General features: G+C 49.6%; 2 protein-coding genes and 1 pseudogene across 3 annotated transcripts; 1 reads left to right on the top strand and 2 right to left on the bottom strand.

The window, feature by feature from the left end:
* The first annotated feature begins 9,589 nt into the window (after positions 1-9,589).
* LETM1 (leucine zipper and EF-hand containing transmembrane protein 1) lies at positions 9,590-112,884 on the top strand. Of its 2 annotated transcripts, XM_077136217.1 has the most exons (14): positions 9,592-9,856; positions 14,597-14,657; positions 57,673-58,123; positions 86,509-86,652; positions 87,805-87,942; positions 88,979-89,182; positions 98,663-98,782; positions 100,057-100,188; positions 100,659-100,802; positions 101,286-101,411; positions 106,761-106,895; positions 109,487-109,674; positions 110,465-110,603; positions 111,394-112,884. In XM_077136217.1, exons 1-14 carry the CDS (start codon positions 9,778-9,780, stop codon positions 111,553-111,555), a joined length of 2,223 nt encoding a protein of 740 aa, XP_076992332.1. In that variant the 5' UTR covers positions 9,592-9,777; the 3' UTR covers positions 111,556-112,884. The 2 variants fall into 2 exon arrangements, with proteins under 2 accessions (XP_076992333.1, XP_076992332.1); XM_077136218.1 differs by lacking the exon at positions 111,394-112,884 and having other exon boundaries at positions 9,590-9,856; positions 109,487-109,636; positions 110,465-110,597.
* LOC143663690 (ribosomal L1 domain-containing protein 1 pseudogene) lies at positions 75,681-86,454 on the bottom strand (annotated as a pseudogene).
* Positions 112,885-116,264: 3,380 nt separating the features above from the next.
* Positions 116,265-124,874, bottom strand: FGFR3 (fibroblast growth factor receptor 3). The gene is made up of 16 exons (XM_077136216.1): positions 124,817-124,874; positions 124,566-124,619; positions 123,366-123,538; positions 123,137-123,260; positions 122,634-122,824; positions 121,153-121,297; positions 120,545-120,735; positions 120,199-120,347; positions 119,786-119,907; positions 119,540-119,650; positions 119,222-119,412; positions 119,023-119,145; positions 118,861-118,931; positions 118,561-118,698; positions 118,365-118,470; positions 116,265-118,230 (listed from the first exon to the last, which is right to left on the bottom strand). Exons 3-16 carry the CDS (start codon positions 123,504-123,506, stop codon positions 118,099-118,101), a joined length of 1,935 nt encoding a protein of 644 aa, XP_076992331.1. The 5' UTR covers positions 123,507-123,538; positions 124,566-124,619; positions 124,817-124,874; the 3' UTR covers positions 116,265-118,098.
* Between the last annotated feature and the right edge of the window lie 6,367 nt (positions 124,875-131,241).

Here is a 131,241-nt window from a genome sequence, read left to right as displayed (position 1 = left end):
TTCAGCTCCACTCCATGTTGGCTCCACCTGCTGCCTTCCCCAAGCTCTTGACCCAGGCCAAGTAGGGATGGCACTCGGAGCAGGAGTGCCCAACCTGCCCACCGCCAGCCCTGGGCCAAAGGCACCAGCCTCTGGCTGCCTGTCGCTCACTAACTGCTGGCTCTGACCGTCCACGTGCTCCGTGTGGCCCTGGCCAGAGCCCCCTGCCTGCCTGCTCCCCAGAGCTTCAGCCCGGCCCCCGATAAGAGCTCCTGCTGAAGGCAAGGCCCAAGCCCCTTCCCTGAAGGAGCCCCTCAGCCCCAAACCTTGCCTCCCATCCCCCTCCAAGGCTGGGGTCCCCTAGGGACCAGGCTCATTGTTGTTTCCATGGGGATGTATGCACTCTGACCCCAGCCTTTCTCCAACCCTGGCCAAATAAAGAGGGCTTCCAAGTGGAAACCGGCAGTCTCAAGCCACCCCTCCACCCAGGCACCAGGTGGCCCCCACCTCTAAGGAGAGGGGGGGGGAGAGAGGCCCACTCCCCTCAGCCCCAGGACCAGAGGCCTTGAGAAGGGCAGAGTCCATGCAGTGGGGAACCAGCCCCAATAAGGCAAGAGGGGCCTCCTGTCCCCTCACCCTTGCTGGCAGCCCCTACCCTGATCACTCCACTCTCTCAGCTCCTGCAGTGCTGAACACTCACCTTTCCCAAGGCCTGGCTCTACCCCCAGCCCCCACTCAGCCTGAGGACCACTTCAGTCCAAGTGGCAGCCCCCGGGACAGCAGCCGTGGACACCAGGAGCCAGAGAGCAGCTCTGGGAGGTCCCAGACCTCAGGACCACTGAGCTCAGGTCCTGTCGGGCAGGGGAAAGGAACGTGAAACCTGGCCGAAAAGCCACCCCAAATCCTAGCAGAGAGGCCCTAGCAGGAGGCCTCACCCCTTCCACCTCCCTTTCTTGGTTCCACTGTTACATGACTGGCCTAGAGCCTCAGCGGTCACCTCCAGGAACAGAGCACAACCAGAGGTCAGATGCCAGCCCTGGAGGCAAATGCACCTTCTCTCTAAATGGCTGCTGCCTGGAGATTCCATCCTGGAGACCACCTTTTAAATCTCACTCTGCTCCAGCAGCTCTGCTCCTGCCTCTGCCAGGGCCTTTGTTCAGGTTCTCCCTGAGAATTAAGGTCTCCCTGCCCTGTTCTCTCCCCTCCCACCCATTCTCTGCACCCAGACAGGGACGTTTTTCTAAATCACAAAATAGATATAGCCTCTAACTGCTTAAGATCCTGCTATGGCTCCCTAGTGCTTTGCATGCAAAGCCACTCTGATGGTCTCCCCAGGATGTGGCGGGTGCCCAGCCTGCCTTCTGCCCCAGGCTCTGTCTGTGAAGCAACTCCCCGGCTGGCCACCAGCACCCACTCTCCTCAGGGACCAGCCTCCCTCTCCCCTTGCCAGGTCTTCCCTGAGGTCCTCCTTTCTCAGAAGCCTTCCCTGACCCCTCCCAGGCTGAGCTGGGTCCCTTGGTGGGATCACCAGCAGCCTGTTCCCACCCGCCTGGGTCGTGGCCCTGACCTCTAGGTGGTAATTACTACTTCCAGTGCTGGCCTGCTGGTGTCCTGGTGCTCCCCCTTCTAGCTGAATGTCCCTGAGCAGAGGGTGGGAACAGCGTCCAGTGGGGACAACCAGTTTCCTCAGGGCGCTGCGAGCACGGAAGAGTGAGTGCGGTGGCCCTGACGGCCTCTGCTCTCCCCAACGGCCTCCCCCGCGAGGGACCTGCAGAGAGCGGGCGTGTCCTCAGGCTCTGCAGAAAAAACACCCGCCAGGCGCCGCTGGTCCCCGCGTGTGCGCTCAGGCGCCGCAGGGCGGAAAGCCGGCCGACGCAACCTGCTGTCCCGGCCGCTGCAAGCGCGAGGACGGCCGCGCGGCGGGGCAGGGCGGGGCCGGGAGAGCGCGGGAGGATAGGCGCCTGCGGGGCCCTCCCGCGGCACAGGATAGGGACCTGCCCCGGGCCGCCCCGCGCTGGCCCCGTCCCCAGGCCGCGCCGCCCCGCCCCGCCCCAGGCCCCGCCCACTAGCTCTCATTCCGCAGCTCCGGTCCCTCGCAGGGCAGGACACCCCTCACCTTCCCGCCCAAGCCGCGACCTCTTGGCTGGGCCAGCTGGGGTAGAGGACCAGCTGGAGCCGGGCTCGCGGCCAGCGCGGCCCATTCTCCCCGGCTTGGGCTAAGGAAACTCTGTGCACTCAGCACCAAGGGACTGAGAATACCTCCACCGAAAAGAGGAAGACAAAAATGAGACAAAATAAAGTGTCAGTGGCTGAGAGATTCCAAACAGAGTGGAGAGGTTATCCTGGAGGTTATTCTTACGCATTAAATAGACATCGACTTGTTATTCAAGATGTAGTGGAGAGGCTGGAGGGAACTGCCTGAAAATGCAGAGCTGTGTTCCAGTAGCCATGTTCCTTGGTGATGATTGTATAATGATATAGCTTTCACAATGTGACTGTGTGATTGTGAAAACCTTGTGTCTGATGCTTCTTTTATCTACCTTATGGACAGACAAGTAAAACATACAGATTAAAAATAAATAAATAATAGGGGGAACAAATATTAAAATAAATTTAGTAGATTGAAATGCTAGTGATCAATGAAAACGAGGGGTAAGGGGTATGGTATGTATGAATTTTTTCCTGTTTTCTTTTTATTTCTTTTTCTGAATTGATGCAAATGTTCTAAGAAATTATCATGATGATGAATATACAACTATGTGATGGGAAAAAAGAATGTTCATATTGTATGTTGATTGGTTTTATTAATAAAAATTAAAAAGAAAAAAAAAAGAAAGAAACCCTGTGCTTGGTAAAGTCGCGCTTGGTTTTCAAATGATTAAAACCCATAACAGCAGAGCAGCGAAAACGAAAGTCCTTCCTAAGCCGTGTGCCTGCAGCCAGGTGTGTGCCTGGGAAAGCCTGGGGGCTTCTGGCCGCGTCCCCTCCGACCCGGGGCCCCTCTGCCAGCCCAAGCTGGGGCTGCAGGAGGCACACACAACGAGCCTGCTCCCCAAGGCCAGAGGAGTTTTAAAAATAGTTACATATATATGCACATATATATATGGGAATAATTTTAGATTTGTAGAAAAGTTGCAAAGATAATGGAGTTCCTAGTGCCCACTGTGAACGCGCCACCTTTCCATAGTGCATTTGTCAAAAGCAAGAAGCCAGCACTGGTACATGACTCCTAACTCGGGACTTCATTCCCGGCTCACCAGTTTTCCCCAGGAGCCTCAGGGCTCCCCGGCCCCAGACCAGCCCTCCCACTGTGAACAACCGAAACAAAACATGAAACAACTGTTTTTAGGTGGTGGGAACCCGGACGCACGAGCCTGCAATCCCTGGAAAAGGGGACTTAGGAGGCAAGCAGGACCCTTCCCACCCTCTCTTGTGGGAAATTTCCCACAGCGGCGCAGGGGCAGCATCACTAGGGGAGAGGGAACCCGTGACATCCCACAGCCCTGGACCCAGGGCCGGGTTGCACATGCTCAGGGCAAGACTGCCTGGACTTACCCAGGACCAACTGGCAGGTGGCTGGAAGCCAAGGTCACTGCCCAGGGGTGGTGTGGTGCCAGCCACCACAGGACCTCCGGCCAGGCCGAAGTGGAAACACATCGTGCAAGCCTCCTGTGCGTCCCTGGCATCCAGCCGAGACACCACTTCCTAGTGCAATGCCTTATCTGGGCGCATCCTGCACTAGTTCTCTATTGCTGCGTGGTTCAAAACAACAGTGAACACTTATTATCTCACACAGTTTCTGTGGGCCAGGAGTTAAGGAGCAGCTGGAGATGGGATTCAACGAATTCATCTGATTTGGGTAACTATTCAGTCAATCACACCAGAGGAACGCTGGCTGCAGAAGCTCAAGTGTAGTCACAGGGACCCTCAAATTTGTAGTCAGCAGTCAGTAGGTCTGAAGTATGGGTGGTCATGGGAGTCCCCGAACTTGTGGCTGGTGAATGAGCTGAGGACAGTCCTGGGGGGACTATTCCCCTGACTCTGTAGTTGGGTCTCCCTCTGTCCCCCTTTTCCATCTTGGACCTTGTGGTTACTTTGGGCCATCAGGTAACCCAGGAAGGTGCCCAGCTTGAGATCCTCACTTTAGGCCCTTCTGCCATGTAAGGCCACATGTTCGTACATTCCTGGAATTAGGGCATAACGTTTTTCAGGCCCATATTCTGCCTACTGCCTGAGCAATGAATGGTCTTTTCAATAAATGGTACTGGATCGATTTTGTACCTGCAAAAGAAAATCCTTCATCCCCACTTCACATTGCAGAAAACAAAACCAAAAACTATTCCAAATGATCATAAACCCACATATGAATGTAAAACAAGAAATCTTCTAGAACAAAACATAGAATAGCCTCGTGATCTTTGGGGAGGTCAAAAAATCACAAAAAGCACACCTCTAAAAGGAGACAACTGATACACTGAGTTTATTAAAATCAAGAACTTCTATCCATCTAAAGACATCATTAAGTATGTTGAAAAGATAATCCACTGAGTGGGTGAAAATATTTGAAATACAAATATCTGACTACGGAACAATATCCAGAAAATACAAAGCACACTTAGAAATCAATACGAAAAAGGCCAATGACCCAGTGGGAAACTGGGCAAAAGAATGGACTTGAGCTGGCAGTTCACAAGGGATGAGCTTCAGGTAGGTCAAAAGCATCTGAAAAGGTGCTTCAGGGGTCTGAGTCTCAAGGGAAAAATAAACAGAGTAGAACAGGCCCCACGCCCTGCAGGATGGTTGACGTCACAATGTCCACAAAGCTCAGTGCGGGCAGGAGTGCATGCTGTGCCTGGGCAGGGCAAACGGCTAGAACCACTTTGGAAAGCTACACCCTATCTGCTGGGGCTGAACTCAAGCACACCGCTGCATCCGAAATTCTACTCCACTCGGCACGAATGCTCACATCGGCATGGTTCGTGATGGCCAAATTGAAGGGTCCAACAACAATAGCATCGGGGCATGTTCATACGGCGAAGTATCACACAGTAATGGAAAGTGACAAATTACTGTTACCCATAGTAACGCTCATGAATTTCATAGACATAACCAGATGGGAAGACCCAGGCAAAAACATATGTGTGCTTTGATTCCACTTACAGCAAGTGAGAAAAAAAAACACACAAAAAAACAGGCAGAAGTGATCTGGGGCAGTAGAAGTCTGAGTGGGAGTTCTCTTTGAGAAGGGGTGATGCCGGGGTGGGGGTGGTGGAAGCTGGCAGCCTTCTGCCTTGAGGGGAGCAGGGCTGCCTGGGTGTGTGACTTCCAGGCACCTGGCCGATGGGGCTACCTGGCTGCCTGCGGGACACACTTTAAAAGTCACAAAAAAAGTTTACATTCACATGTATGATCATGTGAATCATACATTCACATAATCCAGCAATGCCACCTCTAGAGGTCTGTCCTTGGTACACATACAAAACCCCCAGAGATAGGTCTTTCTCCTCTCTTGCGTAAAATGAGTCCAGAAGTAAGTATTCCAGGCTCCCATCCTTCCACCAGCCACAGTGCTTGGTGGGCAGAAGGAAGACACACTTTCCCTCTTCAAGCTCTCTGCCCTCAAGTCCCTGACCCAGTGGCCAGGGAGGGAGGGGACGGAGGGTTTGAGCTGCGGTGCCCAGTAAACTGGGGTTCCGTTACGAAGGAACAGGGAGAGAATGGATGTTGTGGCGGGGAGCCAGCAGTCCCCATGGCAGTTCCAGACACAGGAGTTAGGGGTTCTCCAGACCCAGAGCACACCCCCGTGGGCGTGCACCCATGGCTCCCGCAGCTTCCAGCCGGGGGACGGAGCACCTTTTCCTGCTGTGCTCCCCTCTGGCCCGTGCCCCCACATTGGCTCAGGCCCTCCTCCTGGACTCACAGCCTAGGCCTGGCCCTTGGCAATGGGTGCCAGCCCTCTGCCCTCCTCGATGGAAGCCTCCCTCTCGCCAGCTTGCTCTCTCTGGTACCCTACACGGCTCCCTTCAAGGCCCATGGGCTGTGATCCTGCCACTTTCCCTGGCCCACATGGCCGCATCCTGTCCCCTTCTGTTGTAGTTTGCTAGCTGACGGAATGCAACGCACCAGAGACGGATTGGCTTTTAATAAAACGGGATTTATTTTGTTGGTTCTTCAGAGGAAAGGCAGCTATCTTTCCACTGAGGTTCTTTCTTACATGGAAGGCACAGGATGGTCTCTGCTGGTCTTCTCTCCAGGCCCCTGGGTTCCAACAACTTTCCCTGGGATGACTTCTTTCTGCATCTCCAAAGACCTGGGCTGAGCTGCGAGTGCTGAGATGAGGAATGCCGAGCTGCTTAGGCTGTGCTACATTGCGTTCTCTCATTTAAGCACCAGCCAATTAAGTCAAACGTCACTCATTGCAGCAGACATGCCTCCTAGCGACTGCAGATGTAATTAGCAACAGATGAGGTTCAGGTACCATTGGCTTGTGTCCGCAGCAACAGAACTAGGTATGCTCACCTGGCCAAGTTGACAACTGAATCTAACACACCTTCCCCCCCACCCAGTTTACATTCCCAGGCAATCCCTGCATGCACCCTCTACCCCATCCTCAGTCTCTTCCCTCATCATCCTTCAGAGCAAAACCCTAAAACCCCAAGCCAGCCCAACCCCGCCTCTCCACTCCTGGCTGCAGTGGAGAGACACCCGGCACTTCCGAGGTCTTCCTGGCATCCATGGGTGTTATGCTGCCCGTTTCTCCAATCTGCTTGCTTCTGCAGCACATGGGTCTATGGGAAGTGATGTGCGACTTGCAGAGGGAGGGGAGGAGCCCCCCCAAAAAGAGATGAGGAAAGGAAAAGACTAGAAAATACATAGGCCCACTACACTGAGCGTGTGCACCTGCGGTGCTGCAGAAGCACACAGAGAAGCAGGCGCCATTCGAGTGCCTGCGGGTGGCAAGCAGTGATTCAGATTTTTGCTTGTTTCTTTATGCCTTGAAATAGCCACACTGTGCACTTGTTTTTTCCATTTGTGCGTGTTTTTGTGTGTGTGTGTGGAGGTGGGGGGAGTTGTCGGTTTACGGTAAAAACATGAGCAAATACGGTTCCCATTACCCTCTGTGCCGGTTTGAATCCGTGGTGGACCCCCGGAAAGCATGTCCTTTAACCCTCATTCAATATTGCTGGGTGGGACCTTTTCAATTGTTCCCATGGAGATGTGACCCACCCAACTGTGGGTAGTAACTGTTGATTAGATGGTTTCCATGGAGATGAGTCTCCACCCATTCAAGGTGGGTTTGCTTACTGGAGCCCTTTAAGAGGGAACCATTTTGGAAAAAGCTTTAGAGTCATTAGAGTCCATGCAGCCAGAGATCTTTGGAGATGAAGGAAAACGTCTCCAGTGGAGCTTCATGAAACAAGAAGCCTGGAGAGAAAGCTAGCAGACGTCGTCATGTTTGCCACGTGCCTTTCCAGTTGAGAAAAACCCCAAACATCATCGGCCTTTCTTGAGTGATGCCTTAATTTGAACATTTTCACAGCCTTAGAACTGTAAACTTGTAACTTAATAAATTCTCCTTTTTAAATGCTGTTCTGCTTCTGGTATATCGCATTCTGGCAGCTTGCAAACTAAAACGCCCCCCTAAATGTATTATTTAGATAATTAGAAAATGCAATAAAGTTAATTTGGTTGTGAACAACGAATTTCTCTGATACCCTGCCAAGGCTGTGTGAAGCCCCTCTCTAGCCACCCCTATTGTTGCTCCTGCCTCCCACCTGCCCAGGTGGGGAGCTCCTGGTCTGAGGCCAGAAGCGAGTATCCCCAGGGCAGGTGAACAGTGAGTTGCAAGGTTTTCTCAAACCCAGGCCTCAGGCAATGCACAGGCAGCTGCCCCCAGCCCATCTCATGCAGGAGGTCTGGGCATGGCCTGGCTGCTGGGCCCATGTCTGGTGGGGCTTGGGGGACATCAGCGGGGTGAGCCTTGATTCTCATCCCTCCACCAGGTCTCCGTCCCTGACGCTCAGTGGCTTGGGGCAGGGTCATACTGAGCTCTCTAGCCAATGTCAGCCATGAGGCATGCCTGTGCCCTAAAAGGCCAGTCCTGCTGGCTTTGGCTCAAGCCTCCACCCTGGGAGGGGCGGGACCAGGGAGGTGACCTTCCTCACCTCCTTGGCCTCCTGGGGGAGATGGGGTGGAAAAGGAGCAAGGTGCTGCAGACTGCTGGCTGCCAGAGGCCTCTGGCGGAAGTGTACATAGGTCACTCCAAATTCAGGGTCTATGGCGCTCGCTTCCCAGTTTGGATACAGGCATTCTACTAAAACGGCCACATTACCGGGAGACTCCTCCCAGCTGCAGTGGGGGTTCCAGGTCCTTCCCAGGTCACAGCACCTGGGTGTCTCCCTTCAGGGAGGTCCAGGCTAGTTCTTTCCGGCTGCACTGGGGACCGACTGCTCAGTTTGGAATCAGGAGTGCCGTGACTGTGCACCCCACTGAGCAGATTCACAATGGGCTCTGGGCTGAGCTGGGTGGGGCGGGGGTGTTACTTCAGTGAACAAGACAAACCCATACGCAGTCAGGGCAGGGACAGAAGAGCCTGCAGGAAAGAGGGCCGGTCAGAAACAAGGGCTGGGGGGGTGGATGTCCAGTCCCTGGGGAGGACCTGGTGTCCTTGACTTAGGGTGCAGGCCTGTGTGAGCAGACGCGGAGAGCCTTCCAGCAGCTAAGGGGCCCCCACATTACTTCCAGCCTGCATCCCCTGGGTCACCTCATCGGATCCCCCCACGACCCCTGGGCATGTGTCCCCATCCACGAAGGGGAACGTGGGGCTCTGGAGTGACGGCTGCGGGGAGGCTGCCGGGTCTCCCCACCCTGGCGTGGGCAGGGAGGCTGCAGTGCCTGGGAGCCGTGACTCAGGTCAGCGGCTGCCCGAGGCGGCCATCTCTCTCCTGGAAGGGCTGGAGGCTGTGGCCTTGGCCTTGCCATCCCAGGAAGAGGGCCGGGTCCCCGGGAGAAGTGCAGGCCTGAGCCGGACGGGAGGGCGCGGCGCGGGGAGGAGTCTGGCCGGCAGCGTCCCCACCCGCGCGAAGTGTCCTTCCCCGCGGGGGCCACCGCGGCCCGGTCCTCCGGGGCAGGACCCCCGTCCCCGTCCCCGGAGCCCGTGCCCAGCCCCGAGAAAGGCGCCCACGGGGCTGAGGAACAGAGACTTCCCCAGAACGTCCCAGGGGCCTCTGCTAAGTGTCGGCGTACGGCTCAGTGCCCGCTAAGTTCCCGGTCCGCGACAACCATCAGGACGAGCAAGGGCAGCCGCCGCGCAGGCGCCGACCGCTCCCTCCGCGCGCCGCGGCCCCAGCTGCGGAACTACATGACCCAGGATGCAGCGCGCGCAGGCCGCCCGCCTCAGCCCCTGTGCACTCCGGGAGCTGTAATTCCAGAGCGGGCATTGGCCGGGCTGCCCCGATGCACACCGGGACCTGTAGTTCTACGGCCGTCACGGGCCAGGCCGCCGCCGCGGGGCACGCCGGGAGCTGTAATCCGCGGGCGGGCGGCCCGGCTTCACCTGGCGGCGGCGGGCGCCGAGGCCCAATGGGCGCGGCCTCTGGCTGCCCCGCCCCGCGCCCGCAAGTCGTCTGTCCCGGGCGGTTCCCGCAGCCGGCGCCAGGTCCTTGAGCTGAACTGATCGCCAGCCGCCCGCCAACGGCCGCCGCCAGCCTCCGCGCGGGCCCAGGGTCGCCCGCCGCCCGTCTGCGGCGCTCAGGACGGCGAGGAGCCGCGGAGGAGGAGGAGGAGCCGGCCGGGCACATGGCGTCCATCTTGCTGAGGAGCTGCCGCGGCCGGGGGCCCGGCCGCCTCCCAGCGCCCCGCGCCGCCGCCCCGAGGGGTAAGCGGGCCGGGGCCCGGGCCAGGTGTGCGGCGCGGCGACCCCCGCCCCCCAAGCGCCCGGCTGCCGGCGCCCGGCCCAGGGCGGGGACCCGGGCGGAGCCGGCTTCCCCGGCGGAGCGGCTCGGGGCGCGCGCACTGGGGCCCGGGGGATGGGGCCGGGCGGATGGGGGAGCTCCCGGCCTCCCCCGGGCATCGGGCCGCCGCCCGCCCTTGGACCCGTGGTCGCCTGGCGCGTGTGCCGCGTGGCGCGGGCAGGTGTCGCTGTCACCCTGGCCACCCGTGCTGTGTGACCTCGGCCGCCCCGGTCCGGCTGGCTAGGAAAGTGTCGCGATGATCTGCTGACCGCCCGCCTGGCGCTCCCTTCTCTGCGGCACCCACGCGTGGGGCAGCCCTGCCTTTGGCCGGGACTCCCGGCGGCGTGGCACGCCGGGCGAGCAGGACCCACGGGGCTACAGAAGGTCCGTGGAATCGGCGAGGCCGGTGCCTACACCTCAGGCGGGGGCCGGGTCTGTGCGGGGAGCCGCGTGCGAGGCAGACCGTGCCTTCCGAGCAGGGCGCGCGTGTGACTCCCTAGGGGGGCCGCTGGCCTGCCCGGGGAGCCGGTGCAGGAGGCCAGGAGGGAGCAGGAAGCCGGGGGCTCGCCCTGGGGTCCCGCCGGACACCTCACTCCTGGGGCACTTGGGGGTTAAGGTGCCAACCAGGTAGAAATGCAGGGGCTCGCTTGCTCCCTTAAAACTCATTTTGAAGTCATTTCAAACTCTTAAGATGGTTGCAAAAGTAATACAAAGCTGATACAGGGAATTCCCACATATCTAGAGTTTACAGACCCAGATCTACCTCCTTGTAATATTTTGCCTCATTAGTTGTATCACTTTACCTGTTTTCTAGACATTTAGAGTAGGTTGCACTCTCACGCCATGCTCTTTCAACAACACTGCATGTTCCACTTATGTTTCCTAAGAACAAGGATCCTCACTTCTGTAACCGCATAAAGCACAGGAAATTTAACACTGATGTAAAGCTTACAGTCTGTATTCTATTTTTATCACTTGTCTCTGGTTTTTTGTTTTTGAATTACGTTGAATTTATGGGCCAATTTGGGGAGAACCAAAATCTTGACAGAAACATGTTGTGTTTCACTTGGGTTGACTTACAGAGGGCTTGGGTCAGGTCTTCCGTGGGTCCTTTTAGGTTTCACAGGGGCACAGTTCTCCCTCCTCTCTCCGGACTTGGGAGGGCTGGGCGCTGTTAGCTGGTGGTGTCTTCAGCCACTTCCTGGCTTAACTGGGGATGCCCATGGTTATGTATTTTAAATTATTTAACCTTCCTGAGTTCATCATTTCCTTATCTGTAAGAGTGTGACGGGATAATGTTTGCCCTATAAGTTGAGAGACTCAGGTAGGATAATATGTAGGTGTGTCGCAGTTAGCGAATCCCCCACAAGAAGTCGATCTCCTGTCGTTTTTAGCAGTAGCCGCAGGTCTGCCGCTTAGACCCTGTGCTGAGCGGCTAGCCTGGTGTCCATGGCCCAGTCTGTGTCTGGCTCGTTGTGGTCTCTCTGAGGTTCCGGTGTTCTCTCTGTCCTTCTCAAAACGTTAAGGACGATGCTGTGGGTCCTTTTTGCTAGCTCACAGTTCTGTGGTGTGTGTTCATGGTTTAGGAGTTATCTGATTTTTTGTGTGTGGTTTTATTGTCCCAGGAACATAGATTCTCTCTGGTTTACCCTGCCTGGTTACAGAACCAGCACCTTTGCTGTGGGACCAAAAGGGAAGTCACGGCCCAGAGCCGGGCCTGTGTCTGTGGCACTTGCCCAGGGTTCTCCCCGTGCAGCCCAGGGCTGGACTTGGGGGGGCAGACATGAACCCCACCCCAGTGGCATGTGCAAGGCCCTTCTCTGGGGTGGGGCCTCAGTTCTTGTCAGGTCCTCTGAGCGGTCAAGTCCCCAGGTCCCGGGTTACCCTGAGTCCAGTCATCAGCCCTGTGCTGAGGACCCCTCTACTGCCCTGTGCGTACAGGGCCCATCCCGACACCAGGCTCCTGGGTCTGCATCCTGTTGTCTCACTTCCATTGCTGAGTCGGTTTCCTCGTGGGAACGCGGGGACAGAGTGGCTGCCCTGACAGCAGATGACACTTAGGAGGCACCAGCACGGCACCTGGTGCTCCCTGTGAAGCCCGCCTTGCCTGTCCTGGCTGTTGGGGGGCAGCTGGGATGGGAGCAGACCTGCAGTACACTGGCAAGGGCTGCGAGAACAAGAGAAGCAGGGCCAGGGGACCAGGCAGGGCTGGGGGGCCAATTGGAGCATCCCAGTTGGGGGGCCGTGGTAGCTTCAGAGAGGGGGGAGGGCTGGAAGGGCCAGGCTGGGGGGCGGTGAGTGCTGGGGGGCGTGGAGGGCAGCTGGGGGAGCACCAGGGCAGGGCCACAATGCAGGTGCGGCTAGAGGACCTGGGACCAGGGCCTGGCCCCAGTGGCTTTTGAACAGTTTCAGATTTGGGAAAATTGAAAGGCTGGAGTGGCCTGTGCCGTGCCCCCAGCCTCCCCTCTCCTTAGGTCTAGGTGTGTTACAGCTGTTGAGCCAGCCTCGACACGTTCTTAAGCAAAGTCCATGTTTTGTTCAGGTCTGCTTAGTCAGTATAATAAAGAACTTGGCTGGTCTGGTCCCAGCTGGGCGACCTCTGAACGTTATGGGAGTGTCTGTAATTCACCTGTTGAGAGGACCAGGGCAGGCCCGGCCTCACCTGTGGTCTGAGGGCTGGGGAGGGGATGGAGGGCGCCTGAGATGGAGCTTAGCCGAGTGAGACCCCGCACGGACCCCAGCCTGTGCTCGTTGCCCAGCTGGAGCATGACTGTCTACCTCCCCGGGGACAGGGCATGCTGGAGATGCTCCGTACTTCTCCCCGGGCACCTCTTCTCCGGGCCTCTCTGTGTCCTGGCAACTGTAAGGAACTGTCACCGTGCCGGCAGCCCTCAGTGAGTTCTGTGAGCCATGCCAGCAAATTTTGAACCCGAGGAGGGTGGGATCCCCAAAATCTGTGGCCAGTTGGTCAGAAGCGCGGGTGGCCCTGAACCTGCGGGCATGGGCGGGGCGGGGTCGCCTTGCCGGCGGAAGGGTGTGCGGGGCCTGCACGCGGGGCACGTGGCGTGAGGAGGCGCTGCGCTGCCGTGGGCTTGGTGGCCCCTCATGCTCTGTTTCTGCCCAGGACCCCATCCCGAGCCCGCAGCGCCTTGGGGCAGCACGTGAGTCTCCCCTGGGTTGTGGCGGTGTCTCAGCCTTTCCTGGTTTCTGACAACCTTGACCGCCTGGAGCGCTGGGCAGGTCGAAGGCACCTCTTGTGGGGGTGTCAGCTGTTCCCACGGGCAGGCAGGGGCCAGAGCACCGAGTTGCCCTCTCACGTCCTCTCAGGGGTTGTAACCTGTGGGAGCTGACCATGACCGCCGGGCTGGGGTGGTACTGGCCAGGACCCCTGCTGTGGAGGCGCCCCTCTCTGGCCCTCTCTGCCCCCTCTGAACTCTGCGCTTTGAGAGGAAGTCGCTGTGCACAGCCCCCACTTGTCGACCCGGGGATTCAGCAGCAGGGCTGAAAAGGGCCCGTTCAGGCCTGGGCGGGGGCGGGGGACCCTTTGCCATTTGTCCCTCAGGAGAGGTTTGGGGAGAGCCGGAGAGGGTGTGCGGCGCAGCAGGCAGACAGGGTGCCCTGGAGAGGAGCCGGCACTGCTGCCACTGAGCTCAGGGAGCTGCTCCCTCGCCTTTGGGCTGGGAGGTGTGGTGTCTGCCTGCTGGGGGACTGGGCTAGAGGACGGGCTGCCAGGCCCAGCCAGACCCCTGGGGAGGGCGGGGGCTTTGCTGCGGCCTGGCTCGGATGGCTGCTGTTGGGAGGAAAGTAGTCTGGGCCTGAGGTCCTTGGCCAGAGAGACGACTTGGTGTGTTCACTGCATGTTTTTTTAAAATATCGAGGTACAGCATGACCTTTGGTACATACAGTACGTATACAGTCTCTTCAGGCTGTGGGGGGGTGGGGTGGTGAGCTGGACGCAGGGGGCTGCCGTGAGCCCTGGAGGGCTTGTGCCTGCACCAAGCCCCACACCCACATCCGACACCCCCAGGGCCTGTGGGTGACAGCCCCTGCCGCCCACCCCTGTGTCGGCAATGAGCCGTCTCTTTTCCCCAACATGCAGTCTGAGAAGAGGGCTCTTGAATCGGGGGCCCACACAAACCTGCACTTGAATGTTAGGGACACGAGCTGACTATAGAAAACACCAAAATCCTGACCCCATTGTGCACGCATCACCATGTCCTCACTTGTCCAAGGAATGGCCCACGCTGTGGCCATCTGGCCGTGCTGTGAAGACTGCCTGGCTTTTGAGGCCCTGAGTACCCTCAGCCCGCTGATGGGGAGAAACGTCTCACCCAGAGGGAGCCCAGCAGCCTGGCCTCCCCCGACCCCATCCAGCCTCCTCTCTACCCCCAGCCTGCTCCCCCTGGCTCAAAGCATGGGCCTCCTGGGGCGGGCTGGCTTGCCTTCCCACTGGAGGGGGCCAGGGCCTGGTTTTCCCCCCGCTTTTCCCTAGAACCGCCCCAAGACAGTCCTTTTCCTAATGGGAGCTAACTGCTCACTTAGCTGTACCCTGGCACTTTCCAGCACTCAGAAGCTGGAGAGGCAGCAGAAAGAGCAGGGCTCAGGGCTGCGCCGTGCGGGTGCTGGACTGAGACCTGTGCCTGACCTCTCCCTTCTCCTCCTAGGTGACCTGCGGCCCGGCACCTGTCTTGGCTGTGCCAGCGCTGTGGGTCTGGTGAGCAGCGGGTAAGTAAAGCAAGCCTGCCAGCAAAAGTTGGGGAGTGATGTTCTGACTCTGGATTTTGAGGGGAAATAATATTTCCTACTTTTTTCCATCCCTTTTTCCCCTAAAACGTTTCCCCGTCAATTCTGAAAGGTGACTACACCATCTCAGAGCCCGTTATTCTGATCTTCTCTTACATATCTGGTATGTTTGCTTCCAATTTCTTTTTTTTTACTTTTTTTATTGTGAAATATAATATATACAAAAAAAGCAATAAATTTCCAAGTACATTTTAACAAGTAGTTATAGAACAGATTTTAAAGTTTGGTATGGGTTACAGTTCCACGAGTTTTCATTTTTCTTCTAGCTGCTCCAAGTCACTGGAGACCAAACGAAATATCAATATAATGATTCAACAGTCATATTTATTTGTTAAGTCCTATCTTCTCTGTTGTACTCCTCTTGTTTTTCCTATTTGTGAAAAGTAACATAAATGCGAAAAAGGAAAGCAATAAGTTTCAAAGCACAGTGCAACAATTAGTTGTAGAACAGATTTCAGAGTTTGCTATGTGCTGTATACCTAAAACACAATTTTAGGTTATTACTTCTAGTTGCTCTAAACTACTGGAGACTAAAAGAAATATCAATATAATGATTCAACACTCATACCCATTTGTTAAACCTGACCTTCTCTGTATTACTCCACCATCACCTTTGATGTTTCTCCCACTCTTTAGGGGGATTTGGGCTGTGCTCATTTTACCTTTTTCATTTTAGAAGGGGCTGTCAATCATAAGGGATGGGGGATGGAACTAGTTGATGTTCTGGAAGGTTGGACCACTATGCATTTCAAGACTTACCTGGTTCAGGGACCCATCTGGAGGTTGTAGGTTTCTGGAAAGTTACCCTAGTGCGTGGAAGTTTTGAAGAGTCTTATATAATGCCCAGGGTGTTCTTTAGGATTGGCAGGAATGGTGTTGGTTGGGGGTTGGCAAGTTATGATAGGTAGCAATGTCTCACTGAAGTTTGTGTAAGAGCAACCTCCAGAGTAGCCTCTTGACTCTATATGAACTGTCTCTGCCACTGATAATTTATTAGTTACACTTCTTTTCCCCATTTTGGTCAGGACAACGTTGATGATCCCACAGTACCGGGGCCAGAGTCATCCCTGGAAGTCATCTCCCACGCCACCAGGGAGACTTTCACCCCTGGATGTCATGTCCCACGTAGGGGGGAGGGCAGTGATTTCACTTGCAGAGTTGGGCTTAGAGAGAGAGAGGCCACATCTGAGCAACAACAGAGGCCCTCCAGAAGTCACTCTTAGGCATACCTATAGGTAGGCTGAGCTTCTCTGCTACCTACATACGCTTCACAAAAGCAAGCCTCAAGATCAAGGGCTTGGCCTATTGATTTGGGTGTCCCTAATGTTTAAACAGTATCCAGGGTTTCCTCAACAGTAAAGTTTAATAGTTCCATATTTTTTCTCTCAACCCTCACAGGGCTTTGTCAGTACTTTTTTTGTTTGCATGGGCACCAGGAATCAAACCTGGGTCTTTGGCATGGCAGGTGAGAACTCTGCCTGCTGAGCTAATGTGGCCAACCATGCTGTTCTAGTTTGCTATCTGCCAGAATGCAACACACCAGAGATGGATTGGCTTTTAATAAAAGGGGATTTATTTTGTTGGTTCTTCAGAGGAAAGGCAGCTAACTTTCCACTGAGGTTCTTTCTTACATGGAAGGCACAGGATGGTCTCTGCTGGTCTTCTCTCCAGGCCCCTGGGTTCCAACAACTTTCCCCGGGGTGACTTCTTTCTGCATCTCCAAAGGTCGCTGGCTTGTGGGCTCTCTGCTTCGTGATGCTGCAGCATTCTCTGCTCTCTCTGAATCTCTCATTCTCCAAAATGTTTTCTCTTTTATAGGGCTTCCTAAACTAATCAAGACCCACCCAAATGGGTGGAGACATGCCTCTACCTAATCCAGTTTAGCAACCACTTTTGACTAAATCACGTCTCCAGGGAGTTGATCTAATTACAGTTTCAGACATATAATACTGAATAGGGATTAGAAGAAACGGTTGCCTTTACAAAATGGGATTAGGATTAAAACATGGCTTTTTTAGGGTCCATACATCATTTCAAACCAGCATACCTTCCTTCTCTCTCTCTAAGCCAAGTCGACAGGTGAACTCACTGCCCTCCCAGCTACATGGCACATGACTCCCAGGGATGTAAACCTCCCTGGCAATGTGGGACAGAAATTCCAGGGTGAGCTGGGACCCAGCATCATGGGACCGAGAAAGTATTCTTTCTTTTTTTTTAATTCTTATTTTTTTTAAATTTATTTATTAATTTTAAAAATTAACATAGATAATCAGTAATTCACAATATCATCACTTAGTTGCATATTCATCATTTGGTTCTGGGGAGGCTCGCAACCGTTCCAGCTGGTCCAGACTAAGGTACGCTGTGTGTCTGGTCACTGACTTGGCCAGGAGCTGTTCTGTACTGTTTCTGGTTATTTAGTAGTTGTTCTGGAAGATGAACTAAAACGCGCACATTGCTAAGCCGCCATCTTGCACACACACACCCAAATTTATTTTGACATTTGTTCCCCCTATTATTTATTTTTATTCCATATGTTTTACTAGTCTGATGATAAGGTAGATAAAAGGAGCATCAGACACAAGGTTTTCACAATCACACAGTCACATTGTGAAAGCTATATCATTATACAATCATCTTCAAGAAACATGGCTACTGGAACACAGCTGTACATTTTCGGGCAGTTCCCTCCAGACTCTCCATTACATCTTGAATAACAAGGTGATAACCTATTTAATGTGTAAGGATAGCCTCCAGGATAACCTCTCGACTCTGTTTGGAATCTCTCAGCCACTGACATTTTATTTTGTCTCATTTCTCTCTTCCCCCTTTTGGGTGAGAAGGTTTTTTCAATCCCTTGATGCTGAGTCTCAGCTCATTCTAGGATTTCTGTCCCACATTCCCAGGAAGGTCCACACCGCTGGGAGTCATGTCCCAAGTAGACAGGGGGAGGGTGGTGAGTTTGCTTGTTGTGTTGGCTGGAGAGAGAGGCCACATCTGAGCAACAAAAGAGGTTCTCTTGGGGGTGACTGTTAGGTAGGCTTGACCTGTCCTTTGTGGGGTTAAGTTTCATATGAATAAACCCCAAGATTGGGGATCAGCCTGTTGTTTTTGTTGTCCACACTGCTTGTGAGAATATCAAGAATTCAACTTGGGGAAGTTGAATTTTCCCCCTTTCTCACTATTCCCCAAAAGCAACTTTGCTATTTTATTCACTGCTCAAGTCACTCTAGGGTTTATTGGGGCATCACTCTGGACAAACCAACGAAATCTCATGCCCTACTGAAGGGTCCATGTACTTACAATGTTCAATTAAGCTGTCTACATAAGTTATATTAGGACATGCACTGGTCAAAATATAAATTTTATACCAAATAAACATTTTTTGCTTTAGTCTCACACAGGAGTTAAAATTTTAAAATATGAATTACCATCTATTTTCCCACCCTGCAGTAATGACATTCCTTTGTTCTTTTTCATTCAAAAACATTTGTTAAATGTACATTTAATCAGTATCATTATACACTCCAGGCATTCCTAGATTATATTATCTCAGTCTTTATCGTCTATCTTTCTTTCTGATTTCATTTTCAATGTACATTTTAACAAGTAGTTATGGAACATTTCACAGTTTAGTATGGGTTACAGTTCCACAATTTCAGGTTTTTCCTTTTAGCGCCTCCAAGACGCTGGAGACTGACAGAAATGTCAATATATTGATTCAGTAGTCATACTCATTTGTTAAATCGTATCTTCTCTGTTATACTCCTTCTCTTTAAATAACATATTTACCTAAAAGCAGTAATTTAAAAGTACATCGCAACAAGTAGTTGTAGAACAGATTTCACAGTTTGGTATATTACAGTTCCACAATATTAGGTTTTTATTTCTAGCTGCTCACAGGTACTGGAGGCGAAATATCAGTAAAGTGATTTAGCACTCATTTGTTAAACCCAGTTTTCTCAGTATAGCTCCACCATCACCTCTGATCTTTCTTATACTCTATAGGAGTATTTGGGCTATGCCCATTCTAGCTTCTTTTTTTTTTTTCTTTAACTTTTTTTATTGTACAGTATAACATATACACAAAGCAAAGAAATAAAAAAGCAGTAGTTTTCAAAGTGTTCTTCAAAAAGTAGTTGCAGGATAGATCCCAGAGTTTGTCATGGGCTACCATATGATCCTTTCATATTTTTCCTTCTAGTGGCTCCAAAATACAGGAGGCTGGAGGGTTTAAATACCTTTTTCTCATCACAATTGACTTTTTTTTCCCTTTTTTTGTGTGTGTGTACAATATCATATATACAAAAATCTATAAATTTCGAAGCACAGCACCACAATTAGTTTTAAAACATATTTCAGACTTTGACATGGGTTACAGTTTCAGAAGTTTAGGTTTCTAGCTGCTCTGAAATACTGGAGAGTAAAAGAGATGTCAGTTTAATGATTCAGCATTCATATTCATTTGTTAAGTCCTATCTTCTATGCATAAGGTCACCATCACCTTTGATCTTTCCATAGCTCTCTTTGGAGTGGTTTGGGCTATGGCAATTCTCAATTTTTGGTCTTGGAAGATTCTGTCACTAATATGAGGTAGGGAGATGGAACTATCCGATGTTCTGGAGAGACTGGGCTAGTTTTCAGGACTTATCTGACCCATCTGGAGGTTCTGGAAAGTTACTCTAGTGCATGGAACCCTTGTGGAATCAAATATATTGCCCTAGGTGTTCTTTAGGATTGGCTAGAATGGTTTTGGTTGGGGTTTGGCAGGTTATGATAGGTAGCAAGGTCTAACTGAAGCTTGTGTAAGAGCAACCTCCAGAGTAGCCTCTCGACTCTATTTGAACTCTCTCTGCCACTGATACTTTGTTAATTACACTTTTTTCCCCCTTTTGATCAGGATGGAATTGTTGATCCCACAGTGCCAGGGTCGGGCTCATCCCTAGGAGTCCTCTCCCACGTTGCCAGGGAGACTTTCACCCCTGAATGTTGTGTCCCACTTAGGAGGGAGGGCAATGATTTCACTTGCAGAGTTGGGCTTAGAGAGTGAGGCCACATCTGAGCACAACAGAGGTCCTCAAGAAGTGACTCTTAGGCATGCTTGTAGGTAGTATAAGCTTCTCCGCTACCTACATAAGCTTCACGAGAGTAAGCTTCCTGCTTGAAGGCATGGCCTACTGATTTTGGTGTCCCTAAAGTTTGACACAGCATCAAGGAACTCCCTCATGGTAAGGTTTAATAGTTCCAATTTGTCAATAAGAGACCAGCCCTACAAGAAATAGTAAAAGGAGTTCTGCCGGCTGAAAAAAAAAGACAGGAGAAGGAGGTCTGGAGGAAGGCACAGAATTGAAGAGCACCACTAGGGCTAATTTAAATAATACAAAGAGAAAGAGGGAAAATAATATATAGATCTGACAAATAAAATTTAAAAAGATAAGATTAAAAGATCAAGAAACACCTTTTCAGTAATAACTTTGAATGTTAACATCCTAAATTTACCAATTAAAAGATACAGATCTGCAGAATGGATTAATAAACATAATCCAGCCAAATGCTGCTTACAAGAGACTCATCTTAGACATAAGGATACAAATAGGTTGATAGTGAAAGGATAGGAAAAGATCTTCCACACAAGTTGTAACCAAAAGAAAGCTGGAGTAGCTATACTACTATCAGACAAAATAGACTTTCAATGTAAAGACATCCTAAGAGACACAGAAGGCTGCTACAAAAAGGAACAAGGTCATGAGGCATGCAATGATGTCAATGAACATGTGGGACATCTGGAGAGACAAAATAAGCCAGAAACAAAAAAACAACAATGGTATGGTCACCTTGGAAAATGCTTATAAGAAAACAGGGGCCTAGATTGCAAGCTTTTACAGTAGACACATTAAGTCCAGAGTGGTGATTATTGTTTCTGGATTTTGACAGGCAGACATATATATCTAAGTATTAGATTTTTATATATAATCTAATACTTAGAGAAAAGAATGAAGCCAAACAGGTTGGGGTTATTCAGAACATAGGGGTAAGGAAGACTGTGTCTGTATTTTAGAACCACACATACTCTTTGAAACCAATGTAAGAATGGTTTATTTGATGTGGAACTGAAATTTTCTGTCCTGCATAATCCGCTTCAACCTATCTATATAGCTCATTTGAACAACTGAAACACAGGAAGCGCAGAGTAAGAAAGAGGTCCCTCAATCCTATACAAATTATTGCAATGCCTGGATACATCCTAGAGTATATTAAGCAGATAATCAAAAAGTATTGGCAAAGTCCCCGGAAGAAGGGAAGAAAGTTGTGCTCCTTTGACTTGCATGTTTATGTCCGTAATGAGGGTTGGGAAGTTTTCCCCCATTATATCCTCAACTTCTCTACCTAACCCTTTACTCTTTTCTCCTTCTGGGACACCAGTGATTCTTATATTTGTGCGCTTTGTTTTATCTATCATTTTCCTGAGATCCAATTCAGTTTTTTCCATCTTTTTTGCCATTTGCTGTTTTGAGTCTTTGAAGTCAGTTATCCTGTCCTCTATATCACTTATTCTTCTGACTCTTCAAATCTGGTGCTGTGTGCCTCTGGTATAGTTTTTATTTGGTCAACAGAATCTTTAATCTCTGTGATTTCTGTTGTTCTCCTATTTATTCTTTCAAATTCCTCTTTGTGCTCTTCTCCTGTCTTCTTGATCTCCTTTGTGTCACTTGCTTTCTCACTTGTTGTATTAAGTAGAGTTGTATGAACATCTTTGATTGATTGTTCCAACGTCTGTGTCTCTTCAGGTGTGTTAATTTGGTCATTGGGCAGGACTCTATCTGTCTGCATTGTGATATGCTTAGTGATCTTTTGCTGTCTTGGTGACGTATAAATATCTTGACTGATTTACTTTGGGAGTTGGTTTCTTTCAGTAGTCTAAGGCCTTGCATTTGCAGGATGGTTGTGCAGCAGGGAGCAGGGCACGGGGTGGGCACTCAGTGTGGTGATTTGATTCAGGGCAGGTCTGGGCGCAGGTTGGGGATGTTATGCTGATGCTTGTGACTGTGGGCGCCCAGCAGCCAGGGAGGATGTAGCTGTGTGGGTGCACCGGTCTGGGGGATATAACCCTGGTGTGTGCTGGTCCACAGCACGGGGCCCTTTGTGCGCATGCGTAGAGCTGTGGCAGCAGGTTGGTGTTATGCCTTTGAGGACTGGGGGCAGATGTGAACCGGCTGTGCAGGTTGGCACGTTCTCAGAGTTGGGAAGTGAGGCTGAGGGCCGTAAACATGGGTGGTTCTAGGACTGCTGAAAAGTGTGATTCCCAGAGCTGAGTGATGCAATTGAGGTCCCACGTGCATGCGTGGGCCTAGGAGTGCCATGAACTGATGTGCTGAGCTCAGGGAGGGCAGGGTGAGGCTATGTGACACTATGGTCAGGGGGCAGGTATAGCCTGGGTATGGAGGTTACTGCCTGCAGCCTTTATGCGCTGGCAACAGCCTGCAGGGAACAGGGAGGGGGAGGTAGTGCTCTGGAGGGGTACAGAAGAGGTAGGTTGGGCTGCACTTGGGATGGGGATGTGGGGTGGGTACGTGCACTGGAGGCTGGTGGGCTGGGGATACCTGGCGTGCGGAATGGGAGTGGGTGATGGGGTTCAGATACGTGGGATGTGGGGTGAATTGCCGGTCATGTGGCTGCCCCCGTAAGGGTAGCGCACCCAAGGAAGGTGGCCTGGCTTACTCCTAGTCCAGTCCTCTTTTTCCGTCTGTGCTCTCCCACGGGCTCCCTGCCTCCGCCGTAGGCTCCAGCTTTTTGCCTCCCAGTTCCTTGGCCTCTGCCACCAGGGCCGCCGCATATGGTGCCCAAGCTCCCCCAGGTCGGCCGCACTCCCGAATCACCGTCTCGGTGGCCCTCCTGTCCCTTCTCTGACTTTTCCGTGGCGCAGGGCTAAGCTCGAGCTTCTCTAGTTGGCCTTCTTCCCAGAAGTCCCCTGCCAATACGTTTTGATTATCTGCTTAATATACTCTGGGATGTATCCAGGCATTACATTAAGCTAAACAGGATTAAAGGCTCTCAGTTTTATTCTGGGCCCTCTGTGTTTGGGTTGTTTAAATGATCTATCCAGACAGTTTCAGTTAGATTCTGTGCTACTGATAATTTAGATTCTGGACAAAAAAAACCTTGCTTTTGTCTCAGAGTAGGTGAAGTTCTAAAGTAAATGCCCTCCTTACCCCTGTATTCTGAATTACCTTAAACCTGACCTGATCAGCTTCGTTCTTTAAATATGAGGTTATACATATAGAACATAGCCTCTCAAAATCCAGAAATGGCAGTTACCACTCTGGACTAAATGTGACTGCTACAAGTGCATTTTCTTCTAAGGATTTTCTAAATAAGATCATACAATATTTGCTCTTTTGTTTCTGGCTTATTTTGCCTCACCAAATGTCCCACATGTTCATTCACATCACTGCCAGTGTCGTTTTATTGTTGTTGTTTTTTTTAACTTTTTATTTTGAAATAATTTCAAACTTACAGAACAGCTACAAAAATTATACAACCCCCATAGAGAACTCCAAAGTACCCCCACCCCCAGATACTCAGATCCACCAGTTTTAGCATTTACTACTTTTGCTGTTTTCCTTCCTCCTTCCTCCTTCCCTTCAATCCCCCTCCCTCCCTTCCTTCCTTTTATCTGTCTTCTGAACATCTGAGAGCAGGTTGCACACAGCACACTCCTTGAACACGTAATCCTTCCATGAATGAAGTATTGTGAGCTTGTTCCTGTGAACGGGGTATATTCACTTACGCAGTCATCTTGAGTGCAGTTATCAAGCTCCAGAGATTTAACGTGGACACAGAGCTTACTGTCTATACTCTGGTGTTTTCTTATGTCTCAGTAATGACTTGCTGGGTTTTTTCCTTTGTTTTGTTTTTTTTGACGTTCCTGTTTTTAAATGCAGTTGTAATCATATTCTTGATCTGATTTGGTGTGCTAATGTCCTAGCCCTTTCCTTGCTTCCACACAGTTGCCATTTCAGTGGCTTTTCATTTATTCTTGCAAAAAGTAATAGTCCAGGGGGTGCAAAGGCAGTTCAGTGGTAGAATTCTTACCTGCCATGCGACAGACCTGGGTTCAATTCCCAGTCCATGCACTTTCCCCAAAAACAAACAAACAAGCAAAACAAACAAAAATTCAACAAATGATACTGCAATAACGGCATACTCACATGGAAAAATAATGAAATGTGACCCTGCCATACAACATATAAAAATAATAATAACAGCCCATGCCGAGCTCTGCCCCAGCTAGAGCCCCTTGTGTGCCTTTGCCAGTTCCATGCCTAATCCCAGGTAGGTCTGTGGGCACCATGGACCTCAGCCTCCCTTCGTGGTGCCCATGACCCAGCCGGATGGCAGAGCTAGGTAGGTAGCCACAGCTTGTGGTGGGGGGAGCAGTGCCCATCCTCGCCTTGCGCTCAGGTGGGATGCCTCTCCGAGCTGCGTTTTCCATCTGCTGTCCCCTTGGCCTGCAATCCTCGGCCTTCCTCCTGACTTTCCCACCCTCTCAGGGTACCATATCCCTACCCTTGCAGGAACCCCCAGGTGCTCCTGTGTGATAGAGCAGGACCACCCCACCCAGCATTTGAGAGCGAGAGTGAGAGGACAGACTGAGAAAGAGAGAGGACTGAGAGATAGAGAGAGACAGACCGCCCCCCCCCCCCCCACCACCACCCAGTGCTGTCCATCTCCTCCTCATAAGCTCCCCTTCAAGAGACTACAGGAGTCTTGCAGGGTTTTCTGACTCATCTTAGGACTGTTGATTTGTTGTCTCCTGTTAGCTATAAAACTTCTCTGGACTTTGCTTCCTGGGACAGATTTGATTCCTGAAAGAAACTATACAGGTTACACAAGAAAACCTGGTCATTAATAAAATGAAAGAGTACTCACTTGGGGGCAGCTCTGGGCAGTTCCTGGCCTCCCCCGCCCTTCCCTGCATCCCTGCCCCCTCCTGTATCCCCTCACCCCTTGCCTGCATCCCCTCTCCCTGCACCCCTCACCTGTGCCCCTCCCCCGACACCCCTCCTGTCTTGCCTGTGCCCCTCTGCCCGTCCTGGCTCCCCTCACCCCTCTCTCTCCTGCCCCTCCACAGCAGCCTCTTCAGACCTTCTGTAAACTCCCACCAATCTTTTTGGCTTTGGGTTTTTTTTTTTTAACATTTTTTATTGTAACATATAACGCATATACAAAGCAAAAAAAGAAAAAAGCAGTAATTTTCAAGGCGTACTTCAACAAATAGATACAGAATAGATCCCAAAGTTTGTCATGGGCTCCTTTTCTCCCATCTCAGATTTTTCCTTCTGCTTGCTCCCACACACTGGAGGCTAGAAGGAGTGTTACTGCAGTGATTCAGCAGCCATGCTCACTTGTTAAATTCTGCTTTCTCTATTATGCCTCCTCCTTCCCCCCGATCCCTCTCCCAGTCCATAGGGATCCCTGGGCAATACCTGTTCGAACTTCTTCATGTTGAGAAGTGGTGTCCACACTAAAGGATAGGGGGATGTAATTAATTGATAATCTCAGCAAGGCTGATCCTCAGGGTTTCAGAGTTTATCTGATCTAGGAGCCGTCTGGGAATTATAGGTTCCAGGAAAGCAAACTTATTGCATGAAACCTTTATAGAGTCTCTGGGACCCTAGGTGCTCTCAAGAGTCAACAGGAGTGATGCTGGTTGGGGATTAGCAAACCATGGTAATTAGCACTGTCTGACTGAAGCTTGCAGAAGAGTTGCCTCCAGAATAGCCTCTTGATTCTACCTGATCTCTCTTGGCCACCCATGTTTCACCTTACTAGGCATCTTTTAATGGTCCGGAAGCCGTTGCTGATCCCACAGTACCAGGAAGACACAGTGTCATCCCCAGGAGACATGCCCCATGCCGCCAGGAAGACATTCACCCCTAAATGTCATGTTCCACACAGAGGGTAGGGTAATGACTTTCCTTGCAGACTTGGGCCTAGTGAAAGAGAAAGAGAGAGAGAGAGAGGCCACATCTGGGCAACAAAGGAGCCACCTGGAAAGAACTCGTAGGCCTTGCCATGGGTTGTCCTTGCTTTTCCCCAACAGAAACAAGTTTCATAAGGGCAAGCATCAAAATCAAAGGCTGGGCCCATTTTCCTGGAAATCCCCAATACTTCTTTTTTTCTACCAGTACTTTTGATTATCGGCCCACTGTAATCTGAGATGTATCCAGGTATTATGTTAAACTAGACAGAACTACAAGGTCTACAAGAGCACCTGGGGGTTCCTGCAAGGGTAGGGATGTGGTACCCTGAGAGGGTGGGAAAGTCGGGAGGAAGGCCGAGGATTGCAGGCCAAGGGGACAGCAGATGGAAAACGCAGCTCGGAGAGGCGTCCCACCTGAGCGCAAGGCGAGGATGGGCACTGCTCCCCCCACCACAAGCTGTGGCTACCTACCTAGCTTCCCATTCTGAACTCCACGAGTCTGGGTTGTTCAAATGAGCCATCCAGACAGGTTGATTTAGATTGTGTGTTACAGAAAATTTAGATTTTAAACATAATAAACCTCTCTGCCATTGGTAAGTGAAGGTCTAGAATATAAAACACTATCATCTTTTACCCTGTATTCTGCTTTACCTTAGACCCAGCCCAGATGGTCTTTATTTTAAACTCTATGTGAGGCCTGATCTCTTTTCAGTTACTTGAACTAGTGTGTATAGCTGTGCTAACCTTCAGGGCTCCACCCTGCATCTCTGGGTCCCAGGTGTCGCAGAGTTACTCAGAGTCCCAGGGAAATATCAGCTGATACACATATAACAGCATCTCAGCATCCAGAAATACACTTACAATTTCAGATTAAGTGTAGCTGCTATAAGGGCTTATATTTTCTGAAAGAGACCTTAGCATGTTTTTTCTTTGTTTCTGGCTTATTTGGTACAACACATTGTCCCCATGGTTTATTCAGTTCATTGCATGCCCCTCAACATCCTTGTTTTTGTCGTCACACCGTATTTCTTCACAGAAATATGTTACAGTTCACCATTCTGCTTCTCGGTCTTTGTACCTTTGACTTCCTCCATCTCTTGGGGATTGTTCTAGTTTGCTAGCTGCCGGAATGCAATATACCAGAGACGGAACGGCTTTTAACAAGGGGAATTTAATGAGTTGCTAGTTTACAATTCTAAGGCCGAGAAAATGTCCCAATTAAAACAAGTCTATAGAAATGCCCAATCAATGGCATCCGGGGAAAGATACCTTGGTTCAAGACGGCCGATGAAGTTCAGGGTTTCTCTCTCAAGTGGAAGGGCACATGGTGAACACAGTCAGGGCTTCTCTCTCATCTGGAAGGGCACGTGGCGAATACAGCGTCATCTGCTAGCTTTCTCTCCTGGCTTCCGATTTCATCAAGCTCCTCCGGAGATGTTTTCCTTCTTCATCTCCAAAGGTCGCTGCCTGGTGGACTCTCTGCTTCATAGTGTTGCTCTCTCTGAATCTCTCTCTCCAAAATGTTTCCACTTTTATAGGACTCCAGTAAACCAATCAAGACCCACTCAGATGGGTGGAGACATGTCATCCCCTAATCCAGTTTAACAACCATTCTTGACTAAATCAGCATCAACCAGGGAGATGATCTCATTACAGTTTCAAATAGAGAGTATTGAATAAGGATTATTCTACCTTTATGAAATGGGAGTTATATTAAAACATGGCTTTTCTTAGGGGGCATGCTTCCTTTCAAACCAGCACAGGCATCATGGATAATGTCCAAAATGAACCATGTCTTACAGGATCCTTGCTTGGTTGTATAGTCAGCTGCACTCTCAATTTTAGACAGTTTTCCTTGGTCTTAACCAGGGTCATAATAACGAAATCACACAATACCTGTCCTTATATGTCTGGCTTATTTCACTCTCAGCATTATGTCCTCAAGGTTCATCCATGTTGTTATATGCTTCGGGACCTCATTTTGTCTTACTGCTGCATAATATTCCATTGTATGTATTTATCACATTTTGTTTATCCATTTGTCTGTTGATGGGCACTTGGATTGTTTCCATCTTTTGATGATTATAAATAATGCTGCTATGAACATTGGTTTGCAAATGTCTGTGTGTGTCACTGCTTTCAGCTCTTTTGGGTATATACCGTGTACTGGTATTGCCAGGTCATAGATATTTAGTTTTCTAAGGAATCGCCACACTGTCTTCCACAGTGACTGCACCATTATACATTTTCCCCACCCATGAATAAGTGTTTCAGTTTCTCCACATCCTCTCCAACATTTGTAGTTTTCTGTTTGTTTAATAGCAGCCATACCTTTTTTTTTTTCCATACACTTCTATTGAGATGCATTCACACACCATACACACCATCTGAAGTACACAATCACTGGCTCACAGTATCATCATATAGTTCCATGATCAATTTTCATTATTCCAGAAAGGAAATAAAAATAAAAAATAAAACCCAAATCCTTCCATACCCCTTATTCCCCACCCCCCACCACCCGTTGACCCATAGTATTGGTGTGGTACATTTGTTAACTGTAAATGAAAGAATATTAAAATATTACTGTTAACCATAGTCCGTAGTTTGCAATAGGTACATTTTTCCCCATGTATTCATCTATTTATTTTTTTAACATTTGTTCTCCTATTACTTATTAATTTATTTATTTTTAAGATTTTTAATTATTAATTTAAAAAAATTTAACAAATGAACAAAAACATTCTTAACATATGATCATTCTGTTCTACATATATAATCAGTAATTCACAATATCATCACATAGTTGCATATCATCATCATGATCATTTCTTAGAACATTTGCATCAATTCAGAAAAAGACATAAAAAGATAACAGAAAAAGAAATAAAATGAAAACAGAAAAAAAAAAGAATATACATACCATACTCCTTACCCCTCCCTTTCATTGATCACTAGTATTTCAAACTAAATTTATTTTAACATTTGTTCCCCCTATTATTTATTTTTATTCCGTATGTTCTACTCACCTGTTGACAAGGTAGATAAAAGGAGCATCAGACACAAAGTTTTCATAATCACACAGTCACATTGTGAAAGCTGTATTATTATACAATCATCATCAAGAAACATGGCTACTGGAACACAGCTCTACATTTTCAGGCAGTTCCCTCCAGCCTCTCCATTACATCTTGAATAACGAGGTGATATCTACTTAATGCATAAGAATAACCTCCAGGATAACCTCTCAGCTCTGTTTGGAAACTCTCAGCCACTGACACTTTGTCTCATTTCTCTCTTCCCCCTTTTGGTTGAGAAGTTTTTCTCAATCCCTTGATGCTGGGTCTCAGCTCATTCTAGGATTTCTGTCCCACGTTTCCAGAAAGGTCCACACCCCTGGGAGTCATATCCAACGCAGACAGGGGGAGGGCAATGAGTTTGTTTGTCATTTGGCTGAGAGACAGAGGCCACATCTGAGCAACAAAAGAGGTTTTCTGGGGGTGACTCTAGGGCCTAAGTTTAAATAGGCTTAGCCTATCCTTTGTGGGGTTAAGTTTCATATCGATAACCTGAAGATTGAGGGCTTGGCCTAATAGTTTGGTTGTCCCCACTGCTTTTGAGAATATCAGGAATTCTCCACATGGGAAAGTTGAACTTTCCCCCTTTCTCACCATTCCGCCAAGGGGATTTTGCAAATACTTCTTTATTTGTGCCAAATAAACATTTTTTGCTTTAGTCTCACACAAAAGTTGAAGTTTTGTAAAATATGAATGATCATCTATTTTCAACACCCAATAGCAGCCATTCTTGTAGGTGTGAGGTATTATCTCATTGTTGTCTTTGTTTGTATTTCTCTTATAGGTAATGTGCTTTTTAGATGTTTTTGTTCTTCAAAAAAGTGAATTCATATCCTCTGCCTGTTTGTTAATTGGGTTGTTTGTTCTTTTGTTGTTGAGCTGAGCTGTATACTTTATTTGTGTACACAGAATATCAAGCCTTTATCCAGTATGTGGTTTCCAAATATTTTCTCTCATCAAGTTGGCTGCCTCTTCACCTTTTTAGCAAAGTCCTTTGAGGCGCAGAAGCTCTTGACCTTTAGTAGTTCCCGTTTGTCTAATTTTGCAACTTGTGCTTTAGGTGTAAAGTTTAAGAAGCTACATCCTATTACTAGATCTTGAAGATGTTTCCCTGCATTTTCTTCTAGGAGTTTTATGGTCATCGCTCTTACATTTAGGTCTTTAATCTTTTGCATTGATTTTTATATAGGGTATATGATGGGGTCCTTTTCATTCTTTTGTCTGTTAATATCCAATTCTCATGCCGTTTTATTGAAAGTACTGTTCTGCCCATAGGTTGTGATCGGGTCAAGTTTGTTCCCCTATCCGGCCTAAAGGCCTGTCACTCCTTTTACAAAACTCTTTCTGACCTTGGCAAGGAGTCTTACCCACAAGTTAAGTAAGGATGTTTTTCTATTGCTACTCAGTTCAAAAGACTATTAAATCTTACTGAATACTAGCAACTTTCAATTACATTTTAAAAACTGTTTAAGAGGGGATGACAGAAAGTTGACAGTGACCAGGAAACAATTTCCAGTTGTCTAGAGACACTAAACCCCATATCTGTTGGCATAAATAAAACAGAAACAGATTGATGCAGGAAAAAAAAAAAAGTACTGTTCTGTCACATTCAGTACATTTGGTGGTCTTATTGAAAGTCAGTTGTCCGTAGATTGGTGGTGTCTCCATACTTTCAATTCAATTCTGTTGGTTGATTGTTCTGTCTTTATACCAGTACCATGCTGTTTTGACCACTGTGGCATTATAGTAAGCTTTAAAGTCAGAGAGTTATAGTCCTCTCATTTCTCTCTTCTTTTGTAGGATACCTTTGGCTACCGGGGTCTCTATCCTTTCTGAATAAATTTGGTAGCTAGTTTTTCCAGGTCTTCAAAAGTAGGTTCTTGGGATTTTTATCAGTATTACATTGAATCTGTAGATCAGTTTGGGTAGAATGAGATTTTAATGACATTCAACCTTCCTGTCCATGATCATGGAATGTCTTTTCAACTATTTAGATAATTTTTTATTTCTTTTAGCAGTGTTTTGTAGTTTTCCATGTACAAGTCCTTGACATCCCTGGTTAAGCTTTTTCCTAGATACCTGATTCTTTTGGTTGCTATTTTGAATGGAAATTTTTCCTTAATTGTTTCATCAGTTAGGTCATTTCTTGTGTTTAGAAACATTACTGATTTTTGTACGTTACTGATCTTGTAACCCGTCTGTCATGACGAGGTTCATGTGTCATCTTGGCCAGGTGGTGATGCCCGTTGTGTAGCCAGGCAAGCGCTGGCCTGTCGGTTGCTATGAGGACATTTCATGGACTTCTCTCATGACCATGTCGGCGGCTTCCACAGCTGATTACATTTGCAGTCAGCTAAGGGAAGTGTCTTCTGCAATGAGTGACGATGCTTAATCACTGGAAGGTTTTTAAGGAGCATTCAGAAGAGACAGTCCCTCTTTCTACTTCAGCCAGCCAGCCTCTCCTGAGAGTTTGTTGAGGCCCTGCATCGGAGCTGCCAGCTCGTGGCCTGCCGTGCGGATCTTCAACTCTTACATCCCCACGGTTGCCCAGCCAGCCTCTCCTGACAGTTGGTTGAGGACCTTCGTTGGCATTGCCACTTGCTTCTTCCCTACAGACCTTGCACTCTACATCCTCACGGTTACATGAGACACTTTTATACATTTTACATTTACAGATATCTCCTGCTGATTCTGTTTCTCTAGAGAACCCTAGCTAATACAGCTTAGTACTGGCAGAGGTTCTTATAAGACACAATCTTAAAAATGGGTTTCTACAATTGGTATTCTACTCTGACTAGACTCAAAGCACTAATGATTCTCTTTTCCATAATCAGAATGACACTGCCAGTCCATGGGGTGAGCTGACAAAAGAGATAGTCAAAATGTCACCACTGGATAATGCTAATTGTTCACTTATAGGAAGCCAGGCTCTGGGTAATAATGTTTTTGACACCTTTATGGAGTTTTGTGGAATTAGGAGGTATAGAGATGTTGGCTGGTTGTTGTCAGATATGCTGTATACATTGAAGAGGGAAAGGGATGTGCTGAAGGCTTCAAATGAGAAACTTATACATAGTATGATAGATGTCAAAGTTTCTATGAGTGCCCTGGGGAAAAATATTATTTCCTGTAGCTGCAGACTTGAGATCTCTAAGAATCAGACCCAGAGTCTCATTGTTAGAGTAGCAGCTTTACAACTTTACACCTTGAATGGCGTCTGCCCTTAAAGCAAGGGCTTTGGTTGCAAAGGAGTGGAGCCCTGAAAAATGAGATGGCAACAGATGGATTGATAATGATGGCTGTGGAGAGGTTGAAACCCTAGATCCTGCTGAGTCTTTTATAGATTACCCTGGAATAGCCTGCCCTGAGGACATCGCCGTCCCACCTCCAGCCTGCCCTGAGGAGTTGGCCACCCAGCCTCCATCTGAAGAGATTAACCCTGGTGTGATTAATCTTGTTTTACCAGATGAAGCTGCAAATGAATGTCCTGAAACAGTTGGCTTGGAAGATACTTATAATTCTTTTCATGACCCACCCCCTCCACCCCTCCTTTCTTTCAGACCTGTAACTAGGCTAAAGTCAGCACAGGCCCAGAAAGGTGAGATACAAAGTATCACCCATGAGGAGGTATGCTATACTCCAAAAAACTGCATGAGCTTTCCAATTTATATAGACTAAAATCAGGAATATTTGTGGCAATGGATTTTAAGGGTGTGGGATGATGGTGGGAGGAATATAAAGCTGAATTAGGCTGAATTTATTGATATGGGTCCACTAAGCAGAGATTCTGCATTCAGTGTTATAGTTTGAGGGGTTAGAAAAATTATTAACAGTTTGTTTGTATGTTTGGCTGAAACATGAATTCAGAGGTGGCTGATAGGGCAGCACGATGGTGGCTTAGTGGCAGAATTCTTACCCCCCATGCCAGAGACCCGAATTCGTTTCCTGGTGCCTGCCTTGCAAAAAAAAAGAAAGAAAGAAAGAAATGGTGGCCGACATTACCCGAGGTTGAAATGCTAGAACTGCACTGGTATAATGTGGATGAGGGGATCCAACAGCTGAGAAAGATTGGAATGTTAGAGTGGATTTATCCTGGAAGACCTGCTCACACACCCCAGGAAAGTCCAGAGGACACATCTGTCACCAGAACCTTGAGAAATAAATTTGTGAGACTAGCTTCACCTTCCCTGACGAGGTCTGTGGTCGCCCTTCTGTGTAGGTCAGATGTTGCTATGGAAACTGCTGTGACTGAGCTGGAATCCTTAAACACAGGGGGGATGATTGGATCCTGAGTTGGCAGAAGCCAGGTGGCAGCACTTAATCACCAAAGACAAGGTGGACGTGGCCATCATAGTGGACAGCAGACTCAAAGCAGGAGTAAAATAATCTGACTCACACAGACTTGTGGCTAATAGATCATGGGGTACCTAGAAATGTGATAGATGGACAGTCTACTAAATTCTTGTTTGAGCTGTATAAGCAGAGAAATTCTAGGTCAAGTGAACAGAAATCAGACTTGAATTACAAAACACAGAGTCACGGTCCCTAATCAGTTTCCAGACTTTAGATGGTTTGCAGACCCAGAGCCCCTTGAATGAGGGGGAGAATATGTCCCTTTTGGGGAGGACCCATTACACTGCCACATATTTATCCTGTTAATCTTCTTCTAAGCTTTCTCCAAGGAGACCAATGGCCTTTTACCAGGGTAGCTGTGCATTGGGGAAAAGGAAATGATCAGATATTTCAGAAATTATTAAACACTGGATCAGAAGTGACATTAATTCCTGGGGACCCGAACATCACTCTGGCCCACTAGTCAGAGTGGGGGCTTATGGAGGTCAGGTGATCGATCCATCTCAGAGACCCAGTGGACCCATTCTGTAGTTATTTCCCGTGTTCCAGAATGTATAATTGAAGTAGACATATTGAGCAACTGGCAGAATCTCCACATTGGCTCTCTGACTTGCGCAGTGAGGGCTATTATGGTAGGAAAGTCCAAGTGGAAACTACTAGAACTGCCCCTACCTAGCAATATAATAAATCAGAAGCAATACCGGATTCCTGGAGGGATTGCAGAGATGACTGCCATTCCTAAGGACTTGAAGGATGCAGGAGTGGTGATTCCCATCACATCCCCAGTCAGCTCTCCTATTTGGCCTGTACAGAAAACAGATGGGTCTTGGAGGATGACAGTGGATTATTGTAAGCTCAACCAGGGGGTAACTCTAATTGCAGCTGCTGTTCCAGATATGGTATGATTGCTTAAGTAAATCACTACATCCCCTGGTACCTGGTATGCATCTTTTGATCTGGCAGATGCTTTTTTCTTAATAGCTATTAGTAAGGACCACCAGAAACAGTTTGCATTCAGCTGTCAAGGCCAGCAATATAATTCCACTGTCCTACCTCAGGGGTATATCAATTCTCCAGCCCTATGTCATAATCTTGTCTGCAGGGACCATGTATCGTTTCTCCCTCCCACAAGACATCACACTGGTCCATTATGTTGATGATATCATGTGATTGGACTTAGTGAGCAAGAAGTAGCAACTACTCTAGACTTATTAGTAAAGCATTTACGTGTCAGAGGATGGGAGATAAATCCAACAAAAATACAGGGGCCTTCCACCTCAATGAAATTTCTAGGTGTCCAGTGGTGTGGGGCATGTCAAGATATCCTTTATAGGGTGAAGAATAAGTTGCTGCATCTGGCCCCTCCTGCAATCGAAAAAAGAGGCACAACGCCTACTTGGTCTCTTTGGATTTTGGTAACAACATATTCTTCATTTGGGTGTGCTACTCCAGCCCATTTATCAAATGACCAGAAAAGCAGCTAGTTTTGAGTGGGAACCTGAACAAGAGGAGGCTCTGTGACAGGTCCAGGCTGCTCTACAAGCTGCTCTGCTACTTGGACCATATGATCCAGCAGATCCAATGGTGCTGGCAGTGTCATTGGCAAATAGTGATGCTGTTTGGAGGCTTTGGCAGGCCCCTGCAGGAAAATAACAACACAGACCCTTAGGATTTTGAAGCAAAGCCTTACCATCTGCTGCAGATAACTATTCTCCTTTTGAGAAAGAGCTTTTGGTCTACTCCTGCACTTTAATAGAGACTGAACACTTAACCATGGGCCATCAAGTTACCATGAGACCTGAGTTGCCTATCATGAGCTGGGTGTTGTCTGACCCACCAAACCATAAAGTTAGGCGTGTGCAGCAGCACTCCATCATAAATTGGAAAGGGTGTATGAGATAGGACCAGAGCAGGTCCTGAAGGCACAAGTAAATTACATGAGAAAATGGCCCAAATGCCCTTAGTCTCCACTCCTGCCACGCTATCTTCTCTTTCCCAGAGTAGAGCTGTGGCCACTTGGGGAGTTCCTTACAGTGAATTGAGGAAAACTCAGGTCTGTACCACCCAGTAGTGGACAGCTGCTACTCTCCAACCCCTTTCCAGGATATCCCTGAAGGACAGTGGTGAGGGAAAATCTTCCCAGTTGGCGGAACTTCAAGCAGTGAGCATGGTTGTTCATTTTGCTTGGAAGGAGAACTGGCCTGAAGTGTGTTTATATGCTGACTCATGGGCTGTTGCTAATGATTTGGCTGGATGGTCAGGGTCTTAGAACATGATTGGAAAATTTGATGACAAAGAGGTCTGGGGAAGAGATATATGGATAGACCTTTCTGAGTGGGCAAAAAACATGAAGATATTTGTGTCCTATGTGAATGCTCACTACAGGGTGACTCAGCAGAGGAAGGCTTTAATGGTCAAGTGGATAAGATAACCTGTTCTCTGGATACAGTCAGCCTCTTTCCCCAGCAACTCCTCCCTTTGCCCAATGGATTCATGACCAAAGTGGTTTCATGGTGGTAGGGATGGAGGTTATGCATGGGCTCAGCAACATGGATGTCTACTCACCAAGGCGGACTTGGCTACAGCCACTGCTGAGTGCTCAATCTGCCAGCAGCAGAGACCCACACTTAGCCCCCGATATGACATCATTCCCCAAGGTGATCAGCCTACTACCTGGTAGCAGGTTGATTACATTGGACCACTTCCATCATGGAAGGGGCAGCACTTTGTACAAACTAGAGGGGACCCATACTTTGGATATGGGTTTGCTTTCCCTGCAGGTAATACTTCTGCCAATGCTACCATCTGTGAACTTACAGAATGCCTTATCCATTGTCATGGTATTCCACACATCATTGCTTTTGGTTAAGGAACCCACTTTACAGCAAATGAAGTGTAGGAATGGGCACATGCTCATGGAATTCTCTGATCTTACTGTTTTCCTCATCATCCAGAAGCAGCTGAATTGGTAGAACAGTGGAATGGCCTTTTGAAAACTCAATTACGGTGCCAACTAGGTGGCAGTACCTTGAAGGGCTGGGGTAATGTTCTCCAGGAAGCTGTGTATGCTCTGAATCAGCGTCTGCTGTATGGTGCTGTTTCTCCCATAGCCAGGATCCATGGGTCCAGGAACCAAGGGGTGGAAAGGGGAGTGGCACAACTCACTGTTACCCCTAATGATCCTCTAGGAAAATTTCTGCTTCCTGTCCCTGTGACCCTGAGCTCTGCTGGTCTACAGGTTTTAGTTCCAGAAGGGGCAGTGCTTCCACCAGGAGAAACAACAATGATTCCATTGAACTGGAATCTAAGGCTGCCACCTGGTCACTTTGGGCTACTCATGCCCCAGGATCAACAAGCCAAGAAGGGGATTACATTATTGTCTTGGTTGATTGACCCTGACTATCGGGAAAATAGGACTGCACCTACACAGTGGAGGTAAAGAACAGTTTTCCTGGAATAAGGAGATCCCCTAGGGTGTCTGTTAGTGCTGCCATGCCCTGTGATTAAAGTCAATGGAAAACTGCAGCTGCTCAATCTAGGCAGGACTACCAATGGCTCTGAAACCTCAGGAATGAAGGTTTGGGTCACTCCACCAGGCAAAGAACCACGGCCATAGAAGTGTTTGCTGAGGATAAAGGAGCATGGAATGGGTAGTGGAAGAAGGTAGTGATAAATACGAGCTACGACCACGTGATCAGTTACAGAAATGAGGACTGTAATTGTATGGCTGTTTCTTTCTTGCTTTGTAATTAGTATCTGTGTATTTATACATAAATTGAATGTCTGTTACCCTCTTTATTTTGTCTGCTTTATCCTATGTCATAAGCTCTTTTGTTCATGTTATAGTATTTATGTTGTAAGCTATCAAGTTTAAGAGTGAATATTGCCCGACAACTTGCACCCTGTTCTGGAGAAATTTAATGCGGTTCTGGTTGTAAGCAGGACAGTTGAGTATTGTTAGGTGAGGGAAAGAATATGTCTGTTATTGTTTTCTGTTTAGAAGTTTAAGATGAGGTGTATAGCTGCCAAGTTGACAGCTATAGTTAACTGTGAGGACATTTCATGGATTTAAATCGTGTTCACGTTGGCTGCATCCACAGCTGATTGCATTTGCTTAATCGGTACTTGAATACTATAACATGAACAAAAGAGCTTATGACATCTATGTTGTCTAGTGTATTGGTGTATAGTTGTTCATAGTATCCTCTTTTTTTTTTTGTAATTTCTTCATGATCCATGATTATGATTCCCCCTCTCATTCTGATTTTGTTTATTTGCATCCTCTTATTTTCTTTGTTAGTCTAAGTAGGGGTCCATCAATTGTATTGATTTTCTCAAAGAGCCAACTTTTGGTTTTGTTGATTCTTTCTGTTTTATTTTTCTCTAAGTTTGTTTATTTCTGCTTTAATCTTTATTTTTTTCTCTCCCTTTTTTTTTTTTTTTTTTTTTGCTTTGGGATTAATTTGCTGTTCTTTCTCTAAATTCTCCAGGTGACCAGTTAAGTCCTCAGTTTTTGGCTCGTACTCATTTTTTAGTATAGGCATTTAGGGCAATATTTCTCTGTTAGCATTGTCTTTGTGGCATCCATAAGTTTTGATACGTCGTATTCTCATTTTCATTCTTCTCCAGATCTTTACTGATACCTCTAGCAGTTTCTTTGACCCACTGATTATTTAAGAGTGTGTTATTTAATCTCTCTATATTTGAGAATGTTTTGCTTTTTGGTGGTATTATTTCCAGCTTCATTCTGTTGTGGTCAGAGTAAGTGCTTTGGATAATTACAATCTTATTAAATTTATAAACACTCAGTTTGTGTCCTAGCGTATGATCTATCCTGGAGAACGTTCCCTGTGCACTGGAGAAGAAAGTGTATCCTGGTGTTTTGGGGTGTAATGACGTATATATGTCTGTTGGGTCTCATTCATTTATCAGACTGTGTACGTGCTCTGTGTCCTTGCTGATCCTCTGTCTGTTTTCTGTCTATAGAGGAGAGTGGTGTATGGAAGTCTTCCACTATTATTGTTGAAACATCTATCACTCCCTTCAGTTTTGCCAATGTTTGCCTTATGTACTTTGTAGCTCCTTGACTGGGGGAATAAACATTTATGATATTTCCTCTTTGTGAACTGTCCCTTTTATTAACATGCAGTGTTCTTCCTTGTCTCTTACAATGTCTTCACATTTAAAGTCTATTTTATCTGATACCAGTATAGCTACTTCTGCTTTCCTTTGGTTACAGCTTGCATAGACATCTTTCTATCCTTTCACTTTTTTTTTGTATATATACAACATGCAATTTCCCATTTTAACCACAACAAAGTGTACAATTCAGTTATATTAATTACAGTCACAATAGGGTGCCATCATCACCCCCATCCATTACCGAGACCTTGACATTGGGCATCTTTGTTTTTAACATACATTTATACATGCACGTAGTCCAAGCACTGGAGTATCAGGATCAGCAGGAGCTGGGAGGGCAGGTGAAGTAGTACCATGTGCTGTCTAGAAGGGAGAATGACTGGGAGTGTTGACTGACTTGACTTGGGAAGCAATGGACCAGCCAGAGTTGACCCTAGGATTGCTAGCTTGGGCATCTGGGGGAGAGGATGTCTTGGTAAGTCTTGATAAAGTATATAAACCAAGGAAGTGTGTTTAGGGTAGGGACATTCAGGGGAGTGTAGAAGAACAATGGATATGTATTTGGACATATGGAGGTGCTTCTGGGGAAAACCCAGTAGTGGTATCTGGGAGACAAGAAATAGGAAGGATGCTCAGATGCAGCTTAATTCAGTGTTTTAACATAATTACATTACAATTAGGTAGTATTGTGCTGTCCATTTTTTTTTTTTTAGAAATCATACCATTCTACATATGCAATCAGTAATTCTTAACATCATCACATAGATGCATGATCATCATTTCTTAGTACATTTGCATCGGTTTAGAGGAACTAGCAACACAACAGAAAAAGATATAGAATGTTAATATAGAGAAAAGAAATAAAAGTAGTAATAATAGTAAAAAAAAAAAACCCTATAGCTCAGATGCAGCTTCATTCAGTGTTTTAACATGATTACTTTACAATTAGGTATTACTGTGCTGTCCATTTTTGAGGTTTTGTATCTAGTCCTGTTGCACAGTCTGTATCCCTTCAGCTCCAATTACCCATTATCTTACCCTGTTTCTAACTCCTGCTGGATTCTGTTACCAATGACATATTCCAAGTTTATTCTCGAGTGTCGGTTCACATCAGTGGGACTATACAGTGTTTGTCCTTTAGTTTTTGGCTAGACTCACTCAGCATAATGTTCTCTAGGTCCATCCATGTTATTACATGCTTCATAAGTTTATTCTGTCTTAAAGCTGCATAATATTCCATCGTATGTATATACCACAGTTTGTTTAGCCATTCTTCTGTTGATGGACATTTTGGCTGTTTCCATCTCTTTGCAATTGTAAATAACGCTGCTATAAACATTGGTGTGCAAATGTCTGTTTGTGTCTTTGCCCTTAAGTCCTTTGAGTAGATACCTAGCAATGGTATTGCTGGGTCATATGGCAATTCTATATTCAGCTTTTTGAGGAACCGCCCAACTGCCTTCCACAGTGGTTGCACCATTTGACATTCCCACCAACAGTGGATAAGTGTGCCTCTTTCTCCGCATCGTCTCCAGCACTTGTCATTTTCTGTTTTGTTGATAATGGCCATTCTGGTGGGTGTGAGATGATATCTCATTGTGGTTTTGATTTGCATTTCTCTAATGGCCAGGGACAATGAGCATCTCTTCATGTGCCTCTTGGCCATCCGTATTTCCTCTTCTGGTAGGTGTCTGTTCAAGTCTTTTTCCCATTTTGTAATTGGGTTGGCTGTCTTTTTGTTGTTGAGTTGGACAATCTGTTTATAAATTCTGGGTACTAGACCTTTATCTGATATATCATTTCCAAATATTGTCTCCCATTGTGTAAGCTGTCTTTCTACTTTCTTGATGAAGTTCTTTGATGCACGAAAGTATTTAATTTTGAGGAGCTCCCATTTATTTATTTATTTCTTCAGTGCTCTTGCTTTAGGTTTAAGGTCCGTAAAACCGCCTCCAGTTGTAAGATCCATAAGATATCTCCCTACATTTTCCTCTAACTGTTTTATGGTCTTAGACCTAATGTTTAGATCTTTGATCCATTTTGAGTTAACTTTTGTATAGGGTGTGAGATATGGGTCTTCTTTCATTCTTTTACATATGGATATTCAGTTCTCTAGGCACCATTTATTGAAGAGACTGTTCTGTCCCAGGTGAGTTGGCTTGACTGCCTTATCAAAGATCAAATGTCCATAGATGAGAGGGTCTATATCTGAGCACTCTATTCGATTCCATTGGTCGATATATCTATCTTTATGTCAATACCATGCTGTTTTGACCACTGTGGCTTCATAATATACTTTAAAGTCTGGCATCGCGAGACCTCCAGCTTCGTTTTTTTTCCTCAAGATGTTTTTAGCAATTCGGGGCACCCTGCCCTTCCAGATAAATTTGCTTATTGGTTTTTCTAATTCTGAAAAATAAGTTGTTGGGATTTTGATTGGTATTATTGCATTGAATCTGTAGATCAGTTTAGGTAGGATTGACATCTTAATTATATTTAGTCTTCCAATCCATGAACACGGTATGCCCTTCCATCTATTTAGGTCTTCTGTGATTTCTTTTAGCAGTTTTTTGTAGTTTTCTTTATATAGGTTTTTTGTCTCTTTAGTTAAATTTATTCCTAGGTATTTTATTCTTTTAGTTGCGATTGTAAACGGGATTCATTTCTTGATTTCCCCCTCAGCTTGTTCATTACTAGTGTATAGAAATGCTACAGATTTTTGAATGTTGATCTTGTAACCTGCTACTTTGCTGTACTCATTTATTAGCTCTAGTAATTTTGTTGTGGATTTTTCCGGGTTTTCGATGTATAGTATCAAATCGTCTGCAAACAGTGATAGTTTTACTTCTTCCTTTCCAATTTTGATGCCTTGTATTTCTTTTTCTTGTCTAATTGCTTTGGCTAGAACTTCCAACACAATGTTGAATAATAGTGGTGATAGTGGACATCATTGTCTTGTTCCTGATCTTAGGGGGAAAGTTTTCAATTTTTCCCCATTGAGGATGATATTAGCTGTGGGTTTTTCATATATTCCCTCTATCATTTTAAGGAAGTTCCCTTGTATTCCTATCTTTTGAAGTGTTTTCAACAGGAAAGGATGTTGAATCTTGTCAAATGCCTTCTCTGCATCAATTGAGATGATCATGTGATTTTTCTGCTTTGATTTGTTGATACGGTGTATTACATTAATTGATTTTCTTATGTTGAACCATCCTTGCATACCTGGGATGAATCCTACTTGGTCATGATGTATAATTCTTTTAATGTGTTGTTGGATACGATTTGCTAGAATTTTATTGAGGATTTTTGCATCTGTATTCATTAGAGAGATTGGTCTGTAGTTTTCTTTTTTTGTAATATCTTTGCCTGGTTTTGGTATGAGGGTGATGTTGGCTTCATAGAATGAATTAGGTAGTTTTCCCTCCACTTCAATTTTTTTGAAGAGTTTGAAGAGAATTGGTACTAATTCTTTCTGGAACGTTTGGTAGAATTCACATGTGAAGCCATCTGGTCCTGGACTTTTCTTTTTAGGGAGCTTTTGAATGACTAATTCAATTTCTTTACTTGTGATTGGTTTGTTGAGGTCATCTATTTCTTCTTGAGTCAAAGTTGGTTGTTCATGTCTTTCCAGGAACCCGTCCATTTCATCTAAATTGTTGTATTTATTAGCGTAAAGTTGTTCATAGTATCCTGTTATTACCTCCTTTATTTCTGTGAGGTCAGTAGTTATGTCTCCTCTTCCATTTCTGATCTTATTTATTTGCATCCTCTCTCTTCTTCTTTTTGTCAATCTTGCTAAGGGCCCATCAATCTTATTGATTTTCTCATAGAACCAACTTCTGGCCTTATTGATTTTCTCTATTGTTTTCATGTTTTCAATTTCATTTATTTGTGCTCTAATCTTTGTTATTTCTTTCCTTTTGCTTGCTTTGGGGTTAGGTTGCTGTTCTTTCTCCAGTTCTTCCAAATGGATAGTTAATTCCTGCATTTTTGCCTTTTCTTCTTTTCTGATATAGGCATTTAGAGCTATAAATTTCCCTCTTAGCACTGCCTTTGCTGCGTCCCATAAGTTTTGATATGTTGTGTTTTCATTTTCATTCACCTCGAGGTATTTGCTAATTTCTCTTGCAATTTCTTCTTTGACCCAGTCGTTGTTTAGGAGTGTGTTGTTGAGCCTCCACGTATTTGTGAATTTTCTGGCACTCTGCCTATTATTGATTTCCAACATCATTCCTTTATGGTCCGAGAAAGTGTTGTGTAAGATTTCAATCTTTTTAAATTTGTTAAGACTTGCTTTGTGACCCAGCATATGGTCTATCTTTGAGAATGATCCATGAGCACTTGAAAAAAAGGTGTATCCTGCTGTTGTGTGATGTAATGTCCTATAAATGTCTATTAAGTCTAGTTCATTTATAGTAATATTCAGATTCTCTATTTCTTTGTTGATCCTCTGTCTAGATGTTCTGTCCCTTGATGAGAGTGGTGAGTTGAAGTCTCCAACTATTATGGTATATGAGTCTATTTCCCTTTTCAGTGTTTGCAGTATATTCCTCACGTATTTTGGGGCATTCTGATTCGGTGCGTAAATATTTATGATTGTTATGTCGTCTTGTTTAATTGTTCCTTTTATTAGTATATAGTGTCCTTCTTTGTCTCTTTTAACTGTTTTACATTTGAAGTCTAATTTGTTGGATATTAGTATAGCCACTCCTGCTCTTTTCTGGTTGTTATTTGCATGAAATATCTTTTCCCAACCTTTCACTTTCAACCTATGTTTATCTTTGGGTCTAAGATGTGTTTCCTGTAGACAGCATATAGAAGGATCCTGTTTTTTAATCCATTCTGCCAATCTATGTCTTTTGATTGGGGAATTCAGTCCATTGACATTTAGTGTTATTACTGTTTGGATAATATTTTCCTCTAACATTTTGCCTTTTGTATTATGTATATCATATCTGATTTTCCTTCTTTCTACACTCTTTTCCATATCTCTCTCTTCTGTCTTTTTGTATCTGACTCTAGTGCTCCCTTTAGTATTTCTTGCAGAGCTGGTCTCTTGGTCACAAATTCTTTCAGTGACTTTTTGTCTGAGAATGTTTTAATTTCTCCCTCATTTTTGAAGGATAATTTTGCTGGATATAGGAGTCTTGGTTGGCAGTTTTTCTCTTTTAGTATTTTAAATATATCATCCCACTGTCTTCTAGCTTCCATGGTTTCTGCTGAGAAATCTACACAAAGTCTTATTGGGTTTCCCTTGTATGTAATGGATTGTTTTTCTCTTGCTGCTTTCAAGATCTTCTCTTTCTCTTTGACCTCTGACATTCTAACTAGTAAGTGTCTTGGAGAACGCCTATTTGGGTCTACTCTCTTTGGGGTGCGCTGCACTTCTTGGATCTGTAATTTTAGGTCTTTCATAAGAGTTGGGAAATTTTCAGTGATAATTTCTTCCATTAGTTTTTCTCCTCCTTTTCCCTTCTCTTCTCCTTCTGGGACACCCACAACACGTATATTTGTGCGGTTCATATTGTCCTTGAGTTCCCTGATACCCTGTTCAAATTTTTCCATTCTTTTCCGTGTAGTTTCTGTTTCTTTTTGGAATTCAGATGTTCCATCCTCCACATCACTAATTCTATCTTCTGTCTCTTTAAATCTATCATTGTAGCTATCCATTATTTTTTCTATGTTTGCTACTTTATCCTTCACTTCCATAAGTTCTGCGATTTGTTTTTTCAGTTTTTCTATTTCTTCTTTATGTTCAGCCCATGTCCTCTTCATGTCCTCCCTCAATTTATCGATTTCATTTTTGAAGAGGTTTTCCATTTCTGTTCGTATATTCAGCATTAGTTGTCTCAGCTCTTGTGTCTCATTTGAGCTATTGATTTGTTCCTTTGACTGAGCCATATTCTCAATCTTTTGAGCGTGGACAGTTATCTTCTGCTGCTGGCGTCTGGGCATTTATTCAGATTTCTCTTGGTGTTGGACCCAGCAAGGTTGTAATATTTTTCTGTGAAATCTCTGGGTTCTGTTTTTCTTATCCTGCCCAGTAGGTGGCGCTCGTGGCACACGTTTGTCTGCGGGTCCCACCAGTAAAAGGTGCTGTGGGACCTTAAACTTTGGAAAACTCTCGCTGTCCTGGGGGTTCGCTAGCCGAAGCGGCTTGAGCCGGCCCGGGGTCCGAACGCAGGGAGGGTTGCTGGTCGCTGCAGCCAGGGAAAGAGCCCGTCCGAATTTCCTAGTCGGCCCTGGGCAACAAGCGTGGCGGGAGGGCGCCAGCGGCAGCGGCCCGCCCGAGAGAGTGCACGTTCCCCGGGAGTCACGGGGTTACCGTTCTCCGCGGCCTGGGGGTTTCCGATCCAATTCTCTCAGTTGGTCCGGGGGCTGCGCGTGGTGTGGGCGCCAGTTGCCTTGGTTTCAGGGGACCACCTCTCCAATTCTCCCAGCCGGCCCGGGAAGGGGGAAGGGAGTAACTCCGGCCGCTTGCCACCCCGCCCGGTAAGGCCCGCGCGCCTCGGCGATCTCACCCGAGCTGCTTCTCTCAGCCAGCCAGCCGTTCCAGGATGGGATACGCTGTCTTTTTTATCTCTGTTGTGGCTTTGGGCGCTTTCTGTATCGTTTCTACTCCCCTAGTAGGTGTCCTGGAGAAGAAACTAAGATCCGCGCGTCTTACTAAGCCTCCATCTTCCAGGAAGTCCTATAATTCTTTTAATGTGTTGTTGGATACGATTTGCTAGAATTTTATTGAGGATTTTTGCATCTATATTCATTAGAGAGATTGGTCTGTAGTTTTCTTTTTTTGTAATATCTTTGTCTGGTTTTGGTATGAGGGTGATGTTGGCTTCATAGAATGAATTAGGAAGTTTTCCCTCCACTTTGATTATTTTGAAGAGTTTGAGGAGAGTTGGTACTAATTCTTTCTGGAATGTTTGATAGAATTCACATGTGAAGCCATCTGGTCCTGGACTTTTCTTTTTAGGGAGCTTTTGAATGACTAATTCAATCTCTTTACTTGTGATTGGTTTGTTGAGGTCATCTATTTCTTCTTGAGTCAAAGTTGGTTGTTCATGTCTTTCCAGGAACCCGTCCATTTCATCTAAATTGTTGTATTTATTAGCGTAAAGTTGTTCATAGTATCCTGTTATTACCTCCTTTATTTCTGTGAGGTCAGTAGTTATGTCTCCTCTTCCATTTCTGATCTTATTTATTTGCATCCTCTCTCTTCTTTTTGTCAATCTTGCTAAGGGCCCATCAATCTTATTGATTTTCTCATAGAACCAACTTCTGGTCTTATTGATTTTCTCTGTTGTTTTCATGTTTTCAATTTCATTTATTTGTGCTCTAATCTTTGTTATTTCTTTCCTTTTGCTTGCTTTGGGGTTAGGTTGCTATTCTTTCTCCAGTTCTTCCAAATGGATAGTTAATTCCTGCATTTTTGCCTTTTCTTCTTTTCTGATATAGGCATTTAGGGCAATAAATTTCCCTCTTAGCACTGCCTTTGCTGCGTCCCATAAGTTTTGATATGTTGTGTTTTCATTTTCATTCGCCTCGAGGTATTTACTAATTTCTCTTGCAATTTCTTCTTTGACCCACTCGTTGTTTAAGAGTGTGTTGTTGAGCCTCCATGTATTTGTGAATTTTCTGGCACTCCGCGTATTATTGATTTCCAACTTCATCATTCCTTTATGATCCGAGAAAGTGTTGTGTATGATTTCAATCTTTTTAAATTTGTTAAGACTTGCTTTGTGACCCAGCATATGGTCTATCTTTGAGAATGATCCATGAGCACTTGAAAAAAAGGTGTATCCTGCTGTTGTGGGATGTAATGTCCTATAAATGTCTGTTAAGTCTAGCTCATTTATAGTAATATTCAGATTCTCTATTTCTTTATTGATCCTCTGTCTAGATGTTCTGTCCATTAATGAGAGTGGTGAATTGAAGTCTCCAACTATTATGGTATATGTGTCTATTTCCCTTTTCAGTGTTTGCAGTGTATTCCTCACGTATTTTGGGGCATTCTGGTTCGGTGCATAAATATTTATGATTGTTATGTCTTCTTGTTTAATTGTTCCTTTTATTAGTATATAGTGTCCTTCTTTGTCTCTTTGAACTGTTTTACATTTGAAGTCTAATTTGTTGAATATTAGTATAGCCACTCCTGCTCTTTTCTGGTTGTTATTTGCATGAAATATCTTTTCCCAACCTTTCACTTTCAACCTATGTTTATCTTTGGGTCTAAGATGTGTTTCCTGTAGACAGCATATAGAAGGATCCTGTTTTTTAATCCATTCTGCCAATCTATGTCTTTTGATTGGGGAATTCAGTCCATTAACATTTAGAGTTATTACTGTTTGGATAATATTTTCCTCTAACATTTTGCCTTTTGTATTATGTATATCATATCTGACTTTCCTTCTTTTTGCACTCTTCTCCATGTCTCTCTCTTCTGTCTTTTCGTATCTGACTCTAGTGCTCCCTTTAGTACATCTTGCAGAGCTGGTCTCTTGGTCACAAATTCTCTCAGTGACTTTTTGTCTGAGAATGTTTTAATTTCTCCCTCATTTTTGAAGGACAATTTTGCTGGATATAGGAGTCTTGGTTGGCAGTTTTTCTCTTTTATTAACTTAAATATATCATCCCACTGTCTTCTAGCTTCCATGGTTTCTGCTGAGAAATCTACGCATAGTCTTATTGGGTTTCCCTTGTATGTGATGGATTCCTTTTCTCTCGCTGCTTTCAAGATCCTCTCTTTCTGACATTCTAACTAGTAAGTGTCTTGGGGAACGCCTATTTGGGTCTACTCTCTTTGGGGTGCGCTGCACTTCTTGGATCTGTAATTTTAGGTCTTTCATAAGAGTTGGGAAATTTTCAGTGATAATTTCTTCCATTAGTTTTTCTCCTCCTTTTCCCTTCTCTTCTCCTTCTGGGACACCCACAACACGTATATTTGTGCGGTTTATATTGTGCTTGAGATCCCTGATACCCTGTTCAAATTTTTCCATTCTTTTCCTGATAGTTTCTGTTTGTTTTTGGAATTCAGATGTTCCATCCTCCAAATCACTAATTCTATCTTCTGTCTCTTCAAATCTATCATTGTAGGTATCCATTGTTTTTTCTATCTTTTCTACTTTGTCCTTCACTTCTATAAGTTCTGTGATTTGTTTTTTCAGTTTTTCTATTTTTTCTTTTTGTTCAGCCCATGTCTTCTTCATGTCCTCCCTCAATTTATCGATTTTGTTTTTGAAGAGGTTTTCCATTTCTGTTCGTATATTCAGCATTAGTTGTCTCAGCTCCTCTATCTCATTAGAGCTATTGGTTTGTTCCTTTGACTGGGCCATATTTTCAATTTTCTGAGCGTGATCTGTTATCTTCTGCTGGCGTCTGGGCATTTAGTCAGATTTCCCTGGGTGTTGGACCCAACAGGTTGGAAGATTTTTCTGTGAAATCTCTGCGTTCTGTTTTTCTTATCCTGCCCAGTAGGTGGCGCTCGTGGCACTCGTTTGTCTACAGGTTCCACCAGTGAAAGTTGCTGTGGGTCCTTTAACTTTGGAAAACTCTCGCCATAGGGGAGGTTCGGCAGCCGAAGCGTCTTGGAAGAGTGCCAGCTGGCCCGGGGGTCCGAACACGGGGAGGGTCGCCGGCCACCACAACACGGGAGAGCGCCCGACCGAATTTCCTACTTGGCCCGGGGCACCAAGCGTGGTGGGAGGGCGCCAGCTGCCGCAGCCCGGGAGAATGCACTGTTCCCAGCCGGACCGGGGAGTCCCGTGTTTGGATGGGACTCCCCCGGTCACCGTTCTCCACGGTCTGGGGATTTCCGACCCAACTCTCTCAGTTGGTCCGGGGGGCCTCGCGTGGTGGGGGCGCCAGCCGCCGCGGCCCAAGGAGACCACCTGCCCAATTCTGCCAGCTGACCTGGGAAGAAGGAAGGGAGGGACTCCGGCCGCTTGCTGTCCTGCCCAGGAAAGCCCGCGCCCCTCGGCGATCTCACCAGAGCTGGTTCTCCCAGACAGTCAGCCGTTCCCGGATGGGGTACGCCATCCCTTTGATCTCCGTCGTGGCTCCGGGAGCTGCTCTGTATTGTCTCCACTCCCCGAGTAGCTGTTCTGGAGGAGGAAAGGTGAGGGTGGCAAGGCTGTCGAGGCCGGTGACGGAGGAGCCGGTGAAGGCAGAAGAGGGCACGGTGGTGGTTGGAGAGCCGCCGGAGCAGGAGGAGAAAGGGAAGGATAAGATGGTGGATGGAGCGCCACCGGAGCAGAAGGGGAAAGAGGAAGAGGAGGGCGGGTGGGCTGGCTGGCTGGCGGGGCGTTTAAAACATTTTTTATTGTTAAATATAATATATATACAAAGAAAACAGAGAAAAAGCAATGATTTTCAAAGTACACTTCAACAAGTAGTTACAGAACAGATGTCAGACTTTGTTATGGGTTACCATTCTACTCTTTCATTTTCCTTCCAGTTGCTCCAAAACACTGGAGGCTAGAAGAAATATATTTTTTTCTTTTTGTGAAAACTAACGTATATACAAGAAAACAATAAAAGTCAAAGCATATCACAACAATTAGTTGTAGAATAGATTTCAGAATTTGCTATGCAATTCCACAATTTTAGGTTTTACTTCTAACTGCTTTATGATACTGGAGACCAAAAGAAGTATCAATATAATGATTCAGTATTCATACTGATTTGTTAAACCCTACCTTTTCTGTATAACTCCACCATCACCTTTGATCTTTGTCCCATTCTTTAGGACCATTTGGGCTATGCCTGTTCTAACTTTTTCATGTTGAAAGGGCTGTCAGTAATATGGGATTGGGGTATGGAACTAGTTGATATTCTGGTGAGGCTGGCCCCTCTTCATTCCAGGACTTATCTGGTCCAAGGACCCATCTGGAGGTTGTAGGTTTCTGCAAAGTTACCCTAGTGCATAGAACCTTTGTAGAATCTTATCCAACTGAGTTTTTACAAAGTGGCAAAGACCACTCAATTGGGAACAAATATCCTCTTTAAGAAATGGTGCCCTCCTCGAGACCTCCCTCTTCTGTCTTTTCTTTTTCAGCTGATAGGACTCCATTTAGTACTTCTTGTAGGACATGTCTCTTGTTGACTAGTTCTTTTTTTTATTATTCTAACTTTTTTATTGTATAGTATAACATATATATAAAGAAAGAAATAAAAAAGCAATAGTTTTCAAAGCCCTCTTCAGCAAGTAGTTACAGGACAGTTCCCAGAGTTTGTCTTGGGCTACCATACGATCCCCTCAGATTTTTCCTTCTAACTGGTCCAGAGTATGGGAGGCTAGAAAGTTTAAAGTTTTTTGATCACAATCGACTTTTTTTCTTTTCTTTTTTTGTGAAAAATAGCATATATATATAACAAAGTAATACATTTCAAAGCACAGCACCACAATTAGTTGTAGAACATGTTTCAGAGTTTGCTGTGGGTTACAATTCCACAATTTTCAGTTTTCACTTCTAGCTGTTCTAAGATACTGGAGACTAAAAGAGATACCAATTTAATGATTCAGCATTCATATTCATTTGTTAAATCCTATTTTCATTGTATAACTCAGCCATCACCTTTGATCTTTACATCTCTCTCTTTAGGGGTGTTTGGGCTGTGGCTGTTCTAACTCTTTTATATAGGAGGGGTCTGTCACTAATATGGGGTAGGGAGATGAAACTATCTGATGTTTTAGAGAGGCTGGGCCATCTAGGTTTCAGAACTTATCTGGACCAGGGACCCATCTGGAGGACATAGGTTTCTGAAAAGTTACTCTAGTGCGTGGAATCCTAGTGGAATCTTATGTTCTTTAGGATTAGATGTTCTTTAGGATTGGCTGGAATGTTCCCGGTTGGGGTTTCACAGGTTATGATAAGTAGCAATGTCTAACTGAAGCTTGCATAAGAGCAACTTCCAGAGTAGCCTCTCAACTCTATTTGAACTCTCTCTGCCACTGATACTTTATTAGTCACACTTCTTTTCCCCCCTTTTATTCAGGATGAAATTGTTGATTCCACAGTGCCAGGGCCGGACTCATCCCTGGGAGTCATCTCCCACATTGCCAGCGAGACTTTCACCCCTGGGTATCATGTCCCATGTAGGCAGAAGGGCAGTGATTTCACTTGCAGAGTTGGGCTTAGAGAGAGTGAGGCCACATCTGAGCAACAAAAGAGGTCCCCCAGAAGTAACTCTTAGGCATACCTCTAGGTAGTCTAAGCTTCTCTGCTGCCTACATGAGCTTCCCAGGAATAAGCCTCAAGATCGAGGGCTTGGCCTATTGATTTGGGTGTCCCTAAAGTTTGATACAATATCAGTGGATTCCATGATGGTAAGGTTTAATAGTTCCATATCCTTTCTCCCATTCCTCTGACTAGTTCTTTTAGTCTTTGTTCGTCTTTGAAGATTTTATTCTTTCCCTCAATTTTGAAGGATAACTTGGCTAAGTAAAGAGTTGTTGGCTGCAAGCCTTTCTTGTTCAGGATCTTAAATTCATCATACCACTGCTTTCTTGCTTCCGTGGTGCCTGTTGCGTAGTCTGAAGTCAGTCTTACGTGTTTTCCCTTGTGTGTAGTAGATTGCTTTTCTTGTGCTGCTTTCAGGGCTTTCTGTTTCTCTTCAGCATTTCACAGTCTGATTAGTGTGTGTCACAGAGTGGGCCTATTTGGATTTATTCTATTTAGAGTTTGTTGGACCTCTTTGATTTGTGTATTTATGTCTTGTGCGTGCGTGTGTGTGTGTCTGTGTGTGGTTTTGGGGTACATGGTCCAGGTATCGAACCTGGGTTTCTTGCATGGAAGGCGAGCATTCTACCACTGAACCACCTGTGCACCCTGTGTATTTATGTCTTTTATAAGTATTGGGGAAGTTTTCTCTGATTTTATCTTCAACCAACCTTCCCAGCCCTTTACTGTCCTCTTCTCCTTCTGGGACACAAACACAAGGCTCTTGTATTTGTGAGCCTCTTGCTGTTCATCGTTTCCCTAAAGTTCAGTTCCCTTTTTTTCACTCTTGCCATTTGTTCTTTTGTACGCTGTAGTTCAATTGTTCCATCTTCTAGCTCACTTATTCTTCCTTCTGCTCCTTTGACTTTGCTATCGTGTGTCTCTAGTGTATTTCTAATTTGGTCTGCTGTGTCTTTCATCCATGTGAGAGATGCCATTTTCCTATTTAATCTTCTGAATTCTTCAGTATGGTCTTCTAAATCTTTACCTTTAGAGTTAACAGAAATTGTTTTGGTTGGGGTTTGACAAACTGTGGTAATTAGCAGTACCTAGTTGAAGCTTGCGTAAGAGTAGCTCCAGAATAGCCTTTCAATGCTATTTGATCTCTCTTGGCCACTGATACCTTATTTTGTCACATTTCTTTTCCCCCTTTTGGTCAGGAAGACGTTATTGATCCCACAGTCCCAGGACCAGGCTCATCCCTGGGAGTCATCTCCCACGTTGCTAGGGAGACTTTCACCCCTGGATGTCATGTCCCTCTTAGTGGGGAGGATTATGATTTTCCTTGCAGAATAGGTCATAGAGAAAGAGGCCATATTTGAGCAACAGAAGAATTTTCATAGAAACATTTCTTAGGCATTATTATAGGTAGGCTTAACTTCTCTGCTACATAAATAATCTTCACAAGAGCAAACCTCAAGATCAAGGGCATGGCCTGTTGACTTGGGAGTCCTTAATGTTTGAGACAGTATCAGGGCTTTCCCTGATGGTAAAGCTTAGTAGTTCCATATTTTTTCTCCATCCCTCAAGAGACTCTATCAATACTTTTTAATTATCTGTCTAACATACTCCAGGAGGTATCCGGGTATTACATTAAGCCCTGCAGAATTACAAGCCCTCATTCCCATTCTGGGTTCCATGTGTTTGAGTTGTTTAAATGAGCTACCCAGACAGGTTAAGTTAGATTATGTGCTTTAGAAAATTTAGGTTCTTGGCAAAATAAATCTCTCTTCCATTGGTCTCATATAGTAGGTGAAGTTCTAAAATGCTGACAATGTCCTCCTACCCCTGTATTCTGACTTACTTGATCCCAAGGCCTCTGGGGCTCTTGCACTTGTGTTATCTGGATACTTCTTTGATATTCTTGTCTGTTTATTCTTCTTGATAGACTTTTGAGTTGTTTCAGTTCTAAAACAAATCTTGGAGTTTTAACTGGAAGGTCATTAAAACTATAAACTAATTTGAGGATATTGATTTTTAAAATAACATGTAGTCTTCCCAGGTTTAAGTTGCTTTCCTTATTCTGTCCTTTCAGCAAAAGGCATTTCATTTTCTGTTGGACCCCATGCTCTGTAAGACGGTTCCCAGCTGTTTTCTCTTTGGAATTGTTAATATGCTGCTGTTTTGATGATCTTTTCTAAGTGGTTATTAATGGTATGTAAGTTCCTAATTTGTATGTATTTTCTCATGTTTAACCACTTTATGCATCTCTTACTACTTTTTTTAAATTTTTGCATGGGCAGGTACTGGAAATTGAACAAAGTCTCTAGCATGGCAGGTGAGACTTCTGCCTGCTGAGCCACCATCGCACCACCCTCTTATTACTTTTTATTTTTTTTAAATTGAGGTAAAACATACATAACATAAAAATCACTTTAACAGTTTAAGTGAACAATTCTATGACGTTAAGTACTTTCACAGTATTGCATAACTGTCAGCACTATTTGTTTCCAGAACGTTTTCCTTATCCCAAACTGAAACTCACACTTGTTAAGCAATAACCCCCATTTCCCCCTCCTGCCACCCCCTGTAACCACTCTTCCGCTTTCTGTCTCTATGAATTTGCTTGTTCTGAGCATTCACATGCAAGAACTCATAAAACATGTGGCCTTTTGGGTCTGGCTTATTTCATTCAGAATGACCCACTGCAGCATCTGACTTGGTTTTCCACACAGTGGGTTGGTTTAAATGACGGGAACTTACTGGCTTATGGTTTCGAGGCTGGGAGAAGTCCAAAATGGAGGTGTCTACCAGGCGATGCTTTCCCCCCAGGACGGTGGCATCCTGGGGCTGGCTGCCCCTGGCCGTGTCCTCTCCTTTCCCTTCATGCTCCCTTGGCCTCCACTGTGCGCCTGCAGGTGACTTTCCCTTCTTTAGTTGCCAGACTGCAACTGAAAATTACTTCTTCTAAGGCCTGTTTGCAGTGGGTTCATGGCTACTGGGGCATCTTTCCCTCCTGAGGGACATAGGCTGCAGCTCCAGTGAGCGGGGAAACCTGAGCCGATTGCTGTTTCTGCTCTTGGGTAGCCACACGGCATGAATGTTTGTGAAGTCTGTTGTGGGGAGAAGATGGGTCTTTGTGCCACACGTGTGCCCTCCAGATGGGAGCGCTGTTTGCTGAGCTCTGAGAGCTTGTGAATCCTGAATCATGCCGGGCCTCGAGGTTACGGGTGGGTCCCGCTGCCTGCTCAGGCTCCGGCGACCTGACTCCCCCTGCCTGCAAGGAGAGCTTTCTCCAGAGCGCGCACCAGGGATGGCTTTGCACTGTAGCTGGCACTGGTTTCCGGGCTCATCCTCTCGGGGAATGTCTACACATTGTCCTTTCCTGCTGGCCTTATGTCGACGGCAGGTGGGGGCCCGTGGAGGGCAGTGGCCTGCCTTGCCTCCTTGTTGAGGTGCTGGGGGCCGTGTCTGTCCTGCGCCTTGGCCTGCTGTGCTGCCCCTTGGAGTGAGGGCCTGGGGGCTGGTTCTCACCACCCCGAGAGGCTGCACTAGAAGAAGCAGCTCCGGCTGCACCTCACCCCGCCAGCTCCAGGCTGCCCCTCGTGCGGCTCTGGGGTCAGAGGTGGGCACTGAGGACCCCCGAAGGGCGCTTCCTCTCTCAGGCCCTCTGTCCTGTTCTCTTCTTCTCCCCCCACCTCCTTTTAAAAAACTTCTAATTTTGAAATAATATGAATTTACCAGACTTTTACAGAAATAATACAAACCCCATCCAGAGAACTCAGCATACCCTATTCCTCCAGATACCCAGGTCCACCAGTTTTAACATTTTCCTCAGTTTGGTGCATCATGCTTTCTGTCTGTCTGTCTGCCTGTCTATTTAACAATCCATTCTCTGAATATTTGCATGCAGGTTGTATACTTCTTGCTCACTGAACACATAGTATTTCTACGTGCATTTCCGTAGCATGAGGATATTCACTTACCTAATCATCGTAAGTGCAGTTATCAAGTTGAAGAAATTTAACATTGATACTAAGCTTTCTGTCTGTATTCCACTTTTCCATATGTCCCTTTGAGTTCTTTCTCCTCCCTTCTTAGGTCCCTTCCAGGATGAGCTATTGCATGTCATTGTCTCTTTAGCTGCTCTTTGTTTTTTATATGCAACATAAACTTTCCCATCCTAGCCACTCTCAAACATAGCTTTCAGTGAGATGAATCACATTCACGATATTGTGGTCCCCTCACCACCTTCCATGTCTGAAACTTTCCTGTCTCCCGCACAGAAGCTCTGCGTCCATAATGCACTAACTTCTCATCCCTCCCCTGCCCCCACCCCAGCCGCCTGTGCTCTAACCTCTGTCTCTGAGCTGGCAGACTATCGCGAGTATGCTTTTTTCTAGTTACCATGGTGTTTAAGTTTAGCATCCTAAATCTATAACAGCCTTGTTATAGAGTAACTTCAATAGTTTACACAAACTGTGTTCCTATACCCTCAGCTTCTGTTCATCTGGAAATGTCTTCCTCTCTCTCACTTTGGAAAGATGGTTTTACCAGATACAGAGTTCTTGGTTGGCAGTTTTTGCATTCACCACTTTAAGTCTGTCCTCCTGCTGCCTTTGTGCTTCCTTGGTTTCCAACGAGAAACCAGCACTTCATCTTACTGAGGATCCCTTGTTCCTGACGTGTTGCTTCTCTCTTGCAGTTCGCTGTTGGTCTATTTGGGCTCATCCTGTTTGGAGTTTGTTGCGCTTCTGGGTTTTGTGTGTTCATGTCTTGTTGGAGTTGAGAAATTTCCAGCTCAGCGATTATTACCTTGAAGATTCTCTTCTTCCCTTTCTTTCTTCTCCTTCTGGGACTCTCCCAGTACCTGATGGTGTCCCACAGGCTCTGTCACGTTTTTCCTTCTTTGCTTCTGTTCCTCCATTAAATAACTTCAATTGTCATATCTTTAAGTTCATTAATTAAACAGCTCCAATCTGTTGTTGAACCCCTCTAATGAATTTTAAATTTCTGTTACTGTAGATTTCAGTGTTCTTTGGTTCTTTTCATGATTTCCATTTCTCTGTTGATTTGCGTGTGTATGTTCAGCTCTCATTGCCCTGATTTCCTTCAGTTCTTTTTACATATTTTCCTTTAGCTCTTTGAGCATATTTAGGGCCGTTGTTTATTGTTTTTTTGTTTTTCATAGTCTTTGGCTGGTGTGACTCTGTTCTGGCCCTCCTCATTGATAGTTTCTTCTTTGCCTGGGCCATCACTTACTGTTTCTTTATATACTTTATAACCTTTTGTTGAAACCTGGACATTTTGATATTTTATTGTGTAATGACTGGAATTTAGATGCCAAGGTAGGTCTGTTCTTTAAGCTTTTGTCCAGCTAGTGTTATGATAGAGCTTTCTTGGAATGCCAGAAGCTAACGAGCAAACAAAGAAACTTAAAAAGTGCCTCTTTCCCAGTCTTGCAGCTTGACCCATGTGAGCCGTGCTTCAGGCTCGTCCCCACACTGAGCTTGGAGAATAGCTTCTGGCCTCCGTTCAGGGCCTCCTGGTCCTGTCTGGCGTGTGGCCCGTCCTGGAGGCAGCAGTCCTGGAAGTTCTCCATCTACAGTTTCTAAGGCCCCAGCTTCCCTGGGAATAGTTTCCTCGCTGCCCTGCAACAGCACTGGGGGAGGCTTGGGGGCCGCCTTCTACCCGCAGAGCAAGTTCCGCCTTGGTGAGTCCCACAGGCACTACCAGACAGATGGACTGGACACACGGATGCCCAGTGTGTGCCCAGGACGGCCCTGCTCCCTCCAGAGCTGGGACTGGGGATCCGTACTGGGAGCTTAGGTCGGCTCCTCACGCTGCTTTCTGGAGCTTTGAGAAAGACGTTTCTGCCAGTCCTTGCTGGTTGGCCACAGCTCATGTGGGTGCAAGTAGGGGTGGGGTGAGGTTGGCGTGGGGTTCAGCATGACTCTAGAAGCTGCTCTGCCACCCTGTGGAATTCTGGCCCTGTTGTCCAGAGTGGGCTATCCCTGTTCCGTGCAGACGGCCCGAGTAGCATGTGTTCACGGTCGGTGCCTGGAGTTTCGGGCTGGCTCTCTGGGCTCATCTCCGCTCACCCAGGTTCACCTGGAATCATGGTCTCCGGTTGAAATGGGGACCCTGCTGTACAGAGCAGAGCTTTCTGCAGTAGATGTGGCCTGTGTCAATGGGATGCACACTGCCAGCCCGCGAAGCCCAATTCTGCCTGCCATGGGGACTCTGGGAGGAGAGCACTGGCCCCTGGCCCATGGAACCCTTGCCCGCTGCACCCAGAGGCAGGGCTCCCAGCTCTCTCCACCCAAAGACGGGGCCCCCAGCCCTCTACACCCAAAGGCAGGGCCCTTCGCCCTCTGCACCCAAAGGCAGGGACCCTAGGCCCTCTGCACCCAAAGACAGGGCCCCTCGCCCCCTGCACCCAAAAATGGGGCCGTCCCCTCCTTGGGGTGCTCTGCGTATTCACCACTTGGGAGGTCAGTGTCATTCAGAAGAAACAGGTCCAGAGGTCAGCTTATTGGAAAATTTTCCTGTGACAGCCATAACAAAGTAACCACAAGCTGGGAGGCTTAAAACAGCCGAAGTTTATTCACTCAGAGTTTCAGTGGCCAGGAGTTGGAAGCTCAGGCTTTAGCAAGGCCACTGGCTCTGTGACTTTTAGGGCAGAGCCTTCTTCATGTTGTCTGGCCCCTGGTGCCTGCTCTAGGTAGCTGTGCTCACACCCCCCTGGGCCATGTCCCACCGTGTGTCTGTATGTGTACCTGTCCTACTTGAGCAGGGCCCTCCCTCTTCCAGCATCCTGGCTACATGAGTCACACCTGCCAGGACCCTGCTCGCAGGCTGAGACTTGAGGCTTGGCCTGTCTGTTTGGGGGACACGATTCTTCCTGATATAAAGACATTTCATTAAGAAATACCTGTCATCTTGCAGTGCTGATGTTTCCAGTAGCCTCTGAGAAGGGTTGGTATCAAGCACAAAATGCTGACTCTGTCCCTGGAGGGGTGGAGCCGTGGTGCAGGTGGGACTCTCGCCCGGTCCGTGAGCTGTGAGGACGCGGCCTCCTGAGAGCCTCCTACCGAGACATGCTCATGGCGTGGAGAGGCCGTACGTGGTGATCTCAGTCTGTCGTCCTGGTTGCTGTGGGATATTCCAGGGTGAAAGCAAATTGCAGGTTTCTCACTGCCCTTTTCCTTTTGTTCTTAAAGGAGACTTCGGCTTAGCTGCTGCGCTGCGGTCCACCCTGCTTACACTTCCTTCCAAAGCGACCCTTTCGGTTATTGGGCCCCGTGGCCCACACGCACAGGCACCTTGGCGAGAGCACCATGGGCCCCAGTCCTGGCAGGCGTGGCTTTCATGGGGCCACAGTGCCTCTCAGTGCGTGGCTGGCACTCGTCACGCCCCCGCTGTGACGACTCTGTCGTGGAGAAGTCCCTCAAGTCTCTGAAGGACAAGAACAAGAAGCTGGAGGAAGGTGGCCCTGTGTACAGCCCCCCCGTGGAGGTGGCCCAGGAGAAGACCCTCAGGCAGAAGGTCATGGACGAGCTGAAGCACTACTACCATGGCTTCCGCCTGCTCTGGATCGACACCACCATCGCCGCGCGCATGCTGTGGCGGGTCCTGCACGGCCACACCCTGACCCGCAGGGAGCGCAGGCAGGTAAATGTAGGTGGGGCTCGCTTATGCTTCCTTGGCAAAGAAAAGCAGAAGTAAGAATATGACAGTGAACTACTGGGAAGGAGTTTGGTGGTTCTTCAGGAGATTAAACACAGAGCTAGCGCATAACCCAGCAGTCTCACTCCTAGGTACACACTCCAGAGAACTGAGAATAAGAGCTTGGACAGACATCTGGACAGACAGTGTCCATGGCGGCATTGTTCACGTTTGCCAAAAGGCGAAAGCAACCCAGTGTCCATCAGTGCAGGAATGGAAGGGCAGCATGTGATGGCCTTGCGGTGGAATGTCACTCAGCCTTAAACAGGAGTGAAGAGCTTGATGATTTCCTTCTCAGATTGTTCATAAGTGATATGTCAAAGTACAGACGACTTTGTGTTTATCTCGTATCCTGCAGATTTTTACTTTGCTGAATTTATTAGTTTCAGTAGCTTTCTTGTGGATTCTTTGGAATCTTCTATTTATCAGTTCATGACATCTGCAAGGAAGGATAATTTGAATTCTTCCTTTCTATTTTGGATACCTTTTATTTCTTTTCTCTTGCACGATGGCTCTGGTTAGGACTTCCAGTGCAAAGCTGGGGGATAGCTGTGACTGCAGCTTCCTTGCCTTGTTCCTGACTTTTGTGGAAAAGCGTTGAGGCAGCTGTGGCTCTCAGTAAACACTCTTTTTCATGTTGGAAAAATTCCCTTCTATTCTTGGTTTTTTTTTTTTTTTTTTTTTTTTTTTTTTAAAGGAAAGACAGAGAGAAGGAAGGAAGGATAGAAGGAAGGAAGGAAGGAAGAAAGGGAAACATCTTTAAACATTTTCTTGTTTTATTGTATTCTGTTTCTCCGTTTTTGTTACATGGGCTGGGGCCGGGAATCGAACCGAGGTCCTCCGGCATAGCAGGCAAGCACTTTTGCCCGCTGAGCCACCGCGGCCCGCCCTATTCTTGGTTTTATGAATGTTTTTATCAGGTATGGATGTTGGATTTTGTCAAATACCTATTCTTCATCAATCGAGATGTGTTTTTTCCCCTTCATTCTATTAATGTGGTATAGTACTGTTCTAGTTTGCTAGCTGCCAGAATGCAATATACCAGAAACAGAATGGCTTTTAAAGGGGGAATTTAATAAGTTGCTAGTTTACAGTTTTAAGGCTGAGAAAATGTCCCAATTAAAACAAGTCTATAGAAATGTTCAATCTAAGGCATCCAGGGAAAGATACCTTGGTTCAAGAAGGCTAATGAAGTTCAGGGTTTCTCTCTCAGCTGGAAGGGCACATGGTGAACACGGTGTCATCTGCTAGATTTCTCTTCTGGCTTCCGGTTTCATGAAGCTCCCTGGGAGGCGTTTTCCTTCTTCATCTCCAAAGTTCTGGTTGGTGGACTCTCTGCTTCGTATGGTGCTGCAGCATTCTCTGCTCTCTCCAAATCTCTCTCATTCTCCAAAATGTTTCCTCTTTTATGTGACTCCAGAAACTTAACCAAGAGCCACCCGAATGGGTGGAGACATGTTGTCACCTAATCCAATTTAACAACCACTCTTGATTAAATCACACCCCCAGGGAGATGATCTAATTACACTTTCAAACATGCAGTATTAAATAGGGATTATTCTGCCTTTATGAAATGGGATTTAGATTAAAACATGACTTTCCTAGGGGACATACATTCTTTCAAACCACGAGTACACTGATTGATTTTCTTATGTTGAACCATCCTTGCTTTCCTGGGCTAAATCCCACTCAGTCGTGGTGGATAATGCTTTTACTATACTATGGATGCAGCTTGCCAGTATTTTGCTTGGGTTTTTTGCATGTAGATCCATAAGGGACATTGGTATGTAATTTTCCTTTCTAGTGCTGCCTTTGTCTGGCTTTGGTATCAGGGTGATGCTGGCCTCACAGAATGACTTACAAAGTAATCCCTCTGTAATTTTTGGGAAGAATTTGAGAAGACTTAAATGTTTGGTAGAATTCAGAAGTGACTTTTCTTTGTTGGGAGGATTTTAATTACTGATTCCATTTTTTTTTCTTTAACTTTTTTATTGTATAGTATAACATACATACAAAGCAAAGAAATAAAAAAGCAATCGTTTTCAGAGCACTCTTCAACAAGTAGTTATAGGACAGATCCCAGAGTTTGTCATGGGCTACCATACGATCCTCTCATATTTTCCCTTCCAGCTGCTCCAGAATGTTGGAGGCTAGAGGACTTAAACATTTTTTTTATATCACAGTCAACGTTTTTCCCCTTTTTTTAATGAAAAATAACATATACGACAAAGCTATACATTTCAAAGCACAGCACCACAATTAGTTGTAGAATATATTTCAGAGTTTGTTATGGGTTATAGTTCCACAATTTTAGGTTTTTACTTCTGGATGCTCTAAAATATTGGAGACTAAAAGAGATATAAATTTAATGATTCAGCATTCATATTCGTTTGTTAAATCCTGTCTTCTCTGTATAACCCCACCATCACCTTTAATCTTTTCATCCCTCTTTTTAGGGGTGTTTGGGCTATGGCAGTTCTAAATTTTTGATATTGGAAGGGTCTGTCACTAATATGGGATAGGGAGATGGAACTCGCCGATGTTCTGGAGAGGCTGGGCTAGGTTTCAGGACTTAGGTCGACCAGGGACCCATCTGGAGGCCATAGGTTTCTGGAAAGTCACTCTAGTGAATGGAACCCTTGTGGACTCATATACTGCCCTAGGTGTTCTTTAGGGTTGGCTGGAATGGTCTTGGTTTGGGGTTGGCAGGTTATTCTAGGCAGCAAGGTCTAACTGAAGCTTGCGTAAGAGCAACCTCCAGAGTAGCCTCTCAACTCTACTTGAACTCTCTCTGCCACTGATATTTTATCAATTGCACTTCTTTTCCCCCTTTTGGTCAGGATGGAATTATTGATCCCACGGTACCAGGGCCAGACTCATCCCTGGGAGTCATCTCCCACATCACCAGTGAGACTTTTTCACTCCTGGATATCATGTCCCACGTAGGGAGAAGGGCAGTGATTTCACTTGCAGAGTTGGGTTTAGAGAGAGTGAGGCCACATCTGAGCAACGAAAGAGGTCCTCCAGAAGTAACTCTTAGACATACCTATAGGTAGTCTAAGCTTCTCTGCTACCTACATGAGCTTCACAGGAGTAAGTCTTATGATCGAGGGCATGGCCTATTGATTTGGATGACCTAAAGTTTGACACAATATCAGGGGATTCTCTCATGGTAAAGTTTAATAGTTCCATAGGCTTTCTCCCATCCCTCAGGGGACTTTGCCAATACTTTTTTATTATCTGGTTAATACACTCTAGGATGTATCCAGGCATTGCAATAATCTGTATAGGATTGAGGGACTTCTTTCTTATTCTGTGCTTCCTGTGTTTCAGTTGTTCAAATGAGCTATACAAATAGGTTAAATTGGATTATGCGCTACAGAAAATTTCAGTTCCAGACCAAATAAACTTTTCTTCCGTTGGTCTCAAAGAGTATGTATGGTTCTAAAATACAGACACTGTCTTCTTTACCCCTATGTTCTGAATTACTTTAACCCCAACCTGTTTAGCTTTGTTCCTATCTCTAAATATCAGGTAATATATATAAAACAGCCTGTGAAAATCCAGAAATAGTAATCGCCACTCTAGACTTAATGTGTCTGCTCTAAAAGCTTATAATCTAGGCCCCTGTTTTTTTTTTTTTGTTTTGTTTTTTGGTATTTATTTATTTATTTATTTATTTATTTATTTATTAAAAAAAGAATTAACAAAACAATTAGAAATCATTCCAATCTACATGTACAATCAGTAATTCTTAATAACATCACATAGTTGCATATTCATCATTTCTTAGTACATTTGCATCGATTTAGAAAAAGAAATAAAAAGACAACAGAATAAGAATTTAAACAATAATAGAAAGAAAAAAAAACAAAAAAAACAAAAACAAAAAACCTATACCTCACATGCAGCTTCATTCAGTGTTTTAACATAATTGCATTACAATTGGGTAGTATTGTGCTGTCCATTTCTGAGTTTTTATATCCAGTCCCATTGTACAGTCTGTATCCCTTCATCTCCAATTATCCCTTCTCTTTTTTTTTTTTTTTTAATTAACGGAAAAAAAGAAATTAACCCAACATTTAGAGATCATACCATTCTACACATACAATCATTAATTCTTAACATCATCACATAGATGCATGATCATTGTTTCTTAGTACATTTGCATTGGTTTAGAAGAACTAGCAACATAACCGAAAAAGATATAGAATGTTAATATAGAGAAAAAAATAAAAGTAATAATAGTAAAATCAAAACAAAACAAAACAAAAACCTATAGCTCAGATGCAGCTTCATTCAGTGTTTTAACATGATTACTTTACAATTAGGTATTATTGTGCTGTCCATTTTTGAGTTTTTGTATCTAGTCCTGTTGCACAGTCTGTATCCCTTCAGCTTCAATTACCCATTGTCTTACCCTGTTTCTAACTCCTGCTGAACTCTGTTACCAATGACATATTTCAAGTTTATTCTCGAATGTCCGTTCACATCAGTGGGACCATACAATATTTGTCCTTTAGTTTTTGGCTGGATTCACTCAGCATAATATTCTCTAGGTCCATCCATGTTATTACATGGTTCATAAGTTTATCTTGTCTTAAAGCTGCATAATATTCCATCGTATGTATATACCACAGTTTGTTTAGCCACTCTTCTGTTGATGGAGATTTTGGCTGTTTCCATCTCTTTGCAATTGTAAATAATGCTGCTATAAACATTGGTGTGCAAATGTCCGTTTGTGTCTTTGCCCTTAAGTCCTTTGAGTAGATACCTAGCAATGGTATTGCTGGGTCGTATGGCAGTTCTATATTCAGCTTTTTGAGGAACCGCCAAACTGCCTTCCACAGTGGTTGCACCCTTTGACATTCCCACCAACAGTGGATAAGTGTGCCTCTTTCTCCGCATCCTCTCCAGCACTTGTCATTTTCTGTTTTGTTGATAATGGGCATTCTGGTGGGTGTGAGATGATATCTCATTGTGGTTTTGATTTGCATTTCTCTAATGTAGGCCCCTGTTTTTTGGGGTTTTTTTTTTAACTTATTTATTTTTCAATTAAAAAAATTGTTTAACAACAAACAAAAACATTAGCATATGATCATTCCATTCTACATATATAATCAGTAATTCTCAATATCATCACATAGTTGTAGGCCCCTGTTTTTTTATGAACATTTTCTGTAGGTGACCATACCACTCTTGTTCTTTTGTTTCTGGCTTATTTTGTCTCACCAAATGTTCCACTTGTTCATACACATTGTTGCATGCCTCACGACTTTGTTCCTTTTTGTAGCAGCACAACATTTGTTCATAAGTATACACTATCAGTTCGCCAATCTACTTCTCCATCAGTGCATCATTCAGCCACCTGCATTCATCAGGCATCATGTAGAGGGCCCAAAGTCCACAGTCTATCAACATTCTCAATTTTAGATAATTTCATTATTCCCAAGAGAAAGCAAACTGATAAACACACCCTCACCAGATAGGAAATCTAAACCTTCTCTTAACTCTTGACCCTCCCCCCCATTATTTACTTCTGCTGTTGCTGTGGTAGTGATGATGGTTTCCTTTTAAACATAGCTCATAGTGTACAAAGTAGTTTTCTCCCTGTTCCCTGGACTTAAACATTCTTTGTACAAGAATCATATCTCTGAAGTAATTCTTGCAAGAGCTAATTCATATTTCTCGTGTAAATCACTGGAACATGTAGGTCTATACAACCCTTTTCAATCTTGTTTATCTTCAATATGGTAATATTACTTCTAGACTCTCCAGAGAATCACCTTCACTCCTATCTATTCCCTTACATTGGAGTTCAACCTCATTAGGTAGCGGTTCATCCTTCTCTAGCTTCTATGTATGTCTAAGTCCTCTATATTCTGTATTATAAGCCTCTGATTATACCTTTATGCTGGTCATAAAAGTGGAATCATACAGTATCTATTCTTTTGTGTCTGGCTAATTTCACTCAGCATTATGTCCTCTCAAGGCTCATCCATCTTGTCATATGCTTCAGGATGTCATTTTGTCTTAACTGCTTCATAATATTCCATCGTATGTATATACCACATTTTGTCGATCCACTTGTCTGTTGAGGGGCATTTGGTTTGTTTCGAAACATCTTTTGGCGATTGTGAATAATGCTGCTATGAACATTGGTGTACAAATGTCTGCTTGTGTTGTTGCTTTCAGCTCTTCTGGGTATATACCAAGTAGTGCTATTGCTGGGTCATAGGGCAGCTCGATATTTAGTTTCCTAAGGAACTGCCAAACAGTCTTCTATGTTGGCTGCACCATTATACATTCCCACCAGCAGTGCATAAGTGTTCCAATTTCTCCACATCCTCTCCGACATTTATAGTTTCCTGTTTGTTTAATAGCAGCCATTCTTATAGGTGTGAGGTGGTATCTCATTGTAGTCTTGATCTGCATTTCCCTTATAGCTAATGAAAATGAGCATCTCTTCATGTGCTTTTGAGCCATCTGTATTTGCTCTTCCGAAAAATGCCTATTCATATCTTTAGCCCATTTTATCATTGGGTTGTTCTTTTGTTGTTGAGTTATATGATTTCTTTGTATATACAGGAAATCAAACCTTTGTCTGATATGTGATTACCAAATATTTTCTCCCATTGAGGTGGCTGCCTCTTCACCTTTTGACAAAATCTGTTGAGGTACAGAAACATTTGATTTTGAGGAGTTCCCATTTATCTATTTTTTATTTTGTTGCTTGTGCTTTGGGTGTAAAGTTTAGGAAGCTACCTCCTATTACTAGGCCTTGAAGATGTTTCCCCACATATTCTTCTAGAAGCTTTATGGTGCTAGTTCTTACATTTAGGTGTTTGATACACTTTGAGTTAATTTTTGTGTAGGGTGTAAGATAAGGGTCCTCTTTCATTCTTTTGGCTATTGATATCCCGTTATTCCATGTCCAACTATTGAAAAGACTATTTTGTCCCAGTTCAGAGTATTTGGGGGCCTTGTCAAAAATCAGTTGACCGTAGATTGGGTGGTCTATTTCTGCTCTCTCAATTCGATTCCATTGGTCAGTGCTTCTATCTTTGTGCCAATACCATGCTGTTTTGACCACTATGGCTTTATAATGGGTTTAAAGTCAGGGAGTTTTAATCCTCCCACTTCGTTCTTCGCTTTTAGGATGCCTTTAGCTATTTGGGGTCTCTTTCCCTTCCAGATGAATTTGGTAATTAGCTTTTCCAAATCTTCAAAATGGGTTGTTGGTATTTTGATTGGTACTGTGTTGAATCTGTAGATCAATTTGGGGAGAATTGACCTATTAACTATATTTAGCCTTCTTATCCATGAGCAGGGAATGTCTTTCCACCTATTTAGATCTCCTTTGATTTCTTTTAGTATTGTTATGTAGTTTCCTGTGTACAAGTCCTTTACATCCCTAGTTAAGTTCAGTCCTAAGTACTTGATTCTTTTAGTTGCCGTTTTGAATGGAATTTTTTCCTAAACTGACTCCTCAGCTAGGTTATCTCTTGTGTATAGAAATGTTACTGATTTTTGCACATTAATTTTATATCCCGCCACCTTGCTGAATTTGTTTATTAGCTCAAGTAACTTTACTGTAGATTTCTCAGGATCTTCCAAGTATAGTATGTCATCTGCATATAATGAAAGTTTTACTTCTTCCTTTCCAGTTTGGATTCCTTTTATTTCTTTGTCCTGCCTGATTGCTCTAGCTAGAACTTCTAGCACAGTGTTGAATAGTGGTTGTGATAGTGGGCATCCTTGTCTTTTTCCTGATCTTAGGGGGAAATCTTCCAATCTCTCTATTAAGTACAATGCTGCTGTCGGTTTTTCATATATTCCCTTTATCATGTTGAGGTAGTTACCTTTGATGCCTATCTTTTGGAGTGTTTTTTTATCAGAAAAGGATGTTAATTTTGTCGAGTGATTTTTCAGCAGCAATCGAGATGATCATGTGATTTTTCCCTTTTGATTGGTTAATGTGCTGTATAATATTAATTGATTTTCTTGTGTTGAACCATCGTTGCATTCCTGGTGTAAACCCCAATTGGTCGTGGTTTATTCCTTTAAGATGTTGTTGGATTCGATTTGCTAATATTGTATTGAGAATTTTTGCATCTATGTTCATTAGGGAGATTAGCCTGTAATTTTTCTTTCTTATAGCATCTTTACGCCGTTTTGGCATTAAAATGATATTAGCATCATAAAATGAGTTAGGTAGCGTTCCTTTTTCCTCAATTTTTGTGGAAAAGTGCGAGCAGGATTGAAGTTAGTTCTTTTTGGAATGTTTGATAAAATTCCCCTGTGAAGCCATCTGGCCTTGGGCTTTTTTCTGTAGGAAGATTTTTGATGACTGATTGACTCTCTTTACTCGTGATTCATTTGTTGAGAGCTTCTATTTCTTCCTGAGTCCATGTAGCTTTTTTGTGTTTCTCCAGGAATTTGTCCATTTCATCTAAGTTGTCTAGTTTGTTGGTGTATAGTTGTTCATGGTATCCTCTCATGATTTCTTTTATTTCATCAGGGTCTATGATAACGCACCCCTTCTCATTTCTGATTTTGTTATTTGCATCCTCTGCTTTTTTTCTTAGTCAGTCTTGCTAGTGGTCCATCAATTTTATTGATTTTCTCAAAGAACCAACTTTTGGTTTTATTGATTCTTTCTGTTGCTGTTTTGTTCTCCCTTTCATTTGTCTCTGCTTTAATCTTTGTTATTTCTGTTCTGTTTGCTTTGGGGTTAGTTTGCTGTTCTTTCTCAAGTTCCTCCAGGTGTGCTGTTAAGTCCTAGATTTTTGCTCTTTCTTGTTTTTTAATATAGGCATTTAGGGCAATAAATTTCCCTCTCAGCACAGCCTTTGACATACCCATAATTTCTGATAAGTTGTTTTCTCATTTTCTGATAAGTTGCATTCTCATTTTCATTCATCTCCAGATCGCTACTGATTTCTCTAGCAATTTCTTCTTTGTCCCAATGGTTGTTTAAGAGTGTGTTATTTAATCTCCATATATTTGTGAATGTTCTCATTCTTTGGTGGTTGTTGAGATCCAGCTTCATCCCATTGTGATCAGAGAAAGTGCTTTGAACAATTTCATTGTTCTTTAATTTATAAAGACCTGTTTTGTGCCCCAGCATATGATCTATCCTGGAGAATGTTCCATGAGCACCGGAGAAGAACGGATAACCTGTGCTTTGGGGTGCAGTGACCTATGTATGTCTGTTAGGTCTATTCATTTATCAAGTTATTTCGCTTCTCTTTTTCCTTGTTGTTCTTCTATCTGTTTGCTGTATCTATAGAGGAGAGTGGTATATTGAAGTCTCATACTATTATTGTTGAAACATCTATTGCTCCCTTCAGTTTTGCCAATGTCTGTCTCATGTACTTTGGAGCTGCTTGACTGGGAGCATAGACATTTATGATTATTATATCTCCTTGTAAATTGACCCTTTAATTAGTACATAGCATCCTTCCTTGTCTCTTATGATGTCTTTACATTTAAAGTCTATTTTTTCCGATATTAGTATAGCTGCTCCTGCTTTCTTTTCGTTACAACTTGCATGGAAAATCTTTTTCCATCCCTTCACTTTCAATCTATTTGTATCCTTGTGTCTAAAAATGAGTCTCTTGTAAGCAGCATATTTGCTGCTGGATCATGTTTATTAATCCATTCTGCCGATCTGTATCTTTTAATTGGTAAGTTCAGTCCCTTAACATTCAAAGTTATTACTGAAAAGGCATGTCTTGATTCCACCATCTTATCTTTTTTATCTTATTTGTCAGATCTATATATTCTTTTCCCTCTTTCTCTTTGTATTATTTAAATTACCCCTAGTGGTGCTCTTCAATTCTGTGCCTTCCTCCAGACCTCCTTCTCCTGTCTTCTTTTTTCAGCTGGCGGAACTCCTTTTAGTATTTCTTGTAGGGCTGGTCTCTTGTTGACAGATTCTTTCAGGACTTCTTTGTCTGTGAAACCTTTAATCTCTCCCTCAGTTTTGAAGGGCAGTTTGTCTGGGTACAGATTTCTTGGAAATTTCTTTGGCTGAAAGTCTTTCTCTTTCAGGATCTTGAATGTATCATACCACTGCCTTCTCGCCTCCAGAGTGCTGGTTGAGTCGTCTGAACTCAGTCTTATTTGGTTTTCCTTGTATGTAGTAGATTGTTTTTCTCTTGCCACTTTCAGGATTTTCTGCTTCTCTTCATCATTTGACAGACTGATTAGTATGTGCCTTGGGGAAGGCCTATTTGGATTTATTCTGTTTGGAGTTCTTTGTTCTCCTTTGACTTGCATGTTTATGTCCGTAATGAGGGTTGGGAAGTTTTCCCCCATTATATCCTCAACTTCTCTACCTATCCCTTTACTCTTTTCTCCTTCTGGGACACCAGTGATTCTTATATTTGTGCGCTTTGTTTTATCTATCATTTTCCTGAGATCCAATTCAGTTTTTTCCATCTTTTTTGCCATTTGCTGTTTTGAGTCTTTGAAGTCAGTTATCCTGTCCTCTATATCACTTATTCTTCTGACTCTTCAAATCTGGTGCTGTGTGCCTCTGGTATAGTTTTTATTTGGTCAACAGAATCTTTAATCTCTGTGATTTCTGTTGTTCTCCTATTTATTCTTTCAAATTCCTCTTTGTGCTCTTCTCCTGTCTTCTTGATCTCCTTTGTGTCACTTGCTTTCTCACTTGTTGTATTAAGTAGAGTTGTATGAACATCTTTGATTGATTGTTCCAACGTCTGTGTCTCTTCAGGTGTGTTAATTTGGTCATTGGGCAGGACTCTATCTGTCTGCATTGTGATATGCTTAGTGATCTTTTGCTGTCTTGGTGACGTATAAATATCTTGACTGATTTACTTTGGGAGTTGGTTTCTTTCAGTAGTCTAAGGCCTTGCATTTGCAGGATGGTTGTGCAGCAGGGGGCAGGGCACGGGGTGGGCACTCAGTGTGGTGATTTGATTCAGGGCAGGTCTGGGCGCAGGTTGGGGATGTTATGCTGATGCTTGTGACTGTGGGCGCCCAGCAGCCAGGGAGGATGTAGCAGTGTGGGTGCACCGGTCTGGGGGATATAACCCTGGTGTGTGCTGGTCCACAGCACGGGGCCCTTTGTGCGCATGCGTAGAGCTGTGGCAGCAGGTTGGTGTTATGCCTTTGAGGACTGGGGGCAGATGTGAACCGGCTGTGCAGGTTGGCACGTTCTCAGAGTTGGGAAGTGAGGCTGAGAGCCGTAAACATGGGTGGTTCTAGGACTGCTGAAAAGTGTGATTCCCAGAGCTGAGTGATGCAATTGAGGTCCCACGTGCATGCGTGGGCCTAGGAGTGCCATGAACTGATGTGCTGAGCTCAGGGAGGGCAGGGTGAGGCTATGTGACACTATGGTCAGGGGGCAGGTATAGCCTGGGTATGGAGGTTACTGCCTGCAGCCTTTATGCGCTGGCAACAGCCTGCAGGGAACAGGGAGGGGGAGGTAGTGCTCTGGAGGGGTACAGAAGAGGTAGGTTGGGCTGCACTTGGGATGGGGATGTGGGGTGGGTACGTGCACTGGAGGCTGGTAGGATGGAGGCACCTGGAGTGCAGGAAATGGGAGCAGATGACGGAGTTCGGGTACATTGGGTGAGTCGCCGGTTACGGGGCTGTGCTAGTGAAGGCAGCACACCCAAGGAGCGCAGCCTGGCTGACTTCCCAGTCCCTGGCTCCTGTCCATGCACTCCCGCGGGCTCCGTGCCTCCACTCCAGGCTCTAGCTTTCTGCCTCTCAGTTCCTCGGCCTCTACAGCTCGGGCTGCTGTATGTGGTGCCGAAGGCTCTACCATGTCAGCTACACTCCTGAATCACTGCCTCAGTCACCCTCCTGTCCCTTCTCTAACTTTTCCGCGGAGTGGGGCTAATCTCAGGTTACTCTAGTTGGCCATCTTCCTGGAAGACTACTGATTCCATTTTATTACTTATCATTGTTCTGTTGAGAGTCTCTGTTTCTTCTTGCATCAGATTAGCTGATTTGTATGTTTCAAGGAATTTGTCCATTTTTTCCAGGTTTTCTGTTTTGCTGGCATGTAATGTCCATAGTATCTTCTGATCCTTTTTATTTCTGTAAGGTTGTAAGTGATGGCTCCACTTTCATTCCTCATTTTAGTTCTGTGTGTCCCCTCTCTCTGTGTGTCTCTGTCTTTTTAAAGGTTTGTAAATTTTATTGATCTTTTTTAAAAAACCAACTTTTGGTTTTGTTGATTTGCTCTGTTGTTTTTCTGTTTTACACTTCATTCATCTCTGTGCTAATCTGTACTGCTTCTTTCCTTCTGCTAACTTCGGGTTTCATTTGCTCTTGGTTTCGTTTCCTTAGGTATGAAGGTAGGTTATCGAGTTGTGATTTTTTTATTTTTAAATACCAAAAAACACCAGACAAACGCAAACATTCGTAATTTTTGATCATTTTGTTCTACATAATATAATCAGTAATTCACAATATCGTCACATAGCTGCATATTCATCATCATGATCATTTCTTGGAACATTTGCATCTATTCAGAAAAAGAAATAAAAAGAAAACAGGAAAAAATTCATACGTACCATACCTCCCACCCCTCCCCCTCACCGATCCCCAGCATTTCACTCTAAATTTATTTTAACATTTGTTCCCCCTATTATTCATCTTTATTCCATATGTTTTACTTGTCTGTTGATAAGGTAGATAAAAGGAGTATCAGACACAAGGTTTTAACAATCACACAGTCACATTATGAAAGCTATATCATTATTCAGTCATCCTCAAGAAACATGGCTACTGGAACACAGCTCCACATTTTCAGACAGTTCCCTCTGGCCTCTCCACTACATCTTTTTTTTTTTTTTTTCTCTCCACTACATCTTGACTAACAAGGTGATATCTATTTAATGCGTAAGAATAATCTCCAGGATAACCTCTCGACTCTGTTTGAAATCTCTCAGCCATTGACACTTTATTTTGTCTCATTTCACTCTTCCCTCTTTTGGTCGAGAAGGTTTTCTCAACCCCTTGATGCTGAGTCTGAGCTCATTCCAGGGTTTTTGTCTCGCGTTGCCAGCCAGGTCCACACCCCTGGGAGTCATGTCCCGTGTAGACAGGGGAGGGTTTGCTTGTTGTCTTGGCTGGAGAGAGAGGCCACATCTGAGCAACAAAAGAGTTTCTCTTGGGGGTGACTCTTAGGCCTAATTTTAAGGAGGTTTGACCTATCCTTTGTGGGGTTGTTTCATATGAACAAATCCCAAGATTGGGGGCTCAGCCTATTGCTTTGGTTGTCCACACTGCTTATGAGAATATCAAGAATTCAACTTGGGGAAGTTGAATTTTCCCTCTTTCTCATTATTCCCTAAAGGGGATTTTACAAATACTTTTTTTTTTTTTTTTGCGTTTGTTTGGTGTTTACTGGTATTTAAAAGAAATTTAAAAATTAATTTAAAAAATCAATTCTAAACAGCACAGAATAAAGCCATGAAAAGTTGATATGATTACATTCATAATGAAAAACTTTGACAAGAGATACAAAACATTTGCAGAGAACCAATAAGAGATTTAAGTGGTTCCAATAAGGATTTGATTTACAGAGATTTATATCCTCTAAGAAACAATTTATTTGCATTATCATGAACAGTAAATGTTTGCATTATTATCAGTTTTCTACAAGTCGATTTTTATCTCTACAAAGTTGTAGAATGGCCTAGTCAAGGACAGTCAAAGCAGCAGATAATCCATAAGGACTTGTTAGACGATCCCCAACATTCCACTAAAAAAACACTCAATCATTTCTTTTGCTCATTTCAGAGTCTTTCACAGTTTCTCCTGACCAGCTATTTTTAAAAAGTTAGAAACAGTCTGCCAAAAAATCATTTGTTTTTTGATTTGACATGACACAAGCATTTAATGCTTTGATTTGACATGACACAAGCATTAAAAAACAAAAACAAAGCATCCCTCTTACATATTGATGACAACCAAGCAATACAAAATGGGAAAAGATGCAATTGAAGTTGCAAAACCATAATGATAAAAAAATACTCAACTCCTCATTTACCAAGAAAATACAAATCAAATCTAACAGATTTACTAATAATAAAAAACACAACAATATTGATACTGGGGAAATATGGAAAAAACCAAACAGCACTGTACCGGCTTTTAAAAAGCCATTTTAGCAAAATCTTTCACAATTTCACCTTTGACTCTACCTTTTCCATATATATGTTCTAACACAGATTTTTAATACAACATTGTTCAGACTAGCAAAGAACCAGAAAGATGTGGAATTGATTCAGCAGTAGAGAAGTAGCTAAGTTCTGGTACGTCAGTAATCCATACAACAGGATACTAAGCAGGTAATATGTCTATATGTGCTGATAATGGAAAGAAGTTTAAGATGCATTGCTGAGTGAAAAGAACTAAGTAGCCATACAGCAGGCATAGTATAAAGCCATTTTAATGCAGCCTGTATACACAGATTGTCTCTAGTACAGTACAACCTTAGGGCCATTCCCCTTTTGGGAAGCTGTTTGAAGGTTGGTTTTGTTTTTAAATAACTCTTAGGCTCTGTTTGCACGGTGTGTGTTTTGCTGGGTACATTACATTCTTTCATTTATTTATTTCTGGTGTCCCTTTCTCCATTCAGGAAGAGTCAGAGTGGCTTAGAGAGGCTTTGGACCGCTTCTCCCCAACCCCCCTGCCCTTTCCCCAAGTAACACAGTATTCTAAGTTTAGAATAGTGAAGTTTGGGTAGTACAGACATCAAAAGAAGCCCCAGCTCCCACTTCCTTGCAGCCAAACTGCTGCTTCCTACATCAGATTCTGAGGTTGCCACTAACTAAGTTAGGGTTAAAAAGTTTGAAGCTATGTCTTATGCATTAATTTCCCAAGACTAATTATTGTACTTGGCAGTCTGTAGGAACTTAATGGTTAAAAGATGTGAGGATGTATAGATAGCTGAAATGTAAGGAAAACTGATATAACTTGGTGGCTGAGTTCAACAAAGTTTTGAGCCTGGGTCACTGTAAAGTTGAGTATACTGGAAAAATAGATTTTGAGGGAAATCTATAATGAAAAGTTGAGTGTCTAACTCACATTACCAGGTAATGTCTTTTGGAAAGCTAAGAAACATCTTTTTAGGTGAGTCAATTATGCAGAAGCCCTATTTTCTTCTTACAGAAAATGCCACAAACTGAGTTTTTAATAACAAGAGATTAATCATTTTAAGACAGTGTTGAACTTAGGTTAAAACACAACTTGCCATATTTCCACTCTAATACCAATATATTTGAAATAATCATAACCAAAATTTTATTTACGGCATTTCATCACAAGTACTAATTCCTTTAGGAGGCAAGGTTTGAGGATTTCTTACAGTTCATGATGTCCAAGTGGAAATCTCTAATGGAGATTTGTGAATATTAACACTAATTGTAGACTGAGAAAACTGGTGCAATTAAAAAAAAAAATGCAGAAAGTGCAGAAGAACCTTCAAATATTTAAATAGATGGCAAAAGATTTTCCTTGCTACTTAAAACCTTTAAACACCCATGAACTAAAAGTAGAGAAAGGGTTTTCAGTCTGGTGATAGACAACATGACGCTTAGCAATTTCTTCATACCCTCATTTTAACATTCCTCAAGGGAATTGTAAACTACTGTGTGATCTTTTAGATTCCTTAATACATTTAAAGCATTTAAAAACATTAAACTTTTCATACTCATTAAAGTTCCTGAACAAATTAACAAAAATGTTACACTCAGCATTTCTCTCAGTGGATGTGGTTTTGTCCATGAAATCACCATGGTATGGAAGATGGGTTCCAGAAACCTGGGACTGGCTTCCAACACCAACCATGTACTAAACTGCTTAACCACAAGAGCCTGACCCTACAGAGCAGACCTCCAGGTGTCCCCATGCCCCTAAGTAGACTATTATTGGCTCACAGCCCAATTGGCCAGGTAGGGCCTTTGTCTTTACAAAGCCTTGAAAACCCAGTACCACGATTTGGACAATTTTTATTACAATTCGTAACTGTCACCCATCCTTAACAATGGCCTTCCTGCCAAACACTTGTATCCCGCTCAAGAAATTTAAGTGACTCTTTCCTTAATATAGAGAACAACGGTAGTTTATTACAGTGAAATTAGGGCCACGGTGGATCAGAAAGGTACACAGCTGCATCCTATCCCATAGAGACTAAGCTACAGGCCAAAGAGTTTGCTGTTATAAGTCCTTTACTTGGCCAAAGGACATGACTTTAAAAAACACAGTTATGCCTGGATAATCACGTCATCTACAGAACAGGTTAGCATGAATATGTACATGAGTTTGTCCTGTGTAAAAAAAGAGACATAAAATGTCATGAGTGAGTCAAATCCATCTGATCATCCTTCCATAGGACTTAATTTCTATGGAAAACAAGCTTTTCAAACGTATTAAGATAAACCCCTACAACATAGTAAATGTATATTCGTCTTTAAAAGACTGAAGACAGTGGGATTACAAATAACTTTGTGTTAGGGGCTTTCATAATAAAAAAAAGATCAATGTTACAAATCAACTTATACCATTAAAAAGCAAAAGCAGTCTCAACACCCCCTACTTGAACGAAAACTACCTGAAGTTTGTGCCCCTGAATTCACTGCTTGTTTCTGAACCTCACAATCTTTGGAAGCATGCCCCTCTTGTGCCTTTCACAGGTGAGCACCTCCATGTACTACATCGAACTCATCACTCACTAGTAGAGATGTGTACTCAAATTCAAATCCACTGAAAGTGTAAAGCCATCTGCTGCTCTGCTATGTATCTGACAAGTGTACAAACTTTTCTTAGTAGTATGCTTTCCCAGGTTTCCAACCTAGAGTTGCCACAGGCAGGTAAATCTGCATAGGTTGAGGAGTGATTTGGAGGAAACTAGGAAGATAAATATTTTCTTGCCTCTAGTAGGCAGTATTCCATTCAATCCCTCTACAAATGACTCCTCATAATTTCCATCATCATGTCTGCCAATTCAGTGATTCAGTCTGGGAATTAAGAAAACAAAAATGATTCCAGGGCCCCACCTTAGACCTGCCAAGATGCACCATACACGATCTCAGCAGGAGAGTCCAGAGATCCATCTTTCTCATAAGCTCTGCAGCTGATTCTCATGCAGACCAACTTTGGAAATGTCTGCACAAACCAGCACAGAGCTCAGGTGAACAAATGGTTTAAAGTAGGGAAGGAAAAGTTCCAATCATAAGCCTTAAAATAAAATTGGTAAGATATGACATGCTAACAGTATATCCAGAAGCAAATGTCAAACTTTAATAATAAAAACACCACAGAGAAGCAGTGTATTTTCCCATTAAATTAGGACACAGAAGAGCAATTAAAAAACGGGTTTTACTTCACACCACTGGTTTCTACGCTGAGGAACATCCATCAGAATTACCTGTGGAGGTTTTTAGGAATATTTGAAGTCCAGGCCTCCCTCCTGGAGGAGAGTGCAACAGGGGCCAAGACTTGGGTATTTTAAAAATCTCTTCAGGTAGCCCTGATGTTCTCTCTGGTCAAGGTGCTGATTTTAGGTTGACTGGGACACTCTGGGTTTTGGGGACCACTGCTTGGGGATCTGGGGTGCTTTTCTGGCAGATTTACTGAGAGTAGCAAAGAACTTAGCCTCTGGCTTTTTTGGAGTCTGTCTTAGGTCTTTTTTCCCCAGTGACGAGTTCATTTCTTTCTCTGTCTCTTCTTTGATTCTTGGCTTCTTTCCTGGGCCTTTACCTGGGGTGTCTGGCTTTGCAGGTCTGGAGGTCTTCAAAGCTGGAGGAGTCTTTCTCTTCTTCCCTAGAGGTGTGTTGGGACCAAGGTTCTTCTTTGGAGATTTCTTTACTGTGGCACATGTTTGCATCTCTACGATTACTTTAGCAGGCGTTTTGTCCATTGGTACCAGAAGAGGAATCTCCTCTTCAGATCCGTCTTCCACTTTCAATGGGGCTTTCACTCTGCTTGGCTCCTGCTTCTCAGGTCCTGTGCTACCCCCCTTCGGGGGGCCAGGGTCTTTCATCCGAGCACCACTGACTTCAGGAGGCACCTGACCTTTACTAAGGAGTTGGCTTTTTCTTTTTCTAGCCTCTCGTATTTCCCTTTTTCTTCTCTTCTTCTCCCTTTTTAATTTCAGTCTTTCTTTTTCTTTTTTCTTTAGTTTTTCTTTCTTCTTCGTCTCTTTTTTCTTCTGACCAGGAAGGCATATTCCTTTAGCATCATCCCAACTGCTCTTAAATGAAGAAAAGATTGGAAGGGCAGCCGATTTCTCAGTTTTCAGGTATAAGAGTTTCACACTCTTCCACTTCTCTGGCAATTTTTCCTATAGCCCTTTTGCAACAGCAACGACATTTTTAAGAATCTGTTGTAACATCATTCCAGTATGACCAGCGCGTATAGTACTGCAGGAACCAGTTTTAGAGATGTTTAAGACAGTTCCACCTATAGATTCATTGATCTCTTTTGATAAATCCTTGGCCAAAAGGTTAACAGATACTGGAACTTTTTTCTCAGATAAAAACGTTTCCCTGTGATGGAGGGTAAAAGCCACCTAATTCTTGCATCAGTAAGGAAGAAGTCAAAAACTACCCAAGAGACGGAGCTTGGCTTCATAGGGTTTATATTCCTTTTTTAAAAGTTCGGAGGGGGATAATCTGAGAAATTGTTTCAATTTTATGCTTGTTCAAAAGACTCCTGTAGAAATGTTCTATCTTTTCAGGAGTTAAATTGGGCTTATCCTTGGTGAATAAACAGACTTCTGCTAAATCTGACCGAATACTGTAAGGCAAAGACCTGCATTTTCTTCACCAGCAACTCCCGCTTGGGTTCGGTAGGGCTCTCTGGAGTCGAGGCTGAGCCTGGGGTCGAAGCTACATCCTCCATGGCCTTCTCACCTCGTGCAGACGTGCGCACGGATTCACCATGCTGCTTCTCCCTCACACGCGCGAGCCTAGGCCCAAAGCTGGAAGTGGATGCAAATACTTTTTTATTCACTGTTCAGATCACTCTGGGATTTATCGGGGCATGTGATGTTTTTTAATGTAGGCATTTAGAGCTCTCAGTTTCCCTCTGCACACTGCTTTTGCTGCATCCCATAAAGTTTTGCATTTTCTGTTTTAGTTTTCGTTCAGTGTTTAGAGCCAGGGAGAGTGTGGAGGAGTGTTGAGGGTCTGCTGCTCTCCTGTGGCCAGGGCCGAGGCACTCCGTTTGGGGGTTGTGCTTCCTTTTCCTGGGATTAAAGGTGCGCCAGAACCTGACTGACTGAATGGTTGATAGAGTCGTTTGCTTACAGAGCAGCCATGCATAAGGCACGGGACTGCCGTGCCCTGCCCTGTTTTAGCACCTGGCAGCACGGTTGATGAGACTTTTATAGTTAACTGAAGGGCTCGCTGTGGGTGTCGTGCACCTCCGTGGGGTTTTCTTTTTCGTTCTTATTCTAGTCATGTATGTATAATCTAAAACTGCTCCTTTTCACCACTGTCAATATATAATTCAGTTATGTTAATTATTTCACTGTGTTGTGCTGTCGTTTCCCCCATTTATTACTAAATCTCTTCCATCCCCCGCCCCCACGGAAACTGTGTACCCATAAAGCAGCAACTCTCCATCCCCTGTCCCCCCGGCCCTGGACACCTGTACCCTAATTTCTGTCTCTATGAACTTACTCATTCTAGATATTTCATATAAGTGAATCATTATTTGCCCTTTTAAAAAATATATATTTTTATTGACAAATCTTCACACACATAAAATCCATAGGTGAAGTACAATCAGTGGCTCACAGTATCATCACATTGTTGTGTATTCATCACCACGATCATTTTTTGAACATTTGTATCACTCCAGAAAAAGAAATAAAGAAAAAAAAGAAAAAACTCATACATCCCATGCCCCTTACCCCTCCCTTTCATTGGCCACTGGTATTTCTATCTATATAATTTATTTTACCCCTTATCCCCCCATTATTTATTTATTTTTATTCATATTTTTTTACTCATCTGTCCATACCCTGCATAAAAGGAGCATAGACACAAGGTTTTCACAACCATGTCAAAGCGTGTAAACTAAATCTTTATACATTTGTCTGCAAGAATCAGGGCTACTAGAACACAGCTCAACAGTTTCAGGCACTTGCCTCCAGCTACTCCAGTACACCATAAACTGAAAAGGTTTATCTAAATAATGTGTGAGAATAACCTCCAGGGCAGGCCACGGTGGCTCAGCAGGCAGACTTCTCGCCTGCCATGCCAGAGACTTGGGTTTGATTCCCGGTGCCTGCCCATGAAAAAAAAAAAAGAGAGAGTAACCTTCAGGATAACTGCTTAAATCTGTTTGAAATCTATCATCTGCTGAAACTTTATTTTGTCTTATTTTTCTCTTCCACCTTTTGGTCAAGAAGACTTTCTCAATCCCATGATGCCAGGTCCTGGTTTATCCCAGGATTTCTGTCACACATTGTCAGAAAGTTTTACATCCCTGGGAGTCATGTCCCATGTAGGGCGAAGGACAGTATGTTCACCTGCTGGGCTGGCTTAGAGAGAGAGGCCACATCTGAAAAATAAAAGAGGTTCTCAGTGGGTTACTCAGGCATAATTATAAGTAGACTTAGCCTATCCTTTGCAGGAATAAGTTTCATAGGGGCCAACCCCAAGATCGAGGGTTTAGCCTGTTGATTTGGTGTCCCTGCTGCTTGTGAGAATATCAGAAATTCTCCAAATGGGGAAGTTGACTATTTCTTACTTTCTCCCCAGTCCCCCAAGGGAATTTTGCAAATACTTCTTTATGCACTGCCCAAATTACTGTGAAATATATCAGGGCATCACACTAACCTGACAAATCCTCAAGATTTCTCATCCTATTCAAGATTCCATGTACTTATGGTATTCAACTAAACTGACCATACAAGTTAAATTAGGTAATGTACTACCCAAAATATAAATTTTATACCAAATGAACATCTCTCCCTTTAGTCTTACATAGAAGTTGGTGTTTTAAAATATGGATGGTATCCTCCCTTACCCTGTATTCTGATCTACCCCAGTCCTATCCAGATCGGCTTCATTTATATCTGTAGTCGAAGTCTGATCCTTGTTTCAACTTCTTAATCAGTTCCTGTATGGGGTACTGCTGACTTTCATAGCCTCAGAGCTCTAACTCTGAGTCTCAGGTGTCATTTAAATGCCTGACGTTTCTGGGAATGACCAAGTTATAGTATTAGCCCTTTTGTGCCTGGCTCCTTTCACTTAACATGATGTCTTCAAGGTTCATCCATGTGGTAATACGAATCAGAACTTAGCTCCTTTTTATGGGTGAATAATATTCCATTGTATGAACAGACCACATTTTATTTTATCCATTCATCTATTGATGGGCACTTGGGTTGCCTCCAACTTTTGGCTTTTTTTAATAATGCTATGATGAACATAGGTATATAAATATCTGTCTGAATCTCCTGATTGCAACTGTTATTTTCTGTTTTTAAAATAATGAATATTCTGGTAGTTATGAAGTGGTGTCTCATTGTGGTTTCCATTTGCATTTCCCTAGTGGCTAATGACATTGAACATCTTTTCATGTGCTTTTTATTCATTTGTATATCTTCTGAGAAATGTCTGTTCAGGTCCTTTGCCCATTTTTTTCTTTTAAACAGTTTTATTCATGCACTACAGAATCCTTCCAAAGTGTACAATCAATGACTCTCAGTATAATCACAGAGTTGTGCTTTCATTGCCACAATCAATTTTAGAACATTTTCATAGTTCCAAAAAGAAAAAACCCTATGCTCCTTAGAGCCCTCTATTATTGAAACTTCACTTTGGTGTGGTATCTTTATTGCCATTTATGGAAGAGCTTTAAGGTGTTATTGTTAACTGGAGTCAGTAGATTGCTCTAGGTGTATTTTTTTTTCCATATTCCACCCTATTATTAGCACCTTGTAATAGTGGCGTACATTTGTTTTAGTTCATGTAAGAATGTTCTTATATTTGCACAATTAACTGCAATTATTGTCCACAACAGGTTCACTGGGTTATACAGTCGCATGTTTTATCCTCTAGCTTTCCTTCTAGCAACATATACACAACTCTAAATTTAACCTTCCGGCTGCAACCGCATGTATAATTCAGTGCTGTTAATTATACTTACAATAATATGCTAACATCAGCTCTATCCATTTCCAAGCACTTAACGTCAATCTTATTAATAATTTCTACACAAATTAAGTGCCAGTTCTCCATTCTCTACCCTCATTCTGTTTTCTGGTAGCCTATATTCTAGAGATTAACTCGATGAGTTTGCCTATTATATTTAGTTTTTAATAGTGAGATCACACCATATTTGTGCTTTTCTGTCTGGCTTATTTCACTCAACGTAATGTCATCATGGTTCACCCATGTTGTCGCATGCATCAGGACTTCTTTCCTTCTTACAGCTGCATAATAGTGCATCTTATTATAGATTCCACAGTTTGTGAACCCATACATCAGTTGATAAGACACTTGGGTTGCTTCTTATCTTCTGGCAATTATGAATAATACCACTGTGAACATTGGATTGCAGATGTCTGTTTGCATCCCTGCTTTTAGTTCTTCTGAACCATCTGGAAGTTGCAGGTTTCTGAAAAATAAACTTAGTAAGTGAAACTTTTATAGAGTGTCAGATAGAGCTCTGAGTATTCTTTAAAGTTTACAGGAATACTGTTGGTTGGGACTGGGCATACATGACAATCTGCGGTATCTGGCTGAAGCTTGCATAAGAGTAGCCTCCAGCATAGCCTCTCAACTCTGTTTGAACTCTCTCAGCCACTGATACCTTATTTTGTAACATGTCCTTTCCCTCTTTTGGTCAGGAAGATGTTGTCAGTCCCACCGTGCCAGGGTCAGGCTCATCCTGGGAGTTGTGTCCCATGTTGTCACGGAGACTTTAACCCCTGGATGTCATGTCCCACGTAGAGGGGAGGGTAATGATGTTCCTTGTAGAGTTGGCCTTAGAGAAAGAGAGGCCATATCTGAGAACAAAAGGGGTTCTCTGGAAGTAACTCTTAGGCATTATTATAGGTAGGCTTAGCTTCTCCATTACAGATGTAAGTTTCATAAGAGCAAGCCTCAAGATCAAGGACTTTTAACCTATTAACTTGTTTTTGCCCATTTTTTAATTGGGTTGTTTGCTTTTTAGTGTTGAGTTGTGGGATTTCTTTACGTATTCTGAATGTTAAGCCCTTTCTGGGTATGTGGTTTCCCGGTGTTTTCTCCCATCGAGCAGCTGCCTTTCTGCCTCCTTGGCAGCGTCCTCTGGAGCACGGAAGGTGTTCATTCTGAGCAAGTCCCGCTGATCGCATTTTCCTTTTGCTGCTTGTGCTTTGGTGTAAGGTCTAAGACACCACTGCCTACTACAAGGTCTTGAAGATGCTTCCCTACATTTTTCTAGGAGTTTTATGGTAGTGGTTCTTATGTTTAGGACTTTAATCCATTTTGAGTTAATTTTTATATATGGCATTAGATGGGGGTGGCTGTCATTCTTTTGTATATGGATATCCAGTTCTCCCAACATCATGTATTAAAGAGACTGTTCTGTTCCAATTGAGTGGACTTGGGGGCCTTGTCAGAAATTGATGGACCGTAGATATGTGAGGGTCTGTTTGTGAACTCAGTTTAATTCCATTGATCAGTATGCTTACTTCGTGCCAGTACCATGCTGTTTGACATCGCGGCTTTATGGTATGCTTTTAAGTTAGGAAGTGTTAGTCTTCCTACTTCGTCCTTCGTTTTCAAGATGGTTTTGGCTATTTAGGGGTATTTATCCTACCATGTAAATTTGATAGTTGCCTTTTGCATTTCTGCAAAGTAGACTGCTAGAATTTTGATTGGGATTGAGTTGAATCTATAAGTCAATTTGGGTAGAATTGACATCTTAATAATATTTAATCTTCTACTCCATGAACCTGGAATGTCCTTCCATTTATTCAGGTCTTCTTTGATTATGTTTTGTAAGTTTCTATGTATGAGTCCTTTACATTCTGGGTTCAGTTTATTCCTATATATATATATATAGATATATATAGATATAGATATATAAATGTATATATATGTATGTATATATATGTGTGTGTGTATATATATATATATAGTTTCAAAGTACATTTTAACAAGTAGTAACAGAAGAGATTTCAAAGTTTGATGTGGGTTATAGTTCCGCAATTTCAAGTTTTCCTTGTAGCTGCTCAGAGACACTGGAGACTAAACAGAAATATCAATACAATGATTCAGTAGCCATGTTCATTTGTTAAATCCTATTTTCTCTGCATAACTCCTCCTTCTCCTTTGATCCTTTTCCTAGTCTTTAGGAATATTTGGGTTATGCCCAGTCTAACTTTTTTCTTGTTGGAAAGGGGTATTGACAATGTGGGGTGGGGTTGAACTGGTTGATGTTCTTGGACATACTGGCACCTCTGAGTGTCAGAACCTAGCTGAACTGGAACCATCTGAAGGTTTTAGGTTTCTGGGATGTAAACCTAGTGCGTGCAACTTTTATCAGCTCTCAGATAGAGCCCTGGGTGGTCTGTGAGGTTAACAGCAGGGGTTTGGGTTGGGGTTTGGCGAACTGTAGCCATTAATAACATCTGGCTGAAGCTTGCAGAAGAGTAGCCTCCAGAGTAGCCTCTGGACTCGGTGTGAACTTTCTTAGCCACTGAAACCTTATTTTGTTACAAGTCTTTTCCCATGTTAATCAAGAAGGCATTGTGGACCTCACTATCACTGTGCCAGGGCCAGCTCGTGCCAGAGAGATTCACATTGAGGCTCTTAAGCTATAAAACCTCTTAAAATTGCTTAGTAGTTAAATGAGATAGCTGTCATTGTTGGTTATGATTTTTCTTCTTTTGTTTTAAACCAATCTGTCTAGTCAAATGGCGTGAACTTTTTGCAGCATTACCCCTCAGAATCCCCAGGACACTGAGAACTTCTGCAGCCCCAAGTGGTGTGTGCTTGGCCTCCAGGGAGTCCAGGGAGGCCCCCAGAATACCCTGGGGATGTGATTCTGGGTGATGTGGGAGGAAATAGCTTGTTTCACGTCTTTGCTCAAGTCTTTCCTGCGTCAGTCCAGTGGGCCCTAAGTGAATTTTACCTAAGTGAGGTGCCTGCACATCCTCAGACTTAATCTTCTTTTTTTTAATTATTAATTTTATTATTCTTTAAAATTTTTATTACTAAAACAACATACAAATACACAGACATTCCATACATGGTGTACAATCGGTGGCTCACAGTATCATCACATACTTGTGTATTCATCGCCATGATCATTTTTTGAACATTTGCATGCCTCCAGAAGAAGAAGTAAAGAAGAAAAAGCTCACACATCCCATACCCCTCACCCCTCCCTCTCATTGACTGCTAGTATTTCCATTTACCTGGTTTGGTTTTAGTTAGCCTTCTTACCATCAGCTCTGTCTTAGAGAACAATAGGAGACAGAACCCCAGTCCCCACTGAGCGCCATGGTCTGCCGTGTTCTTTTTTTTTTTTTTTAATTCACACTAAGTTCCAGATTTCCAGTAATTTGGAAAAATGTTTAAATCTCTTTCAGTGCTCTTATTGTCTTTCGATTTTTTGTTGTTATTGTTGTACGCTGTATGGCAGGGTCACATTTAATTCTTTTTCCATGTGAGTATCCTGTTATCTCAGTACCATTTGTTTCTTTTTTTGTTTGTTTGTTTTGCTTGTTTGTTTATTTTGGGGGGAAGTTCATGGGCTGGGAATTGAACCCTGATCTCCTGCCTGGCAGGCAAAAATTCCCACTGAACTACCCTCGTACCCCCCCCCATGCCTTTTAATTTATATTAGACTTTTAGTTTCATGTCCTAAGTTAAGTCTTAGTAACTTAATTGTAAATAGCTTGAGGGCAGACAAGCATTTAGTCTTTGTGTACCCCTCAGCATCCATTAAAATATGTTACACAAAATAGAGATGCTCATTAACAACTACATGAATAAATATCAATGAATTCTCATGATTTGCTTCTTTCTTCATTTCTGCTCATGCCCCACTGGTAGGAATTCTGTCTTGTGGCCACATACAACTATATGGTAGGCTGGAAAATGCTGTCACTCACTTTTGTCCTAGAAACACAGATAGGTTCGTTGGTCTTATTCGGTGTGTTCTTGAGGATGGGATCTGGTCAATGGTATGTGGGTAAAATTCCATTCCACTATCCCCTTGGCGATAGTGGAGCCATTAGGTGGAAGGATTTAGGTCCCTGAAACACTGTGTGGATCTCTGCCAGCCAGAGACCTTGACTCAAGGAAGGCCAATGTCTGTTACATGGGAGGGCACGTGGCTGGCGTCTGCTGGTTCTTGTTCTCAGTTCTGTTGCTTCCAGCTTCTGATGCCTGTGGTTTCCTCTCGCACACGAGTGGTGCCTGTGGACCTTCACTCGGCTCCCCTGGGACACAGCTCTGGGTTTCGGCTTGCTGAGCATCTCAGGGAGGTGCACAGCGACGTCTGCTGGGCTCTGCCCGTGTCTCGGCAGCTGCTCTCTGTCGGCGCTCCAGGCGTGGCCACGTGTCTACATCTCTTCTGGCTCTGTTGCTCCTGTTCCCCAGGTGTCTGTATCTGAGGTTTCTCCAAAATGTTTCCCCTTTCAAAGGGCTCCAGTAAATTTATTCCTAGATATTTGATTCTTTAGTTGCTATTGTAAATGGAATTTGTTCTTGATTTCTTCCTCAGATTGCTCGTTATTAGTATATATAAACAGTACTGATATTTTGCGTGTTGATCTTGTATGCTGCCACTTTGCGGGACTCATTTATTAGCCCTAGTAGCTTTGTTGTAGACTTTTCACCTTTGCCCATTTTTTTTTTTTTTTTTTTTTAAAGATAGAGGAAGGAAAGGAAGGAAAGAAAGACAGAGAAGGAAGGAAGGATGGAAGGAAGGAAGGGAGGAAGAAAGGGAAACATCTTTATTTTTATTATATTTTGTTTGTTTGTTTGTTTTTTACATGGGCTGGGGCCGGGAATCGAACCGGGGTCCTCCGGCATGGCAGGCAAGCACTCTTGCCCGCTGAGCCACCGCGGCCCGCCCACCTTTGCCCATTTTTAAATTGTGTCATTTATCTTTTTTGGTTGAGTTGTAGCAGTTCTTTATGTATTTTGGAAATTAAACCCTATTTTTCAGGTATATTATATTTGCAACTATTTTCTCCCATTCTGTTATCTTTTCACTTTCTTGATAATGTCCTTTGATGCACAAAAAATTTTAATTTTGATGAAATTCCAGTTTTTCTTGTTTCCTTTGTTGCTATGCTTTAGTGTAATGTATAAGAATCTTTTGCCAATTCCAAGGCCATGACTGTGTTCCCCTCTTTTATCTTCTAAGAGTTTTATGGTTTTGTCTTGGATCCATTTTTAGGTCCATTTTAGGTCTTTGATCCATTTTTGAATTGATTTGTGTATATGGTATGAGGAAAGGCTCCACATTTATTCTTTTGCATGTCGATTTCCAGGTTTCCCAGAAACATTTGTTGCAGAGACTTTTCTTTCCTCATCAAAATAGCCCTGGCTCCTTGGTCAAAATTCACCTGGCCATAAATGTGTTTATTTCTGTGTTTTTAGTTCTGTGTTGTTGGTCTGTCTGACCTTACACCAGCATCACTCCAGTTTCATTATTGTGTCTTTGTAATCAGTTCTGAAGTGGGGAAGCGTGAGACCTCTCAGCTTGTTCCTCTTTTTCGGTATAGTTTTGGCTGTTCCAGGCCCCGTATGCTTTCTGCTGAATTTGAGGATTGGTCTTTCTATGTCTGCGAAACAGGCTGCCGGAATTTTGATAAAACATATTCTTTATTTATAGTTTTGTATTATGGTCTTAAATCTAACCCTCTAACCGGTATCCCAAGAGGTCCACAGCCAGCACTGCTTTCTGTGCACCGCCTGAGGGGTGGGCCGCATGGCCGCAGCGGTCCTGCTGGACAAGGAGGGCTCCCTGCCATACCCTGCTAGGTCCTGAGTCTCATCCCTGCTGTGGGGCTGACCCCCAAGCCGTGGGGCAGGCACCACCTTCAGAGCTTGGCACCCAGGCCTGTGCAGTGATGGATGGAGCTCCCCTCGGGGTCTGCGCCCTGCCCCGCTCGTCTGAGGACGCCGGGCATGCCATGTGGGTGCTCGCCACAGTGGGGACTTGCGGGCTGAGCCTCTCGGGGCGGCGGAGCCACTGTGGACTGTTGCAGAGCCCTGGCTGGAGGAAGCATGCACGCGCTCTAAGCGTGCCCCGGACCGCATTCCGTCCCAAGCCCCTCTCTGCTGCCGTCCGCTAACGGGTGTGCCCTCTTCCAGTTTCTCCGCATCTGTGCTGACCTCTTCCGCCTGGTCCCGTTCCTCGTCTTTGTGGTGGTGCCCTTCATGGAGTTCCTGCTTCCTGTGGCCGTGAAGCTGTTCCCCAGCATGCTGCCGTCCACCTTCGAGACCCAGTCTGCCAAGGTGGGGGGCGGGCGGGGGGAGCGGGGGCGGGGCAGGCCAGGAGCAGGGGTGGACGGGAGTACACGGGGGCGGGTCAGGGGTGGACGGGGAGGCAGGGGGTGGACGGGGGTACACGGGGGCGGGCTGGGGGTGGGTGGGGAGGTGGGGGGTGGACGGGGAGGCAGGGGGTGGACGGGGGTACACAGGGGCGGGCTGGGGGTGGGTGGGGAGGTGGGGGGTGGACGGGGAGGCAGGGGGTGGACGGGGGTACACAGGGGCGGGCTGGGGGTGGGTGGGGAGGTGGGGGGTGGACGGGGAGGCAGGGGGTGGACAGGGGTACACAGGGGCGGGCTGGGGGTGGGTGGGGAGGTGGGGGGTGGATGGGGAGGCAGGGGGTGGACGGGGGTACACAGGGGCGGGCCGGGGGTGGGTGGGGAGGCAGGGGAGTGGACAGGGGCGGGTGGGGGGCAGGCGGGAGGCGCTCGCTCACGGAGTCAGTCGCTCTCTTGTTCTTGCCGAGGTGGTTTTACTGCTTCTGTGTCTTTGGAGTTCCGTCCTGCTCTGTTCTAATTTTTAATGGACTCTGGAATTCTAATTTGTTCTCTTCAAGTGTCTTATAAGTGGGTTTCTGGAGCACTGAAAGCAGGAGCCAAGCCCTTGGTGGGCCATGGGTCAGCATGGCATGGGTGGGCAGCTGCTGCCTGCAGTCACGTCTTGCCCCACACACGCTCCAGCTCCCCTTGCTGAGGGTCGCCCATGGCTGGGTCTGCGCTGCGGTGGGGGTAGGGGTCGTGGCAGACCACGTGGCCCCCAGAGCCCGAGAGCTCTGCCCTCGGCTCCCTCACGGAGAGGGAGCCATGTAGGCATTAAGGCCGTGAAGTAGGAAACCCCCACATGCCCTGCCCTGGAGGGGAGCCTTCGCTCCGTCTGTCATAAGTGTGCAACAGCGTGTGCTAGTGCACCAGAGTGAGTGTGAGGGTGAGTGTGTACTGGCTTGAGATGTATGAGTTTTCTGCTGCGAGTCAGTCCGGCGGTGAAGCCGCCACCCTGGATGTGGCTGCTGTGCTGAGGCTTGGTGGCCGGAGGGGTGAGGCAGGGGCAGGGTGTTGGGGTCTCGGGGCGCGGGGGTGGGGCCCAGAGCCTGGGCGGCAGCTCCCTCTCTGGCCGCTGCAGGAGGAGAAGATGAAGAAGGAGCTGCGGGTCAAGCTGGAGCTGGCCAGGTTCCTGCAGGACACCATCGAGGAGATGGCCCTGAAGAACAAGGCCGCCAAGGGCAGCGCCACCAGGGACTTCTCGGCCTTCTTCCAGAAGGTGCTGGTGGGGCCGGGGCCTGGTCTGGGGTCGGCGCGCAGGGCGCCCTGCCGCGGGGCCGGGGGGCCTAGCTCCTGTGTGCTCTGCCAGGAGTCACCCTCCTGTGTCCTCGGCGGGTAAGTCTGCTGTTCGTGGGACCCGGGCCCATGGTGACCCTCAAGCCTGGCCTCGGTGCTCGGGGTCATGGAGACGTGGGCAGATGAGGACCCCAGACCTGATGGTCGGGGCTGAACTGAACCCTCCGCCATGGTCGGTCAGAGGGTCCCTCAGCGAGCTGTGGGCCGGCAGCCCCAAGGCAGGGAGGGAAGCACAGGGCTTGCCTGGGGGTGTCTGGACAGGCATTGCCATGAGGACCGGGGGTGGGGGTGGGGGTGGGGGGGGCTCGGCTGGCACACTACCCAGCCACTTGGGGGTGCCAGGGAGGCCCCTTCCCAACGCCAAGCACAGGGAACAACACGTGCAAACCCTGGGGCTGCAGAATCCCACTCCACAGCAAGTGCCCCCCTCTCCTCCCTCCTGGCCCCCTCCCCTCCCTCCCTCCCTATCCCCTCCCTCCCATCCTCACCCTCTCCCCTCCTCCCTGCCCCTCCCTCCCATCCCTACTCTCTCCCCTCCTCCCTGCCCCTCCCTACCTCCCCACCCCCTCCCCTCCTCCCTGCCCCTCCCTACCTCCCCACCCCCTCCCCTCCTCCCTGCCCCTCCCTACCTCCCCACCCCCTCCCCTCCTCCCTGCCCCTCCCTACCTCCCCACCCCCTCCCCTCCTCCCTGCCCCTCCCTACCTCCCCACCCCCTCCCCTCCTCCCCCTCCCACTCAGGCTCTGGCCCACAGGCCTGGGGCCTGCCTAGGCAGGAGAGTTCAGCAATTAGAGTCACAGGTGTGAGGTGCAGCCCCCAAAGGAGGTGGGGTGGGGTTGGGGGTCCCCTCATCCTGGGGTCTCTTGTTTCTGGGTATCCCAAGGCTGCTCAGTCAGTTCAGGCATTTGACCCCAAAACACTAGCAGCGTGACCCAGTGGGTGACCCTTGGGGTTTTGCAGATCCGTGAGACCGGCGAAAGGCCCAGCAACGAGGAAATCATGCGCTTTTCCAAATTATTTGAAGATGAGCTGACTCTGGACAACCTCACACGGCAGCAGCTGGTGGCCCTTTGCAAACTGCTGGAGCTACAGTCCATCGGCACCAACAACTTCCTGCGTTTCCAGCTCATCATGAGGCTGCGCTCCATCAAGGCTGACGACAGGGTGGGCTGCAGGGCGGGGGCAGGGAGGGGAGGGCGAGCAGAGGGGAGGGGTGCAGGAAGCTGCTGTTCGGAAACCCAGGCCGTGAGCCACGTGTCGTCTGCCCTCCTTGCTCCGTGTGCGCGTGAGTGCATGTGCAGGTACTGTGTGGGTGTGTGCATGTGTGTATAAATAGGTTTGGGGATTGGGCCACCCATGTGATTTACACCTGGTACTGTGTTATGGGACCCTCCCATCACCAAATACTCATTGAAAATGCATTCTCACAGCTGCTTGACATTTCATTACGTGAATGCATCATGATTTGTTTGGATATTACTTTTGCTGGCTTTTTGCCATCCTAAACACAGCAGCATCTTTAAACATAGATTTTCATTCCAGACCTTGAATAATTTCCTTAAAAATAATGACCAAGAACTGGGTCAAAGGATGGGAAGTCAAAACCGGTCTCGGCTCCCCCCTTTGCTGAGTCTCCCAGAGGGGCCCTGACCCCAGGTGCCCCTCCCCAGCTGGTCAGCCACAAGCAGCGGCCCGTGACTAGCAGCCACATGGCCACGTGCTTTTCTTTTGGTGGCAAGGGGTGGCTCTTACCTGTAGTTTTCTCTGGAAGGATTAGTGGTGGCAGTTAGAAATGCTCTTTCTAAATTTGAAGTTTGTTAGAACGATGTGTTGAGCCCTTATTGTTACTTTTCGACAGCACGGTTTAAAACTGGAGTGCCTGGACGGGGAGTCGGGGGCTTCCCCGCGTGTGATGGCAGCACTTCCTGGCCGCACACCAAGTGTTTGCACTCGTGACTGGAGGCCTGCCCTTCCCCCCCCACACACACACACACACACATGCACAGCTCTGGCCACAGCCAGGGGCTCTCTCGTCCTCCTGGGCCAGGGCCGTGGGGCCTCCGGAGTAATGGGTGTTTGGAGACCTGCCCTGATGCCAGGCCTTGAGTCACCCGTCACTGGTGGCTTCTCACACCTTGGTTCAGACGAGCACCGCCACCTCGCTGACTTCACACAGCATTCTCTGCCACTGAGCACCGAGAGCCCTGCTGCACAGAGACCAGGAGTCAGACGTCCCGCATGCAGCCTGATGGGGAAGTGGCCCCCAGAACCAGTCCATAGCGGTATCCGACCGATGTTTGCTGCTGCTGTGTTGTCCTGCAAAGTTCAACACTTTGTGGCGCCCAGGGAGCCGCTATATGCTGCCCCATCCATAAAAAGAAAGAGCTAGACATGCCTCGTGCGGTACAGAGCGGGAGAGGGCTGGAGTTCTGGGGAGATTTTGGCTGTGGGGCTGAGAGGACAGATGTGTGTGGTGAGCCCATGCTGATCTCCTATCTCGCTGCTCAGCCGTCATGGAGATCTGCGGTGCAGGGGCTGCCTTGTTCTCTGCGTTTTCCCGGGGAGGAGGTTGAAGCAGGGCGTGGGAAGGCTCTTGCATCTGCCCACGTCTTTTCCTTGGACCACGGACCACAGCCTCCGCTGAATATCGTTGTCCAAGTCTGCTGGACTTCGACATCTCTTCAGTCTTGCCGACCAGTGAACCACTGTGGGAATTTTGTAACTATCGTTTGTAAATGATGACTGGCTTAAACCCACTATGATCAGAAAATATAGTCTGAATTACCACCTGCATTAACTCGGGTTCTCTAGAGTAACAGAATCAGCAAGAGTTATCTGTAAGTATAAAATTTATAAAAGTGCAGAAGACTCTCCCCTTAGCTGATTGCAAATGCAATCAGCTGTGGATGCTGCCAATGCGATCGTGATTTAAGTCCATGAAATGTCCTCATGGCAAAGAACAGGCCGGCACTTGCTCGACCAGACAGCCCGGCACCATCACCTGGCCAAGTTGATGCATGGACCTGACCATGACACCACCTTTTAGCAACTGATTAAAGAGACAGGAGATGAGAGAGCGCAAATAGAGTCATGGAGGTTGCTCTTACACAAGCTTCAGTTAGACCTTTGCTACCTATCCTAACTTGCCAAATCCCAAGCAAAACCATTCCAGCCAATCCTAAAGAACACCTAGGGCAGTACATAAGTCTACAAAGGTTCCATGCACCAGGGTCACTTTCCAGAAACCTACGACCTCCAGATGGGTCCCTGGGCCAGGTAAGTCCTGAAACCTAGAGGGCCCAGCCCCTCCAAAACATCAGCTAGTTCCATCTCCCTATCCCATATTACTGACAGCCCCTTCCAACATGAAAGAGTTAGAATGGGCATAGCCCAAAACCCCCAAAGAGTGGGAGAAGGATCCAAGGTGATGGTGGAGCTATGCAGAGAAGGTCGGCTTTAACAAATGAGTATGATTGCTGAATCATTATATTGATTTTTTTTTTTTTTAGTCTCCAATACTTTAGAGCAGCTGAAAGTAAAAACCTAAAATCGTAGAATTGTAACTGACAGCAAACTCTGAAATCTGTTCTATAACTAATTTATTGCTCTGTGCTTTGAAATTTATTGCTTTTTTTGTATATGTTATTTTTCACAGAAAAGAAAAAAAACGTCAATTGTGATAATAATAAAAAAAATGGTTATTCCTTCTAGCTTCTAATGTTCTGAAACAGCCAGAAGGAAAAATCTGAGATGATGGTGTGGTAGCCCATGACAGACTCTTAGATCTGTCTTGTAACAGAAGTTTGAAGAGTGCTTTGAAAATTATTACTTTTTTCTTTCTTGTTTGTATATATGTTATAACATACAATAAAACAATCAAAAAAAGAGAGAGAGCGAGCGAGAGAGACAGGAGATCTGAGTGACAGAAAGCACATGTAACCCAGCAGGCACCTGGGGACACAGCCCAGCACCAGCACAGCCTGCCTTTACATGCGCAGCCCGTGACCATGCTCGGCTCCCATAAAAATAGGTCTCCACCACCCCCACAGCAGTGCAGTCCCCATGGGCCCCCGTGGGGTGGACTACACCTCCAGTCCCTCCCCTTCTCTTTCCACCCGTGGTCATTTTCTTCTGCTTGAGGAACCCCCTTTAGTGCTTCTTTTGGTGGGGGTCCGCTAGAGTGAATCCTCCCCATTTTGTTTGTCCACCTGTGTCTTTATTTCCCTTGCATTTTTGTGGGCTATTCCTTGGGTACAAAATTGTATGTCTGCACATCTTTCTTCCTTTAAAGTCATCTTGTCAGCTGCCAGGCCTGGTCGTGGCCCTTGGGAGATAGGCCTTCTTGTCTCTGGCAGCATCCAGGACTCTGTCTTTGGTGTGTAACAGTTTTGCACTAGTGTGTTAGGTGCGTCTTTGTATTTATCTTGCTTATGAATCGCTGCACGGCCCACTGGGTATTTCTTCTTCCTTGTTCTCTCTGTGCTTTTGGGGGCTGCTGTTCACTTGTCCCTTCAACTTTTCCCCATAGGTCACACTGCTTGTTTCATCCTTGTTTGTTTTCAGTTTACTATTCATCGCTTACACTAGTCTAATATGTTTTTAGCCCCTTCTTCTCTTCTTCTTAGTTCTTTTTCAGTCCTAGAAACTCTGTTTAATTTTTTCTTTTTTTTAAGATTTCACTTCTCTGGTCAAACTGTACATCTAGCCATCTCTTTTCTTGAACTTGATAATCATAGCTCAGGTCTGACTGCTCCAGTCGTTACTCTAGGTGGCCTGTGGGTGGTCTCCTTTTGCTTTTTTTGGTTCTTTCTTGGTTGTCCTTTCTGGGCCCCTGGTGAGTTGGTCAGGGACTTGACTGGCCAGAGACTGGATCTGCCAGGCCTGGTTTGCTCTGGTCCTAGGGGGACAGCCAGGAGCCTGCAGAGTTGACTGGCTGACCCTGTTTCAGGTGCTGCCAGGCCCTGGCCTGCTCAGCCTGAGAGTGCAGTGCCAGGTGGCAGAGCAGGACGTTCCTGTACCTGTCTCCTAGCTGGATCGTAGCTCCACAAGCACATCTGCCCTAGCAGCCCCTTCACTCAGGCGTTGACCTTCACCTCCCAAGAACGACAGCCCTGTGCTACCACCTCTGTGGCTCAGGCATGGTCTTTGACCTAGGTGCTCAGGTTGGCAAAGTCCCCAATGTCCTCAGGCCTGCAGGCCCTGCAGGCCCTGCAGGACCCAGCTCCAGGTGCTGGCTGGCTTAGCATCTCCTGGGAAAGCACATGGTGGCATCTGCCCGTGTCTAGGTATCTGCTCTCTCGGTCGGCACTCCAGCATCTCTGAACATCCCTTTCTGCTCTGAAACAGCTGTGCTCCAAGCATCTGCACCTGAGGTTTTTCCAAAATGTTTCCCCTTTTAAAGGACTCCAGTAAACTAATCAAGACCCACCTCAAATGGGTGGCATCACATCTCAGTCTGATCAAATGTCACAGCCACAGTTGGGCACATCACATCTCCATGGAAACAATCCAAAGTTTCCCATCCAAAACAATAGGTCTGGCCCCAGAAGATTCTATCAGGACTAAACATGGCTTTTTTTGTGGTAATGCATGTTTTAAACCGGCACAGGTGGGTTGGGTTCTGTGCATGGTTACCTTTCTTTCTCCCCTGTGGATTTTCCACCCTTCCAGGTTGCAGCCCTGCCCAGGGCACATGTCACTCAGAGGCGAGTGTGTCTCCGTACTGTGGAATCCCTGTAGGCTTCATGGGAAGCACAGCTAGCCAAAGGACAAGTGTCTCCCCAATCCACCCCCCCATTTTAACTTTTTTTATTGTAAAAATTAACATATATACAAAGCAAAGAAAGAAAAAATAATAATTTTCAAAGCACACTTAAACAAGTAGATACAGAACAGATTCCAGAATTTGTCATGGGCCAGCATTCCACCATCTCAGATTTTTCCTTCTAGTTGCTCCAAAACAGTGGAGGCTAGAAAGAATGTTAGTATAGTGATTTAGCAGCCATACTCATTTGTTAAATCCCATGTTTTCTATTATACCTTCCTTTAATACTTCTCCTTTAATCCATCTCCCAGTCTTGAGAGGTCTTTGGGCAATGACCATTCTGACTTTTTCACATTGAGGAAGAGTGTCGACACTAAAGGATAGGGGGATGTAATTAGCTGTTAATCTTGGAGAGGCTGGTCCCTCTGGGTTTCAGGATTTATCTGACCTAGGAACCCTCTGGGAATTACGGGTTCCAGGAAAGCTAACTTAGTGCATGAGACTTTTATAGAGCCTCAGTTCAAGCCCTCAGTGTTCTTAAGAGTCAACAGGAGTGATGTTGGTTGGGGGTTAGCAAAACCATGGCAGTGAGCACTGTCTAACTGAAGCTTGCGTAAGTGTAGCCTCCAGAATAGCCTCTTGACTCTATTTGGCTTCTCTTTGCCATTGATGTCTTATTACACTTCTTGTCCCCCTCTTGGTCTGGAAGGTGTTGCCAGTGTCACCCCTGCATGTCATGTCCCATGTAGGGTGGAGGGTAAGATTTTCCTTTCAGGGTTGGTGTTAGAAAAAGGCCACGTTTGAGCAACAGGGAGGCTTCCTGGAAGCAACCCTTAAGCCTCATTATAACAGTCTTAGCTTCTCCGCTGCTGGAGTACATTTCATAAGGGCAAGCCTCAAAGTCTAGGGCTTGGCCTGTTTTCTTAGGAGTCATGGTTGAGAGGGTGCCTGGGGTTTCCTAGATGGGAAAGTTTAATAGTTCCATGTATATATATATTTTTCCCTTCAGACCCTCAAGAAACTATAATAATACTTTTAAACTATCAGCCTACCATTATCTAAGATGTCTCCGGGTATTATGTTAAACTTCACAGAATTGTAAGGCCTCATTCCCACTCTGGACTCCAGGAGTTTGGGTTGTTTAAATGAGCCATTCGGACAGGGTGATTTAGATGATGTGTTACAGAAACTTTAGGTTCTGGGCATAATAAACCTGTCTGCCTTTGATCTCATACAGTAGGTGAAGGTCTAGAGTGCGTATATCTTTACCCTGTATTCTGATTTACCTTAGACCAGCCAGATTCACTTGGTTTTAAACTCTAATTGAGGCCTGATCTCTTTTTCAGTTATTTTAACCATTATTGTATATAGCAGTGCTAACTTTCAGGGCTGCAACACTCCACTTCTGTGTCTTAGGTGTCCCAGGAAAACACCAGCTGATACACATATAGATAGCTCAGTGTCTCTGGATCTAGAAATACACTCACAGCTTCAGACTAAGTGTGGCTGCTGTAAGAGTTTGCGATCTAGGCTCCCATTTTCTTATAGTAGTTTCTCAGAGAAACCTTAGCATATTTGTTCTTTTTGTCTCAGAATTATTTTGCACAACACATTGTCCCCCAGGTTTATCCAGCTCGTTGTGTGCCCCTCGACGTCCCTCCTTTGAGTTACCACGCCGTGGTCCATCACAGAACCGCGTCACCGCTTACCATCCTGCCTCTCGGTCACTGCACCCTTCGGCTCCATCTATGGGCGTCGTGGCTAATGTCCAGAATAAACCTTAACTGACACTGTCCTCACTTGGTCTTACGGTCAGCAGCACTCTCAATTTTAAACAATTTTCATTTGTCCATAGAGAACAAACAACCAACAAATATAGCCTCACCAAATATCAAATCAAAACTACCCCTTATCAAAGTAATAATAGTAATTTTAAAAGAAACAAAGCACACATCGTTTGAATCTGGTTCTTTCACTGCTTGTGCTTTAGGTGTAAAGTTTAAGAAGTTACCTCCTATTACTAGGTAATAACATCTCCTATTGCAGATGTTTCCCTGCATTTTCTTTTAGAAATTTCATGGTACTGGCTCTTACATTTAGCTCTTTAATCTATTTTGAATTGTCGTGTGTAGGGTGTAAGGTAGGGCCCTCTTTCATTTTCTTGGCTGTTGGGATCCAGTTCTCCCATGTCCATTTATTGGAAAGTCTGTTCTGTCCCAGTTCCATGGATTTGGTGGCCTTATCAAAGATAAGTTGTCCATCGATTTGGTTGTCCATCTCCACACTCTCAATTCAGTCCCATTGGTCAGTGTTTCTGCCTTTGGCCAGTACCATGCTGTTTTACCCACTGTGGCTTTGTAGTCAGAGGGTGATAGTCCTCCACTTCACTCTTCTTCTGTGGGATAACTTAAGGGTGATAGTCCTCCACTTCACTCTTCTTCTGTGGGATAACTTAAGCTATTTCGGGTCTCTTTCCCTTCCAGGTAAATTTGATAACCAGTTTTCTCTGGTCTTCCAAGTAGGTTGTTGTGATTTTGATTGGTATTGCATTGAGTGTGTAGATCAGTTTGGATAGAGTTGGCATCTTAACAACATTCAGCCTTCCCTTTCCATGAGCACGTTCTGATCATGAAATGTCTTTCTGCCTGCTTAGGTCTTCTTTGATTTCCTTTAGCAATGTTTTGTAGTTTTTAAGATTTTAAATTCTTTATTTAATGCAGTGCATGATTGCATTAATTTTTTTGTCATTTAGCTGTGCATTTGCCATCACAATTAGCTTTTTTTCTTTTTTGTGAAAAATAACATATACAACAAAGCAATACATTTCAAAGCACAGCGCAACAATTGTAGAACAGATTTCAGAGTTTGCTGTCAGTTACAATTCTACGATTTTAAGTTTTTTTATCTTGCCGCTCTAAGATACTGGAGACTGAAAGAGGTATCAATATAATGATTCAGCACTCATACTCATTTGTTAAACCCGACTTTCTCTGTATAACTCCACCATCACCTTTGATCTTTTGCCCACTCTTAAGGGGTATTTGGGCTGTGCCCATTCTAACTTTTTCATGTTGGAAGGGGCTGTCCGTAATATGGGGTAGGGGATGGAACTAGCTGATGTTCTGGTGAGGCTGGCCCCTCTGCCTTTAAGGACTTCCTGGTCCAGAGACCCATCTGGAGGTTGTAGGTTTCTGGAAAGTTACCCTAGTGCATGGAACCTTTGTAGAATCTTATATAATGCCCTAGGTGTTCTTGAGGATTGGCAGGAATAGTTTTGGTTGGGGTTTGGCAAGCTATAATAGATAGCGTGATTGACTGAAGCTTGCATAAGAATGACTTCGTAGCCTCTCGACTGTATTTGAACTCTCTCTGCCACTGATACCGTTTTAGTTACACTTCTTTTCCCCCTTTAGTCAAGATGGCATTGTTGATCCCAGGATGCCAGGGCCAGGCTCATCCCTGGGAGTCCTCTCCCAGTGTCTAGAACCATGAGGAAACTGTATCCTAGGGAAGAGGGGAATTAGGAACCATGTAAGCGGGGAAGTCGCAGGACCACATGCCACCAAGACAGGTCACATGCGCAGAAAGGACCAGGGAAGCCTTTACATCTTGGCCTCAGGCTCTTCTGGAAGGCTGTGATGTGGAGAAGCCTGAAAGGAGAGAGCACTTGCACGGGTGGATCTGAACAGACTGGAAAAGATGTTTTTTCTTCTTTTTTTGTTAGCTCCTGCTGTTCAAGGAAAGCTCTGTCATAAGAGTAGCTGATACAAGCTTAAGGAACTGACACCTCAGTGTCTAAATTCCAGTGAAAGCACACTGAAATATCAAAATGACCAGATCTCAACAAAAGGTTCAAAAGAGACAGAGAAAAGTAAATGATGGCCTAGGAAAAGAAGTTGAAAGCATCAGAAACCATCGATGAGGAAGACCAGACCTCTGGGACGTTCCAGACAAATAGACATATATATGTTATATATATGTTTTAAATGGTCCTAAACATGCCCAAAGAGCTAAAGGAAATCTGGAGAATGACAGATGAACACAAAGAGCGTATCAGCAGAAAAGTAGAAGTCAGGAAAAGGGACCCGACACAGCTGAAGACCACCAAAAGAAGAGTTAAAAGGTCCCCAAAGGCACTCCCCGGCAAATGGGAGCTGGCGGAAGGAAGAGTCAGAAAGCTTGAAGATAGGACAGTGGAAATCATCCCTCTGAGGAGGAAGAGAGAATGAATGAGGAACCTGTGGGGTACCATTGAGTGAACCAGTAGGAAGTGGATTGGGGGACAGGCCCCAAGCCTCCCCAACACAGATGAGGGGGCTCGGGCATCTGTTCTCTCTCTGTCACTCTTCTCGCTTCCTGTATGTCCCCCAAATATGCCGTGATCTGCCAGCTCTCTCATCCTTTCTCCTTGGAGTCCTGTTAGCTTTTCCAGATTTGGGTCTCCTTCATCCCCTTGGCCAAGGAGGAGGAGCAGGGCTGAGTTTGGGGGGCTTCTGGCCCTGCTCCTCAATGCTTCTTTCTTCTGCTGTCCTGACACTGAGCTCTGTGGAGGCTGGAGGCCAGGACAGGCCTGGACCCGAGTGCCTGCAAAGCGGCGTGCCCGGGGCAGTGTCGGGTGCCCTTCCCCTGAGCTCAGCCCTGGACAGAGGGTTTTCTGCATCTCAGGGATGGTCTTGGCCCCCCTGGCCTCCGTCTTACAGCCTTGCTCAGGTGTTGATCAAATGGTTCCAGTCCTTCCAGCCCAGAACTGGAGGTTTCCCTCAGGTTTTATCCGAGGAAAGTGGTTTCGAGGTAGACACTTAATTGCCAGCAGTGCTAACCATGAGCTCCTCAAACCTCTGCTGACCTTGGAAACAAGAATTTGCCAACTTTTCTTACAGCTGATTGCCGAGGAAGGGGTGGACAGTCTCAACGTAAAGGAGCTGCAGTCGGCGTGCCGGGCGCGAGGCATGCGGGCGCTAGGTGTCACCCAGGACCGCCTGAGGGAGCAGCTGAAGCAGGTAGGTGGCCCGGGCTCTGCCCAGCAGGCAGAGGGACCCCAAATCCCAGGGTTGGTCAGACCAAGTGGGTATTCATGGCCTTCTCAGTGGTGTCGCATGCTCACTTGCCCAGGCTCACAAGCATGCACACCTGTACACGCAGGCGCCCTCCTGCGTGCGCACAGTCCCAGTGTTCTCTACCTCAGTGATCTGGTGTACGGGGCTGTGCTTTTGCTCGCCTGCTTGGTTGCTTCAAAGGCCTCCCACCTACCCTTTTCATCCACTAACAGTCCACTCAGGGCTCGTGGAGGCTTTGGGGGTACTCCTGGCACGCTCACCTGGCGGGTTTGTGCTGGTCAAGGCCAGGAGAGGTTGGTTGGTCCTAGCCCCTGCCTGACCCGGGCCTTGGTATCTTCGGGGAGGTGCCCAGAGTCCAGAGCAGCGGCGCCCCTGCCTTCTGCAGCACTGAGGGGCCCGTGGGGGCACTCACATGCGGGCTCTGTGCAGAGACCGTAGCTGCCCCTGACGCCTGCGGCTGAGAGCGTCAGTGGGCCTTGGAACCTCACCCTGGCTTGGCTCGTCCGTTCAGTACATCCCTTTGCGTGTGGTGCTGTGAAGGGTGGGGCGAGCACTGGCCTACCCGCCGCTCTCAGCACCCGTCTCAGCCTCTCGTGCGTCTGAGGGGCAGTAGGCGCGTGTGCTCTTCCTCCTGTGACGCGGAGCGGGGCCATCACACGTGCCCTCCTCTCCCCTGCTCCCCCTGAACTGGCAGACGTGTTCCCTGGGGTTGGGTCCAGTCTGTGCCCAGGCACCCTCAGGCCTGAGTGGGCCCACGCTGGTGCCGCAGGCCGCCCACCGAGTTCCCCTGCACCGGCCGAGACTCTCAGCCCCGGCTAGGGAGGGGTCGGTGTAGCACCCAGGTGTTTTCTTTCTTTAATCATTTGCCTGCGCACAACGTCTCTCTATTCTTGGGGATCCTTCTCATTCATCTCCGTGTCCACACGCTGTCAGCTCGAGCGTGGTCTTAGCGCCATTCAGTCGGCCTGGCGTGCCCGCCCAGAGGAGGGCTGTGCGGTTCCAATGTTGAACGGCGCTTCCTCCATGGCATTACCCTGTGACCTTTGGTAGCCTAGAGCCCCCGCCATGGTGACCGGGTGTGTGACTGGGTCTTGGAGCTGTGCAGTGCAGCGACAGGCCAGCTCTGAGGTCCTGAGACGCTGCCTTTGCAGTAGTCGGCCTCTGGGAGGCATGGGGTGGGGGCGTCCCGGGCTGACCTGCCTCGTCTCACACCACAGTGGCTGGACCTGCACTTGAACCAGGAGATCCCCACCTCGCTGCTCATCCTCTCCCGGGCCATGTACCTGCCGGACACTCTCTCACCTGCTGACCAGCTCAAGTCCACGCTACAGACTCTTCCCGAGATTGTGGTACGTGCTGCCCAAGCCCTGCTGGAGTAGCCCCTCACTTTCCTGGGGGCTAGCAGGGAAGTGCCACATGGAGGCTGTCCCCAGAGCCTGTGGATCCCTGGCTTCCCTCCAGCCAAGCCCCCGTGCCACCACGCACCTCTGCCTGCCCCCCTCAGCAACCCCCATCCTGCTGCCCCAAGTCTCCACCACGGGAGGCCATACGAGGCGGATTTAAAGTTAAGCATTAAGGATTCCTTCAAGTAGTGCCTCATGTCTATTCCTTAGAACATCGCACACCTGTTTGGGAGACGTGTGGAAGGGAACCTCTGGGGAGCCTCCCAGCCTTTCCCAGCAGTCTGAGGGGCAGTCCCTCCCCTTTGTCTGGAGCGCAGATTGTGACAGCTTGGATCCAGGCTGGGTGCAGGGTGGTTGGGGCGAGCAGCCCCCCATGCCCTCCCCAGGCTCACTGTCGGATGTCCGTCCCCTCCCAGGCAAAGGAGGCGCAGGTCAAGGTGGCTGAGGTGGAGGGTGAGCAGGTGGACAACAAGGCGAAGCTGGAAGCCACGCTGCAGGAGGAGGCGGCCATCCGGCGGGAGCACAGAGAGAAGGAGCTGGAGAAGCTCACCGAGGCAGCCGTACGCGGGGCTGGGGGCCGTTGTCGGGCTCGCTCATCTTGGGCTGGGTGGGCTTGCTTGGCCTGCCCTCGGTCAGGGGCCAGGCAGGGTGGGGCCCTGGCACATGCCTCCATGCCCTGCAGGCCTGGGGATGATCCTCCACCACACTTCCACATCGGGGCTGCAGGCTCGGCCCCCAGCAGGCCCCCCGAGTCCTCTGCTCGTGTGTGCACACACCCCAGCCTCCTGCTCTCTGGTGATGGGGAGCTTGGGCACCCGTCCATTCGGGTTTGTCCTTTGTGGCCAGCACTGGCTTGTCTGTCTGACAAGGGGCTGGGGATGAAGTGAACTGCTGGGCCCTGCAGCGAAGCCGCATGGAGGTCTTTGGTGGGCTTTGACCACCTGCTGCTGGGGGTGGCTCTGGTGGGGGCAGTCTGCGCGCTGAGGGATGGGACTGGGCAGGATGGGGAGGGCAGTGGTGAGTGCTGTGGCCTTGAATTGCAGAAAGAAGCTGAGGTGGAAATGGTGGTGGAAGCCTCTCCTGGGCGGCCAGTGGCTGAGCCCCCCCCAGAAGTGACTGTGCTGGCAGAGACTCTGCAGGACACTGCCCCCGTCCTGGAAGGCGTGAAGGTAGTGGCCACCTGTGTGTTGTGGGGGACCGGCTCTGCACAGGGGAAGGGGAAGTTGACCAGAGCTGGTGAAGGGCCAGACTGTCCCAGGCCATCAGAGATGGGACTGGGGGTGTGTGACCTGGCTCGGGGGGAAGGTGGATGTTGGGGGACAGGGCAGGGATAATCGGTGGTACGGGGAGGGGTGGGCAGTGCCTCTGCCTTTGTCCTTGGTGGATCTGCTGGGCCTGGCCTGGCTGCTACTGAGGCCCCCGGCTGCCCTCCCTACCCAGCCCCTGGTCGGCTTAGCTCCAGAAGGAGCGCAGGCCCATTTTGCCCTGCTGCCGCACCCCACCCTGCCTCGCCCCATCTCCACCAAGGCCCACCCTGGACCTGCCACAGCTGCCTGGAGTCACTCTACAAGCACCTTGTCTTCACCTCTCACATGGGCAGGGGGCAGATGAGCATGGGGTGGCAGGTTTGGGGACCGTCGGGGTTCAGGCCTGGCCATGTTGGGCGGAGGAGGTGCCCTGGGCGAGGGCTGGGCACAGCTTCTGGAGATGGGCATCGGGTATTATCAGCATGCACGTAGCTTTCAAGGCTGCCGATGTGCACAAAGCCCCTGAGGCAGCGGGTATTGGAAAAGGTCTGGGAGCTGGCCCCTGCGTGCCTTCCCAACTTGTGTCCGAGGGATGAGCTGAGGCCTGGACAGGGCCCTGGAGGGCACCTCCAGGAGCGAGTTTAGTGGCAGGAGGGAAGCCAGATGAAACAGTTCTCAGGGAGACTGGCATGGGCAGGGGACACAGCCCCCCGCCAGGACAGGAGTTGGAATTGTTCTCAGACCAGTTCTCGGGAGAGCCAGCCTTGTGCTGGTACCAGAAGAGGGAGGGATAAAGCTCAGAACCTGGGCTGCGTGTCCCAGAGGAGGCCTGTGGGGAAGGGTGGGGCATGGGGCAGCGGGGGCTGCAACAGCCTTTAGGACTGGCGGCACTGACCGGGTACAGCACAAAGGGCATAATGGGGTTTGCCCCGGTGGGAGGAGTGGGATTCCCGAACCCCACACTGCTCCCCAAGGGGGTACCAAAGGCCTAAGGCAAACATGGGCTTCTGTCTTTTGTTGCCTTTAAAGCTTATGCAAGGCTTGTGAGACACACAGAGGGACGTACCCTCAGCAGGTATGGGGCGTGCTTATCGGCACAGTGTGGCTGAAGAGCAGAGGTCACCGTGCAGTGCAGTCCCAGGAACCGGCAAGGCTGGGGCACCAGGGAGACCCCTAGAGAGGGCGGGGTACCCCAGGCACTCTGGAGAAGGCGGAGCTGGGCCTGGTCTACTGGACCAGGGGCTAGGGAGGAAACCTGGTGCTGTCATGGGGTCGGGGGTGTGCTGGACCAGGGGCACTGGGGGGCGGGGGTGGGGGCAAGGGGCCGGCCGTTCAGTCAGCGGGGCTGAGACCGTGAGCCTGTGTCCATGGTAGCAGAGGCAGTCCGTTTCCAGTGGATACAAGACTGCAGTGTAAGAACTCCAGAGCTCTCAGGAGGAGATAGAAGAGAGCGTGTTGTGAACTGAGAGCTGCCAGAGATTTCCTAAACGAGCACAGACCTTTGAGAAAGTACAACTCAGAACTTCTCATTGGAAAAATACTGGGAAGAAAGTACGCAGTGGTCTGAACTGGCCCTGTGTGCTGGTGCAGACCTGGGTTCTGGGTGTAATCTCTCTGCTCAAGGGACAGTTAGCATTGCAGTATAGCTGAAAACCTTTCCACAAAGAAACCTCAAGCCCACATGGCTCCACTGATGCATCTAAACCCTTAGGGAAGAAACCGTACCTGTGCAACACAGGTCCTAGCAGAAAATTGAGGAGAAGGAAGGGACATTTCCCAACTTGTTCCATGACGTCAACGTGCATGTGAAAATTATAGCAAACTTCGCAAATCAAATGCAGCTGTATATGAAAACGGTAAGACATTAGGACTAAGTGGGGTTTGTCCAGGGATTACAAATTGGTGTAACATTAAAAAATCAATCAGTGTATTTACCATGTTAACTGACGGCAAATGAGAAACCATGTATGGTCATCTCAATAGATGCAGAAATCCACCATCCGTTCCTGATTTCAAAAATTCTCAGTAAACTAGTAGAAAGGAACTTTTTCGGCATGATAAATAGAATGTACCAGAAAACATACAGCTGGTATAACTCTTACTGGTGAAACGTTGGGAAGGGTCTTTTCTTGTTACTTTTATTTGACATTTTACTGGAGGTTCTCACCAGAACAGTAAAGTAAGAAAAAAATTAAAATCCTGAAAATTGGAAAGAAAGATGTAAAGCTGTCTATTCACAAATGACATGATCATATGAAAAATCAACTAAACACTCAGAAACTGAAGTTTGAAAAAGCGTATGATTTACAATAGCATCCAAAGAAATGAAATATTTAGGGGTAAATCTGAGAAAAGATATGCAAGGCCTATACTGACATTGAATCTTACAAAACATGCAGTGACAAAGACCAAAATATCTGTACTCCTGAATGGGGAGAACCAGTATTGCCAGAATGTCAGCTCTCCCGAGACTGAGCTGCAGATTGAAGACAACTATAGTTGAGACCCCGGCAGACTCTCATCCAGCTGGTTGTGAATCTCCTGGGGAAAGGCGGAGGACTTAGAATGGCCAAGACAACTGTGAAAAAGAACCAAGTCAGGGGCTTGCAGTAGCTGATCTCTGGACATTGAAGCTGCAGTGACGAAGGCAGTATGACATCGTCCACAGGGTAGAGACCAGAAGTAACCCCCCACACACACACTCACACACTTGTATGCATATACCTGTACACACACGCAGAGATGTCAGGACAGCCCAGCAGGGAAGGGTAATCTTCCCAGCAGATGGTGCTGGGACATTTGATACCCACATCCGAAAAGATGACCCATGACCCTTAGCCTGACTCACAAGAGTGGTTAACTCAGTATGGATTGCAGACTTCAGTGTAGAAGTTGAGACTATAAAAACTCCTGGGAGAAAACATAGGGAAAATTTTAGTGATCTTGGGTTTGTCATGACTTCTTAAATGTATCCAGAAATATATGATCCAGAGGAGAAAATGAATACATTGGGCTTTATCAGAATTAAAAACTTTGACTTGGAAAAACCCTTATGTGTTTGGTAGTTCCTCAGTTACACCTGGACTTACCATGGCCCAGCAGCTCCACTCCCATGTGCACACCCACGAGAAATGAAAGCCTGCCACAAGGACACTGGGACACAGATGCGTGAGCACCACTAAGTGTGGCAGCCAAGAGGTGGAGGCAGCCCAGAGGTCCGTCAGCCGATGGTCAGTTTGCAGAGGCTGCTGGAACGGATGTACCAGAAATGGGTTGGCCTTTACAATGGGGGGCTACCAACGTACAATTCACAGTTCTTAGGCTGTGAAAATGCCCCGCTCCAGGCACCAAGGGGGCGATACCTGGGCAGTGAGACAGGCTGCTGGCACCCGGGACACCTCTGTCACACAGGAAGGCACATGGCCCATGTCTGCTGGTCCTTCACTCCCGAGTTTTGTTGCTTTCAGCCTCCAGCTCAGTGGCCTCCTCTCTGAGTTTCTGTGGATCCTCCCTTAGCTTCTCCAGAGCTTTTTCTCCACTCGCTCAGCTTTTACTGTCCTTTATCCTCTCATAAAGGACGCCGGTAAAAGGAGGCAGGTCACATCTCAGTGAAAATAACCTAACCAAAAGGTCCCATCCACAGTAGGTGAGCACCCACAGGAATGGATTAAAGGAACATGGCCTTTTCTAGGGTGCATAGCAGCTCCGAACAGCACAGCAACAAGTGGGTGAACCGACTGCTGCATGCCTTCAGTGGAATATTTGACCATAAAAAGGAATGAGATTCTGACACGGGCTACCTCCGGGCGAGCCTTGAAGACATGCTGAGTGAAGGAAACCTGCCACAGGCGGTCATGAAAGATTCCATTGGTGTGGAACACCTAGACATGGCAAAGCCATCGGGGCGGGAAGCAGCTCCGTAACTGCGGGGAGGGGTGTGGAGAGTGATGCTGCAGGGTGCAGGCAGCTCTTCGGGGGCAGGGAAACATTTTGGAACTCGAACAAGCTGGTGGCCTGCAGCACCGAGTATGCTCAGTGCCGCTGAGTCGCTGTGCAGGGTCGGGGCTAGTTGTGGGCCATGGAATCTGCCACAGCAACAGGAAAAGGTCATGTCGGGAGCCTCAGGAGCATGCCATTTCGGGATAAGTTACTCATTTTGTGAGAACCCAATGATAGCGCTATAATTATCATCTCCATTTGTCCCTTACGAAGCCCTTCCTTAATGCCAGCTGCTGTTTTAAGCTCTAAGTGTGTTAACCCAGTAATTCTCATACTGTCTGTGGTGATGAAATGTTTTTATTTTTGTTTTTTAATTGCTCAGATTGTCATGGGCCATACCTTTGTAGAATTTTAAAATAATTCATTGTAGGAGGTAGGAGACAGGAGAATGAAAAGGTAAGCCCACAGGGAGGAAATATTTATAGAACGTGAATCGGGCAAGACTTGTTTTGAGAATATAAAGAGAATTCTTACAACTTAAGTAGAGTGTCCAGTAGTTTTATTTTTGAAATTGGCCATTTAAACAGTTCACCAGGGAAGCGTGCAGATGGGAAGGAGGTCCACAGCGGGAGCACCTGGGGGGCGCAGCTTAGATGCCCAGGGGAAAGCCCCTCACAGCACAGCTGGCGAGGCCTGGAGGCGCCAGGACTCTGCCAGTGGGTGTGCGAAGAACAGTCTCAGCACCTGCCGTGTGCGTAGCACCTCCACTGCTGGTTGTTTCCCCAGGAGAACAGCAAGTGTGCGTCCGTTCAGAGGCTTGTACATGAGGTTTATAGCAGCAAGACTGGACAAAGGCAGATAGCTGTCAGTGTCCGTGGATAAACAAATACTGGTGTTTCCATAAGGAATGTACTCACACTGCAACGTGGGGGTCTTGGATGACGCTGCTGGACGAGAGAAGTCAGACCGTGGGGTGTCTGGAAGATGCGACCCAGTCTGTGCAGAAGGCAGACCCGTGGTTGTTGGGCTGGACTTGGGGGTGACACCTGGGCACAAGATGGTTGGCAGCGGCTGCCGCGCCCACTCTTGCATTGAGTGTCTTGTGGGCGTAAGGTGGGAAACCCATCAGACCACGTGCCTTCCTGCGGTGCAGGGGAGACCACAGTTGTGCGGGTGGCGCGGGCTGGGTGCTGCCGACGGCCTTAGGGGTGCGGGGGTCGCCGAGGGCCCCTGTGGGCCGTGGCCGCTGCCGCCAGACGCTTGCCCAGGGCGTGGAGTGCTTGAGGGGCAAGTGTTCTCCTTTGCTCAGGTGTGTTGTGTCCTGCTTCCCAGGGAGAAGAGATAACTAAGGAAGAGATCGACATGATCAGCGACGCCTGCTCCAAGTTGAAGGAGCAGCAGCAGTCCCTGAAGAAGGAGAAGGAGGAGCTGGAGCTGCTCAAGGAGGATGTGCAGGACTACAGCGAGGTGGGCCGCGGGGGGACGGTCACCCCAGATGAGGGCGGGCCCCGGGAGCGCGAGGGGGGTGCCACCGTTTGCCATCTGCCCCCAGACTTGTTCCTCAGGTGAGATTTTTGTTTGTTTTCTGAGGAAAAGCCTGTCTCTTGGATTCGACAATATCGCCTCCCCTTGCGATGGCTGCGGGGGAAGGGCACTGACTGTGAGGCTGCACCCCGCCCTCCGCATGCACAGCCCGCCCCCCACTCCCCCCATCCCCCACCCCCGCCCACCCCAGCCCTCACCTTCAGGCAGAGCTCACCTGGAATTTAAAGAGACACAACACTCCTCAGCCCTGTGGCCATTTATTTGTTCTTTAGTCAGTACCAGTGAAGTCAAGATACAGAATAGATGTCCTTTACAAAAACACGTTAGATTGCAGAAATCTCAAACAAATAATTGTATGACAGATACAAATAAGACCTTGCAACTGTCCGTGGTTGCAATTAATGGATTTCTGTTTCACACACAGCCTAGACCTCTTTTCAAGTTTTTTTTTTCCTTTATATTAGAATATTTTTTGCTTATTAGGGAAATTGTGGGTTATTGTTATAGAACAATCATGCACTAAAATACAGGCTCCCCCACATCCCATCAACACCTTGCGTTGGTGTGAACATTTGTTACAATTGATGAGAGCACATTTTTTAACTGTACTGTTAGATACAGTCTGTGGTTTCGCTTAGGGTTCACTGTTTGTGTTATGCAATTCCATGGGTTTTTGTATGTGTCTGGCTTATTTCACTCACCATGATGTCTTCAAGGGCCATAGCTTTATTTTTAAATCATTCAAATCCATGCAGAAATCCAACGTCTCCCACCCTGATGCCCAGCTCCTCCAACGTTGAATGCTTTGATGCATTTGCTGAATCCTTCAGTCTGTCCATCCACCCATCTGTCTGTCTGCCATTTGCCTATGTATTTTCTAAATCTTTGAGTGTAGGCTGTACACATCTCGCCCTTGAACATGTAGCTCTTCCCTCCGCATTTCCTGAGAACAAGCATGTTCACTTATGTAGCCACCTTAAGTGCAGTTATCAAGTTCAAGAAATTTAACACTGAGAACTTAGTTTGTGTTCTGGTTTTTCATATGTCCCAATAATTTCTTTTTTGAGCCCATTTCTCCCCCAGCCCAGGATCACATGTTGCATTTAAATGACATTGTCTTTTTCTCTTTTTTTTTTAAATTGTGGAAATGTGTATCACATAAACTTTCCCATTTCAACCCACGAGCACCGTTCAGTGGGTTCGTCACCTTCACGCTGCTGTGCTCTCCTCACCACCTTCAATTCCTAGAACCTTCCCATCACTGCAAGCAGAAGACCCCAGTATACGGTAGCTCCCCACCCCTGCCCCATCCCTGGCAGCCTGGGCCCCTGCACTCTGCCTCTGGTTGCATAGTCTAGCCGGTTCAGGTGTGTACAGTGCTTGAGTGTCTGCCCCTTCACGCCTGACTCGGTTCACTCAGCACAGCGTCTCAGGGCTCATCCACGGTGTCGCGTGTACCAGCACTTCACTGTTTATGGCGGGGCCACATTCGTTTATCCCTCGGCTGTTGGTGGACACTTGGGTTGCTCCCACCTGTTGGCTCCTGTGGATCCTGCCGTGGCGAGCACTGGTGTGCAAGCGTCCTGGGTCCTGCTTTCACTTCTGAGTACACAGCCGGCAGTGGGATTGCCACATCACGTGGGAATTCTGTGCTTAACATTGGAAATAATGGCAGAATGTGGGACTTCCTTCTGCCATTTTGCTCTGGTTTTTGTGACTCTTATGCCCTTTTTTGTCCCTCAATTCTTCTGTTGTTGCCAATTTTTGTATTTAGTTGATCTTTTGTACAGAACCCTTCAGAGCCCTTCTCGTTTAAGTGTGTGCATAATTTACTGATATTTTTCTACATGGTTACCATGGTGCTTAAATTTAACATCCTAAATGCATAATAATCTCATTTGTTTCGCTACCACCTTAACTTCAATAGTTTACATAAACTTTCTTCCTACATCCCTTTATGTAGTTTTTGCCACTACATCTTTATACATTGATTTATCATTATTTTTTTGCATTTGCCTTTTAGATCCTTTGGGGATAGAAATTAATGCCACAAATAAAAAATACAGTAGTTCTGGCATTTATATTTACTCATGTCATTATCTTCACTGGACACTTTATTTCTTCACGTGGCTTCACTCAACTCTCTAGTGTCCCTTCCTTTCTCCTGCAGAGCTGGCTTTCGCCTCGCTTCTAGCCTCACTTCTAGGGCTGCCTTAGATAGAGGTGACCAACTCCCATGGCGTTTGGGTATCTGGGGACGTTTTCATGTCTTCGTTTGAAAGGCTCCTTTGTGGGTGTGGAACTCTGGGCTGGCAGTTGTTTGCTGGCGGCGCTTTAATCTGACATCCCACTGCCTTCCTGGCTTCGGGGCTCCTGACCAGCCTAGAATTTTTCATCTTCGTGATGCTAGTTTGGATTAATTTAATTACTTTTACAAGTTAAAATTAGTTTTAAGTTTGGGTTGTCATTTTTTCTAAGGTGACCTTTTTAAAAGTAAACAATAATTTCATCAGGACTTGCAAGAGATCAAGAAGGAGCTCTCAAAGACGGGCGAGGAGCAGCTGGTGGAAGAGTCCGCGGCCAGCAGGAGGCTGACCAGGCGGGTGCAGCAGATGATCGGGCAGATCGACAGCATGATCGTGCAGCTGGAGTCACGCCAGCAGGCAGGGGCGCAGGGCCAGGCCGAGGGTGCACCCACAGGGTAGGTGCAGGACGGGGGATGGCGGGGGGTGGCCCCCGAGGCTGGCTGCCTGTGTTCCCGTCACCTGAGCTCTCTGGGGGCACAGCAATAGCAGCCCTGAGACCCACGTGGGAGCCTGCCTCTGCCGGGTAGTGCGCACCCTCGCACGTCAGGAGAGCCAAGGCCGCCAAGCTGGCAGGTGCCTCTGTGCCCCTCGCTGGGCCTTTCCAGCCCGAGTACACGCAGTCCCCGCGCACAGAGCCGGGACCATGGCCTGTGGTCTTCCTTCCTTTGCGCCGCGCCGGCCTCCGTGTGTCAGTGGTGCCCATGGGCATCTGTGGCTTTCCAGCCCGTCTTGGGCCCGCCCCCCTCAGTTGTCTGGTCTGCTTTGTCGCCCTACCCAAGCCTCCCTCTGGGCTGTAGCCAGCCTGGGCCTGCCGAGTAGACACGGGTCCCGGCCCCCGAGTTTGGTCTCCAGGCCCCTGCCTCCCATTTGCCTTTCCTCCCCTGTCCAGAGCCTGTGCTGTGCCCAGGCCCCAGGTGCCAGAGGGCCAGGAGCCCCTTGCCCAGCCCATGGCCGCATGCCAGCCTGTCCCCCATAACGGTGCGGGGCATTTCCAGTGGGCTGTGAGAGCCAGGCCTGAGCACTGCTGTCCAGCAGTCGTAGTCATCCTGACCGCAGTGGGGCTGATGGGGCGGACACTCACAGAAGGCACCTGCTGCCTTGGAGCCGAGGCCTGCAGTGACTCTTCGAGCTGGCCAGGGGTCCCAGGTGCGGTGGTCAGGAGATCATGCGGGCTCTACTCCCCAGGGAGGACGTCATCAGTGTCGCTGAGCTTGTCAGTGCCATGAAGCAGGTCAAACACATCCCAGAAAGCAAGCTCCTGAGCCTGGCCGCGGCCCTGGACGAGGACAAGGATGGTCAGGTCAACATCGGTGACCTCATCAAGGTGGGTCAGGCAGGCCAAGGTGGGCTGAGGGCAGCCAGGAAGGGGCATGCTCTTGCTGCCCCCACAATTGGGCAGCCCCCAATCCTGCCATGGGAGGGAGGCGAGGAATCGTTACAGCTGCAGAACCAGTGACAGGCCCCAAGCCCGGTCCATGGAGCCACCCCCCACCTTGGTCCCCACGGTGTGTCTCGCCCAAGCTGCTGTCCTCCCCCTTGCTGAGTGCTACCTGCCAAGAGGCCTACATGGCCTGGGCTCAGCCCCTGCCCCAGACACCTGCCCATCCTGCTCAGAGTGAAAGCATCACTGGTGCTAGCTGCCTGCGCTTAGGCACAACCCCAACCTCTATCATTACCCCATGCCTGGGCCTCAGGACACCTGGCTGCCAGGAGGCTCGGGGTGAGTCTGGGCCCACGTGCACACCTGCCTGGGGCTGCTTGGGCAGGCCTGAGAGGTCAGCCTGCCAGGAAGCGAGGGCTGGAGGGACCGCTGTTGGCACAACACAGCCTTCCTGAGGAGGTCACAAGTTCTGGTCTGAAAATGGCTTACCTGCTCCCCATAATCACTTCTGTTCCCAGGAAAGAAGTGTCCTGACAGCCCTGGTGTGTTAGTTGACAAGGCAGTGCTCTTCCCACAGCCACTAGACACCTCGGCTCATTTCTCAGCTCACCCCAAGAGCAGGGTGGCATCGGGCCTGGCCCCCAGGGACAGGGGTCTGGAAGCTAGGGGACCCTCAGCACCCCCCAGCTCGGTGTGGGAGCAGAGGACCCCTCTCCCCTTCCCCTGTGTGCAGGTGGTTGAGCTGATCGACAAGGAGGACACACACGTCTCCACCAGCCAGGTGGCCGAGATCGTGGCAACGCTGGAGAAGGAGGGGAAGGTGGAAGAGAAGGAGAAGGCTAAGGAGAAGGCTGAGAAGGAGGCTGTGAAGGAGGCTGTGGAGGCGAAAAACTAGCCGGTTCCTGGTGGCAGCTCTTAATGTGTCTGGAATAAACCCAAAACTTCTAAGATCCAAGTCATTTTTAATTTCCCATCATTCCATGAAGACTCAGTCAGTATGGAGCCCCTGCACCCCGCCAGCGAGTTGTGCCTTTGGACCCACGCCGTACGTCGCGGCCCACGGCGGCCCAGCAGCGCCCTTTCCCTGGGAGGAGACAGCATGGGCGCCCCTGCGCCTGCCCGTCCCTGACCTGTGGACCTGGCACCTGGTGTGACTGCCCATGAGGTCTCGTTGCACGCGTTTCCAAGGTCGGGAATGGTGACTCTTGAGAAGAAAGTCCACTCACAGCCCGCCTGGCTCCTGGCAGACCCCGTGTGTAGTATGCAGTTGGAGACCCTAGCACAGCTAGTGTGTGAGTAACTGAGTGTTGAGGTTTGAGGAATGTCTCCAGCCCGGACTGCTGGATTTGATTTTGCCTGGGTGATTGGAGCAGTGGGCCCCGGCCTGGGGTGCACCAGCCACTTGTCCTGGTGAACACACTTGTGGGTACCAGATCCTGGAGGCCGTGTCCCGGGCATGTCTCAGCCCCAACAGCAGTCCTATGTGCTTTCCCAGCACAGCCAGCACATTGCATCTGAAGCTGGCTGGCTTTCTGGGGTTTCCTGAGACCCAGCCCACTCAGAGGGGCTGGGGCAGGGTGGGTGACAGCCCACAGCATCACGTCCCTTGGGGCCCTGGCTCAGATCCCTGGCCCCTGTGGAGTAAGCAGGGCCCACACTCCCGCCACTGGGGAGCACAGGCACCATCGTGTCCTGAGAGCAGCCAGGCCCCTGTTGGAGCAGGAGACACCTGGGCATGGCCTGGCAGCCAGCACGCTGGGCTTTGGGGGCTCCAGTGCTAAACAGAGTCGGGGGCCAGTTCAGCACCTTGGACAAGAGTGGCCACATGCACAGAGCTGGCCCAAGCCTGGGGACTGGGTGTGGATGGGGACGGGAGGGTGCACAGCATGTCAGCACTGGGAGGCCCAGGGGCCCGGCCGGGCTGGGGTGTGCGTTGCTGGGGCTCGCAGCCGCATGCCAGGTCGCAGCTCTGGGCAGAGTTGGGTCCTGCCAGCGGTGGTCTTCTCAGGGGGCGGACACAGGGACCTGCAGGCACAGGGCAGGGGCAGGTGGCCTTGGCAGCACTCATCCACACCATGCAGCGTGTTTGTAAAATAGGAGTAAGATGAATTCTCAGAGGCAACCCTTTGTAAAGTAATGGTTGGATCCTAAAGGTTTTAAATTTCAGTTATTTGAGGGAAAAAATATGTTTTGGATGCTTAATTTATAAATTACTTTAAACCTGTTTTAGTTGCCTGCTCTTCTATCATAAAATCGTATGTCATTTGAAAAGCTTTTGTAGCTGCCAGAGGTACCCCTTCAGTGGCAGGAGTTCACTCCCCAGTTGCATGTTATTTGGGGCTCAGTTGGAGGGTGGGCGGCAGCTGCTCAGCAGTGCCCCCTCCTGCCACTGTCCACAACCACTACTGCCTGAAGTTGGGTCCACTCCGCCACCTGCTGTGTCTGGAAGGACTGCTCGACTGCTCGCTCCCTTCTGGAGGGCCCAGGGCAGCACCTGCAGCTTTGAACCCCAAGCCGGAGCTGCTCGTCTCAGAAGTTAGGAGAAAGGCCAAGGTTTTGTGGGTGCATCCCTTCTCAGTGCAGCAACATTGGCTTTCCCGCCTCACTTTCTGTCTGGTTCTGTTGTACCAAATCTATTGCAGCTGAAAAGGTTTCCAGATGCAGGTATGAGAAATGGTGGTTCCAGAAATAAGAGCCTTCTGTATTGTAAGCTGCAGCAAGGCTCTGTTTCGGCCGCAGGAGCTGGTAGGACACCGGCCCAAGCTGCCCCAGGATTTTGAGAACACATCTCCTTTCTCCGCCTCGGTGCCTGCTGCGTAAATGGGACAGAGCGTGTCGGCAGGGGCCCCCCAGCGTCACTCTGGGCCTTCAGAATCTGCTCTCCTCACAACTGGCAGCTTGGTGGGGAGGCGAGTTCTCGGCCCTCCCAGACCCGCCCGCAGGTCCTCTGTCAGGCTTGGCCGAGAGCCTCTGCCCAGGCCATGTGGAAACACCTGACTTAAAAATAGTACTTCTATTCAAATATTGAATTCATGTTCCTGTAGCAGCTCAAGTTGGCATTTCTGATGTGGGTTGGTGACACATGAGAAGTAGAGATGGGAGATGTCATAGTCATGCAAAAGGGGGAGGGGTCTGCAGGTCAGGGGACCTGGCACCCCTGGGGAAACCCCTCCTGTGTCAGACGCAGCGTCCACCTCCTTGGGTTCCCATGACATGGCCAATGCAGCCTGCTGTGTGCTTCCTGGACCCCCAGGGGTGTAAGGTGACATGAAAGGCACAGCCGGTGGGGCCTTTGCTTTAGTCAGTCTGAGTGGACGCACCCTCCAGCCTGACCAAGCTGTCCCCACCCCCAGCCCTGGCCGGGCCTGAGGCCCCAGAGGATACTGGGGACAGGAGCCAGATTCCTGGGGGGCCCGGGACCCTGGGCGATTCCATGCCCAGCGTGGCCTACTTTTTTACAGACTCAGAGGGCCCCTGGGGAGGTGGGGGACCCAGCACTGCACAGGCTGACCCCTGGTGCGTGGTCAGACCCGGCCCAGCCAGCCCAGAGCTGACATGGGACCCCACTTAACATCAGGGCACCAGGAGAAGTACCGGCCCTGGGAGGTGAGAGGCTGCAGCTGGCTTCAGAGGGTGTTGGGGAAGGGAGTCTTTGAGGGGACATGCCAGCCTTTCCTTTCAGCCTCACTGCATCCCCATCCTGCCTGTGGTGGCCTCTCCTTGCTGCTCGACCCTCCTCACCTGGCTCTCTGCCTGCCCACACCTCCCTTGGGCTCCATGACGGGACCAGGCTCCTAAGTGAGCAGGAAGGATGGGGTGGGCAGCTGTGTGCTTCCTTGTGGACTCCACGTGCACAGCCGCAGGAGTGGACAGGGGGCTGCCTGCTCCGACTGCCTTCTGGAGCGCCCCGGGCACCCAGATTGTGATGCTGGGGGCTGGAGGAGTTGGCTCACACGTCCCTCCTCGCGGGCCTGCCCTAGACCCCGGGGACACAGGCCCCGTGGCTGGGAGGGCAGCTGGGGGCTGGAGCCTCCCTCACAAATCGTTGGAGAGCTTCCCATGCCGGGAGGGGCTGTGCGGTGGGGCTAGGGCGGAGTGAGCCCGAGAGAGCCCGGGGCCTTCTGGAGCTCTGTGGGGAGACAAGGCTCAAGTCTGCAGGGCCCTCCCTGTCTAAGCTGGGGGTGGAGAAGTACGGGAAGGGTGAAGACGAGAACTGGATGCAAAAAACTGGATGAGCAAAACCCTATGCTGCTTGGTGAGGTGGAGAAAAGGAAACCTGGCTTGCCACCATCAGAGGTGATTCTCGTGTCACATTTCTCACTGTGGAAACGAGAAGCGAAGGGGAAGGACGTCGGGGAAGCTTTCCTTCGGGAGAGTGCCAGCCGTCGGCACCCCAGCGTCAGCCTGGATGCACATCAGAAGGAACCTCCCTCCCCCAGGAGTCCTCCGGCGTCCCCACAGAACCCTGCAGCCACAGCCGGCAGGCGGGGCCTTCCACGGGACGCTGGCCTGGCCTCTGCAAAAGGCCAAGACGAGACCAGTCGCCAAGGCAGTGCCTGACCGGGGGGATCCAAATTCAGAGAAGCAGCCGCGTGCGAGGCTGTGGGGCGGCGGGGGAGGTCCCGCTAGGGAAGGCGCATTTGGGTCTGTGGCATCATCCCCCGTGCACTGGGGCTGAAGCGGGCGCAGGTGAGCAGGGCCGGGGCCACGGGAGGAGTGGGCGGGGCACACCTGAAGTCCACCGTCCTGACACCCAGCAGAGGGGCGCCCAGGTCCCCTCAGTCCCGGCGAGCCCTGCGTGGACCCCATGAAGAGCGCCTGATGCCAGCCCAGCTGCCCAGCAGACCTGGCACAGAGCGGGCACTAGAGGGCACCCCTGGGCCGTGCTCCGAGCTGCGGGGTGACCCAGGAGGGCCTGGGGGCGGGAGGGGGGGTTGGCACAAGGGCCAGGGGTGAGCACCGCCCCATGGCCCCGTCCTGTACTGGCTACCCCCCACCACCACCGACCCCGTGGCCCCGCACCAGCTAGGCCTCAGCTCCCACAGGGGCCCCTGGGCAGGTAAGAGCAGCTGGGAGGGGGGGTGGCGGCAGGGTCTGCAGAAGGGCCAGGCTGGGCCACGCTGGCCCAGGTGGCCCTCACAGCAACAGGCAGCATTGCCCACCACCCCTTCCCTCACCTGGGAGTGAGCCTGGCGGCAGGAAAAGGGGGTGAGGGGGTGACCCATCCACCCCGCTGGCCCCAGGGCTTGCAACCAGAGCCAAATCCCTTCCTCTAGGAAGTCACCCCAGACTTGCTTCCCACAGGGCGGGGTCCTGCCATGTCTCTGACCCCATCCTGCCCGTCTGGCCGCTCCCTCGGGGTGGACATGGAGGAGACGGGCTGGCCAGATGTCCACACCTGCCCAAAATGCCCAAAGGCAGAGGAGCCGTGGAGCGTGGAAGGGGCCGGCTGGGGCAGGGCTGCGGCCACTGGTGTGGACAAGACACAACATCCCCCCCGTCCCACCCTGCTAGCAAGCTCTGGTTTGAACGAGGGGCTGGGGGCATGGTTTACAAGTGGTAAACCACAGAACAGCCGCCCCTAGGACCCGGATGGACCCACGAGGGGCACTAGGAACCTGCTGTCCCCAGCCCACCCCACAGGCAGCCACGTCATGGGGTCACGACGAGGGAAGGCCTCAGAGAAACCCTTCTGGGCAGCACCAGGCCCCCAGTGGCTGACCCCCCGGCCCCCTCTGGGGTGGGAACCCTTAAAGGGTGGGGGGCCCAGGCAGCCAGTCCCTTGGAGAGCAGCATCCCACCGGAGCCACTGTTTCCTCAGCTCCCAGGTGCCCTTCCTTCCCTGGGGGGCAAATGCTAGGGCTGTTCAGCAGCCCAGGACCCCAGAGCCACGGGGGCAAGAAGGCAGAGGGCAGATTTGCAGCAGTCGGCGCTCTTTATTTTTCCACGCCCACTTGCCAGGGTGACAAAAGCATGGTCTGCTGGTGTGGCTCCCCCCCACAGGCACAACAAGGACAGAGACCGCCCCGAGCCCCCACCCTTGCTGCCCCGCCAGGGCCCGGTGTCAGCACCAGCAGGGGCTCAACTCAGCTCACAGCCTTCTCACCCAAGAGCCGAGTGGCAGCAGGCCAGGCCGGAAAAAGTCTAGAAGCCTTGCACAAGAGATGTTAACACTACAGCAAATACGTCTTGTAAAAACTCAATAAATTATAGATAGATAGATAGATATAAACTCGTGACATCTAATGACGTCTGCACCTGCGCGCGGGGCCAGCCCCCTGGCTGGAAACTGCCCTGTGCCCGGGTCTTGCAGCAATTAGAACTCGTATGAAAATACCAACTTGTTTTGAAAGTCAAAAAAATAAAATCTCCTAAAGGAAAACCCTGTAGAAATCTAATTCCCCTGCAATAAAAGGCCAAAAGAAATAAAAAGATGCTCACCGGGTCGCCTCGGATGAACCACTCTAGGCGGCGGGGGCCAACTCTGGCCTCGGGCCCCTGTGCCCAGCACAGCCTTCTCGGTGAATCCCGTAACCCTCTTAGCTGTTAATAAGTTAAGACTTAAATCTCTCTGCCACTCAGCTGGCTAAATGCCACGAGCATGGCATGGACAGGGGGCCTGAGAGCCGATAAATAGCTTTACAAATATACAGATCCAATTACAATTTTTAAAACAAAACTGCAATGCTGGGGAAGCCCCCTTGGCTCCTCAGCTTGCCTCAGCGTTTGTCTCCATCTGCAAAGCCCCCACCGGGTCCCCGTACCCTCAGCCCGCTCAGGGTCCTGCCTTCTTTCCCCACATAGATATTATATCTCTATATGTACGTATATATATCATATACACGGCATCTATTTATACAAATGTACACTCGCTTCTGGATCGAACCTTCCAGAGAAGTTACAGGTTTCTGCCTTCAGGTACCCGTAATGCCCGTCTCCAAGGAACTGGTGGGAGTGGGGATCCTGGAGGTGGGGGGCTGGGTGCAAGGTGCCACGCGGGCAGGAGCCCAGCTCGCCCGAGGAGCTTCCCGCAGGCTCAGCTTGTGGCAGTTGGAGGGGCTTGGCCCACCCCGGTCTGCACCTGTGGGATAGCCACAGGGGACGAGAGCCGGGCCTGCGGCGGTCTGTCTAGCTCCCCAAGGGGCTCTGCGGGGTGCGTGGGCCCCCTACATCCCACACCCTGTTCCCCCAAAAGCAGCAGCCTCAGGGCTGCAGGCGCAGCGGGCTGTCATGGAGCTCGGGCACCCCAAGAGGACCCCAGCACCTGGGGACCACAAGCACACTCTCTCACACGCGCACACACACAGATCTGAAGGTTCTGTCTGTCCTTCTGTCCATCCAGTCTCGGGCCCAGGCTGGCAGGCCCCAGTGGTCGACAACGCCCGCGGGAGCAGCAGCAAGGGCAGGCTTGCAGGGCTCGGCCTGGCGGGCAGCACCCTCATGTCCGCGGGCCCCCCGGTGGCAGCAGGTCATGGGTGAACACGGAGTCATCCCCCGAGGAGCCGGAGCTGGGCGTGTCCTGGCCGCCAGGTGAGTACTGCTCGAAGGGCACCGAGAGGTCCAGGTACTCCTGGGGGGCGGGGGACCGGTCAGCACTGCCCCCCACTGCCCACCACCCCTGCAGGCCCAGCCTCCCCCAAGACCCCCGCCTGCAGGTGCCGGGGACGGGGTAAGTGCGGGGCCCGGAGCCTGGGGAGCACTCACGTCGGTGGACGTCACGGCCAGGACACGGTCCAGGTCCTCCACCAGCTGCTTGAAGGTGGGCCTCTGCGACGGCGCAGCGTGCCAGCACTCGCGCATGATCATGTACCTGCGGGGCGGGGGCACACTCAGGGTCCCGCGGGGGCTGCCCAGCGCAGGGGGGCAACGGCGCGGCCCTGAGGAGGCACGGGGGGCTCACAGGTCGTGCGTGCAGTTGGCCGGCTTGTCCATGCGGTGGCCCTCCTTCAGCAGCTTAAAGAGCTCCTCCACGGGGATGCCGGGGTATGGGGAGCCTCCCAGCGTGAAGATCTCCCAGAGCAGGACGCCAAAGGACCAGCTGCGGGGGGGGGGGGGGGGCGCACCCGCGGTCAGCCCCCACAGTCCCCGCAGCCCCCCTGGCGCAGCCCCCACGGCCAAGCCTGGGACCCCGACAGGTGGGCGCACAGGGGCGGCCCGCACAGCCCCCCAGGAGCAGTTCCTGCAGCCGGCCCACACGCACACATCGCTCTGGTGGGTGTAGACGCGGTCGAACAGGGCTTCGGGCGCCATCCACTTCACGGGCAGCCGCCCCTGCGAGGAGAGAGACTGGCGCTGGTACGGGGACCCCAGGCGCGGCCCCCCCCCCACCCCCCCGCCTCTGCCCCTCGGACCGGGGGCTCACATTGGTGGTTTTCTTGTAGTAGTCGAGGTTGTGCACGTCGCGGGCCAGGCCGAAGTCGGCGATCTTCATGACGTTGTCCTCAGTCACCAGCACGTTGCGGGCAGCCAGGTCCCTGTGGATGCACTGGGGGCCGGGGGTCTGAGCTAGGCCCCACCCCCGCCCGCTCCTCCCCCCCCGGGGGCCCGCCCCACCTGCCCACCTTTTGGGAGGCCAGGTACTCCATGCCGCGGGCCACCTGGTAGGCGCAGGACACCAGGTCCTTGAAGGTGAGCTGCTCCTCGGGCAGCCGGCAGGTGTCGAAGGAGTAGTCCATGCCCGGGGGCCGTCGCGCCCGCAGGTACTCCCGCAGGTTGCCCTTGGCCGCGTACTCCACCAGCACGTACAGGGGCCCTGCGGCGGCCACGCGTGAGCAGGGCGGACCCCGTGGGTGGACGCGTGGGCGACCCCGTGGGCGGCCCCCGCGCCCCCACGCCCGGCTCCCCGCGCCCCCCCCACCCGCCCCGGCCCCCGCACCCACCGCCCTGCGTGCAGGCCCCCAGCAGGTTGAGGATGTTTTTGTGCCGGCCGATCATCTTCATCATCTCCATCTCCGACACCAGATCCGACAGGTCCTTGTCGGTGGCATCGTCTGCGCAGGAGCATCAGGGCGGGCGTCAGGCAGCCACGCCCCCCGCCAGTCGCGGCCACGCCCCCACTGGCCGCGGCCACGCCCCCCACCAGTCCCGGCCCCGCTCGCCGCCCCCTCACGGGCCCCCGGCCTCACCCTTCAGCATCTTCACAGCCACAGTAACGGGCTTGGCAGCCCGGTCCTTGTCGATGCCGATGGCCTCCGCCATGACCACCTGGCCGAAGCAGCCCTCCCCGAGCGGCTTGCCCAACGTCAGCCTGGGGGGAGGGGCAGGGGGCGGTGAGCGCTGGGCACAGCCGCCACCACCGGGAAGCCCTCCAGGCTGGCTGGGTCCCTGAGGCAAGGGCACCACCCTGCCCAGAACCCCGAGAGGGGGTTCCTCACACTGGACCCCACCCCAGGAATGTCACTCCCCGTGCAGCCTCCTCCCCACTCCACCGTGCGGGTCCTCAGGGTCCCCAACCTGGCCCTAAGCAGGCGCTGCCCGGCAACTACCCCTCACCCCACGGACGCCCCCGCGGGTCCCTGCCTTTGGCGCCCACACTGACCGGGCCCGGGACAGCTCCCACTTGGGATCGGCAGGCAGCTCGAGCTCGGACACATTGGCCAGCGTGGGGCCCTCAGCAGAAGACAGGCGGGCCAGGCGCACAAGTGGTGTGTTGGAGCTCATGGACGCGTTGGACTCCAAGGACACCTGCTTGGGGGGGCAGGGCAGGTTGGTGCCAGGGGCCCAGGCAGGGGGCCCTGTGCCTGCACAGAGCCAGACTGAGCCGCAAAAGCTGGGGCGCAGCATCTGTGCCGCGTGGGACACCCACCCGGCCGAGGGACTGTGTCCCCTAGCCGGGCGGCTGGCAGGGCAGGGCGGCTCGGAACCTGGTATCTACTTTCTGTTACCTGTCGCTTGAGTGGGAAGCGGGACACCTTGTGCACGGCGGGCGAGGCGAGGCCCTTCTTGGGGGGGCTGCGCAGGCGGCAGAGGGTCACGGCTGCCACCACCAACGTGAAGAGGGAGAAGCCCAGCCCGTAGCTGAGGACCCCTGCGTACACGCTGCCCGCCTCGTCGGCCTCCACCAGCTCCTCCTCGGCTGCAAAGACACCGCATCGGGGGCCTGGCCCGCAGGGCAGGGGGCTCGGGCCCTGGGGGGTTCAGGGTTCCTGGGGGAGTGACCGAGGCCTCCACCCGGTCTTGAGAATCCTGTGACCAGAAGCACCAGCGAACCAGGAAAACAGACCCGGAGCAGAGGGACCCAGCGAGCACAGCATCCCCACCGCCACCAGGCACCCAGGCAACCAAAGCCGCCGGTGTGGCCATCGGGGGCCCGGCCGAGGTGCACGGTGGGCTCTGGGGGAGCCATGCCGACCTCGTTCCCACGCCAGGCGTGAGCCGGGCCTGGGGGCCAGGGGCCGGGCTCCTTGCTCGGCCGGCGGCTTGGGTGTGCGGGCAGCCCACATTCTGGCCCAGAGTGGGCGCAGCAGCGGCAGCGCAGCAGAGGAGCCAGTACCTGGCAGCACCACCAGCCACGCAGAGTGATGGGAAAACCCGATAGAATTGCCCGCCAGGCAGGTGTACTCCCCCGCGTCCTCAAAGGTGACATTGTGCAAAGACAGCACCTCCAGCTCCTTGTCGGTGCTGTTGGCGCCCGCCGTCTACGAGAGAGCAGAGAGCGCGACAGGTAGGCCAGCGCCCGCACCGCCCCGGGCCACCGCCGCCGAGGCCACCGCCGGTCCGCCAGGCTGCAAGGGAAACACTGCCGCCACCAGCACCACCACGGCGCACCATGGCCACCGCGGCCTCCTCCTCCTCGTCGGCACGAGCCCGGAGCCAGGCCCTCCACCGGCGGGTCCTCTGTCCCAAGAGCGCGGCAGGCGAGCGGCCGAGGAGGCAGCATGCGGGTTAGCGCAGGGAGCGGGCACAGGCAGGCGGGCAGGTGGCCAGACAGACAGACAGACGGGGGCGAGCAGGCAGTGCAGCCAGGGGCTGGAGACGGGCAGCAGGCAGGAAACGCACGCTCGCGGAATGGGGTGCGGCTGCCGCTGCGTGCTGGGACGTGGGGTGGGGGACTCAGCGCCAGCCGCGGGGTGCGAAGCGGGGCAGCCTCGCACCGGTGACGGGGGCGCAGCGCTCGAGGCAGCCGCGGCGGCACGCTCAGCCGCAGGAGCGGGAGATGGGCACGTGGGCAGGGCGTCAGAGCCGGAGCACGGCGAGCCAGGCAGGCGTGGGACAGAGTCGTTACCTGCTTGGGGCCCGTGAACGCGCAGCCAAAAAGCCTTCTCGGCCACGCCTATGAAATTGGTGGCTCGACAGAGGTACTCGCCCCCGTCCCGCTCTGACACAGCGGCCAGGCGGAGCCGCGCGTCGGCCTCCGCACTCTCACTGATCCACGACTGCGGGGACAAGAGACGCGGCTCAGGCGCCCCCGCAGCCCGGCCGGGATCAGGGCAACGTGCGGCCCCGGACCCCAAGACCCTCAGCCCGGAGCAAGGCCGACGGGCTAGCCGGGTGGGCTGCCTGGAGGAGGAGACTTGGGTTCCGTGGCCCACTCCCGCCCCCATCGGCCGGCTTTGTCTGCAGACGGAGGTTTCTCTCTGGGCTGAGTGTCGTGACCACCGGAGCCCCATTCCCACCCCCAACCCACCCCCGCGCAGCTGCGGTAAACAGGGCAGCTCAGGGGCTGCAGGCGGGTACAGTGGCAAGTCCCTGCCACGCTTGCCCACAGCCAACACTCTGGGAGCGGCCACCCCGTCTCGGCACCTGGATGCTGCTGCACGGGCCCCTGCCTTTCTCCGCCCTGGGCCCGGCTCTGGCCCCAGACCTCCAGCTGTGCCATCCGTGCCTGGCGGGCTCCAGCCGGCCCACGGGAGCAGGCGGGGGAGCCGAGGCCCTTCCCCGAGCCAAGCGCGGCCTGGGGCCCAGAGCAGGCTGGACGGCGGCCCCCCACCCCCCAGCCTGGCCCCCGGCCGCCCGGCTGGCAGCGGCGCCCACCTTGAGCACGGTGACGTAGGGCGTGCCATCGGGGCCCACCTTGCTGCCGTTCACCTCCACGTGCTTGAGCCACTGGATGTGGGGCTGCGCATCGCTGTACACCTTGCAGTGGAACTCCACGTCGCTGCCCAGCACCGCCGTCTGGTTGGCCGGCAGCCCCGCCTGCAGGATGGGCCGGTGCGGGGAGCGCTCTGCGGGGCGGAGGGCGTGAGCGCCGCTGCCTGCACAACCCCTGCCGGCCTACCCGCAAGGGCTCCTGTCAGCCCAACCACCTGCGAGCCCACCTTGCCTACCCACCTGCACACTCACCTGCGAGCCCAACCACCGGCACACCCACCTGCCAGCCCCTCCACGAGCCCAACCTCTGAGCCTCCCTGCCTGCCCACCTGTGCACCTACCTGTGCACCTACCTGCCCTCCTAGCCACCTGCCCACCCACCTGCGAGCCCGCCTCCCCCCTCCCGCCTGCCCTGCCCGCGCTCCCGCCCGCCCTGCGAGCCTCACCCAGCACGTCTAGCGTGTACGTCTGCTGAATGCGGCCAAACTTGTTCTCCACGACGCAGGTGTAGTTGCCGCGGTCGGAGGGCACCACACTCTCCATGACCAGGCTCCACTGCTGGTGCCGTAGCTGCAGGGCCACAGCGGCGGGGGGGTGGGCACGCGGCCGAGCGGGCGGGGGGCACATGGGCGGGGTCGCCCTGGGCCCCCACGAGCACCCACAGCCAGGCCTCACCTTGATGCCCCCAATGCGGTGCTCGCCGCGAAACTCCCTGCCGTTCTTGAGCCAGGAGATGGACGGCGTGGGGCTGCCGGCCGCCGGGCAGCGGAAGCGGACGGTGTTGGCGGCCGGCACGGCCAGGAGCTTCTTGTCCATCCGCTCAGGCCGCGTCCAGTAAGGGGCCCCTGCTGGGGGAGGAGATGTGGCCACTAAGTGGGGTGGGGCGAGGCAGCCTCCTGTGCCCCTTGGGTCCTGCCCTGCTGTACAGCCTCAGGTCGGTGCCTCTCTCCCTGCAAGGGGCGAGGGTGGCTTTTCCTGGGCTGGCAGGACCTGGAGCCCCCCCTCACCCCAGCATCCCAGGACCGCCTCACCCGCCTCGGCACGAGGCGGGGACCCGGGTCATGTCGGCTCAGGCCCTGGTTACGCAGTCCAGCTAGGAGCGCGTGCCAGGGCGGGCCTGGGACCAGCGGCCACGGCAGGTGAGCTGAAGCCGCCACCGAGCCGGGGCCCTGCAGGTACGGCGTCCACGGCCAGAGCCCCGCGAGTACCAAGCCGTCCCCTGCGGTGCCCTAGGCCAGGCCAGCACTCATGGGGGCTCGGGGATGAGGGCGTCCTGGGGGACCCACCCCATCCCTTGCTGGGTCCAGGACGGCGGCCACTCCCACCCTCACGGCCCAACTGGTTTTTCTTCTTCCTCTGGGCTGGGCTGTGGGGCTGCCCACCCCCACACCCCCTGTGCACCCCTGCCCCGCCCCTCCATCCCCGGCGTCCTCTCTCAGTTCCCTGCAGCTCCAGCCGGACTGGTCCCTCCAGGCCCACTCTGGGGATGTGTCCACCCTGCCGGCAAGTCCCTGAATTGTGACTGGAACCCCTCCTCCCGTTGAGTCCACCCAGGCCGACCCTCTCGGCTCCCCCAAATCCGGCCACCCCAGTGCGGTTCCAGGCCCAGACCTGGGTGGCTATGCTCTGGCTACACCGCAGCCCGGCTGCTCACGGACCCCCCTGGCCACCGGCCTCCTGCTGGGCTGTCCTGCCACCCCTTAGGGCTGCACCCACTTGCCCATGCGGCCCACAGGGTTGGGGGCCTGTTGAACCCATGCACACCCCACCCCCTGCTCTACCCACACCTGGGACAGCTGCCAACATCCAGCCCGAGCCCTGGCCTCCCGGCCTGCACGTAGGGGCCCGCGCTCCAGGGGGCACCTGTGGGCTCACCTGTGTCCTCCGCCTCGTCCTCACTGTCCTCATCGTCCCCTGAAGATGGAGTGTCTGCAAGGTGGGAGGGCAGGCGGCGTCGGCTCCAGGAGCCCTGTTTCCCACCACCAGCCCCGGTTCGCAGACACCACTTCCTGGGGAGGCCCCACTGAGCTGGACCCCCAGGGCAAAAGGGAGGGCCCTTGCCCCTCCTGAGGTCCCCCGGTCCCCCGAGGGGCCCGGCACGGCCCCCACCCCGCCCGGCAGCTCACCGGTGACCCGCACAGCGAAGCGGCACAGGATGCGCCGCGGGAGCCGCAGCCAGCAGCCGTAGGTGCCCGCGTCCTCGAGGGAGGCGTTGAGCACGCGCAGCCTCTGCGGCCCCACCAGGATGCGGTCGGATGGCTCCAGCCCTGCCCCGTCCTTGACCCAGACTGTGGGCCCCGAGGGTCCGCCGGGCGGCGGGCGGCAGCTCAGCTCCACGGCATCGCCGCTGCCGAACACCAGCTGCTCCTGCTGCCCGGGCCTGGCGCCCGGGGTCTCTGCGGGCGGGAGAGCGGCTCAGGCAGGGCCCCCCAAACAGCCCGACAGCCCCCGGGGGACAGACAAAAGAGTGGCCACAGCAGGAGGGCCAGGGGCCCAGCGAGGGTGAGGACGTGCGCCCAGAGCTGCCCCCCAACCCCAGGAACAGGTCAGCTCAGGGTCCCAAGCGGCCCGGCGAGGGCTGGGCCACCGGGGTGTTCAGCGTGGCCAGGCGGCCTCTGTCTCAGCACAGAAGCTGCCACTGTCCCAATAAAACTCTGCACAGCCACTGAAATCGGAATGCTATCATTTCCACTCACAAGAAATACTGTTATTCTGAAACCACCTGAGTGTGGGGTCCCTCTGGGCACACAGCTGCACAGAAGCAGACGGCATGAGAGTGGGGGGCACTTTGCAGACCCCCAGCTTAGACGGAAAAGCATGGTGGGGGTCTCTCCAAAACAGCTCGGGCCCAGAGAAGGCCCACCCAGCGCTCTATGGCCTCGGGGGGCGGCCGTGGCAGGGAGCCTTGGGGGAGGGGGCCTGGAGCAGTGCCCCCCACAGCAGCCCAGGAGGCGTGCTCAGTGCAGGACGCCCTGTGCTCCGGCTGGCTGGAGGCTGTGTGTGGCAGAGCCCGTGTGCACACTCAGAGCCGTGCGGGCCGACAGCTCAGCAACGCCCACTCCAGAAAAGGGATCAAAGCCAAAAAGAATCAAAGGCCAGCCGGGAGCTGCTGGGCAGCTGCCCACGGGGGCTCAGGGCTACACCCACCGAACAGAGCAGGGCACCAAGGCTGGCCAGGGTTCGAGCAGCCAGGGCTGGGGGGCAGAGCTGTGCCAAGGCGCCCTGGCTGCCTCCTCTCAGGGCCTGGGAAGTGGGCTGGGGGGTCTGCCGCCAAGAGCCCCACTCCAGGCCAGGCTGCCCAGCCCCCAAGGGGCCACCGAGGCCCAGGGATGTACCGCTGTGGGGCCCACCGTCACCCCCGACCTCCCTGCCAGGGCCAGACAATGGGCAGGGGGCAGCCTGGGCTCAGGGCCCAGCATGGGGGTGGGTGGCCCGCAGGCAGCCTCCTCCCCCAGGTCAGCCAGGCCGGTGACCCTCACTTGTCATTCTGCTGCCGCGTGGCCTAGATTCAAGGGCCCACACCGTCCCGTGGTGCCCAGCCCGCTGCCCCTACAGCCCCGGAGACCCCACAAGGCCACGTGTACCCAGGGAACCCGCAGCCCAGGGCCTACCTCCCAGTGGCCCAGTGGTCAGGGGGCTCTGGTCTGACCTCCTGCCCTCCCACATGTCCTGTGGGGACCACCCAGCGCCGGGTGCCATGGACCCCCCAGAAGGCGGAGGCCAGGCTGGTGGTGGCAGCCTCAGGCCCAGGCCCTGGCCCAAGGGCAACATGCGGCTGGCTGGGGCCTGGTCTGGGCGGGCGGCAGGGCGGCCGTGGACACAACCATGTGCTTCATCCTGCTCCAGCCAGGCCGGCCGGGCTGTGGGACCCAGAGGTGCCCCCCAGGCAGCCCCCTGGGCGGGGGCTGGACCAGGCACTGCCAGGGACGTTGGGCAGGGGATGTCAGGAGGGCCGGTGGGACCGTGTGGGGGCTGGGCAGGCCAAGCTGAGGGCCAGTGGGAGGGTCACAGCCTGGCTCCCCCAGGGGTCAGGGGTGATACAGTCAGGGGTGATACAGTCAGGGGTGACCGGGTGCTCCTTGGCCCATGGCCAGAAGTGGGCTCTCTCCATCAGGTGGATGGGGCCCTCCCCATGCAACCACACCCCTCGGGGGTCATCAGAGCCCTGGGGACCCCGTGGTACCCGCACCCAAGGTGCCAGAGGCCCTAAGGCTGCCCCCAGGGCCACACCCGCCCAGCACAGCTACTGGAGCACTTCAACGTGGGGGCAAGACCCAGGGCCAAGGGATGCCTGCCTGGGGGCTCCCTGCCGTGCCCCATCAGAAGGGCGTCCAGGCACCCCAGAGAACAAGCTTCCGGTGGGGCCGGGAGATGTGCTGGAAGCTTCCAGGGCCGCTCCAGGGACAGCATGTGGGGCGGAAGGGCTGCCCCAGCTCGCGCCCCACCGGGAACATTCCGCAAAGTTTCAAAACAAAGTTCGGGGCAAAATGGGGGGTCTGGAGGCCAGGGCCGCTAATGAGAACTCAGGGGATTATCTCCCCTAACCCTCCCCTCCACACAGCCCTGTCATTATCTGCCCTCCCTGGAGGAGGAGGAAACTGAGGCTGAGGTGAGCCCAGCCAGGCTTGAGCTGCCCCCACCTCCTCCAGGACTGGGTCCCAAGGGAGAATGAAAGACCCTCTCCCCAAATCCACACCAGAGGCACGCTCAGGTCCCTCCTCCCCCTTCCCCCAGTCGGTCCATCCGAAAACAGAACCTGTGGGACTGGGGAGGGGGAGGAGGGGCAGGACAGGCATGGGGGTGGGGGGAGGCAGGTATGGGGGGGGGGGTCAGGCACAGGGCTCCGCGGCTGGTTAATGAACCACCCGGGGACTCAAAGTCCAGCTGCCCCCGCAGGGGTGGGGGAATGCCCTGCACCCCGGGGACCAATCCTGGCTGAGGCGGGATGAGTCCGTGGGGGGCAGCCCTCCCTGTGACTTGGGGAGCAGCCAGGTGTAATTTGGGGGCAGCCCCCAGCCCCCACCATGAACGTGGTGCTGTGTCAGACAGAGGCTGCTGTGTCCGGACCTGGCGTGGCCAGGGCGGCCTGCGGCCAGCATCTTCCCCACTCCCGGGAGCCGGCCCTCTGGGGCTCCGGGATTTCTGCTGGGGAGTGCCAAGGACCACCCCTCAGGGGAGCACCCCTCAGAGACTGCCGCTTTCCGGGCCCAGGAAACGGACAGGGTTATTGGCCCATCGACTCACTATCTGTTTCACCAACTCCACTGGGGCAGAAGCAGGGCAGAGGGGCGCACACCACTGCCCCCACAGCACCCTGCCCTCCCAGGGGCTCCAGGGCTCACACTCTGGGGGCACCAAAAGCCCTCAAGTTTTGTCCTGCTTCTGCGAAGGGGGACACAGGCCGGCCTGGGAGCCCTTGGAAGTTGGGGGCGCCCCCGCGGGTCTAGTCCCGACCCAGCCGCCCCTCCCCCGGGGCTCCTTGACATTCCCGGGCTACAGGGAGTAACATCTTTATTTGAATGCGAATGCTAATGCGGGGCTCCGCGCCCCTGGGAGGGGTGGGGGCCCCCGGGAAGGCGCTAAAAGCGCGCGCTGACCTCCTGGCGGCCCCTGTCACGTTGCTGACTGACACGCACATTCAATCCTCGGGCCCACTTTCATTCATAAAAAAATGACATTGTTCTGAGCGGCCGCAGCCGCCGCAGGAGAGGGGCGCGAAGGGGCGGCCGCCATCTGCCTCCCTCCTGCCCGCGGCCGGAGCCTCCCTGGCACGCCGCGCCCGCGGCCACTCAGCTCGCACCTCCCCGCGAGGCCGCCATCAATGAGCGTCTGTGGCCGCCCGCGGCACAAAGGGGCGGCTGTTCGGGCCTCCGCCGGGCGGGGCGGGAGCGCCCGCGGGCCAGCAGGGCCGCCGACGGCGACTGCCCCGGGCGCGCGGCCCCCGCCTGGGCCTCGCCGACGCCCCCCGAGGTGATCCCCGCCGGCCGCCCGCCAGGCCACCCGTCGCGGCCGAGAGGGCTGCAGCGGGTCCCGGAGGGCCGCCGGGGCCTGGCGGCGCGCGTGCCGAGGGCGGGCGGCACGCGGGGCCCCGGCGCGTGTGCGGGGGCGGGGCCGGGCCCAGACGCACTCCCGCCCCGGCGCGGCCCTCCCCCCGAGACCCTCCCAGTCCGGCCGACCTCGACGCCAGCCCGGCCCCTGAGACCCGCGGTCCGCGCGCCCCCCTCTCCCCGGCGCCCCCGCCGACTTCAACGCTTCGACCCCGGGCAGCCCCCTTCCGCAAAGCGCTCGGGTGGCCGGCACAAGAGCCTGGCGGGGTGGCCCTGGCGCCAGGAGGTGGCATCGCGTGACGCGGGCCGCTGCGGGCCAAGCTGCCGCGCTCGCCCGGTACCCACCCCAAACCCCCGCCCCGTCCGGCCTCCCGCTTTGGCCGAAGCTGGCCAGGAACTGGAAGCCAGAGATAACAATAGGGACTTTGGCGTCTGTGCGGAGCCCGCGGACGACAATGGGGAGCGTGGAAAAGCAGCTCCCGCCTCCTCCCGACGGCCCCGAGGCTGGGGGTGGGGGGCCGCCCGCACCTCCATGCGGGAGCCCGGCGCAGCCGCGGGGAGCGGGGCTGCAGACGACTAAGCTGCGCCGGGCTCCCCTCGGCGGCTCGCACTTGGGGGACGTGTGGCTCCAGGCCCCCCACAAACCGCCGCGAGCCCCGAGGAGGCGGCGGCGGAACCCAGAACCCCCGCGCTGCCAGGCCCGGGCGAGCACCGGCCCGTCCGACCCGCGCCCCTCCCTCCGCAGCCGTCGGGGTTTTCCTTACCTGCGGCTCTCCGCCCGACGCGCAGCTCCGCACCCGAGAGCCCCGAGGTGGCGCCGGCCACGACGGCCGCGGCCACGCAGAGCGCGAGGGCGCAGACCGGGGCGCCCATGGCGGGGGCGGGGGCCGCGGCGTCCTCAGGCGTCGCGCGCAGGCATGCTGCCCCCCACGGCCCGGCCCGGGCACGGGTGGGAGGAGGGCGCCACTCCGGGGTCTGCGGGGAAGAGGCGCGCGGCGCGTCACCCGTGCGCCCGGAGGTCCGAGGGCGGCGGCGCGGGACCCGGCTCCCGCCCCAGCCCCTCGGACCCGCGGCCGCCCCGCCCGCGGCCGCCCAGCGCTCCCGGGCTGCCTGGCGCGGGCCGCCTCCTCCTGCCGCGGTCCCTCCTTCCTCCCCCTTCTCTTCCTGGCTGCGGCAAAGCCCTCCCAGGGCGGCGGCGGCGGCGGCGGCAAACTTTTCAGAGCGGGAAGCCCGCGCGGGCCCCAGCCCCGCCGTGGGACCGCCGGGGGTCAGCGCCCACTGCGTGCCCGGTCCCGCGCCGCCGCCCGGCTCCCCGCGCAACGCCCCAGGTCCGCGTTCCGCGCTCCGACCTGGCGGCCGCCGGTGCCCGGCTCCCTGCGCGCGGCTCCCGCTCCGGCTCGCGGCCCGCCGGCCCAGCGCCGCCTGGTCCCTCGGCCGTCGGTCCGCCCGTGGGTCCGTACGCCGGGCGAGCAGGCCCGCGCGGCACCAGGACTCCGCGCCGCCACCGCCGCCGCCGCCGCGCACTGAGACCGGGGAGCCCCACGCACCGCAGCCAGTGGGGGCCGACCGCTGCCCGGACCCGCCCCGGGCCCGCCCCCGACCCGCCTCGCTCGCGGCCAGGGCCCGCCCCTCCCCCGCAGGGGGCGGTCTCGGGGGCGGGGACACCTCTTGTCCCGCCCCCGCCCGCATAGGGGATTAGCCGGGGGCGTGGCCGGGCGGGGGCGCCCGGCGGTCTCCGAGGGCGTGGGAGCCCGGGCGGGATGCGGCGAGGGGCCCCCATCGCTGTAGAGGCCGGGCCCGGGAATCCCGGTCTCATCAGGGGGAGAGAGGGGTGGTCTCGAACGGGCATGTCCAGGGAGAGGAGCCGCTTGACCCGGGCTCTGCGGCGTGAACCGGAGCCCTCAGCAGGAGGAGGCGTGTGCGCCCAGTCCCGGGGTGAAGGACCGCGGGGCTGATGCAGGGGCACACATACACCCCCACCCCGAGAAGCCGGGATTCCAGGGGGCAGACCCTTGGGAAGCTGGCAGAGAGGCTGGGTCTCCTGCCCAGCCTCAGAATCTAGGTGGGGGGTGTGGGGAGGCTGAGCAGGGTCTTGGGACATTGGCAGGCGGGGTCGGGGGCCTCCAAGGAAGAACTCGGGGGGTTGCTGGTGGCAGACCAGAGCTGTCTTGCGGGCACTATGGTGGGGACCGTTGGAGCTAGGAGGGTCAGGGCTGGTGACCCGGTTTCACCACGCCTGGCCCCCAGCCCACCAGCACACAGTGGGTGCCATCTTCTGTAGAGGTGCCTGGTCTCCCAACCCCAGGAGGTGGGGGGCCCTGCTGGCTGAGGCCTCCAGGAGTGCGGGAGGGGAGAGGGGACATCAGAACCCTCCAGACTGCCACAGGACACGCCTTGGGGAGGGACTCAGTTTGCTCACCAGGAAAAGGGGCGCTGGCTGCTGTTTGTGACGGCCACCCCCTCTGCCCTCAAGGCCGCGGGTGGCCCTGGCAGCCCAGCCTCTC

Source organism: Tamandua tetradactyla, chromosome 19 (genome assembly GCF_023851605.1).
Source record: "Tamandua tetradactyla isolate mTamTet1 chromosome 19, mTamTet1.pri, whole genome shotgun sequence".
NCBI classification, from domain to species: Eukaryota; Metazoa; Chordata; class Mammalia; order Pilosa; family Myrmecophagidae; genus Tamandua; species Tamandua tetradactyla.
This window is presented reverse-complemented; position numbering and strand designations above follow the sequence as displayed.

Coding starts and splice junctions, on each gene's coding strand:
- LETM1 (XM_077136217.1), top strand. CDS start 9,778: ATGGCGTCCATCTTGCTGAGGAGCTGCCGCGGCCGGGGGCCCGGCCGC. Junction 98,783..100,056: donor TGAGGGAGCAGCTGAAGCAG/GTAGGTGGCCCG, acceptor CTCACACCACAG/TGGCTGGACCTGCACTTGAA. Junction 106,896..109,486: donor ATGTGCAGGACTACAGCGAG/GTGGGCCGCGGG, acceptor TAATTTCATCAG/GACTTGCAAGAGATCAAGAA.
- FGFR3 (XM_077136216.1), bottom strand. CDS start 123,506: ATGGACAAGAAGCTCCTGGCCGTGCCGGCCGCCAACACCGTCCGCTTC. Junction 123,261..123,365: donor ACCGCATTGGGGGCATCAAG/GTGAGGCCTGGC, acceptor GTGGCCCTGCAG/CTACGGCACCAGCAGTGGAG. Junction 118,471..118,560: donor GCCAACTGCACGCACGACCT/GTGAGCCCCCCG, acceptor CCCGCCCCGCAG/GTACATGATCATGCGCGAGT.